The sequence below is a fragment of the Crinia signifera genome, chromosome 9, assembly GCF_055691185.1.
Source record: "Crinia signifera chromosome 9, ASM5569118v1, whole genome shotgun sequence".
Lineage (NCBI taxonomy): Eukaryota > Metazoa > Chordata > Amphibia > Anura > Myobatrachidae > Crinia > Crinia signifera.
This window is the reverse complement of record NC_139225.1, coordinates 39,115,232-39,259,410: the sequence shown is the minus strand read 5'-3', so window position 1 is coordinate 39,259,410 and position 144,179 is coordinate 39,115,232. Positions and strand designations below refer to the sequence as shown.

General features: G+C 45.8%; 4 protein-coding genes and 1 long non-coding RNA gene across 17 annotated transcripts in view; 2 read left to right on the top strand and 3 right to left on the bottom strand.

The window, feature by feature from the left end:
* Positions 1-9,236: 9,236 nt before the first annotated feature.
* ATP6V1G1 (ATPase H+ transporting V1 subunit G1) lies at positions 9,237-16,463 on the top strand. Its single transcript, XM_083158896.1, has 3 exons — positions 9,237-9,461; positions 13,613-13,713; positions 15,894-16,463. The coding sequence occupies exons 1-3, from the start codon at positions 9,380-9,382 to the stop codon at positions 16,065-16,067; spliced, it is 357 nt and encodes a 118-aa protein (XP_083015022.1). The 5' UTR covers positions 9,237-9,379; the 3' UTR covers positions 16,068-16,463.
* A 10,027-nt stretch (positions 16,464-26,490) lies between these two features.
* On the bottom strand, positions 26,491-75,405 carry LOC146035452 (uncharacterized). 9 transcript variants are annotated; one of them, XR_014460651.1, is made up of 11 exons: positions 75,002-75,405; positions 68,211-68,324; positions 67,457-67,640; positions 62,740-62,923; positions 58,010-58,193; positions 53,290-53,473; positions 48,573-48,756; positions 43,854-44,037; positions 39,133-39,316; positions 34,416-34,599; positions 26,491-26,827 (listed from the first exon to the last, which is right to left on the bottom strand). It is a non-coding gene; the product is annotated as an uncharacterized LOC146035452 (long non-coding RNA). The 9 variants fall into 9 exon arrangements; XR_014460657.1 differs by lacking the exon at positions 75,002-75,405 and adding an exon at positions 63,494-63,607 and having other exon boundaries at positions 68,211-69,983; XR_014460652.1 differs by lacking the exon at positions 75,002-75,405 and adding an exon at positions 58,764-58,877 and having other exon boundaries at positions 68,211-69,983.
* A 12,460-nt stretch (positions 75,406-87,865) lies between these two features.
* TMEM268 (transmembrane protein 268) lies at positions 87,866-103,880 on the top strand. Its single transcript, XM_083158895.1, has 9 exons — positions 87,866-88,332; positions 91,222-91,365; positions 92,799-92,896; positions 93,021-93,128; positions 95,179-95,328; positions 95,412-95,522; positions 96,922-96,993; positions 98,994-99,179; positions 102,186-103,880. Exons 2-9 carry the CDS (start codon positions 91,296-91,298, stop codon positions 102,360-102,362), a joined length of 972 nt encoding a protein of 323 aa, XP_083015021.1. The 5' UTR covers positions 87,866-88,332; positions 91,222-91,295; the 3' UTR covers positions 102,363-103,880.
* Positions 103,881-108,011: 4,131 nt separating this feature from the next.
* On the bottom strand, positions 108,012-117,763 carry ENDOG (endonuclease G). 2 transcript variants are annotated; one of them, XM_083158893.1, is made up of 4 exons: positions 117,672-117,763; positions 112,019-112,593; positions 109,665-109,774; positions 108,012-109,579 (listed from the first exon to the last, which is right to left on the bottom strand). In XM_083158893.1, exons 2-4 carry the CDS (start codon positions 112,496-112,498, stop codon positions 109,297-109,299), a joined length of 873 nt encoding a protein of 290 aa, XP_083015019.1. In that variant the 5' UTR covers positions 112,499-112,593; positions 117,672-117,763; the 3' UTR covers positions 108,012-109,296. The 2 variants fall into 2 exon arrangements, with proteins under 2 accessions (XP_083015019.1, XP_083015020.1); XM_083158894.1 differs by having other exon boundaries at positions 112,019-112,634; positions 117,672-117,718.
* Positions 117,764-133,336: 15,573 nt separating this feature from the next.
* The window catches only part of FLNA (filamin A), a 98,903-nt gene continuing 88,060 nt past the window's right edge, over positions 133,337-144,179 (bottom strand). For all 4 annotated transcript variants that reach the window (XM_083158889.1, XM_083158891.1, XM_083158890.1 and 1 more), the window contains 16 exons: positions 142,921-143,023; positions 142,699-142,839; positions 141,965-142,093; positions 141,715-141,888; positions 141,437-141,598; positions 141,153-141,356; positions 139,773-139,925; positions 139,489-139,611; positions 138,586-138,852; positions 138,370-138,507; positions 138,156-138,271; positions 136,348-136,480; positions 135,513-135,689; positions 135,137-135,355; positions 134,851-135,054; positions 133,337-134,547 (listed from right to left, as the gene is read on the bottom strand). In XM_083158889.1, coding sequence (XP_083015015.1) covers positions 134,360-134,547; positions 134,851-135,054; positions 135,137-135,355; positions 135,513-135,689; positions 136,348-136,480; positions 138,156-138,271; positions 138,370-138,507; positions 138,586-138,852; positions 139,489-139,611; positions 139,773-139,925; positions 141,153-141,356; positions 141,437-141,598; positions 141,715-141,888; positions 141,965-142,093; positions 142,699-142,839; positions 142,921-143,023 — 2,631 coding nt within the window. In that variant the 3' untranslated portion in view covers positions 133,337-134,359. The remainder of the gene's footprint in view (positions 134,548-134,850; positions 135,055-135,136; positions 135,356-135,512; positions 135,690-136,347; positions 136,481-138,155; positions 138,272-138,369; positions 138,508-138,585; positions 138,853-139,488; positions 139,612-139,772; positions 139,926-141,152; positions 141,357-141,436; positions 141,599-141,714; positions 141,889-141,964; positions 142,094-142,698; positions 142,840-142,920; positions 143,024-144,179) is intronic.

The following is a 144,179-nucleotide window of genomic DNA, read 5'->3' as shown; positions in this document are numbered from 1 at the left end:
TGTAAAATGTGCAGAGAGAATTAGATTTGGGTGAGTTATTTTGTTTCTGTGCAGGGTAAATACTGACTGCTTTATTTTTACACTGCAATATAGATCTCACTTTGAAGTAAAACCCCACCCAATTCTAAGTGAGATCTATATTGCAGTGTAAAAATAAAGCAGTCAGTATTTTCCCTGCACAGAAACAAAATAACTCACCCAAATCTAATTCTCTCTGCACATTTTACATCTGCCCCCCTGCAGTGCACATGGTTTTGTCCATTTAAGAAGGATTTTGCCAGAATGAGTGAACCAGAATAACTCCCTTTAAGTCTTTGGGGTCTCCTGCATGCATCTCTGAACAGCGTCTGCGGCAGGCTTGCCTACCCTCATCGGGTCTGCCTCCCAGCCCCCCGGGAAGGTGGGCAAGTCTCCCGCATTCTGGTAATTGACCCTACTCCCCCCTTGCCCGCTGGTTTAATTACTTGAAATAGCGGGTCCGTGGAGAGGGAGGGTGGGGCTAAAGTGACGCGATTTGCAGCATTTAAGCCCTGCCCCCGGGGCCAAGTCATGCCAGCCTTGCTCCTGCCCCCCTGCCGTGTTGCCTATCTGGGCTTCTCCCGGAGAGGTTAAATTTAAAGTAGGCAAGTATGGTGTGGGGACACTATGGGTTAGTACGTGTTTAAGGATAAATCTTCGATGTTCAAGGAACCTGGTTCTGATCTTCCTAGTGGTGCAGCCTATATATTAATGTTGCTGTATATATGATGAAGCTTGAGTTACAATTCATGAAAATGTCATTTTTTTGTATTTTACCCTCCATCGGTTACAGAGTAATTTTTCCTTTCTTTAATTGGATCACAAGTGAGATCTATTTCCACCACATTTAAAGAATACTTTAGGTTTATATTCAAGCCACATTGTTGGAATGGCTAAAGATGTGGGGTCGGGATATTCAGAGGGTTCAAAAAGCTTGGAGCTAATTTGTTCCTAAGTGCAATTTTTTTTTTTTTTATGAATCTGGGGTCAGACGGAAAAACGTCTGTCAGTAACAGGTCTTGTTCAAGAATGATATAATTTTTTTTAACTATGGGGCAGATGTAGTGCTTTTTCTGCACTTAACGCTAGTTAACTGGGGGGGATTACGTTTGTTTAAATGTACTAACCGTGCAGCTAACATGTGCTAGGGACAGCCCCGCCGAGTAACGCTCGGTGGGCTGTCCCCTGCAATGCCCCCAGTAATTAGCGGCCGGGGTGATGTATTAACAGCCGTCTAGGCTGCTTCGCCAGCTCAGGGCTAGCGTTGTCCTATCCACAATGCAGGAACAATGCTAGCCCTGCTGCTGGCTCCGGGGGGTTAATAAATTCGCCCATAACGGGTGCCCGCTTCTCCTGTTATTTTATAAATGTTATGGCCCCATTGATACATCTGCCCCAATATTCTTTATTTTATTGGAGTGGCTATTATATACCAAAATGAAGACTACTGCTTGTTTATTATCTGTAGTTTGTGAATTGTTTGTACTGTCCTGTCTTTTTAAAAAGAGTGTCTCTTATCTATTGAAATTACTTCTTGATAAGTAGGCGGCGGTTCCCAACCGTTTTTCTCTCCCGTACCCCTTGATCAGGCTTTTACTTTATAAGTCTGCCCTCCGCTCAATTGCAATTTCCACAGTAGTTACGAGTGGAAGTGAGCAGTATGCGTGTCCTTATATTAAGGAGTATCGGAGGATTAGTGTGCTGTCAGGAATCAGGTCACTCTGTGTCTGGCCGCTGGCTATGTACTGTCTCTGGGGATGCCGCTAACAGCGGCAAACGCAGGATTTTCAGAAGGGGGTTTCCAGAGGGGCGCAGAAAAGCACGGAGATGGACACTTAGGTGACCCAGTATATGCTTTGATGTCCCACGGGTGGTAGGGGTATTATATCAACCGCTCAGCATGTAGGGCCTGGATCAGTAATTTCCACTAATTACCCCTTTACTGCACAGATGGTAGGAGATGAGGTGGGAGACGGGGGCATTGGTCTGAATGAAGGGGCCCTGATACATAACTTCCAGGGAGGTAGAGGATGTTTAATACGCAGAGGAGGGGTGTATAGTGGAGTGGGCTTATTATTCCTAATTTTCTGGTGGGAGGACAACTTGCTTGACTGCAGATATCTCCAGTTCCCAGAAATAGATTTCTTAGATTTTAATGGAATTAAAAACTAGAGAATCCCATCTACCAAATGGTATTGGGGACTATGGGATGAGAGTTCAGGAGGCAGAGCAATCCGCCAATGAGTATATAAAACTACATACCAGGTGTGTGGAGCTGGAGCAGTAACCAGCTGCTGGAAGGCTGATATCTCTGGTTCTAGGAAAAGTAGAGACAAGCTACTAGTGTCCATCAAAGGGGGAGAGTCCCAGCTTTTGGAATATACCCTCAGAAAAACTCTAAGTCAGACAGAACCTGAAATATCTGACTGGGAAGAGCAATTAACAGGCTTGGATGGGGACCACTGCTTTGAAGTCAGATATCACCGGTTCCCAAGGTCCGTTTATTAAAATTCTTGTACTCTTGGAAAGAGGGGACCCTCAGCTCTCAGCCTAGGTCCCTTAGACTCCTGGGGGGGTTTCTGGGTACTCGAAAACCCCCCTGCGTGCGCTACTGGCTAACGCCTGTAAAATTAATGTCGCTGCTTCCTCCAATGCCAGCATGGGGCAGATGATCGCTGATATCTGAGGGCAGTGGGGCTACCTCCCAGTGGATTACTGGTCGCCAAAAGCACAAGGAGACTCTTCTTCTGCGTCTGTTACTAATATTATTAAGTACCCCCAACCAGTCTGCAGTGTACCCCCAGCGGGACACAAATCCCAGGTTGGGAACCACTGTGGTATATAACATCATCCCCTGGGTTCTTAGTTATATCCTATTGTCACTAGGTACATAGTATAAATGAATAAAATATCTCTCTGAAATAAATGACTAGTGGCCAACCAGATCTATAGAGTACCACAACGTGTGCAAGGGCGGGATGTACTAAAAAACCCAGTTTTACCCCATTTTCCTATGTACTATTACTCGGCCGCACGGATTTCGCCGCCTCGCCGACCCCCCTTTCCCCCTCCCTTGGGCTTACCTTCTTGCAGGTCCTCCTGGACCCCGGAAGGTAAGCCCTTCCTCCCCCTAGCAATGCAGCCGGACATCCTTCCGGCTGCAGGGGGGAGGAGGAGGCGCCGGGGACAGCCTACTTAGCTGTCCCCGGCGTGTAGGCAGCAGGAGGCGGCAATGAGGAGATGGAGACCCCCCGCAGACCACAGTACAGGTATCGCGGGGAGGGGGGTCTCCGTTACCGCACCGCGATGCCAGCCGCATATGTTAGTACATATGCGCTGGCATTGCGGCGGGCAGCGAAGGGCGGCAAAGTATATTAATGCATCCCGCCCTAAATGAGACAGTGGAGACTCAAATGATTATCGATATGGTCAATGTCAGACTTCACAACTCCATAGGATGCCTATGCTTCATACAGTCATGTGAGTGCGTGTATACAACTAATTGATCACATGTAAGAACACTGTGTCAGTGAAATGGCTGTTCTTTATGCCAGGAGCAGTTGGCATGCAATACAGTGGCAGGGTGTAAGCAGACAGCCAAGGGTCCCCTGAGTGGACCAGCCTTGTTCTCCTTACTGAGCAATATGGCGCAATATAAAAGTCTGATTTGTCCAACCTGACGGCATATCGCCCAGCAGGTTCCCGGCTTTAGACTTTAGATGGATTTGGAAGCTATCAACAAGATATCTACTTTCCGCTTGCCAAGGATTTATGTCACAGAAGTCTCATTCCAAATGGCCACATATTGATGGATGATGACGTTCACCAGAGCCGGATTAACAATGGGCCTGATGGAGCTATAGCTCCAGGCCCACTCTCCAAATAGGCCCATTTTGTAGCTGAGGGTCAGGGCTTTCCAACGAGACCAACCCCGCATCGCTAGCCCCCCGGGAACCAGAGCTACCGCCAGGCAAACCTGGAACGTTTTCCCCATAGGATAACATGGGACCCGCTAATTCCGACCTCCACCCGGTTCCAACGGCTGTCAGTTTGTTTAAAGGGGGGCGGGGGTGGTTTTATCTCCCCCTAACACCAGAAAATGCAGGGACTAGGCTGGTGTAAAAGGGGCCAGTCCGAGAATGTCCCTGCATGATCCTGGGACCATATTCCCTGCATTTTCTGGTATGAAAGGGGTATTATTTCAAATAGCCGGAACATGCAGTGCTCTGAATACAGCCAGGCAGCCCCCTGCTCTCTGCCCGGCTGTTAATGGCTGTCATTTCTGCCCGGCGGCGACTGTCCCTCAGTTACCGCGAGCATGTATTCCCTCTTGGCAATGAGCATGTAATCCCACATGGCAACGAACATGGAACCCCTGGCAATGAGCATGGAACCCCTGGCAATGAACATGGAACCCCTGACAATGAACATGTAGGTAAGTAACACTTATGTAGCATAATTTTTAATAGGCATTATGGTGTTTGGCATAATACGTAATGGAGATTATGGTGTGAGGCTTAACATTTAATGGGCATTATGGTGTAAATTTTTGGTACTCTTTACCTAGATGGGCGCCCGTCGTGGTGATCGCGGGTACATTTATGACTGGCCGCGACGCGACCGACGCGATGCCCGCGATTTCCCATTGAAACCCATGTTAAACATGGAAATCGCGTCGGTCGCGTCGCGGCCGGCCATAAATGTACCCGCGATGCCCGCGACGCGATGCTCCCGATTTGCCATAGGAATCAATGTTAAAAGGCCCGATGGACACGATTTTACTGTTCAATGCCTCAATGGACCCGATTTGGCCATAGGAATCAATGTTAAATGGGCCACAGAGCCCAAATAAGCACAATTAACCCTTAAATGTCCCCCCAAATTTTTAACGACACACCACGATCCACGCCAACCCGAAGCGTGGCGAGCGCAGCGAGCCCGCGAGGGGCGGCGGTACGCGTCCTCCGACCTTTTCATGCCCTACTATCCACTAGGGCGTGGAGTGAGAATAGAATAGTGTGGCGAGCGCAGCGAGCCACCGAGCCCGAAGCGTGGCGAGCGCAGCGAGCCCCGCGAGGGGACGCGGATACCTTCACAGGTAAACGCGTCCCCTCGCGAGCTTCACAGGTGTCCGTGGCGACGCGGACACCTGTGAAGCCCGCGAGGGGACGCGTTTACCTGTGAAGGTATCCGCGTGCGCTCGCCACGCTTCGGGCTCGGTGGCTCGCTGCGCTCGCCACACTATTCTATTCTCACTCCACGCCCGAGTGGATAGTAGGGCATGAAAAGGTCGGAGGACGCGTACCGCCGCCCCTCGCGGGCTCGCTGCGCTCGCCACGCTTCGGGTTGGCGTGGATCGTGGGGTGGCGTTAAAAATTGTGGGGGCCATTTCAGACTTCAGGGGGACTATTAGGGCTCTGTGGCCCATTTAACATTGTTTCCTATGGCCAAATCGCGGGCATTGAGGCATTTTACATGAAAATCGCGCTCAATCAGCCTTTTTAACATTGTTCCCTATGGGAAAATCGCGGTCATCGCGGGTAGCAGATTTTTATGTACCCGCGATTTACCCGCGATGCCTGCGATTTTTACCCCCGACGCCCGCGATTTCAATCGCGGGCGCCCATCTAGGTAAAGAGTACCAAATTTTTAATGTGCGCCTTTGGCGCGCAATGCCCCTATTTATGAAGCATATTGTGCATTATTGCTCAATCTGTTTATTATAGTGCAGGCATGTCCAAACTATGGCCCTCCAGCTGTTAAACTACAAGTCCCATCATGCATTGCCACAGTTTTTCAATTAGGTAATGCTAAAACTATGTCAAGGCATGCTGGGACGTGTCGTTTCAGGCCACTGTTTGGACATGCCTGTTATAGTGTGTATTTTGGCTCAATCCATATGGCAAAATGTGAATTTTGCCTTAATCTGTGTGGCATAACATGAATTTTGACTCAATCTGTGTGCCATAGTGTGAATTTTTGCTCAATCGGTGTGAATTTTGTCTCATTCCATGTGGCATAATGTGTAAGAAGCAAGTACAGTATAAAGGGTTACTATTGTGTTGCATGATTTATATAAGGGGTATATGGTGTCGTAAACTTAGGTGACCACATAAAAGGTGCTGACATATTGTCTACCAAGTTTCGGTTTTCAGTATTTTTTTATGACTGGAGTGCCGCCTCACCCCGCAAGTATTTTAGGACATCGGCATCCTGCGGGTGCACCTTTGGAGGGCACCCGCCAATAAATCTCCCTGCATTTTTCTTATGCCAGCCCCCTGCCTTTTCCAGGCATATATAATTAGTTGAAAGTATTTACACAAATAGAGACACACCCATGAGCAGACCACCCAACCAGAACACTGGTCACGCCCCCACATTATTAGGTGCTGGCCGCAGCCCCTATTATTGCACATAATAGGCCCTTGATCATTTTCAGCTCCAGGCCCATTTAGACCTTAATCTGGCTCTGACGTTCACTATACCAATGCTGGCATCCCAACTGCCTGGAAACTGCCACCAGAATCCCAACATCAATTGGAATGTAGGCACCAAAATTTTGACTGCCGGATGCTGAATGGTGAGAAACAGTTGCAGTTTTTACCTATGAATTGCAGGACTGCAGTCCCCCCAGGTAAAATATATAATTGCAGTAAAGCCAGATGCAGTCCATGAGCCTGCACTGGTTTCACTGTGACTGGCAGTGACTTCCTATTGGAAGTCTAACCTGCCAGGCACCAGAGGCAGTGCCATTGGGAGGTGTACTCTGCCTCTGGGGCTGTCTCTTTGTCTTTTATGGGTTGGAGCCGAAGCAGCCCATAGAAACTGGGGTATGTGCATGCGCAGTACTGAGGCCAATACTGTGCATGTACCGATCCCGTGGTCAGTCATCTGTACAGGCGACGGGACCACGGCAGGCTAGGGAGCCACGAGAGAGCAGCAGGGGGGTAGCCCGCGAGGGGCGGCGGTACGCGTCCTACAACCTTTTCATACCCCCACTATCCACGTCAGGGTGGAGTTGATTTTATATAGTGTGGCGAGCGCAGCGAGCCACCGAGCCCGAAGCGTGGCGAGGGCATGCGTATACCTGTGAAGTTATGCGCGTGCGCTCGCCACGCTTCGGGCTCGGTGGCTCGCTGCGCTCGCCACACTATATAAAATCAACTCCACGCCGATTTGAATAGTGGGGGTATGAAAAGGTCGTAGGACGCGTACCGCTGCACTCGCCACGCTTCAGGTTCACGTTTATAGAGGGGGGTGGCGTGGGGGTACATTTAACATTGTAAGCACCCATTAGGGTGCTTATACAATTTATAATCGCATCCCATCGCATTGTATGGCATTCTATGCCATATACAATGTCATACAATTTTAAAATTGTATGCCATTGTACAACATTGCGCGATATCGCATCGCATACCATCATATGCCTTATGGTATACGATGCGATGGGCGCCGCTATAATACACAAGTACCCAAGGTTACTTCAGGCAGCAAGCATGAATAACTTCATACAAGAATGATAAATGGCATACCTGTATGACCGTACAAGAGAAGGCCCAGGATTCTCCTTTATGCATGGTGAATTTGTAGAGGTGAAAATGGCAAAAGGGAAATATTTTGAATGTGAAAGGGGAAGATAGGGGGGTATTAATGAGAGCAAACGGGCAGCAGAAATGGGGGACAACAAGGAGGGAAATGTTATCGAAAGAAAGATGGAGCCAGTGTTGGAACTCCCTGGAGAGGGCAGATGGATAGTCAGCAGCCCTGCACTGATTATGGCGTTATAGCTCTTCCCGCTTTCCCCTTTATTGAGGCAAAACAGAAAGCGATACAAACAAGGAGGGTTATTCTGGTTCACTCGCAAAGGCAAAATCACTCTCTAGTGGACAAAACCATGTGCACAGCAGGGGGGCTGATGTAACATGTGCAGAGAGAGAGATTTTGGGCGGGGTTTGTACTTCAAACTGATATCTTATTGCAGTGTAAAAATAAAGCAGCCACTATTTAGTCTGCACAGAAACAATAAAACACCCACATCTAACTCTCTCTGCACATGTTACATCAGCCCCACTTGCAGTGCATATGGTTTTGTCTATTAGAGAGTATTTGTGCCTTTGCCAGTTAACCAGAATAACCCCCTAACATTTTGGCTGCTGGAATGGGAGTGAAATCCTAGCGGTGTCCGTTGCGTTGTCTCTCCTCCCCACGCTCACTGGGCTACACTTGGCTTCCCTCCTGGATGGCCAGCAGTCTCCTGAAAATCTTGTGACCCTGCTGGCCCTTCGGAAGGGTATGCAAGTCTCCCACTGTGTGCAGACCCAGAACATGGCTGCCTACTTTGTAAGTAATGGAGGCGGTTCAGGCAGCCAATAATGAGATTCTTTTGCGAACAGGTCTGAATCAGCCCCAAATGGCAGCATTCTGCAGGAGACTCCCTGACATAGCAGCAATCTCCCTCTCTCCCTCATTAGTCTAGCAATCTCCCTCATGTCACCTAGCCCACATTACGCTTACATCATAGTTACCTCCCCTCCTGCATTCTGCAGGAGTCTCCCTGACATAGCAGAAATCTCCCTCTCTCCCTCATTAGTCTAGCAATCTCCCTCATGTCACCTAGCCCACATTACACTGTTATGTTTTGGGGGTAAAAAGGAATGCGAGATAGATACATTTACATTGACTCATCAGCACTTTACCAAGCATAGTAGTTCTTACTAACTGCTTTGGGGCTCATCTACATTTGGCTATAAATCATTTTAAATTACACACCCACACTTCTAGGTGCCATGTTCACAATCTCTTTTCATAATCTCTTCATATATGGAACTAGACACGCTCTTTGGGTGGAGCATGACAAGCCCCCTTAATGGGGCGCTTTGCAAAATTCTGTTACCAACTGTAATCTCCCTGAAACTAGTTTTCAAAAGTAGGCAAAACAAGTATGATTGCACTAAGTATGATGCAGGCTCAACACCGAAACCATTGGCAGTGTCCCTGGCAAAGTATGCACCAGTTTCATGTATTGTGAAGGCCTCAGGATCAGTATTATTACAACACACACTGCTGCTAAAGTTATAATGTACAGTTGTTCCTAGTTTCCTATGACAGTAGCCATTATGAGGAGTCCCATGACTAATACTTTGAGGTCATGTGACCCTTTTATATCATGTGACGACTGTCACAGCCAGAGTCCAAGGGGATGTGGGCGAGTCAGGGCGTGGTCACGTGTTGCAGCAGTGACGTGTGCTGTCTGGTCACCTGACCCGGGCAGAGTGATTCTACAGCAGCTTCTCTCATTCATCTGTATCCGATTGTGCAGCGTTGCTGAGTGTCTGCAGAGCCGGTGAATTAGCGCATTATGGCGAGCCAGTCCGCGGGGATCCAGCAGCTGCTCCAGGCGGAGAAGAGAGCGGCGGAGAGAGTGGGGGAGGCCAGAAAACGTGAGCCACATAGTTACTTTACTTCTCCATACAGTACTATCCCCCCCTCTCCTGGTCACCTGTTACATCCTCTGTAACCACCGGCCCCACACCAATACACCGGCCGTAGATGCCCTGAGAACCGCCTGCCCTGCTGGAACTACAAATCCCAGCATGCCATACAAAACATTGTGTTGGCGGAGCATGCTGGGAGTTGTAGTTCCACTTGGTGAGATTTGTCCTTACACTTTAGTCTGCAGGGGCTGCCTACATGATCTCATACATGTAGGTAAAAAGGAGGTTTGCACAGAGGACATCTGATTCCTATACAACATGTATATTTAATGAGTAATAATGCTGGAGTTAGGTATGTTTGTGGCCCTAGTGTCTGTCTGTTCTGTGTGTAAGGAGGCTTCAGTGACTCCCATTCCTTTTTCTGTGTACTTGATATGAGTAGAAAAAGTTCCTGAAACTCCCCACCTATCCCTTTTCTAAAAATAAAATGTTCCATGTACTCTCAACACAATTGGCGATATGTGCCGATTCTTCCGACTGTCGGAAATACTGTTGCACATATATTCAATGTGTCTGTTCTTCGCCCATTTCAAGCACATACAGATCTGACTTTTTAAAAAGTCGATTCTGCATTGTTGGAAATGGACATCTAATTTGCGTCCGTTCTAGGCTTTCCGACTGTTGGAACATTGCCAACAGTCGGAAGATTGAATACTGACTGTCGTATTGGCCGATATTTCATATGGTCGGAAAAAATATTGCATACCCACCCTATATTGCTAATGATGCCCACAGCCCTAGGTTATAGCTGTTTCTCATTTTATTCTCCATTTAGAAAAGACGGGTTTTGTGGAGTGCGTTTAGGAACTCTGGTCAGAAATTGAACTCCTGACCCCAGCTCTGTGATGTAGCAATGCGAACCACTGTGCTGCCATAAGGTCACAGACTTTTAGGGGCTAGCTGATTTGCAGATATGCAGTATGTTCTATTGGAGATCATCGGTTCTGGAGACTCAGGGCCAGATGCACTAAGCTTCAAAAGTGATAAAATGGAGAGTTGCTACTACCTGCAATGTGACAGACTGTTTGAAAAATGTCAGGTAAGAGCTGATTGGTTGGTTGTTTATCACGCTCCATTTTAAAATTTTTGATAAAGCTTAGTGCATCTGGCCCACAGACTGAAAACTCACTGAGCCCAAAGTACCAGAGGAATAGCATACTCCTACTAGGGTCCAATTAGGCACTGCTGCAAAAAAAAAAAAGTTCCGAAAGGCTAGATCTGGGGTAGCTACCAACAGTAAAGCTGTGTACACACGGGGCAATTTCAGCACATATCTCTGGCAATATGGTCGCTGAGTGACCATATTGCCAGTGATTGCATGTGCTGTGGGAGATAAATCTCCACAAGCGCGCTAATGAAAATGGTACACTGAGCAATATATTGCTGAGAGATATTTGCGGTACACTGAGCAATATAGTGCTGAGCGATTTTAAGCCAAAATCGCTCAGCGACCAATTCACACTGTGTGTACACAGCTTTAATGCAGGGTTGTCTACCTGACCCTCTCCTTCAGGGAGAAAATGCTCTGTACCTGGACTTCCCTGGTAATGTAGGATTGCCATCACTTGTGGTGAAATGCCTTTCTTATCAATTATCTAGCTCCCCACAGGTGATGGCAATCATACATTACCTGGGAAGTCCAGGAACAGAGCATTTTCTCCCTGAAGGAGAGGGTCAGGTAGGCAAGTATGCTTTAACTCCTTGAGTGGCAATCCAGAGAATTTTCCGGGCTGTACCTCAGTGTCCAGTCTGGCAAGCCTGGAAAATTCTCAGGATTGCCACTGTTAAGAGCCGGGCAGCGCTGCTGAGTTCAATCACTGAACTCAGACAGCTTCGGCGCTTCCCGAATCCCTCCGCTCCCCCCCCCCCCCCCCCGAGTTTTCTATTGAAGTCCCCGGCGCTGGCTTATGACAAGCCGGCTGCCAGGGACGGGGTGTGGGTGCGCAAGTCCGGTGCAGCAGCTGATTGACAGTTTGGCGGCGCTCCACGGACCCAGGGAGGCAGTGTTTTTTTTTTTTAAGGGAGCGCTCCCCATAAAAAACTCACCCAGTGGGGAGCACGCCCAAAATAAAAAAAACCCACCTCTGAAGGGGTTAATGTTTTTCAGATCTCCTCACAGAATCACAAGTGACGTAATTAGCGCCACATGTGGATCTTTTAAAATGTGTCGGTGAGTAATGAATGCACATTTGCAGCAGCTAGGTTGTCTGGAAAATGTAATCTGTTGGTAGCTCTTGAGGACTGGAGTTGGCTACCACTGGGCTAGATGTGTGTGCAGCCACTGGTGATCAGGGTTTTCATGGAGAAAGTCTATGTACTGTATACCACATAGTGTTCATTTTAGCACCCTGCATCTTCCAAATACTGTGCCATTCCACTTTTCTGGTGTGGTTCTTCTAGCACAGTGTGGTCTGTATTTCAGCACTGATATGCAGACCAGATCTGTGCTAGCATCACCACAACAAAGAGGGACACCACAGGCAGGGAAGAGGAACTGCACAGGTTTTGATAGAATGAACTCTATAGTATATGCCTTACAGCTTACACACTGAAGTTTTGGTGCATCACTTGACCAATGCATCTGCAGTGGGGGGTGAATTATTGATCAAATCTCCTGGACTATTTGTATAGAGTTGCCGTAACATGCCCATGGTACTTAGCACTATGGAGGAACCCTGCCGTCTTCCTAAATGAATATTGAAAGCATGCATTACTAATCCCAGCTGCTTCCTCATACAGGACATAACATACTGCATTGTTAGCGGTCCCTGGTTTCAGGCCGAGTTAACCCTTTGAGTGCCAACATTGCTGTGAGATCCTTAAAATATCTGTTAAACATGCCAGCGCCGTTCACAGCACCTGTCCTTTTTAACTAACCTTTAATTAATTGACTTGGCTGTATTTTTATTTATTTATACTAAAAGAACAGTTGCTGGCATTTAAAGGGTTGAGGGACACTTAAGGTTTTCCTACAACATGATTTTCAACTTGCGTAAAGCCATACAAAACTTTCTTTCTTGCACTTACAGGTAAACCGAGGAATGTTTGGCTTTGCTTCCTGTTTGTGTGACAAATCCACCAATGGTCCATTCTGTACCCAGTTCACCCGACAGGAAATAATGTGACCCTCATGTATCATTCATTAACCCTTTCAGTGCCGAGTGAATTTGTCAAAATTGGTGAGAAAATTGCCAAGCAAACATTTTTAGTCGTCATAATGACCTGGAATTGTTACCTTATATATAGGAAATATAATATTTTTTTTACACAACAATTTGACGCTGACATTTTTACCTGATATTTTGCACATCTCTGACAGATGTTGGCACTCAAAGGGTTAATATATGTGTGTGTGTGTGTGTGTGTGTGTGTGTGTGAGCTAAAAAGGTTATGGGTAGAGTGTTTATAGGTCTATAGCTTTCGAAACTACAGTTCGGGACTTTTGTCTCAAAGCTTGGAGAGAGATTAAAGGTGCCCATACACAGTGCAATAGATGTGCTGCACATACTTTTTGTACTGCCCGCGGATCACAACGCATGCAAAACGCATGCGATCCTGCCCATAACGGGTAATGATCGCAACTTGTATGGGCACCTTAAATGTAGAGAAACGAAGTATCAGCCATTCAGCTCCTAAGTGCCATTTGTTTTAAAAATCACTTAAACCAAACTCAGTCCTCGCAGTTCATGTTTTCCATGTTTGACGCATTTTAAAAGATCCACAGGTGGTGCTCATTATTTCACTTGTGATTCTGTGTGGAGACATGGAAAACGTACACTGTGTGGGGGTCCTGAGGACCGAGTTTGAGAACCTGTGACTTAAACTCATTAGTTGGTACTTTATCTCTCTCGGATATTTTATTACATAATTTTCTATGTCCTCATGGCACACTAACAGTCCAGGATTTTAGGCTATCCATGCTCGAGCACAGATGGTTAGCTCCAAACATGTACTATTTGAGTCGCCTTGGACATACGTAAATCCTGGACTGTTGGTTTGTCTTGAGGAGCGGGTTTGAGAAGCACCGACCCAGGTGACTGTCATATGACCCACTGGAGCGCCTAATGACTTGTGGTCCCTAACCTCTTCTAATCCAGGGAAGAATAGACGTCTGAAACAAGCCAAGGAAGAAGCACAGGCTGAGATCGAGCAATACCGGCTGCAGCGTGAAAAAGAGTTCAAGGCGAAAGAAGCTGCTGTATGTATTTAGCTGGTGCTGGAACATCTTATGCATACAATGATAGAAATCCCATACTGTACGGATGCCTATATTACCTGTAACATGGTCTGCAACTGCCTCACACACGGCAGCCATTTTATGTTAGAGTTCAGGACATTGATCTGAAACCAGTAATATTCCTGAGTTGACATTGCGAGAGATGTCTGTATTCCGGCACTGGTGTTCTGGACGTAAGTCAAGATTTCCACTGCCGGATTCCTAACCGGTGGTATGTTAACCGCATCCCGCTATGACACCCAGTGTGGGAACCACTGTTTGTTGTTCTCCACAGCAAGAAAAAAAAAACATTCACAGAAGTGGAAGCTGCCAGTTGCCTGCTTGGCTTTGGTACAGTGAAGTGTTGGCTGTTTATCTCAATTGATAAGTGGTTGCATTTAAAATAAGAAGTTGCGGCACGATTCCAAGTGTTTACCAAACAAGCAGATGCAGGGAATTAAATTAGTGCATTAATGTAAATAGATTTCAGTTTACTGCCAGAAGCAGGAGTTGTCTATAGCCAAACAATATGATCTTTATATTGTGGGGAACTACAAAAGTAATGTTGTTCCAGATAAAGTGAATGTATTCCAAACCTAAGTATTTGCTTGGTCATCGTGGCTGCGGAGTTTACTCTCCCGCATATCAGTTAGTTGAAGGGAGAGGTAATGTATGACATCAATGCTAACTATAACCAATAGTCCATTGTTTCTTATTAGATGGGCTGCTCATTATAAATTACACATTTTAAATGATCTAAAGCAGGCATGTCCAACGTTGGCCCTCCAGATGTTTTGAAACTACACATCCCAGCATGCTTTGCAATAGTTTTAGTATTCTCCAATAGCAAAACTGTAGCAAAGCATGCTGGGATGTGTAGTTTCAAAACATCTGGAGGGCCAACGTTGGACATGCCTGATCTAAAGCTTTCCTGTAATAATGGCAGCCAAGTATAACCTTTCCACAGTCGGCATTCGGCCCCATCTCCGATGGTGGGGGGTGTGCGCATGTTAATGGTCACTTATGTGCAAAGCCACAGAGCAAACAGCGAGTTTTTTGCTGGCCTGGGCATTTTGCACAATGAGTGACAGGCATGGGGTCATCGCTGGGGTCTGACCAACATTTCATTGACGTGCCTGGAATCTGGACGGACCCCAGAAAATGCAGGCATGGCTGTGCCTACTAGGGGCAGGCAGATGAAGTCACATGACATCAGTGCCCACCCCAAATTCGTCGGAATGCATCCATATGAAAAGTCTAGACTTTCTTTTACTTAATGAACAAAGGAAAACTCCTCTGTGCGGGCACATGCGAGCGGATGTGAAAGCGCGCACGTCGGCTTGCATCGTAATGCGGGGATTCGGACGGCGGGGTGGGTGGGCGTTCAGTGTTCACCTGCATAGGCAGTGAATATATGCAGCCTAGCGAGCAGGTATAGGGAACCTTTGTCCCTCCAGCTGTTGTGAAACTACACATCCCAGCATGCCCTGCAACAGTTCTGGTTTGGTTCAACAACAGCTGGAGGGCTAAAGGTTCCCCATCCCTGGCTTAAGGTGCCCAAATCGGATTTGTTTGACATCCCCTCTTACCCGATGCGTGGTCCCGTGCGCATTGGGTCGGAGTGGGGAGGTTGGACATTAAATCTATCGGATCGGACCCATCAGTGGCGCATCGCGGGGGCATTTTAACACCCACGATGTGTCGGGCTGATCTGTAGGTGTGCCAGTGGTGCTTCACTGCTGACACACGCCTATGTGCAGCAGCGGGGATCTGGGCAGCGGTGGCTGGGAGCTTGTAGTGCTATTTGCAGGGCGGCGTGGGGGGGGGGGGGGGAATTGCTGCTGAATTTGAAAACTTACTTTGAAAAGACTGACTGGACACCGATTGTAATTTAGCCAATCAGCGTCCAGCCGGTCTTTTCATAGGTTTTCAAATTCAGCAGCACTTCCCACCCTGGCAAATAGCGCTACAAGCTCCCAGCCGCTGCTGCCTGGACACCACTGCCCTCCCCCCGCAGCAGCAACTTCCAAGGGAGTACATGAAATAAATCGCATGCAATTTATTGCATGTAAAAATGGCACATCAAGCGCAGTAGCTGTAAAGATACATTGTACAGTGTTCTCTCTGTCCCCATCCTGATCTGATTGTATCTCCTCTTATAGGCTCTGGGCTCGCACGGTAGCTGCAGTGAAGAGATGGACAGGGAGACCTTGGAGAAGATTTCCATCGTCGAAGAGAACTACAAGAAGAACCAAGAGATGGTTCTAGAGCAGCTCTTGTCCTTTGTGTGTGATATAAAAGCAGAGATTCATGTCAATTATCGGGTCAATGGCTAGAGCAGTCCCGAGTTTGTTGCTCCCTTATCTCTGCCTCCTGTTATTTATTGTGCCCAGGCACAGAAACCGCTGTTTTCCTAGAGTTAGCACGGCCCCATTGGAGTCTATGAAAATCTGGATAAGCATCAAGAGTGGAGCCCTAAATAGGTGCTAGTATATGCAAACCAATGTTACCACGAGCCTTACACAAAGGGTTATCCCTTACACAAGTTAAGATTTCTTGTTCTGTGAAAGGGGAAGTTCTGGTTGGGAATTGGTGGGGGGCTGGTGAGTTGCTTGTGTTCTAGTATGAGGAAGGGGCGTGTTAATCAGGTCTTCCTCAGGTTCTCTTCTAATGGTTCTTAGTTTGCTTTTTTCCACGCCTACCTTATAAAATTAAAATGTTTTCATTCTTAATCCTGTGTGTCCTGTTTTATTTATTTTCTTTTTTGGGGTGGGGGGGGGGCGTTCTCCTACCTGCAGGAAGTAAAAAGCTTGCCTGGAGTGTGGAAAGTGTCATGTAAATGTTGCTGCTGTTCTTTCGTATTTGTTAAATTTGAACAACCTGCTTTTAAAGCATATTTATTAACCTCCTAAATCAGGACATGTGCGGGACACGCGTGACAATAGAATGTGGCTGCATCCCAGAGGAACGCCTTGCCCCTCTATTAGGACACACCTTCCAAATGTCCTGGAATATTAAAGTGCAAAATCAAACCGTGAGAGAGACTTCTCAAAATGGGACCTATCTTCCCTAAACCAGGATAGCTGGGAGTTATGTTTAAAGGGCACCTGTTACTTGCAAGTTGCAGAATGAATGATTCTCTTTGGGATGCCAGGTGCTTTGGATTGCTGTTGTATACCTAGACTTTTACCAAGGTAGATGGGTGTACCGAGAAGATGGCATGTTTGCATCAGCTGTAGGAGATGGCTTGCGCACATTGCACAATATTTTATTCCTTGCAGTGAGCCTGAAACACCAGAGCAGACTTGCTCCCAGCTGCAAACTCTGCCATTCTGGAGCTTGTAGTGCTCGCCTCCATCTGTCCCCCCTGTGTGGTGTCCTGTCCAGGTGCCGTGCCTTTATAGTCCATACTGTTACGGTTATTGAAATCTAAATTGCAGTGTAGAAATAATACAGCCAGTAGTTACGGGATGCAGTTTAAATCCCGGAGGTCGGGATCCCGGCGTTCAGAATCCCGATGCTGGAATCCCGACCGCCGAAATCCCGACACTTCCTCCGTGGGTGTCCACGACACCCCTAGAGGGAGAATAAATTAGCGTGCCCCCCCTCCCTTGTCGGGATTCCGGCGTCGGGATTTTGAACACGGGATCCCGACCGCCGGGATTTCATACTGAATCCGTAGTTACCATGCACAGAAACAAAATAACTCCAAATGTACCACTCTCTATACATTTTACATCTGCCCCACCTGCAGTGCACCTGGTTTTGCCCATTTTGAGAACAAATTTGTACTGCAATCAGATCTGAATAAGGGCCCATATAAGGAGGCTGTAATCTTTCCTTCCCCTTTGACAGCTGTCACAGATGCGCTTCATAGTTTGCCGAAAAATATTAAATGGCAACAATGCAGGAACACTCTGGACAGTGTAAATTGGCACACTGGTCCAGAACCAAAATATCTCTCACTGCACCGTCAGTGGGGCCGATTCAGTACTGGTTGTTGAGCAGCGAATTCGGCCCCTCTGTTGATGGTGGAGTCTGTGCATGCGCATAGGTGTTAATACACATGTGCAAACCCCACTGTAAGTGCCTTCAGTTAGATTTTCACTCGCTGGGTTGCTCGCACAGTAATTGACAGCCAGGTGGTATTCTGGGTTGAACACCCAGCGTTTCCTGGGCATGCCCTCAAAAACTGTGGGCGCGCCTATAGAAAGCTGGGCGGGCTCCATGGTATGCAGACGTTCCCCAGCCTGCTCGGGCGGATGACGTTACAGGACAATACAATAATGTGCAGCCGCAAAAAGTTAGTCCTGGGCTACTTTTCTGCTGCGAGCAGAGGAAAAATCATTCGATAGTAAGTAACCATCAAAGGATTTGTCCTCTGTGTGGGCATTTGCACACAGATGTGTAAGTGTACACATCCATCCTCGTGTAGCGTAGCGAGCAAATTCCTGGGGTGGAAAGTTGCACAAAACCTTACACAATATCATGTTCATTGCACCAAAGTCCGAGTGTGCACCGACAATGGTGGCTATGTCACCAAGCATATATATTTCTTCTGCGTTAAACGTCAGGGGCCACAGGGATGACAGTGGGTGATGAACCATCCCAGAACCAGAAAGGTTAAACTTCTGGCTGCTGCCAGTCAGTCAGGCTCCTCCCCTACCTGCCTCCAGGCTAGCTACTCATTTTTAGTTGGCAGCAGCCAACAGGCACTGTACAGAAGGGCTGCCCTAGTTTTTATGCTTTTACACTGATTGGTGACAGGATGGCAGGATGTTAGACCCCTTCGCTGCCGCCCCATCACCCGGGCCCGGCAGCCTCACACCACCTACGGGTGTGTGACCATGGCTGGTCCAGGGCACTGGGGGACCTCAGCCGCAAACCGTGACACCTTGGATGCCGGTAACTTTGAGCTTTCCTACGGTTTAACACTATCACTGCCTGTCAGACGTATACTGTGTTAATTTTTACAGCTAGCTGCCTCTTTTGCAATGTCAGAGGACAGTTGTAGTGACACATGGGCCCCTGTATTGGTGTCCTGCACACGTTGCAAGGCTGGTGTCCCCCACCTTGAGCAGGGGTTATTCCTACAGTGTATTAAGGCGCATGCGCAGCCCCCTGTGGCAGCTTCTTCTCAGGAACCTGCCTTAGCCCTGTCCCTTACCCAGGTGTGGTCGCATTTAGTAGACAAGCTCTCATCTGCACCGCCCCTTGGGCCAGGATCATCTGCGTCTCCGGCGTGCCCCCCCATCCCCCCCTGTGAAGGAGCATGCCTCGGTTCAGGGCATTCAAACATCCTTAAAGGGTAAAAGCCGTAAGGCTCGGGTCAGGGGGGGCCCTTCCCTTAAACCCCTCCTCAATCAGGACACTGATGTAGAAGAGGGACAACTTGATGATGCTGACAATGATGATGCACCAAAAGCGTTACACCGCAGCATGCATCAATGTAGGGGTACTGGTAACAACTGTCAGAGACATCTTAAATTTACAGGACACCTCTGAACCTCCTCAGTCATCGGGCCCATCCTTTAAGCGTCCCAAACGGACTCTAGCCGTTTCCCTAGCTCTATGGAGCTGGAGGATGTCAAATAGGAAGTTTCCGCTCCCTAAGCCATTTACTTCCTTTTACCCGCTCCCTCCAGAGGATAGGGTCCGCTGGGAGACAGCTCCCAAGGTGGATGCACATGTCGCTAAGATTGTGCACTCCTCTACTCTCTCCATTCCAACCGCCTCCCTTTAAGGATTTTGCTGACCGGAAGTTGGAGAACTTTAATTAAGCTCATCTTTACAACCTCTGGGGCGGTGGCGCGGCCTACCCTGGCATCTGCTTGGGTGGCTAAGGCCATGGTGGAATAGACTTCCGCCCTTGCCAATATCATTGCAGAGGGGTGTAGTGCAGATGACATGTTGCCTATTCTTGACACCATGCATCAAGCTGCACTCTATTTGGGGGAGGCTGTATTAGATGCAGCCACCCTTATCTCCCGAGTGTCCGCCTTGGCTGTGGCGGCACGGCAGTCCCTGTGGCTCTGCTCCTGGAAGGCGGATTCCGATTCCAAGCAAACACTTGAGGCTCTCCCCTTTACGGGTCCCCTCTTGTTTGGATCGGAATTAGACAAAATTGTGGTCACGATGGCTTTTCTGCCATCCACTCATACACCACGTCTCTGCCTGGCATGCCAGTCCTTTTGTTTTCAGGGCAGGAGTAGGGGGCAGTCGTACACAAGAGCTTAGCCCCAGCCCGCAAAGTCCTTGAGGGAAATCCTCAGGAAATGGCCACCGACAGTACGGATCTCCCTGTCCTGGTGGCTTCTGGATCAGAACCTCATGGAGGGGTGGGTGTTTTGGATCCACCAGTGGACTCTCCTCACCATGGATGCCAGTCTCCTGGGGGGCGGGCTGGATGGCTTACTTTTCCAGGTGTCACTCTCGTCAGTTTAAACCCAAGATTTACCATTTGTCTCAAATTATCTTCTTTCTGCAAAAGGGTTTGGAGTCTTCCTTGCAGGATGTCGGCACTTTCTTGCAGGGGGTCTTGCACATCCAACCTCCATTTGTTTCACCGGTCGCTCAATGAGATCTTTCTCTGGTTCTTAAGGCCCTTCAGGGTCCCTCTTTTTTGAACCTTTGCAGTCGGCTGGCTTACCCGGTATTCCTGATGGCCATTGCTTCGGCCAGGAGGGTGTCTGATCTGTCGGCTCTGTCCTGTCAGTCTCCTCTCCTGGTCTTTTATCCGGATAGGGCGAACCGTTTCTTCACACCTCCCCAAGATGTTATCCAAGTTTCATGTCAACTAGGAGATAGTGGTCCCGGCCTTTAGTAGACCGGATGCCTCTCCTGAGCAGCATTAACTGGATGTGGTCCGTGCTTTGCGCATCTATGTGCCTCGCACTAAAACCCTTACTAAATCTGATTTTCTCTTTGTTCTCTATGGATTTGAGAGGCTCATTTCACGAGGTCTGTGGGTGCATCTTGGGCTGTTAGAGGCGCTGCAACAGTAGAGCAACATTGCACGGTGGCTACTTGGTCGTCCGCTAATACTTTCTAACGCTTCTATGCTTTTAACATGTTTGCCTCCCTCATGTTTGCATTTGGCCTGAGTGTACAGGCTGCAGCACAGGCGCATGCCCACCCTTAGGTGGCTGCTTTAGGATGTCCAACTGTCATCCCTTTGGCCCCTGACCTCTACCACAGAAGAAAATGAGATTTATATCGGTACTCTTTACCTAGCACGGCGCCCACGATTTTGATCGTGGGCATCGCAGGTAAAAAAATCGCGACCATCGCGGGCATTGAATGCACTAAAAATCGGGTGCGACGCGACCGACGCGATGCCCGCGATTTCCCATAGGGAACAATGTTAAATGTCTCAATTGACCCGATTTTTATGTTCAATGCCTCAGTTGACCCGATTTTTCCATAGGAAACAATGTTAAATGGCCCACAGAGGCCAAATAGCCACCCTGAAGTGTGAAATGGCCCCCACAATTGTTAACGCCACCCCACGATCAACGTCAACCCAAAGCGTGGCGAGCCCGCGAGGGGCGGCGGTATGCGTCCTACGACCTTTTCATACCCCCACTATCCACGTCAGCGTGTAGTTGAGAATAGAATAGTGTGGCGAGCGCAGCGAGCCACCGCACCTGAAGCGTGGCGAGCGGACGCGGATACCTTCACAGGTAAACGCGTCCCTTCGCTGGCTTCACAGGTATCCGCGTCCGCTCGCTGCGCTCGCCACACTATTCTGTTCTCAACACCATTCCGATGTGGATAGTGGGGGTATGAAAAGGTCGTAGGACGCGTACCGCCGCCCCTCGCGGGCTCGCTGCGCTCGCCACGCTTCGGGTTCACGTTGATCATGGGGTGGCGTTAACAATTGTGGGGGCCATTTCACACTTCAGGGTGCCTATTTGGCCTCTGTGGGCCATTTAACATTGTTTCCTATGGAAAAATCGGGTCAATTGAGGCATTGAACAGGAAAATCGGGTCAATTGAGACATTTAACATTGTTCCCTATGGGAAATCGCGGGTATCGCGTCGGTCGCGTCGCACCCGATTTTTTAGTGCATTCAATGCCCGCGATGGGCGCCGTGATAAGTAAAGAGTACCTTTATATCTTACCTGTTAAATCTTTCTCCGAGGACGTCAAGGGCCACAGGGATCCCTCCCTGCCATGCCTGCTTCATTTGTAGGGAAGTTCATAGATCCTCCGTTGAGTGAACTTAGTTAATAGTTGCTCTGTTGAGGGAACTTATACATGTTACAGTTACGGTTTCTCTGTTGAGGAACCACACCCACACACATTTGTTTGAATGTGTTTCTGTATGGGTTTCTCTTCCTTTTATCTCGTCTCCTGTCTGGCTTGGAAAAAACTGAGTAGCTAGACTGGAGGCGGGGTAGAGGAGGGGAGGAGCCATGTCTGACTGGGAGCAGCCAGAAGTTTAACCTTTGTGGTGCTAGAATGGTTCGTCACCCACTCTCTACCCACTGTAATCCCTGTGGCCTCTGACGTCCTCGAAGAAAGAGATTTAACAGGTAAGACATAAATCTCGTTATGCATGACCAGTTTCAGCGATGCTTACAGATCTACATATGTTCCAAATTGCACATTTCGCTCCGAGTATGTGATACAAATGTAATTACACCTAACATTCTTTAAACTCTACATCGGCCTCATGGAGTGTAAAGGGGAAGGAGACAGATCAAGCAGAGATTCCGGGGAACTAAACATGATCAACACGGCTAATTTCACTGGGGCTTCTGGGAGACTATAAACATCAATCACTGAGACAAATCAATATTAGATGCCTTGATGGCTCTTATGAGGCTTCATCCAGCGATGACAAATCTACCGCTGGAAAGTGACTCATAGTATATAATAGGTTCCGGTCTAGGGAAAATATGTGATCTTTTAAAAAGTGTTAACCCATAAATTCCACTCATTTGATTGATCGCCAAGGTTATTTAAAACTTTAGAGGGAAAGCAGCAAAACAAAAGACTCCATTTTATTATATGGATAATTGTCTTTTTGCATGACACATGTATGCAATTATGGGGCCGATTCAGACCCATACGTTTAGGTCCGAATTTGTCCCCGTGTCTGAAGACATGCGCAAACCCCAGGAGGGAATGGTTTTGGCGAGTTACACACTCGCCGATCCATTAGTTCCATACAGGGGGGTGGTGGCAGGGGAACGCACAGCATTTTATGGACGTCCCCATGAAAACGCTGGGTGTCAGCCCCTCCCCTTTTTGTCAATCTGTGGCGGAAATAAATCATATTAAAATGATTTTTATTACCGAACGGGAAATCATTAGATTCTCTCCCATTCGGATGCATGCGCGGGTATATGTTTTCATACACATCCCCTCGCGTGCTAGCGGGGTTGGGGGGGTACTGATCTGTTTGCTAGGCTGCGAGTATACGCAGTCTAGCGGAATCATTACCCTTGTTTGCAGTCGGCTAATCTGAGAAAATGTCTTCCCCCAGCATTACGGTGACGGAGTACACACGGTGCAAGCGGAGGTATTATCACAGACCAACTAACTGAGGATCTGCTGGAGATATAGATCATTGCCATTTGCTTGGCATTTAAGTGCAAATATCAGGACTTGTATTTTCTTTTCCAGCAGCCTGTTCTTGAGAGCAGGGTTGTTCTATTTACCAGGCAGTAGGTTTGACATTATACTGGTACAGACATAATCCTATATAATTAAAGGCTAATGATGCTCCTTGCCTCTGTTGGGGGAATTCAAGTGTTGTGCAGCCACTAAATCAGGCAGGGCCAAACTGTGGCCCTCTAGCTGTTGTGAAATTACACATGCCAGCATTCCTTGTCATAGTTTTAACATTCCCTTATAGCAAAACTGTGGCAAGGCATGATGGTACTTGTAGTTTCACAACAGCTGGAGGGCCATAGTTTGGATGTGCCTGCACTAGATGGTGCCAGATCAAACCATTCAATTGTTGCTTTATTTGGGGGGCACAGCCATCGGCGCTTGCATGACTGATATGTTCCGTCACTTCGATGAGCTGGGAAGTAGTATTATATATCATTTGGGGATATAGTCACCATGTTGACATTCATGTCGGCATTTTTTAAATGTTCACGATGTTGACATCTGTAATAATGCATTTTGGTTAGGATGTGGGGTTAGGGTGCAGACCACTGGAACAGATGACTCCTGGACACCCCATCCCCTGATGTTGCTGCACCACCAGTGAAAGACTGCTGGAGCTGGAACTCGTTACTCAGCACTGGCCTCACTTTTTGATAGCATTCTAAAGTTGGCATCATCAAGGTCACTGTTGACATTGCGACCATGTTTACATGGGGTATGGATTCTAATTTGCAGTGGCCAGCTATCAGGTAAACGCCGCCTGCATGAGTGAAACGCCACCTAGCGGATCAATGAGGTGTATTCAATGCGGCCGGGGATCAACAAAAACAAGCAATCCTCGCCATTTAACACCGGCTGCTCGTCCTTTTCAATGTTCTGGGGGAATGTCAGAGGACAGCGAGGATTCCCCCAAACAGCAGGGCTCACAGCTAATGCAGGGAGTTTGCTGCATTTAGCCGCGAATCTCGCTGTTTTAGCGGCTGCATATGCCGTTTCCCCCTCGCTCCAAAAACCGAACGAGGGGGAAACGGCATGTGCAGGGGAGTCAGTTGAATACTGACCCTGCGAGCTGTGACAGTGAGCAGGCAGCACTGCTCGCTGTCACATCTCACAGAAAGCATTGAATACGCCCCTCTGTGTACACTGTGCGAATACATGTGTACAGCTTGCAAAGACTTTGCAGCCTTGCGTATATTTCCAAAAACATTTGCGAGCCACTCGCCGTCAAATGATTTACCCACTGGTCACCACTGTTCGCAGGCTCTGAGTAGCCCAGGACTTACTCAGAAGCTGCAATGAAATCTGCCTGATGGAGGCCGGTCTGACGTCACACACCCTCCCCTAAAACGCTCTTTGATGCATGCGTGTTCCCTAGTCACGCCTGCATTTATTCTGGCATGTCGGCATTTGTTTAGCACGCCCATTAAAAGGCCAGTTTCCCTAGAAGCTGGATTTCGGCCAATCACCTTGTAAACGGCTAGTGAACAAAAGAAGCAGCAGGATTTCATTGCTGGATGGATTGCGCATTGTGGCCCAGATGCATGCCCCGCCTATTGATAATAGGCTGCTGTGTGAATTTGCACAACAGAGATCAGGCCCATGATACAGAACCCATTGGGGGAAATTTACAAACACGAATACGCCTGAAATTGTCATATCCGTATGCAGTCGTATGGAAATACACATGCCCCCAATTTGGCGGATAGCGAGTGCTGGAAAAGTCAACTGGTGAATAATACACAGCCTAGCAAACAGGTCTGAATCAGGCACTAAGTACAGATGGAGCCCCTCTCATTCTCACAATGTCCCCGCTGGTGAGCGCTGGCGGAGAGGGACTCCATTGGACTGGGAAGCGCAAGCACTAGGAGGCGTGACCCTGCCCGTCTCCACTTCAGGGAGACTGGCAGGGTTAGGGGGTGGTGCTGGGGGGCACCGGACGGCAGCGTGGGAGTTCCGTCAGAGTGGGGCACGCAAGCGTCTTGTACACGCACGCCCCCGTCTGATGGCTGGGGGGCTGATGATTCTTTCGCCAGCCCCCAGAAGCATGAGCTACGCTTCATATTATTATGGTTATTATACTTTATTTATATGGCACCACAAAGGATCCCCCGGGCCCAATTACAGAGTACATATACAAATGAGGGAAACAGTGACCTACAGCTGAATACAATAGAGGACAAGTACAGGGCACATAACTATAGCTACATCCGCAGGGTATCAGCGTGGTAGAAAACCACAGGGTTTGGTGCTATCAAAGATGGCTTAAGTAAAGGCCCACATGCACTATGCAAATTCTCTGAAGGGAGAAGTCGCACCTGATCCCCCGCCGAATGTCCAACCTCCGACTCCGCTCCGATGAACACAGGACTGTGCATCAGAACGGATATTATACACATGCGATTTGGACTGATTTCACCCAATATCTCAGCTTGATCTACCGGAATTGGCCCAAATCGCATAGTGTATGGGACATTAAGAGAAGGAAAGCACACGAGGGATGAGGGTCCTGCTCATCTATTCATGAAAATCTTTATCACTATTTATAAATAATACAGACAATATAAGTAAGATTTTAAATCAGTTTTATTTTTCAAAAAGTTTTTTATTTTTACGTTTTGGCATTGAGAAAGCAAATAGGTAATGTAACATCATGCCAAATACTGTAGGGAAATGAGAAACCAGTACAGTGGATTTGCAAACCAATATACCCCATTATATATACTCTGCCAAGTTCATAAAAGCTACTTCATACATTATATTACATTATATATATTCTTACATATTACTTCAGTAGTAACCAGTAATAATGCGTTTGTAAATAAACTTTTCCAGTGGCATGAACCTGGCCTGCCATTGGAATTCTGGGATACATGGCGCACCTATAGTTCCTGATTGGACCGCTCTCTCAGTATTGGCAAGTGTTTAGGTTTTGATCCCGCACTAGGGTCTGCACGAATTTCGATATTAACAGATGGAATCAATACCATAGGAGTATGTCATACTTGCTGACAGCAGCAAGTCAGGGGGGCGGGACAGGCAGACGTCATCAAGCCCCACCCCCACGACAGTCAAACAACGTAATTCGCGGACCCGCAAAAAAAGGTCATTTTGTGCTGCAGGGAAAGGGGTGCGGGGGCTGCCTGGCCAATGCGGGAGGATTGCCCACCTTCCCGGGGGACCCGATTTTCGGGAGCCTCACGGCAATTCCAGGAGGGTAGGCAAGCCTGGAGTATGTAATACAATTAGGAACAAATAGAAAAATAATATAATACAAGATAATTAATGACCTCTAAGTAGGAGACTGCTTTGTCCACAGCCTCGTGCCAGAGTAACATGAGGCCCAAAGTGGAGCCAAGTTGGTGGGGTAGAAGTTTGGATTGTGTCTATGATCCTCTATATTAAAGTCCAACCAAACTCCTATTTCCTTGTCCCACAGAACAGCCTGCACAGCATCCAGTCGCTCCGGCATATCTGTAGCAAATGACAAGAACAGAAATGATACAATATAGAAATTATAATACAGCCAATTGGAAAAATGGTGAAATAAACTTTAACAAAAGACCAATTGTTCTGATAATGTTGTTAAATAAAATGGATTGACCTAGGCCCTTATTCAGATCTGATCGCAGTACAAAATTGTTCTCAATATGGGCAAAACCTTGTGCACTGCAGGTGGGGCAGATGTAACATGTGCAGAGAGAGTTACATTTGGGTGTGGTGTTTTGAAACTGAAATCTAAATTGCAGTGTCAAAATAATGCAGTCAGTATTTACCCTGCACAGAAACAAAATCTAACTCTCTCTACACATGTTACATCTGTCCCACCTGCAGTGCACATGGTTTTGCCCATTTTGAGAACAAATTTGTTCTGCGATCAGATCTGAATAAGGGCCCTAATGTGTGTGAATGGCCATTGTCTGTGTTTGGGAGCAAATGGTTACTCTCATGTGCACTTACAGCACATGTTGTGATCTTATCAGTGAGAAACACTCTGCGTCCTCCTAGCAGCACAATGTCCATTCTCAAACTATAGCCTGTTACCTCTGCCCTGGTGATGAGAATTTGGATTAACATATCCTCATCTGTCCCAGTCCCCATCATGGTTTTTGTAAGGATCCTTAGCATAATATCCTTGGCGGTCCTTAATGCATTGTACTGCAGAAAGAGAGGACATGAGCTGGTTTATTACAAGGTAACTGTACATGGTTAGTATATTTCTCCTGATTATAAAAGTGCCGCGAGAGATGAAGCAGTATTCACACTATACTAAAGTAATTAATAATTTGGCCACTGGAGGCGCACTTCCACTGGCATCTGTGGGCAACATATATTTTCTTTCAGAACTAATACAATTGCTCCCACTGCTGTGTATGGCTACAAACATGCAGAGATAAAAGGTTCTTTGTGCCTATTAACTTTTATCACGTAAATAAGTAAGAGGTAAGACATCCCAGGGGGACCAGAAGACGATACCACTTCTGTAACAGCAGACCCTGGATGAGATACATAGCAGTGCCCTTCTGCTATATGGCAGCTAGTGATGTCACAATGGGCCGATGATGTCACAATGGGCCGATGATGTCACAATGGGCTGTGATGGGTAGAACACTGGCAGCTGACTGCTTCCTGAGTCATATCTAATATTGCTGGACTTGTGCCAACACAGATAATTTTTCACTCTTTTCTGAAGATTGAAGTTTGATATAAAATGAAGAAGGCGAAAGCTAATAAAGCTATAGACCACCAAATGACTGTCGCTCTGCGCATCCGTCCCGTTAATTTGACGGAGACTAAGAACCGCGCCCGATGCATCACACACCAGCTCGGACCACAGACAGTGCTATTGCAGGACCCCGGTGAGGATCCTAACGATGTCCTGCGCTCCACCAGGACAAGAGAAACAACATTCCAATTTAACCAGGTGTTTGACCAGGCAGCTACCCAGGAGACTGTGTATGATTCCACAGTGAAGCCCTTATTGGGTGACATCCTGTCCGGGTACAATGCTGCCATATTTGCCTACGGCCCCACAGGCACCGGAAAGACCTTCACCATGATGGGTAAGGACCGCGAACCTGGAGTAATATATCGCACCCTGAAGGACCTGTTTAAAGCCATTGAGGAGACTGGGGAAAAAAATAATTTCTCCGTATCATTATCATACGCGGAGATCTATAATGAAACCGTCCGAGACCTATTAAGACCTTCCTCTAGGTCTTTGGTCCTCAGAGAGGATCCCAATGGCAACACCAACATAGAAGGGATTTCTACATTCTCCCTTAGCACTCCTGAGGAAGCCATGGCCCTGCTGAAGAAGGGCAACAAGCGGCGCACAGAAGCTCCCACAGCCGCTAATAAGACCTCATCCCGCTCACATGCAGTATTGCAGGTCACCATAAAGCAGACAGCCAGTGATAGTGTGAGCACAGGCAAGTTGTACATGGTAGACCTTGCGGGATCAGAACGAGCAAGCCAGACTAAGAACAGCGGCCAGACCATGAAAGAAGGAGGATACATCAACCGATCCCTTCTTACCCTCAGGATGTGTATCATGGCGCTGCGTGACAGACCAGGCAGCCATATAAACTATCGGGACAGCAAGCTGACCTGGCTGCTAAAGGGAGCACTGAGCGGGAAAAGCCGATTGGTTATGATCACGCACATCAGCCCTGCGGATAGTGCTTATGAAGAATCCCGCAGCACAATGACCTACGGAAGCAAGGCCAAGTTTATCAAGACGCGAGTGGAGAGAAACCGTGTCTGTGTCCCCAATAAGACTTCCGAGGGTGTCAGAGGGACCACAGTGCTGCCGGAAGTCCCTCATCCTCCAGAGCATGGCCGTGGGATCCTGCCCAGGTCTGGGAATATTTATCAAGTGAGAAAAAGTGCAAGGCCACTGCGTGATTTTCCTCCATGTATCCAGCAAAGAATCCCCAACCGCAATTTGAGACCAAAGCCACAGCATCTTCCGGTGTACACTCCTTTCAAGGTTGGTCATTACACATTGCACACATGAACAGCAATCAGGCTGGCAGTAAAGGTACCCATACACGTCACAATTATTGTATACAGTATTATATACAATACTGTATTCAATAATTGTAACGTGTATGGAAACTTTTACACCTGAAGGAAAACTGGGGAATAGGGCTACTGGCGAAACCCCAACAAAAAAAAAACGACACTCAGCAGCCACCCCATGGGTGTGTTGGAAGAGCTGCCAATCTCTTATGTATTTGGCTACATCTGTCACTCAAAGTGTGTCTGAAGCTGTAACGCTGGGTGGAGCCTCTGACTCACATGACAGAGAACCAGCCCAGTGAGCCCACAGTCATAGGAGGGACACAATGTTCTGCTCCTGCACTTTCCTTTTAATGTATGATTGCCATCACCTGTGTTGAAGCACCTTTCCTATCAATTAACCTGTTCAACACAGATGGAGGTAATCATACATTAGGAAGAAAGTCCAACGGCAGAGCATTGTGTCCCTCCTGGCATAGGTCATGTTGGGAGGTATGCACAGTACCAGACACCCTCTGCCTCCCCATGTTACCCAGCAAAGACACAGCTACTCACCAGACACACCAGCTGATCGCCCCACATACCTCCCAACATGACCCTCTCCAGGAGGGACAGAATGCTCTGTTTGTGAACTTCCATCTTAATTTAGGATTGTCATCACCTGTTTTAAACAGGGTAATTGATAAGAAAGGTGTTTAAGCACAGGTGATGGTAATCCATAAATTAAGAAGAAAGTCCAGAAACAGAGCAATGTGTCCCTCCTGGAGAGGGTTATGTTGGGTATGCACCTCCCTCCCTCCCCCCCATTCACGGCATCCCCACGATTAAATGGCACATGCAAAACACTGACATGGCTATGGTCGACAATGAAAAAGGTTGACAAGATTTATTTTTCACTTTTTCAATGTTTTCATATTCATTGTCATGTGTCGACATGGACACCAATGAAGTGCCACACTTATGTCAACATTTACATGTGTTGACCTTTCTGTGTTGATTTTTTCTTGTGGCGATTCGCGGCACCCCCCGCAACCCCCCTCCCGCGATTTGCAGCACACCCCCCGCAATTTGTGGCACCCCTGGTGACTCCCGCGATTCGCGGCCCCACCCTGTGACACCCCCCCTCCTGCGATACGCGGCACCCCGCGACCCCCCCTCCCGCGATTCGTGCCAACCCCCTGGGGCCCCCCTCGCGAGGTTCACGGTGCCCCCCACGACCCCCCCAACCGCGATTCCCCACCAATGACCCCCCTCCTGTCATTGCGCCAACCACCCGCCCCGGCGACCCACCCTCCCGCGATCCACTGCAACACCCCGCACCCCCCCTCCCACGATTCGCGGCACCCCCCCCCCTGACCCCCCCTCCCGCAATTCACGGCATCCCCACGATTAAATGGCACATGCAAAACACTGACATGGCTATGGTCGACAATGAAAAAGGTTGACAAGATTTATTTTTCACTTTTTCAATGTCTTCATATTCATTCTCATGTGTCGACATGGACACCAATGAAGTGCCACACTTATGTCAACAATTACATGTGTTGACCTTGTGGCGATTCGCGCGAACCCCCCTCCCGCGATTTGCAGCACACCCCCCGCAATTTGCGGCATCCCCGGTGATTCCCGCGATTCGCGGCCGCACCCCGTGACACCCCCCCTCCTGCAATTCGCGGCACCCCGCGACCCCCCCTCCCGCGATTCACGCCAACCCCCTGGGCCCCCCTCGCGAGGTTCACGGTGCCCCCCACGACCCCCCCAACCGCGATTCCCCACCCCTGACCCCCCCTCCTGTCATTGCGGCAACCCCACCCCCCCACAACCCACCCTCCCGCGATTCACTGCAACCCCCGCCCCCCCCTCCCACGATTCGCGGAACCCACACCCCCCCCGCGACCCCCCCTCCCGCAATTCACGCATCCACCCACGACCCCTCCTCCCGTGATTCGCGGACACCCCTCACCTCCTCCCTCCCCCCCCCACTCCCGCTCGCGATTCACGGCAACCCCAGGATTAAATGGCACATGCACGGCTATGGTCGACAATGAAAAAGGTTGACATGAGTTTTTGAAGATTTATTTTTCTTTTTTCAATGTTTTCATATTCATTCTGATGTGTCGACACCGATGAAGTGCCACACTTATGTCAACATTTACATGTGTTGAACTTTGTGTTGATTTTTTCGTGTAGCAATTTTTTGCACGTCAACCTACACATCATCAACCAATTCTTTGTATAATATATAACACCTGTTCTGTTTTACTGTAGGTGTTTTAAGTCAGATCTTTTACTGCATTCTGAATGACAGCAACATCCTACCATCCTTCTACAAGAATATATAACCAACTAGGTGATTCATCGCGCCCCGTGTCCCCCCCCCCTCCCGCAATTCACGGACCCCCCGCGCACCCCCCCTCCCGCGATTCGCAACCCCCCCTCGCGCAATTCACGCCCCCTCCCACGCTTTGCGGACCCCGCCCTCTCCCGCGATTCACAGACACCTGCGCCCCCTCCCTCCCTTGATTCATGGCACCCTCTGCGCCCCTCCCGCAATTCACGGCACCCCTAAGCCCCTCTTTAGTCCCCCATATACTCACACACCCCTATCACTACCCAGCTTCCTGCTCTCCTGAACCGTAACTTCCACCACTGGGGAGTCGCTGGCGCTGTTTTGCCCACATGCCCCTATCATGCCTCATAGCCCAGCCTCCTGCTCTTATGCACCCGAACTCCCACCCAGTAGGAGGAGACACTGACTAAGGGCCACCATCCTGTACTCCTGTACTGCCACGCTGGACCCTCACCCACTGGCAGAAGCTGCACAGTATCTCCCACACTCCTCTTTAGTCCCCCTTATGCCCACACACCCCTATCACTACCCAGCCTCCTGTTTTCCTGTGTCGTGACCTCCGCCAGTGGGGAGCCGCTGACTCAGAAACACCCTACTATACTATTGCACACACACACCTAAACAACATGCACACACAGCCCCCCCCCCCACACCCACAAATGTCACTGTACCATCCACACTATCAATGTACATCTTACTCTGTAACCGCTTTTTAATTAAACAAAACAATACACACCCCCTTCCACATCATATGCTCTCTATTTAACACATTTCACCTATAACTCAAGTTGCAATACAGGCCATCTTACATACAATTCTAACCATATTTCTCATATACAAATGTTCACAAATGAAGGGGGTGCAGGCCCTTACGACGGTGTGAAGAGCGCCCGTAGGGCGCGATGAATCACCTAGTTATTTATAAATGATAACCGTTATATCCAACTCATTGATAATTTAATAACTCAAAGGCTTAAACCAGGACAATGCCAGGTACGTCAGTCAGTTATACATAATGTGTGCTGTTAGTGGTTTTATTGTATTCTTGTTATGTAATACGATCCACAAAAAATTCCTAGTGTGCACAAGCACACATGGCCAATAAAGTTGATTCTGATTCTGATACATAGATCTTTTAATAATTATGCTAGGACACTACCAGTAGATGGGTGATGGGGCTTCATAGCACATTCCTGACAGGGGCCCCAATACATTGCTATGCGCAGGGGTCTACACTGCTGTTGACGCCCCTGTATGTATGTATGTATGTATGTATGTGTATGTATGTATATATATATATATATATATTTTTATTATTAATATTATTTATATACATTTGGTCTATCTATAATACATAAACTGACCCGGCATATACTGGGTCACCTAAGTGTCCATCTCCGTGCTTTGCTCCGCCCTTCTGGAAACCCCCTTCTGAAAATCCTGCGTTTGCCACTGGTCGCATATTATTATGGTTATTATACTTTATTTATATGGCACCACAAAGGATCCCCCGGGCCCAATTACGGAGTATATATACAAATGAGGGAAACAGTGACCTACAGCTGAATACAATAGAGGACAAGTACAGGGCACATAACTATAGCTACATCCGCAGGGTATCAGCGTGGTAGAAAACCACAGGGTTTGGTGCTATCAAAGATGGCTTAAGTAAAGGCCCACATGCACTATGCAAATTCTCTGAAGGGAGAAGTCGCACCTGATCCCCCGCCGAATGTCCAACCTCCGACTCCGCTCCGATGAACACAGGACTGTGCATCAGAACGGATATTATACACATGCGATTTGGACCGATTTCACCCAATATCTCAGCTTGATCTACCGGAATTGGCCCAAATCGCATAGTGTATGGGACATTAAGAGAAGGAAAGCACACGAGGGATGAGGGTCCTGCTCATCTATTCATGAAAATCTTTATCACTATTTATAAATAATACAGACAATATAAGTAAGATTTTAAATCAGTTTTATTTTTCAAAAAGTTTTTTTTTTTACGTTTTGGCATTGAGAAAGCAAATAGGTAATGTAACATCATGCCAAATACTGTAGGGAAATGAGAAACCAGTACAGTGGATTTGCAAACCAATATACCCCATTATATATACTCTGCCAAGTTCATAAAAGCTACTTCATACGTTATATTACATTATATATATTCTTACATATTACTTCAGTAGTAACCAGTAATAATGCGTTTGTAAATAAACTTTTCCAGTGGCATGAACCTGGCCTGCCATTGGAATTCTGGGATACATGGCGCACCTATAGTTCCTGATTGGACCGCTCTCTCAGTATTGGCAAGTGTTTAGGTTTTGATCCCGCACTAGGGTCTGCACGAATTTCGATATTAACAGATGGAATCAATACCATAGGAGTATGTCATACTTGCTGACAGCAGCAAGTCAGGGGGGCGGGACAGGCAGACGTCATCAAGCCCCACCCCCACGACAGTCAAACAACGTAATTCGCGGACCCGCAAAAAAAGGTCATTTTGTGCTGCAGGGAAGGGGGTGCGGGGGCTGCCTGGCCAATGCGGGAGGATTGCCCACCTTCCCGGGGGACCCGATTTTCGGGAGCCTCACGGCAATTCCAGGAGGGTAGGCAAGCCTGGAGTATGTAATACAATTAGGAACAAATAGAAAAATAATCTAATACAAGATAATTAATGACCTCTAAGTAGGAGACTGCTTTGTCCACAGCCTCGTGCCAGAGTAACATGAGGCCCAAAGTGGAGCCAAGTTGGTGGGGTAGAAGTTTGGATTGTGTCTATGATCCTCTATATTAAAGTCCAACCAAACTCCTATTTCCTTGTCCCACAGAACAGCCTGCACAGCATCCAGTCGCTCCGGCATATCTGTAGCAAATGACAAGAACAGAAATGATACAATATAGAAATTATAATACAGCCAATTGGAAAAATGGTGAAATAAACTTTAACAAAAGACCAATTGTTCTGATAATGTTGTTAAATAAAATGGATTGACCTAGGCCCTTATTCAGATCTGATCGCAGTACAAAATTGTTCTCAATATGGGCAAAACCTTGTGCACTGCAGGTGGGGCAGATGTAACATGTGCAGAGAGAGGTGTGGTGTGGTGTGGTGTTTTGAAACTGAAATCTAAATTGCAGTGTCAAAATAATGCAGTCAGTATTTACCCTGCACAGAAACAAAATCTAACTCTCTCTACACATGTTACATCTGTCCCACCTGCAGTGCACATGGTTTTGCCCATTTTGAGAACAAATTTGTTCTGCGATCAGATCTGAATAAGGGCCCTAATGTGTGTGAATGGCCATTGTCTGTGTTTGGGAGCAAATGGTTACTCTCATGTGCACTTACAGCACATGTTGTGATCTTATCAGTGAGAAACACTCTGCGTCCTCCTAGCAGCACAATGTCCATTCTCAAACTATAGCCTGTTACCTCTGCCCTGGTGATGAGAATTTGGATTAACATATCCTCATCTGTCCCAGTCCCCATCATGGTTTTTGTAAGGATCCTTAGCATAATATCCTTGGCGGTCCTTAATGCATTGTACTGCAGAAAGAGAGGACATGAGCTGGTTTATTACAAGGTAACTGTACATGGTTAGTATATTTCTCCTGATTATAAAAGTGCCGCGAGAGATGAAGCAGTATTCACACTATACTAAAGTAATTAATAATTTGGCCACTGGAGGCGCACTTCCACTGGCATCTGTGGGCAACATATATTTTCTTTCAGAACTAATACAATTGCTCCCACTGCTGTGTATGGCTACAAACATGCAGAGATAAAAGGTTCTTTGTGCCTATTAACTTTTATCACGTAAATAAGTAAGAGGTAAGACATCCCAGGGGGACCAGAAGACGATACCACTTCTGTAACAGCAGACCCTGGATGAGATACATAGCAGTGCCCTTCTGCTATATGGCAGCTAGTGATGTCACAATGGGCCGATGATGTCACAATGGGCCGATGATGTCACAATGGGCTGTGATGGGTAGAACACTGGCAGCTGACTGCTTCCTGAGTCATATCTAATATTGCTGGACTTGTGCCAACACAGATAATTTTTCACTCTTTTCTGAAGATTGAAGTTTGATATAAAATGAAGAAGGCGAAAGCTAATAAAGCTATAGACCACCAAATGACTGTCGCTCTGCGCATCCGTCCCGTTAATTTGACGGAGACTAAGAACCGCGCCCGATGCATCACACACCAGCTCGGACCACAGACAGTGCTATTGCAGGACCCCGGTGAGGATCCTAACGATGTCCTGCGCTCCACCAGGACAAGAGAAACAACATTCCAATTTAACCAGGTGTTTGACCAGGCAGCTACCCAGGAGACTGTGTATGATTCCACAGTGAAGCCCTTATTGGGTGACATCCTGTCCGGGTACAATGCTGCCATATTTGCCTACGGCCCCACAGGCACCGGAAAGACCTTCACCATGATGGGTAAGGACCGCGAACCTGGAGTAATATATCGCACCCTGAAGGACCTGTTTAAAGCCATTGAGGAGACTGGGGAAAAAAAGAATTTCTCTGTATCATTATCATACGCGGAGATCTATAATGAAACCGTCCGAGACCTATTAAGACCTTCCTCTAGGTCTTTGGTCCTCAGAGAGGATCCCAATGGCAACACCAACATAGAAGGGATTTCTACATTCTCCCTTAGCACTCCTGAGGAAGCCATGGCCCTGCTGAAGAACGGCAACAAGCGGCGCACAGAAGCTCCCACAGCCGCTAATAAGACCTCATCCCGCTCACATGCAGTATTGCAGGTCACCATAAAGCAGACAGCCAGTGATAGTGTGAGCACAGGCAAGTTGTACATGGTAGACCTTGCGGGATCAGAACGAGCAAGCCAGACTAAGAACAGCGGCCAGACCATGAAAGAAGGAGGATACATCAACCGATCCCTTCTTACCCTCAGGATGTGTATCATGGCGCTGCGTGACAGACCAGGCAGCCATATAAACTATCGGGACAGCAAGCTGACCTGGCTGCTAAAGGGAGCACTGAGCGGGAAAAGCCGATTGGTTATGATCACGCACATCAGCCCTGCGGATAGTGCTTATGAAGAATCCCGCAGCACAATGACCTACGGAAGCAAGGCCAAGTTTATCAAGACGCGAGTGGAGAGAAACCGTGTCTGTGTCCCCAATAAGACTTCCGAGGGCGTCAGAGGGACCACAGTGCTGCCGGAAGTCCCTCATCCTCCAGAGCATGGCTGTGGGATCCTGCCCAGGTCTGGGAATATTTATCAAGTGAGAAAAAGTGCAAGGCCGCTGCGTGATTTTCCTCCATGTATCCAGCAAAGAATCCCCAACCGCAATTTGAGACCAAAGCCACAGCATCTTCCGGTGTACACTCCTTTCAAGGTTGGTCATTACACATTGCACACATGAACAGCAATCGGGCTGGCAGTAAAGGTACCCATACACGTTACAATTATTGTATACAGTATTATATACAATACTGTATTCAATAATTGTAACGTGTATGGAAACTTTTACACCTGAAGGAAAACTGGGGAATAGGGCTACTGGCGAAACCCCAACAAAAAAAAAAACGACACTCAGCAGCCACCCCATGGGTGTGTTGGAAGAGCTGCCAATTATTTATAAATGATAACCGTTATATCCAACTCATTGATAATTTAATAACTCAAAGGCTTAAACCAGGACAATGCCAGGTACGTCAGTCAGTTATACATAATGTGTGCTGTTAGTGGTTTTATTGTATTCTTGTTATGTAATACGATCCACAAAAAATTCCTAGTGTGCACAAGCACACATGGCCAATAAAGTTGATTCTGATTCTGATACATAGATCTTTTAATAATTATGCTAGGACACTACCAGTAGATGGGTGATGGGGCTTCATAGCACATTCCTGACAGGGGCCCCAATACATTGCTATGCGCAGGGGTCTACACTGCTGTTGACGCCCCTGTATGTATGTATGTATGTATGTATGTATGTGTATGTATTTATATATATATATATATATATATTTTTATTATTAATATTATTTATATACATTTGGTCTATCTATAATACTTAAACTGACCCGGCATATACTGGGTCACCTAAGTGTCCATCTCCGTGCTTTGCTCCGCCCTTCTGGAAACCCCCTTCTGAAAATCCTGCGTTTGCCACTGGTCGCATATTATTATGGTTATTATACTTTATTTATATGGCACCACAAAGGATCCCCCGGGCCCAATTACGGAGTACATATACAAATGAGGGAAACAGTGACCTACAGCTGAATACAATAGAGGACAAGTACAGGGCACATAACTATAGCTACATCCGCAGGGTATCAGCGTGGTAGAAAACCACAGGGTTTGGTGCTATCAAAGATGGCTTAAGTAAAGGCCCACATGCACTATGCAAATTCTCTGAAGGGAGAAGTCGCACCTGATCCCCCGCCGAATGTCCAACCTCCGACTCCGCTCCGATGAACACAGGACTGTGCATCAGAACGGATATTATACACATGCGATTTGGACCGATTTCACCCAATATCTCAGCTTGATCTACCGGAATTGGCCCAAATCGCATAGTGTATGGGACATTAAGAGAAGGAAAGCACACGAGGGATGAGGGTCCTGCTCATCTATTCATGAAAATCTTTATCACTATTTATAAATAATACAAACAATATAAGTAAGATTTTAAATCAGTTTTATTTTTCAAAAAGTTTTTTTTTTTACGTTTTGGCATTGAGAAAGCAAATAGGTAATGTAACATCATGCCAAATACTGTAGGGAAATGAGAAACCAGAACAGTGGATTTGCAAACCAATATACCCCATTATATATACTCTGCCAAGTTCATAAAAGCTACTTCATACGTTATATTACATTATATATATTCTTACATATTACTTCAGTAGTAACCAGTAATAATGCGTTTGTAAATAAACTTTTCCAGTGGCATGAACCTGGCCTGCCATTGGAATTCTGGGATACATGGCGCACCTATAGTTCCTGATTGGACCGCTCTCTCAGTATTGGCAAGTGTTTAGGTTTTGATCCCGCACTAGGGTCTGCACGAATTTCGATATTAACAGATGGAATCAATACCATAGGAGTATGTCATACTTGCTGACAGCAGCAAGTCAGGGGGGCGGGACAGGCAGACGCCATCAAGCCCCACCCCCACGACAGTCAAACAACGTAATTCGCGGACCCGCAAAAAAAGGTCATTTTGTGCTGCAGGGAAAGGGGTGCGGGGGCTGCCTGGCCAATGCGGGAGGATTGCCCACCTTCCCGGGGGACCCGATTTTCGGGAGCCTCACGGCAATTCCAGGAGGGTAGGCAAGCCTGGAGTATGTAATACAATTAGGAACAAATAGAAAAATAATATAATACAAGATAATTAATGACCTCTAAGTAGGAGACTGCTTTGTCCACAGCCTCGTGCCAGAGTAACATGAGGCCCAAAGTGGAGCCAAGTTGGTGGGGTAGAAGTTTGGATTGTGTCTATGATCCTCTATATTAAAGTCCAACCAAACTCCTATTTCCTTGTCCCACAGAACAGCCTGCACAGCATCCAGTCGCTCCGGCATATCTGTAGCAAATGACAAGAACAGAAATGATACAATATAGAAATTATAATACAGCCAATTGGAAAAATGGTGAAATAAACTTTAACAAAAGACCAATTGTTCTGATAATGTTGTTAAATAAAATGGATTGACCTAGGCCCTTATTCAGATCTGATCGCAGTACAAAATTGTTCTCAATATGGGCAAAACCTTGTGCACTGCAGGTGGGGCAGATGTAACATGTGCAGAGAGAGTTACATTTGGGTGTGGTGTTTTGAAACTGAAATCTAAATTGCAGTGTCAAAATAATGCAGTCAGTATTTACCCTGCACAGAAACAAAATCTAACTCTCTCTACACATGTTACATCTGTCCCACCTGCAGTGCACATGGTTTTGCCCATTTTGAGAACAAATTTGTTCTGCGATCAGATCTGAATAAGGGCCCTAATGTGTGTGAATGGCCATTGTCTGTGTTTGGGAGCAAATGGTTACTCTCATGTGCACTTACAGCACATGTTGTGATCTTATCAGTGAGAAACACTCTGCGTCCTCCTAGCAGCACAATGTCCATTCTCAAACTATAGCCTGTTACCTCTGCCCTGGTGATGAGAATTTGGATTAACATATCCTCATCTGTCCCAGTCCCCATCATGGTTTTTGTAAGGATCCTTAGCATAATATCCTTGGCGGTCCTTAATGCATTGTACTGCAGAAAGAGAGGACATGAGCTGGTTTATTACAAGGTAACTGTACATGGTTAGTATATTTCTCCTGATTATAAAAGTGCCGCGAGAGATGAAGCAGTATTCACACTATACTAAAGTAATTAATAATTTGGCCACTGGAGGCGCACTTCCACTGGCATCTGTGGGCAACATATATTTTCTTTCAGAACTAATACAATTGCTCCCACTGCTGTGTATGGCTACAAACATGCAGAGATAAAAGGTTCTTTGTGCCTATTAACTTTTATCACGTAAATAAGTAAGAGGTAAGACATCCCAGGGGGACCAGAAGACGATACCACTTCTGTAACAGCAGACCCTGGATGAGATACATAGCAGTGCCCTTCTGCTATATGGCAGCTAGTGATGTCACAATGGGCCGATGATGTCACAATGGGCCGATGATGTCACAATGGGCTGTGATGGGTAGAACACTGGCAGCTGACTGCTTCCTGAGTCATATCTAATATTGCTGGACTTGTGCCAACACAGATAATTTTTCACTCTTTTCTGAAGATTGAAGTTTGATATAAAATGAAGAAGGCGAAAGCTAATAAAGCTATAGACCACCAAATGACTGTCGCTCTGCGCATCCGTCCCGTTAATTTGACGGAGACTAAGAACCGCGCCCGATGCATCACACACCAGCTCGGACCACAGACAGTGCTATTGCAGGACCCCGGTGAGGATCCTAACGATGTCCTGCGCTCCACCAGGACAAGAGAAACAACATTCCAATTTAACCAGGTGTTTGACCAGGCAGCTACCCAGGAGACTGTGTATGATTCCACAGTGAAGCCCTTATTGGGTGACATCCTGTCCGGGTACAATGCTGCCATATTTGCCTACGGCCCCACAGGCACCGGAAAGACCTTCACCATGATGGGTAAGGACCGCGAACCTGGAGTAATATATCGCACCCTGAAGGACCTGTTTAAAGCCATTGAGGAGACTGGGGAAAAAAAGAATTTCTCTGTATCATTATCATACGCGGAGATCTATAATGAAACCGTCCGAGACCTATTAAGACCTTCCTCTAGGTCTTTGGTCCTCAGAGAGGATCCCAATGGCAACACCAACATAGAAGGGATTTCTACATTCTCCCTTAGCACTCCTGAGGAAGCCATGGCCCTGCTGAAGAACGGCAACAAGCGGCGCACAGAAGCTCCCACAGCCGCTAATAAGACCTCATCCCGCTCACATGCAGTATTGCAGGTCACCATAAAGCAGACAGCCAGTGATAGTGTGAGCACAGGCAAGTTGTACATGGTAGACCTTGCGGGATCAGAACGAGCAAGCCAGACTAAGAACAGCGGCCAGACCATGAAAGAAGGAGGATACATCAACCGATCCCTTCTTACCCTCAGGATGTGTATCATGGCGCTGCGTGACAGACCAGGCAGCCATATAAACTATCGGGACAGCAAGCTGACCTGGCTGCTAAAGGGAGCACTGAGCGGGAAAAGCCGATTGGTTATGATCACGCACATCAGCCCTGCGGATAGTGCTTATGAAGAATCCCGCAGCACAATGACCTACGGAAGCAAGGCCAAGTTTATCAAGACGCGAGTGGAGAGAAACCGTGTCTGTGTCCCCAATAAGACTTCCGAGGGCGTCAGAGGGACCACAGTGCTGCCGGAAGTCCCTCATCCTCCAGAGCATGGCTGTGGGATCCTGCCCAGGTCTGGGAATATTTATCAAGTGAGAAAAAGTGCAAGGCCGCTGCGTGATTTTCCTCCATGTATCCAGCAAAGAATCCCCAACCGCAATTTGAGACCAAAGCCACAGCATCTTCCGGTGTACACTCCTTTCAAGGTTGGTCATTACACATTGCACACATGAACAGCAATCGGGCTGGCAGTAAAGGTACCCATACACGTTACAATTATTGTATACAGTATTATATACAATACTGTATTCAATAATTGTAACGTGTATGGAAACTTTTACACCTGAAGGAAAACTGGGGAATAGGGCTACTGGCGAAACCCCAACAAAAAAAAAAACGACACTCAGCAGCCACCCCATGGGTGTGTTGGAAGAGCTGCCAATTATTTATAAATGATAACCGTTATATCCAACTCATTGATAATTTAATAACTCAAAGGCTTAAACCAGGACAATGCCAGGTACGTCAGTCAGTTATACATAATGTGTGCTGTTAGTGGTTTTATTGTATTCTTGTTATGTAATACGATCCACAAAAAATTCCTAGTGTGCACAAGCACACATGGCCAATAAAGTTGATTCTGATTCTGATACATAGATCTTTTAATAATTATGCTAGGACACTACCAGTAGATGGGTGATGGGGCTTCATAGCACATTCCTGACAGGGGCCCCAATACATTGCTATGCGCAGGGGTCTACACTGCTGTTGACGCCCCTGTATGTATGTATGTATGTATGTATGTATGTGTATGTATTTATATATATATATATATATATATATATTTTTATTATTAATATTATTTATATACATTTGGTCTATCTATAATACTTAAACTGACCCGGCATATACTGGGTCACCTAAGTGTCCATCTCCGTGCTTTGCTCCGCCCTTCTGGAAACCCCCTTCTGAAAATCCTGCGTTTGCCACTGGTCGCATATTATTATGGTTATTATACTTTATTTATATGGCACCACAAAGGATCCCCCGGGCCCAATTACGGAGTACATATACAAATGAGGGAAACAGTGACCTACAGCTGAATACAATAGAGGACAAGTACAGGGCACATAACTATAGCTACATCCGCAGGGTATCAGCGTGGTAGAAAACCACAGGGTTTGGTGCTATCAAAGATGGCTTAAGTAAAGGCCCACATGCACTATGCAAATTCTCTGAAGGGAGAAGTCGCACCTGATCCCCCGCCGAATGTCCAACCTCCGACTCCGCTCCGATGAACACAGGACTGTGCATCAGAACGGATATTATACACATGCGATTTGGACCGATTTCACCCAATATCTCAGCTTGATCTACCGGAATTGGCCCAAATCGCATAGTGTATGGGACATTAAGAGAAGGAAAGCACACGAGGGATGAGGGTCCTGCTCATCTATTCATGAAAATCTTTATCACTATTTATAAATAATACAAACAATATAAGTAAGATTTTAAATCAGTTTTATTTTTCAAAAAGTTTTTTTTTTTACGTTTTGGCATTGAGAAAGCAAATAGGTAATGTAACATCATGCCAAATACTGTAGGGAAATGAGAAACCAGTACAGTGGATTTGCAAACCAATATACCCCATTATATATACTCTGCCAAGTTCATAAAAGCTACTTCATACGTTATATTACATTATATATATTCTTACATATTACTTCAGTAGTAACCAGTAATAATGCGTTTGTAAATAAACTTTTCCAGTGGCATGAACCTGGCCTGCCATTGGAATTCTGGGATACATGGCGCACCTATAGTTCCTGATTGGACCGCTCTCTCAGTATTGGCAAGTGTTTAGGTTTTGATCCCGCACTAGGGTCTGCACGAATTTCGATATTAACAGATGGAATCAATACCATAGGAGTATGTCATACTTGCTGACAGCAGCAAGTCAGGGGGGCGGGACAGGCAGACGTCATCAAGCCCCACCCCCACGACAGTCAAACAACGTAATTCGCGGACCCGCAAAAAAAGGTCATTTTGTGCTGCAGGGAAAGGGGTGCGGGGGCTGCCTGGCCAATGCGGGAGGATTGCCCACCTTCCCGGGGGACCCGATTTTCGGGAGCCTCACGGCAATTCCAGGAGGGTAGGCAAGCCTGGAGTATGTAATACAATTAGGAACAAATAGAAAAATAATATAATACAAGATAATTAATGACCTCTAAGTAGGAGACTGCTTTGTCCACAGCCTCGTGCCAGAGTAACATGAGGCCCAAAGTGGAGCCAAGTTGGTGGGGTAGAAGTTTGGATTGTGTCTATGATCCTCTATATTAAAGTCCAACCAAACTCCTATTTCCTTGTCCCACAGAACAGCCTGCACAGCATCCAGTCGCTCCGGCATATCTGTAGCAAATGACAAGAACAGAAATGATACAATATAGAAATTATAATACAGCCAATTGGAAAAATGGTGAAATAAACTTTAACAAAAGACCAATTGTTCTGATAATGTTGTTAAATAAAATGGATTGACCTAGGCCCTTATTCAGATCTGATCGCAGTACAAAATTGTTCTCAATATGGGCAAAACCTTGTGCACTGCAGGTGGGGCAGATGTAACATGTGCAGAGAGAGTTACATTTATGTGTGGTGTTTTGAAACTGAAATCTAAATTGCAGTGCCAAAATAATGCAGTCAGTATTTACCCTGCACAGAAACAAAATCTAACTCTCTCTACACATGTTACATCTGTCCCACCTGCAGTGCACATGGTTTTGCCCATTTTGAGAACAAATTTGTTCTGCGATCAGATCTGAATAAGGGCCCTAATGTGTGTGAATGGCCATTGTCTGTGTTTGGGAGCAAATGGTTACTCTCATGTGCACTTACAGCACATGTTGTGATCTTATCAGTGAGAAACACTCTGCGTCCTCCTAGCAGCACAATGTCCATTCTCAAACTATAGCCTGTTACCTCTGCCCTGGTGATGAGAATTTGGATTAACATATCCTCATCTGTCCCAGTCCCCATCATGGTTTTTGTAAGGATCCTTAGCATAATATCCTTGGCGGTCCTTAATGCATTGTACTGCAGAAAGAGAGGACATGAGCTGGTTTATTACAAGGTAACTGTACATGGTTAGTATATTTCTCCTGATTATAAAAGTGCCGCGAGAGATGAAGCAGTATTCACACTATACTAAAGTAATTAATAATTTGGCCACTGGAGGCGCACTTCCACTGGCATCTGTGGGCAACATATATTTTCTTTCAGAACTAATACAATTGCTCCCACTGCTGTGTATGGCTACAAACATGCAGAGATAAAAGGTTCTTTGTGCCTATTAACTTTTATCACGTAAATAAGTAAGAGGTAAGACATCCCAGGGGGACCAGAAGACGATACCACTTCTGTAACAGCAGACCCTGGATGAGATACATAGCAGTGCCCTTCTGCTATATGGCAGCTAGTGATGTCACAATGGGCCGATGATGTCACAATGGGCCGATGATGTCACAATGGGCTGTGATGGGTAGAACACTGGCAGCTGACTGCTTCCTGAGTCATATCTAATATTGCTGGACTTGTGCCAACACAGATAATTTTTCACTCTTTTCTGAAGATTGAAGTTTGATATAAAATGAAGAAGGCGAAAGCTAATAAAGCTATAGACCACCAAATGACTGTCGCTCTGCGCATCCGTCCCGTTAATTTGACGGAGACTAAGAACCGCGCCCGATGCATCACACACCAGCTCGGACCACAGACAGTGCTATTGCAGGACCCCGGTGAGGATCCTAACGATGTCCTGCGCTCCACCAGGACAAGAGAAACAACATTCCAATTTAACCAGGTGTTTGACCAGGCAGCTACCCAGGAGACTGTGTATGATTCCACAGTGAAGCCCTTATTGGGTGACATCCTGTCCGGGTACAATGCTGCCATATTTGCCTACGGCCCCACAGGCACCGGAAAGACCTTCACCATGATGGGTAAGGACCGCGAACCTGGAGTAATATATCGCACCCTGAAGGACCTGTTTAAAGCCATTGAGGAGACTGGGGAAAAAAAGAATTTCTCTGTATCATTATCATACGCGGAGATCTATAATGAAACCGTCCGAGACCTATTAAGACCTTCCTCTAGGTCTTTGGTCCTCAGAGAGGATCCCAATGGCAACACCAACATAGAAGGGATTTCTACATTCTCCCTTAGCACTCCTGAGGAAGCCATGGCCCTGCTGAAGAAGGGCAACAAGCGGCGCACAGAAGCTCCCACAGCCGCTAATAAGACCTCATCCCGCTCACATGCAGTATTGCAGGTCACCATAAAGCAGACAGCCAGTGATAGTGTGAGCACAGGCAAGTTGTACATGGTAGACCTTGCGGGATCAGAACGAGCAAGCCAGACTAAGAACAGCGGCCAGACCATGAAAGAAGGAGGATACATCAACCGATCCCTTCTTACCCTCAGGATGTGTATCATGGCGCTGCGTGACAGACCAGGCAGCCATATAAACTATCGGGACAGCAAGCTGACCTGGCTGCTAAAGGGAGCACTGAGCGGGAAAAGCCGATTGGTTATGATCACGCACATCAGCCCTGCGGATAGTGCTTATGAAGAATCCCGCAGCACAATGACCTACGGAAGCAAGGCCAAGTTTATCAAGACGCGAGTGGAGAGAAACCGTGTCTGTGTCCCCAATAAGACTTCCGAGGGCGTCAGAGGGACCACAGTGCTGCCGGAAGTCCCTCATCCTCCAGAGCATGGCTGTGGGATCCTGCCCAGGTCTGGGAATATTTATCAAGTGAGAAAAAGTGCAAGGCCGCTGCGTGATTTTCCTCCATGTATCCAGCAAAGAATCCCCAACCGCAATTTGAGACCAAAGCCACAGCATCTTCCGGTGTACACTCCTTTCAAGGTTGGTCATTACACATTGCACACATGAACAGCAATCGGGCTGGCAGTAAAGGTACCCATACACGTTACAATTATTGTATACAGTATTATATACAATACTGTATTCAATAATTGTAACGTGTATGGAAACTTTTACACCTGAAGGAAAACTGGGGAATAGGGCTACTGGCGAAACCCCAACAAAAAAAAAAACGACACTCAGCAGCCACCCCATGGGTGTGTTGGAAGAGCTGCCAATTATTTATAAATGATAACCGTTATATCCAACTCATTGATAATTTAATAACTCAAAGGCTTAAACCAGGACAATGCCAGGTACGTCAGTCAGTTATACATAATGTGTGCTGTTAGTGGTTTTATTGTATTCTTGTTATGTAATACGATCCACAAAAAATTCCTAGTGTGCACAAGCACACATGGCCAATAAAGTTGATTCTGATTCTGATACATAGATCTTTTAATAATTATGCTAGGACACTACCAGTAGATGGGTGATGGGGCTTCATAGCACATTCCTGACAGGGGCCCCAATACATTGCTATGCGCAGGGGTCTACACTGCTGTTGACGCCCCTGTATGTATGTATGTATGTATGTATGTATGTATGTGTATGTATTTATATATATATATATATATATTTTTATTATTAATATTATTTATATACATTTGGTCTATCTATAATACTTAAACTGACCCGGCATATACTGGGTCACCTAAGTGTCCATCTCCGTGCTTTGCTCCGCCCTTCTGGAAACCCCCTTCTGAAAATCCTGCGTTTGCCACTGGTCGCATATTATTATGGTTATTATACTTTATTTATATGGCACCACAAAGGATCCCCCGGGCCCAATTACGGAGTACATATACAAATGAGGGAAACAGTGACCTACAGCTGAATACAATAGAGGACAAGTACAGGGCACATAACTATAGCTACATCCGCAGGGTATCAGCGTGGTAGAAAACCACAGGGTTTGGTGCTATCAAAGATGGCTTAAGTAAAGGCCCACATGCACTATGCAAATTCTCTGAAGGGAGAAGTCGCACCTGATCCCCCGCCGAATGTCCAACCTCCGACTCCGCTCCGATGAACACAGGACTGTGCATCAGAACGGATATTATACACATGCGATTTGGACCGATTTCACCCAATATCTCAGCTTGATCTACCGGAATTGGCCCAAATCGCATAGTGTATGGGACATTAAGAGAAGGAAAGCACACGAGGGATGAGGGTCCTGCTCATCTATTCATGAAAATCTTTATCACTATTTATAAATAATACAGACAATATAAGTAAGATTTTAAATCAGTTTTATTTTTCAAAAAGTTTTTTTTTTTACGTTTTGGCATTGAGAAAGCAAATAGGTAATGTAACATCATGCCAAATACTGTAGGGAAATGAGAAACCAGTACAGTGGATTTGCAAACCAATATACCCCATTATATATACTCTGCCAAGTTCATAAAAGCTACTTCATACGTTATATTACATTATATATATTCTTACATATTACTTCAGTAGTAACCAGTAATAATGCGTTTGTAAATAAACTTTTCCAGTGGCATGAACCTGGCCTGCCATTGGAATTCTGGGATACATGGCGCACCTATAGTTCCTGATTGGACCGCTCTCTCAGTATTGGCAAGTGTTTAGGTTTTGATCCCGCACTAGGGTCTGCACGAATTTCGATATTAACAGATGGAATCAATACCATAGGAGTATGTCATACTTGCTGACAGCAGCAAGTCAGGGGGGCGGGACAGGCAGACGCCATCAAGCCCCACCCCCACGACAGTCAAACAACGTAATTCGCGGACCCGCAAAAAAAGGTCATTTTGTGCTGCAGGGAAAGGGGTGCGGGGGCTGCCTGGCCAATGCGGGAGGATTGCCCACCTTCCCGGGGGACCCGATTTTCGGGAGCCTCACGGCAATTCCAGGAGGGTAGGCAAGCCTGGAGTATGTAATACAATTAGGAACAAATAGAAAAATAATATAATACAAGATAATTAATGACCTCTAAGTAGGAGACTGCTTTGTCCACAGCCTCGTGCCAGAGTAACATGAGGCCCAAAGTGGAGCCAAGTTGGTGGGGTAGAAGTTTGGATTGTGTCTATGATCCTCTATATTAAAGTCCAACCAAACTCCTATTTCCTTGTCCCACAGAACAGCCTGCACAGCATCCAGTCGCTCCGGCATATCTGTAGCAAATGACAAGAACAGAAATGATACAATATAGAAATTATAATACAGCCAATTGGAAAAATGGTGAAATAAACTTTAACAAAAGACCAATTGTTCTGATAATGTTGTTAAATAAAATGGATTGACCTAGGCCCTTATTCAGATCTGATCGCAGTACAAAATTGTTCTCAATATGGGCAAAACCTTGTGCACTGCAGGTGGGGCAGATGTAACATGTGCAGAGAGAGTTACATTTGGGTGTGGTGTTTTGAAACTGAAATCTAAATTGCAGTGTCAAAATAATGCAGTCAGTATTTACCCTGCACAGAAACAAAATCTAACTCTCTCTACACATGTTACATCTGTCCCACCTGCAGTGCACATGGTTTTGCCCATTTTGAGAACAAATTTGTTCTGCGATCAGATCTGAATAAGGGCCCTAATGTGTGTGAATGGCCATTGTCTGTGTTTGGGAGCAAATGGTTACTCTCATGTGCACTTACAGCACATGTTGTGATCTTATCAGTGAGAAACACTCTGCGTCCTCCTAGCAGCACAATGTCCATTCTCAAACTATAGCCTGTTACCTCTGCCCTGGTGATGAGAATTTGGATTAACATATCCTCATCTGTCCCAGTCCCCATCATGGTTTTTGTAAGGATCCTTAGCATAATATCCTTGGCGGTCCTTAATGCATTGTACTGCAGAAAGAGAGGACATGAGCTGGTTTATTACAAGGTAACTGTACATGGTTAGTATATTTCTCCTGATTATAAAAGTGCCGCGAGAGATGAAGCAGTATTCACACTATACTAAAGTAATTAATAATTTGGCCACTGGAGGCGCACTTCCACTGGCATCTGTGGGCAACATATATTTTCTTTCAGAACTAATACAATTGCTCCCACTGCTGTGTATGGCTACAAACATGCAGAGATAAAAGGTTCTTTGTGCCTATTAACTTTTATCACGTAAATAAGTAAGAGGTAAGACATCCCAGGGGGACCAGAAGACGATACCACTTCTGTAACAGCAGACCCTGGATGAGATACATAGCAGTGCCCTTCTGCTATATGGCAGCTAGTGATGTCACAATGGGCCGATGATGTCACAATGGGCCGATGATGTCACAATGGGCTGTGATGGGTAGAACACTGGCAGCTGACTGCTTCCTGAGTCATATCTAATATTGCTGGACTTGTGCCAACACAGATAATTTTTCACTCTTTTCTGAAGATTGAAGTTTGATATAAAATGAAGAAGGCGAAAGCTAATAAAGCTATAGACCACCAAATGACTGTCGCTCTGCGCATCCGTCCCGTTAATTTGACGGAGACTAAGAACCGCGCCCGATGCATCACACACCAGCTCGGACCACAGACAGTGCTATTGCAGGACCCCGGTGAGGATCCTAACGATGTCCTGCGCTCCACCAGGACAAGAGAAACAACATTCCAATTTAACCAGGTGTTTGACCAGGCAGCTACCCAGGAGACTGTGTATGATTCCACAGTGAAGCCCTTATTGGGTGACATCCTGTCCGGGTACAATGCTGCCATATTTGCCTACGGCCCCACAGGCACCGGAAAGACCTTCACCATGATGGGTAAGGACCGCGAACCTGGAGTAATATATCGCACCCTGAAGGACCTGTTTAAAGCCATTGAGGAGACTGGGGAAAAAAAGAATTTCTCCGTATCATTATCATACGCGGAGATCTATAATGAAACCGTCCGAGACCTATTAAGACCTTCCTCTAGGTCTTTGGTCCTCAGAGAGGATCCCAATGGCAACACCAACATAGAAGGGATTTCTACATTCTCCCTTAGCACTCCTGAGGAAGCCATGGCCCTGCTGAAGAAGGGCAACAAGCGGCGCACAGAAGCTCCCACAGCCGCTAATAAGACCTCATCCCGCTCACATGCAGTATTGCAGGTCACCATAAAGCAGACAGCCAGTGATAGTGTGAGCACAGGCAAGTTGTACATGGTAGACCTTGCGGGATCAGAACGAGCAAGCCAGACTAAGAACAGCGGCCAGACCATGAAAGAAGGAGGATACATCAACCGATCCCTTCTTACCCTCAGGATGTGTATCATGGCGCTGCGTGACAGACCAGGCAGCCATATAAACTATCGGGACAGCAAGCTGACCTGGCTGCTAAAGGGAGCACTGAGCGGGAAAAGCCGATTGGTTATGATCACGCACATCAGCCCTGCGGATAGTGCTTATGAAGAATCCCGCAGCACAATGACCTACGGAAGCAAGGCCAAGTTTATCAAGACGCGAGTGGAGAGAAACCGTGTCTGTGTCCCCAATAAGACTTCCGAGGGCGTCAGAGGGACCACAGTGCTGCCGGAAGTCCCTCATCCTCCAGAGCATGGCTGTGGGATCCTGCCCAGGTCTGGGAATATTTATCAAGTGAGAAAAAGTGCAAGGCCGCTGCGTGATTTTCCTCCATGTATCCAGCAAAGAATCCCCAACCGCAATTTGAGACCAAAGCCACAGCATCTTCCGGTGTACACTCCTTTCAAGGTTGGTCATTACACATTGCACACATGAACAGCAATCGGGCTGGCAGTAAAGGTACCCATACACGTTACAATTATTGTATACAGTATTATATACAATACTGTATTCAATAATTGTAACGTGTATGGAAACTTTTACACCTGAAGGAAAACTGGGGAATAGGGCTACTGGCGAAACCCCAACAAAAAAAAAACGACACTCAGCAGCCACCCCATGGGTGTGTTGGAAGAGCTGCCAATTATTTATAAATGATAACCGTTATATCCAACTCATTGATAATTTAATAACTCAAAGGCTTAAACCAGGACAATGCCAGGTACGTCAGTCAGTTATACATAATGTGTGCTGTTAGTGGTTTTATTGTATTCTTGTTATGTAATACGATCCACAAAAAATTCCTAGTGTGCACAAGCACACATGGCCAATAAAGTTGATTCTGATTCTGATACATAGATCTTTTAATAATTATGCTAGGACACTACCAGTAGATGGGTGATGGGGCTTCATAGCACATTCCTGACAGGGGCCCCAATACATTGCTATGCGCAGGGGTCTACACTGCTGTTGACGCCCCTGTATGTATGTATGTATGTATGTATGTATGTGTATGTATGTATATATATATATATATATATATTTTTATTATTAATATTATTTATATACATTTGGTCTATCTATAATACTTAAACTGACCCGGCATATACTGGGTCACCTAAGTGTCCATCTCCGTGCTTTGCTCCGCCCTTCTGGAAACCCCCTTCTGAAAATCCTGCGTTTGCCACTGGTCGCATATTATTATGGTTATTATACTTTATTTATATGGCACCACAAAGGATCCCCCGGGCCCAATTACAGAGTACATATACAAATGAGGGAAACAGTGACCTACAGCTGAATACAATAGAGGACAAGTACAGGGCACATAACTATAGCTACATCCGCAGGGTATCAGCGTGGTAGAAAACCACAGGGTTTGGTGCTATCAAAGATGGCTTAAGTAAAGGCCCCCATGCACTATGCAAATTCTCTGAAGGGAGAAGTCGCACCTGATCCCCCGCCAAATGTCCAACCTCCGACTCCGCTCCGATGAACACAGGACTGTGCATCAGAACGGATATTATACACATGCGATTTGGACCGATTTCACCCAATATCTCAGCTTGATCTACCGGAATTGGCCCAAATCGCATAGTGTATGGGACATTAAGAGAAGGAAAGCACACGAGGGATGAGGGTCCTGCTCATCTATTCATGAAAATCTTTATCACTATTTATAAATAATACAGACAATATAAGTAAGATTTTAAATCAGTTTTATTTTTCAAAAAGTTTTTTTTTTTTATGTTTTGGCATTGAGAAAGCAAATAGGTAATGTAACATCATGCCAAATACTGTAGGGAAATGAGAAACCAGTACAGTGGATTTGCAAACCAATATACCCCATTATATATACTCTGCCAAATTCATAAAAGCTACTTCATACGTTATATTACATTATATATATTCTTACATATTACTTCAGTAGTAACCAGTAATAATGCGTTTGTAAATAAACTTTTCCAGTGGCATGAACCTGGCCTGCCATTGGAATTCTGGGATACATGGCGCACCTAAAGTTCCTGATTGGACCACTCTCTCAGTATTGGCAAGTGTTTAGGTTTTGATCCCGCACTAGGGTCTGCACGAATTTCGATATTAACAGATGGAATCAATACCATAGGAGTATGTCATACTTGCTGACAGCAGCAAGTCAGGGGGGCGGGACAGGCAGACGTCATCAAGCCCCACCCCCACGACAGTCAAACAACGTAATTCGCGGACCCGCAAAAAAAGGTCATTTTGTGCTGCAGGGAAGGGGGTGCGGGGGCTGCCTGGCCAATGCGGGAGGATTGCCCACCTTCCCGGGGGACCCGATTTTCGGGAGCCTCACGGCAATTCCAGGAGGGTAGGCAAGCCTGGAGTATGTAATACAATTAGGAACAAATAGAAAAATAATATAATACAAGATAATTAATGACCTCTAAGTAGGAGACTGCTTTGTCCACAGCCTCGTGCCAGAGTAACATGAGGCCCAAAGTGGAGCCAAGTTGGTGGGGTAGAAGTTTGGATTGTGTCTATGATCCTCTATATTAAAGTCCAACCAAACTCCTATTTCCTTGTCCCACAGAACAGCCTGCACAGCATCCAGTCGCTCCGGCATATCTGTAGCAAATGACAAGAACAGAAATGATACAATATAGAAATTATAATACAGCCAATTGGAAAAATGGTGAAATAAACTTTAACAAAAGACCAATTGTTCTGATAATGTTGTTAAATAAAATGGATTGACCTAGGCCCTTATTCAGATCTGATCGCAGTACAAAATTGTTCTCAATATGGGCAAAACCTTGTGCACTGCAGGTGGGGCAGATGTAACATGTGCAGAGAGAGTTACATTTGGGTGGGGTGTTTTGAAACTGAAATCTAAATTGCAGTGTCAAAATAATGCAGTCAGTATTTACCCTGCACAGAAACAAAATCTAACTCTCTCTACACATGTTACATCTGTCCCACCTGCAGTGCACATGGTTTTGCCCATTTTGAGAACAAATTTGTTCTGCGATCAGATCTGAATAAGGGCCCTAATGTGTGTGAATGGCCATTGTCTGTGTTTGGGAGCAAATGGTTACTCTCATGTGCACTTACAGCACATGTTGCGATCTTATCAGTGAGAAACACTCTGCGTCCTCCTAGCAGCACAATGTCCATTCTCAAACTATAGCCTGTTACCTCTGCCCTGGTGATGAGAATTTGGATTAACATATCCTCATCTGTCCCAGTCCCCATCATGGTTTTTGTAAGGATCCTTAGCATAATATCCTTGGTGGTCCTTAATGCATTGTACTGCAGAAAGAGAGGACATGAGCTGGTTTATTACAAGGTAACTGTACATGGTTAGTATATTTCTCCTGATTATAAAACTGCCGCGAGAGATGAAGCAGTATTCACACTATACTAAAGTAATTAATAATTTGGCCACTGGAGGCGCACTTCCACTGGCATCTGTGGGCAACATATATTTTCTTTCAGAACTAATACAATTGCTCCCACTGCTGTGTATGGCTACAAACATGCAGAGATAAAAGGTTCTTTGTGCCTATTAACTTTTATCACGTAAATAAGTAAGAGGTAAGACATCCCAGGGGGACCAGAAGACGATACCACTTCTGTAACAGCAGACCCTGGATGAGATACATAGCAGTGCCCTTCTGCCATATGGCAGCTAGTGATGTCACAATGGGCCGATGATGTCACAATGGGCCGATGATGTCACAATGGGCTGTGATGGGTAGAACACTGGCAGCTGACTGCTTCCTGAGTCATATCTAATATTGCTGGACTTGTGCCAACACAGATAATTTTTCACTCTTTTCTGAAGATTGAAGTTTGATATAAAATGAAGAAGGCGAAAGCTAATAAAGCTATAGACCACCAAATGACTGTCGCTCTGCGCATCCGTCCCGTTAATTTGACGGAGACTAAGAACCGAGCCCGATGCATCACACACCAGCTCGGACCAAAGACAGTGCTATTGCAGGACCCCGGTGAGGATCCTAACGATATCCTGCGCTCCACCAGGACAAGAGAAACAACATTCCAATTTAACCAGGTGTTTGACCAGGCAGCTACCCAGGAGACTGTGTATGATTCCACAGTGAAGCCCTTATTGGGTGACATCCTGTCCGGGTACAATGCTGCCATATTTGCCTACGGCCCCACAGGCACCGGAAAGACCTTCACCATGATGGGTAAGGACCGCGAACCTGGAGTAATATATCGCACCCTGAAGGACCTGTTTAAAGCCATTGAGGAGACTGGGGAAAAAAAGAATTTCTCCGTATCATTATCATACGCGGAGATCTATAATGAAACCGTCCGAGACCTATTAAGACCTTCCTCTAGGTCTTTGGTCCTCAGAGAGGATCCCAATGGCAACACCAACATAGAAGGGATTTCTACATTCTTCCTTAGCACTCCTGAGGAAGCCATGGCCCTGCTGAAGAAGGGCAACAAGCGGCGCACAGAAGCTCCCACAGCCGCTAATAAGACCTCATCCCGCTCACATGCAGTATTGCAGGTCACCATAAAGCAGACAGCCAGTGATAGTGTGAGCACAGGCAAGTTGTACATGGTAGACCTTGCGGGATCAGAACGAGCAAGCCAGACTAAGAACAGCGGCCAGACCATGAAAGAAGGAGGATACATCAACCGATCCCTTCTTACCCTCAGGATGTGTATCATGGCGCTGCATGACAGACCAGGCAGCCATATAAACTACCGGGACAGCAAGCTGACCTGGCTGCTAAAGGGAGCACTGAGCGGGAAAAGCCGATTGGTTATGATCACGCACATCAGCCCTGCGGATAGTGCTTATGAAGAATCCCGCAGCACAATGACCTACGGAAGCAAGGCCAAGTTTATCAAGACGCGAGTGGAGAGAAACCGTGTCTGTGTCCCCAATAAGACTTCCGAGGGCGTCAGAGGGACCACAGTGCTGCCGGAAGTCCCTCATCCTCCAGAGCATGGCCGTGGGATCCTGCCCAGGTCTGGGAATATTTATCAAGTGAGAAAAAGTGCAAGGCCGCTGCGTGATTTTCCTCCATGTATCCAGCAAAGAATCCCCAACCGCAATTTGAGACCAAAGCCACAGCATCTTCCGGTGTACACTCCTTTCAAGGTTGGTCATTACACATTGCACACATGAACAGCAATCGGGCTGGCAGTAAAGGTACCCATACACGTTACAATTATTGTATACAGTATTATATACAATACTGTATTCAATAATTGTAACGTGTATGGAAACTTTTACACCTGAAGGAAAACTGGGGAATAGGGCTACTGGCGAAACCCCAACAAAAAAAAAACGACACTCAGCAGCCACCCCATGGGTGTGTTGGAAGAGCTGCCAATTATTTATAAATGATAACCGTTATATCCAACTCATTGATAATTTAATAACTCAAAGGCTTAAACCAGGACAATGCCAGGTACGTCAGTCAGTTATACATAATGTGTGCTGTTAGTGGTTTTATTGTATTCTTGTTATGTAATACGATCCACAAAAAATTCCTAGTGTGCACAAGCACACATGGCCAATAAAGTTGATTCTGATTCTGATACATAGATCTTTTAATAATTATGCTAGGACACTACCAGTAGATGGGTGATGGGGCTTCATAGCACATTCCTGACAGGGGCCCCAATACATTGCTATGCGCAGGGGTCTACACTGCTGTTGACGCCCCTGTATGTATGTATGTATGTATGTATGTATGTATGTGTATGTATTTATATATATATATATATATATATTTTTATTATTAATATTATTTATATACATTTGGTCTATCTATAATACTTAAACTGACCCGGCATATACTGGGTCACCTAAGTGTCCATCTCCGTGCTTTGCTCCGCCCTTCTGGAAACCCCCTTCTGAAAATCCTGCGTTTGCCACTGGTCGCATATTATTATGGTTATTATACTTTATTTATATGGCACCACAAAGGATCCCCCGGGCCCAATTACGGAGTACATATACAAATGAGGGAAACAGTGACCTACAGCTGAATACAATAGAGGACAAGTACAGGGCACATAACTATAGCTACATCCGCAGGGTATCAGCGTAGTAGAAAACCACAGGGTTTGGTGCTATCAAAGATGGCTTAAGTAAAGGCCCACATGCACTATGCAAATTCTCTGAAGGGAGAAGTCGCACCTGATCCCCCGCCGAATGTCCAACCTCCGACTCCGCTCCGATGAACACAGGACTGTGCATCAGAACGGATATTATACACATGCGATTTGGACCGATTTCACCCAATATCTCAGCTTGATCTACCGGAATTGGCCCAAATCGCATAGTGTATGGGACATTAAGAGAAGGAAAGCACACGAGGGATGAGGGTCCTGCTCATCTATTCATGAAAATCTTTATCACTATTTATAAATAATACAGACAATATAAGTAAGATTTTAAATCAGTTTTATTTTTCAAAAAGTTTTTTTTTTTACGTTTTGGCATTGAGAAAGCAAATAGGTAATGTAACATCATGCCAAATACTGTAGGGAAATGAGAAACCAGTACAGTGGATTTGCAAACCAATATACCCCATTATATATACTCTGCCAAGTTCATAAAAGCTACTTCATACGTTATATTACATTATATATATTCTTACATATTACTTCAGTAGTAACCAGTAATAATGCGTTTGTAAATAAACTTTTCCAGTGGCATGAACCTGGCCTGCCATTGGAATTCTGGGATACATGGCGCACCTATAGTTCCTGATTGGACCGCTCTCTCAGTATTGGCAAGTGTTTAGGTTTTGATCCCGCACTAGGGTCTGCACGAATTTCGATATTAACAGATGGAATCAATACCATAGGAGTATGTCATACTTGCTGACAGCAGCAAGTCAGGGGGGCGGGACAGGCAGACGTCATCAAGCCCCACCCCCACGACAGTCAAACAACGTAATTCGCGGACCCGCAAAAAAAGGTCATTTTGTGCTGCAGGGAAAGGGGTGCGGGGGCTGCCTGGCCAATGCGGGAGGATTGCCCACCTTCCCGGGGGACCCGATTTTCGGGAGCCTCACGGCAATTCCAGGAGGGTAGGCAAGCCTGGAGTATGTAATACAATTAGGAACAAATAGAAAAATAATATAATACAAGATAATTAATGACCTCTAAGTAGGAGACTGCTTTGTCCACAGCCTCGTGCCAGAGTAACATGAGGCCCAAAGTGGAGCCAAGTTGGTGGGGTAGAAGTTTGGATTGTGTCTATGATCCTCTATATTAAAGTCCAACCAAACTCCTATTTCCTTGTCCCACAGAACAGCCTGCACAGCATCCAGTCGCTCCGGCATATCTGTAGCAAATGACAAGAACAGAAATGATACAATATAGAAATTATAATACAGCCAATTGGAAAAATGGTGAAATAAACTTTAACAAAAGACCAATTGTTCTGATAATGTTGTTAAATAAAATGGATTGACCTAGGCCCTTATTCAGATCTGATCGCAGTACAAAATTGTTCTCAATATGGGCAAAACCTTGTGCACTGCAGGTGGGGCAGATGTAACATGTGCAGAGAGAGTTACATTTATGTGTGGTGTTTTGAAACTGAAATCTAAATTGCAGTGCCAAAATAATGCAGTCAGTATTTACCCTGCACAGAAACAAAATCTAACTCTCTCTACACATGTTACATCTGTCCCACCTGCAGTGCACATGGTTTTGCCCATTTTGAGAACAAATTTGTTCTGCGATCAGATCTGAATAAGGGCCCTAATGTGTGTGAATGGCCATTGTCTGTGTTTGGGAGCAAATGGTTACTCTCATGTGCACTTACAGCACATGTTGTGATCTTATCAGTGAGAAACACTCTGCGTCCTCCTAGCAGCACAATGTCCATTCTCAAACTATAGCCTGTTACCTCTGCCCTGGTGATGAGAATTTGGATTAACATATCCTCATCTGTCCCAGTCCCCATCATGGTTTTTGTAAGGATCCTTAGCATAATATCCTTGGCGGTCCTTAATGCATTGTACTGCAGAAAGAGAGGACATGAGCTGGTTTATTACAAGGTAACTGTACATGGTTAGTATATTTCTCCTGATTATAAAAGTGCCGCGAGAGATGAAGCAGTATTCACACTATACTAAAGTAATTAATAATTTGGCCACTGGAGGCGCACTTCCACTGGCATCTGTGGGCAACATATATTTTCTTTCAGAACTAATACAATTGCTCCCACTGCTGTGTATGGCTACAAACATGCAGAGATAAAAGGTTCTTTGTGCCTATTAACTTTTATCACGTAAATAAGTAAGAGGTAAGACATCCCAGGGGGACCAGAAGACGATACCACTTCTGTAACAGCAGACCCTGGATGAGATACATAGCAGTGCCCTTCTGCTATATGGCAGCTAGTGATGTCACAATGGGCCGATGATGTCACAATGGGCCGATGATGTCACAATGGGCTGTGATGGGTAGAACACTGGCAGCTGACTGCTTCCTGAGTCATATCTAATATTGCTGGACTTGTGCCAACACAGATAATTTTTCACTCTTTTCTGAAGATTGAAGTTTGATATAAAATGAAGAAGGCGAAAGCTAATAAAGCTATAGACCACCAAATGACTGTCGCTCTGCGCATCCGTCCCGTTAATTTGACGGAGACTAAGAACCGCGCCCGATGCATCACACACCAGCTCGGACCACAGACAGTGCTATTGCAGGACCCCGGTGAGGATCCTAACGATGTCCTGCGCTCCACCAGGACAAGAGAAACAACATTCCAATTTAACCAGGTGTTTGACCAGGCAGCTACCCAGGAGACTGTGTATGATTCCACAGTGAAGCCCTTATTGGGTGACATCCTGTCCGGGTACAATGCTGCCATATTTGCCTACGGCCCCACAGGCACCGGAAAGACCTTCACCATGATGGGTAAGGACCGCGAGCCTGGAGTAATATATCGCACCCTGAAGGACCTGTTTAAAGCCATTGAGGAGACTGGGGAAAAAAAGAATTTCTCTGTATCATTATCATACGCGGAGATCTATAATGAAACCGTCCGAGACCTATTAAGACCTTCCTCTAGGTCTTTGGTCCTCAGAGAGGATCCCAATGGCAACACCAACATAGAAGGGATTTCTACATTCTCCCTTAGCACTCCTGAGGAAGCCATGGCCCTGCTGAAGAAGGGCAACAAGCGGCGCACAGAAGCTCCCACAGCCGCTAATAAGACCTCATCCCGCTCACATGCAGTATTGCAGGTCACCATAAAGCAGACAGCCAGTGATAGTGTGAGCACAGGCAAGTTGTACATGGTAGACCTTGCGGGATCAGAACGAGCAAGCCAGACTAAGAACAGCGGCCAGACCATGAAAGAAGGAGGATACATCAACCGATCCCTTCTTACCCTCAGGATGTGTATCATGGCGCTGCGTGACAGACCAGGCAGCCATATAAACTATCGGGACAGCAAGCTGACCTGGCTGCTAAAGGGAGCACTGAGCGGGAAAAGCCGATTGGTTATGATCACGCACATCAGCCCTGCGGATAGTGCTTATGAAGAATCCCGCAGCACAATGACCTACGGAAGCAAGGCCAAGTTTATCAAGACGCGAGTGGAGAGAAACCGTGTCTGTGTCCCCAATAAGACTTCCGAGGGCGTCAGAGGGACCACAGTGCTGCCGGAAGTCCCTCATCCTCCAGAGCATGGCTGTGGGATCCTGCCCAGGTCTGGGAATATTTATCAAGTGAGAAAAAGTGCAAGGCCGCTGCGTGATTTTCCTCCATGTATCCAGCAAAGAATCCCCAACCGCAATTTGAGACCAAAGCCACAGCATCTTCCGGTGTACACTCCTTTCAAGGTTGGTCATTACACATTGCACACATGAACAGCAATCGGGCTGGCAGTAAAGGTACCCATACACGTTACAATTATTGTATACAGTATTATATACAATACTGTATTCAATAATTGTAACGTGTATGGAAACTTTTACACCTGAAGGAAAACTGGGGAATAGGGCTACTGGCGAAACCCCAACAAAAAAAAAACGACACTCAGCAGCCACCCCATGGGTGTGTTGGAAGAGCTGCCAATTATTTATAAATGATAACCGTTATATCCAACTCATTGATAATTTAATAACTCAAAGGCTTAAACCAGGACAATGCCAGGTACGTCAGTCAGTTATACATAATGTGTGCTGTTAGTGGTTTTATTGTATTCTTGTTATGTAATACGATCCACAAAAAATTCCTAGTGTGCACAAGCACACATGGCCAATAAAGTTGATTCTGATTCTGATACATAGATCTTTTAATAATTATGCTAGGACACTACCAGTAGATGGGTGATGGGGCTTCATAGCACATTCCTGACAGGGGCCCCAATACATTGCTATGCGCAGGGGTCTACACTGCTGTTGACGCCCCTGTATGTATGTATGTATGTATGTATGTATGTGTATGTATGTATATATATATATATATATATATATATATATATTTTTTTTTATTATTAATATTATTTATATACATTTGGTCTATCTATAATACTTAAACTGACCCGGCATATACTGGGTCACCTAAGTGTCCATCTCCGTGCTTTGCTCCGCCCTTCTGGAAACCCCCTTCTGAAAATCCTGCGTTTGCCACTGGTCGCATATTATTATGGTTATTATACTTTATTTATATGGCACCACAAAGGATCCCCCGGGCCCAATTACGGAGTACATATACAAATGAGGGAAACAGTGACCTACAGCTGAATACAATAGAGGACAAGTACAGGGCACATAACTATAGCTACATCCGCAGGGTATCAGCGTAGTAGAAAACCACAGGGTTTGGTGCTATCAAAGATGGCTTAAGTAAAGGCCCACATGCACTATGCAAATTCTCTGAAGGGAGAAGTCGCACCTGATCCCCCGCCGAATGTCCAACCTCCGACTCCGCTCCGATGAACACAGGACTGTGCATCAGAACGGATATTATACACATGCGATTTGGACCGATTTCACCCAATATCTCAGCTTGATCTACCGGAATTGGCCCAAATCGCATAGTGTATGGGACATTAAGAGAAGGAAAGCACACGAGGGATGAGGGTCCTGCTCATCTATTCATGAAAATCTTTATCACTATTTATAAATAATACAGACAATATAAGTAAGATTTTAAATCAGTTTTATTTTTCAAAAAGTTTTTTTTTTTACGTTTTGGCATTGAGAAAGCAAATAGGTAATGTAACATCATGCCAAATACTGTAGGGAAATGAGAAACCAGTACAGTGGATTTGCAAACCAATATACCCCATTATATATACTCTGCCAAGTTCATAAAAGCTACTTCATACGTTATATTACATTATATATATTCTTACATATTACTTCAGTAGTAACCAGTAATAATGCGTTTGTAAATAAACTTTTCCAGTGGCATGAACCTGGCCTGCCATTGGAATTCTGGGATACATGGCGCACCTATAGTTCCTGATTGGACCGCTCTCTCAGTATTGGCAAGTGTTTAGGTTTTGATCCCGCACTAGGGTCTGCACGAATTTCGATATTAACAGATGGAATCAATACCATAGGAGTATGTCATACTTGCTGACAGCAGCAAGTCAGGGGGGCGGGACAGGCAGACGTCATCAAGCCCCACCCCCACGACAGTCAAACAACGTAATTCGCGGACCCGCAAAAAAAGGTCATTTTGTGCTGCAGGGAAAGGGGTGCGGGGGCTGCCTGGCCAATGCGGGAGGATTGCCCACCTTCCCGGGGGACCCGATTTTCGGGAGCCTCACGGCAATTCCAGGAGGGTAGGCAAGCCTGGAGTATGTAATACAATTAGGAACAAATAGAAAAATAATATAATACAAGATAATTAATGACCTCTAAGTAGGAGACTGCTTTGTCCACAGCCTCGTGCCAGAGTAACATGAGGCCCAAAGTGGAGCCAAGTTGGTGGGGTAGAAGTTTGGATTGTGTCTATGATCCTCTATATTAAAGTCCAACCAAACTCCTATTTCCTTGTCCCACAGAACAGCCTGCACAGCATCCAGTCGCTCCGGCATATCTGTAGCAAATGACAAGAACAGAAATGATACAATATAGAAATTATAATACAGCCAATTGGAAAAATGGTGAAATAAACTTTAACAAAAGACCAATTGTTCTGATAATGTTGTTAAATAAAATGGATTGACCTAGGCCCTTATTCAGATCTGATCGCAGTACAAAATTGTTCTCAATATGGGCAAAACCTTGTGCACTGCAGGTGGGGCAGATGTAACATGTGCAGAGAGAGTTACATTTATGTGTGGTGTTTTGAAACTGAAATCTAAATTGCAGTGCCAAAATAATGCAGTCAGTATTTACCCTGCACAGAAACAAAATCTAACTCTCTCTACACATGTTACATCTGTCCCACCTGCAGTGCACATGGTTTTGCCCATTTTGAGAACAAATTTGTTCTGCGATCAGATCTGAATAAGGGCCCTAATGTGTGTGAATGGCCATTGTCTGTGTTTGGGAGCAAATGGTTACTCTCATGTGCACTTACAGCACATGTTGTGATCTTATCAGTGAGAAACACTCTGCGTCCTCCTAGCAGCACAATGTCCATTCTCAAACTATAGCCTGTTACCTCTGCCCTGGTGATGAGAATTTGGATTAACATATCCTCATCTGTCCCAGTCCCCATCATGGTTTTTGTAAGGATCCTTAGCATAATATCCTTGGCGGTCCTTAATGCATTGTACTGCAGAAAGAGAGGACATGAGCTGGTTTATTACAAGGTAACTGTACATGGTTAGTATATTTCTCCTGATTATAAAAGTGCCGCGAGAGATGAAGCAGTATTCACACTATACTAAAGTAATTAATAATTTGGCCACTGGAGGCGCACTTCCACTGGCATCTGTGGGCAACATATATTTTCTTTCAGAACTAATACAATTGCTCCCACTGCTGTGTATGGCTACAAACATGCAGAGATAAAAGGTTCTTTGTGCCTATTAACTTTTATCACGTAAATAAGTAAGAGGTAAGACATCCCAGGGGGACCAGAAGACGATACCACTTCTGTAACAGCAGACCCTGGATGAGATACATAGCAGTGCCCTTCTGCTATATGGCAGCTAGTGATGTCACAATGGGCCGATGATGTCACAATGGGCCGATGATGTCACAATGGGCTGTGATGGGTAGAACACTGGCAGCTGACTGCTTCCTGAGTCATATCTAATATTGCTGGACTTGTGCCAACACAGATAATTTTTCACTCTTTTCTGAAGATTGAAGTTTGATATAAAATGAAGAAGGCGAAAGCTAATAAAGCTATAGACCACCAAATGACTGTCGCTCTGCGCATCCGTCCCGTTAATTTGACGGAGACTAAGAACCGCGCCCGATGCATCACACACCAGCTCGGACCACAGACAGTGCTATTGCAGGACCCCGGTGAGGATCCTAACGATGTCCTGCGCTCCACCAGGACAAGAGAAACAACATTCCAATTTAACCAGGTGTTTGACCAGGCAGCTACCCAGGAGACTGTGTATGATTCCACAGTGAAGCCCTTATTGGGTGACATCCTGTCCGGGTACAATGCTGCCATATTTGCCTACGGCCCCACAGGCACCGGAAAGACCTTCACCATGATGGGTAAGGACCGCGAGCCTGGAGTAATATATCGCACCCTGAAGGACCTGTTTAAAGCCATTGAGGAGACTGGGGAAAAAAAGAATTTCTCTGTATCATTATCATACGCGGAGATCTATAATGAAACCGTCCGAGACCTATTAAGACCTTCCTCTAGGTCTTTGGTCCTCAGAGAGGATCCCAATGGCAACACCAACATAGAAGGGATTTCTACATTCTCCCTTAGCACTCCTGAGGAAGCCATGGCCCTGCTGAAGAAGGGCAACAAGCGGCGCACAGAAGCTCCCACAGCCGCTAATAAGACCTCATCCCGCTCACATGCAGTATTGCAGGTCACCATAAAGCAGACAGCCAGTGATAGTGTGAGCACAGGCAAGTTGTACATGGTAGACCTTGCGGGATCAGAACGAGCAAGCCAGACTAAGAACAGCGGCCAGACCATGAAAGAAGGAGGATACATCAACCGATCCCTTCTTACCCTCAGGATGTGTATCATGGCGCTGCGTGACAGACCAGGCAGCCATATAAACTATCGGGACAGCAAGCTGACCTGGCTGCTAAAGGGAGCACTGAGCGGGAAAAGCCGATTGGTTATGATCACGCACATCAGCCCTGCGGATAGTGCTTATGAAGAATCCCGCAGCACAATGACCTACGGAAGCAAGGCCAAGTTTATCAAGACGCGAGTGGAGAGAAACCGTGTCTGTGTCCCCAATAAGACTTCCGAGGGCGTCAGAGGGACCACAGTGCTGCCGGAAGTCCCTCATCCTCCAGAGCATGGCTGTGGGATCCTGCCCAGGTCTGGGAATATTTATCAAGTGAGAAAAAGTGCAAGGCCGCTGCGTGATTTTCCTCCATGTATCCAGCAAAGAATCCCCAACCGCAATTTGAGACCAAAGCCACAGCATCTTCCGGTGTACACTCCTTTCAAGGTTGGTCATTACACATTGCACACATGAACAGCAATCGGGCTGGCAGTAAAGGTACCCATACACGTTACAATTATTGTATACAGTATTATATACAATACTGTATTCAATAATTGTAACGTGTATGGAAACTTTTACACCTGAAGGAAAACTGGGGAATAGGGCTACTGGCGAAACCCCAACAAAAAAAAAAACGACACTCAGCAGCCACCCCATGGGTGTGTTGGAAGAGCTGCCAATTATTTATAAATGATAACCGTTATATCCAACTCATTGATAATTTAATAACTCAAAGGCTTAAACCAGGACAATGCCAGGTACGTCAGTCAGTTATACATAATGTGTGCTGTTAGTGGTTTTATTGTATTCTTGTTATGTAATACGATCCACAAAAAATTCCTAGTGTGCACAAGCACACATGGCCAATAAAGTTGATTCTGATTCTGATACATAGATCTTTTAATAATTATGCTAGGACACTACCAGTAGATGGGTGATGGGGCTTCATAGCACATTCCTGACAGGGGCCCCAATACATTGCTATGCGCAGGGGTCTACACTGCTGTTGACGCCCCTGTATGTATGTATGTATGTATGTATGTATGTGTATGTATTTATATATATATATATATATATATTTTTATTATTAATATTATTTATATACATTTGGTCTATCTATAATACTTAAACTGACCCGGCATATACTGGGTCACCTAAGTGTCCATCTCCGTGCTTTGCTCCGCCCTTCTGGAAACCCCCTTCTGAAAATCCTGCGTTTGCCACTGGTCGCATATTATTATGGTTATTATACTTTATTTATATGGCACCACAAAGGATCCCCCGGGCCCAATTACGGAGTACATATACAAATGAGGGAAACAGTGACCTACAGCTGAATACAATAGAGGACAAGTACAGGGCACATAACTATAGCTACATCCGCAGGGTATCAGCGTGGTAGAAAACCACAGGGTTTGGTGCTATCAAAGATGGCTTAAGTAAAGGCCCACATGCACTATGCAAATTCTCTGAAGGGAGAAGTCGCACCTGATCCCCCGCCGAATGTCCAACCTCCGACTCCGCTCCGATGAACACAGGACTGTGCATCAGAACGGATATTATACACATGCGATTTGGACCGATTTCACCCAATATCTCAGCTTGATCTACCGGAATTGGCCCAAATCGCATAGTGTATGGGACATTAAGAGAAGGAAAGCACACGAGGGATGAGGGTCCTGCTCATCTATTCATGAAAATCTTTATCACTATTTATAAATAATACAGACAATATAAGTAAGATTTTAAATCAGTTTTATTTTTCAAAAAGTTTTTTTTTTTACGTTTTGGCATTGAGAAAGCAAATAGGTAATGTAACATCATGCCAAATACTGTAGGGAAATGAGAAACCAGTACAGTGGATTTGCAAACCAATATACCCCATTATATATACTCTGCCAAGTTCATAAAAGCTACTTCATACGTTATATTACATTATATATATTCTTACATATTACTTCAGTAGTAACCAGTAATAATGCGTTTGTAAATAAACTTTTCCAGTGGCATGAACCTGGCCTGCCATTGGAATTCTGGGATACATGGCGCACCTATAGTTCCTGATTGGACCGCTCTCTCAGTATTGGCAAGTGTTTAGGTTTTGATCCCGCACTAGGGTCTGCACGAATTTCGATATTAACAGATGGAATCAATACCATAGGAGTATGTCATACTTGCTGACAGCAGCAAGTCAGGGGGGCGGGACAGGCAGACGCCATCAAGCCCCACCCCCACGACAGTCAAACAACGTAATTCGCGGACCCGCAAAAAAAGGTCATTTTGTGCTGCAGGGAAAGGGGTGCGGGGGCTGCCTGGCCAATGCGGGAGGATTGCCCACCTTCCCGGGGGACCCGATTTTCGGGAGCCTCACGGCAATTCCAGGAGGGTAGGCAAGCCTGGAGTATGTAATACAATTAGGAACAAATAGAAAAATAATATAATACAAGATAATTAATGACCTCTAAGTAGGAGACTGCTTTGTCCACAGCCTCGTGCCAGAGTAACATGAGGCCCAAAGTGGAGCCAAGTTGGTGGGGTAGAAGTTTGGATTGTGTCTATGATCCTCTATATTAAAGTCCAACCAAACTCCTATTTCCTTGTCCCACAGAACAGCCTGCACAGCATCCAGTCGCTCCGGCATATCTGTAGCAAATGACAAGAACAGAAATGATACAATATAGAAATTATAATACAGCCAATTGGAAAAATGGTGAAATAAACTTTAACAAAAGACCAATTGTTCTGATAATGTTGTTAAATAAAATGGATTGACCTAGGCCCTTATTCAGATCTGATCGCAGTACAAAATTGTTCTCAATATGGGCAAAACCTTGTGCACTGCAGGTGGGGCAGATGTAACATGTGCAGAGAGAGTTACATTTGGGTGTGGTGTTTTGAAACTGAAATCTAAATTGCAGTGTCAAAATAATGCAGTCAGTATTTACCCTGCACAGAAACAAAATCTAACTCTCTCTACACATGTTACATCTGTCCCACCTGCAGTGCACATGGTTTTGCCCATTTTGAGAACAAATTTGTTCTGCGATCAGATCTGAATAAGGGCCCTAATGTGTGTGAATGGCCATTGTCTGTGTTTGGGAGCAAATGGTTACTCTCATGTGCACTTACAGCACATGTTGTGATCTTATCAGTGAGAAACACTCTGTGTCCTCCTAGCAGCACAATGTCCATTCTCAAACTATAGCCTGTTACCTCTGCCCTGGTGATGAGAATTTGGATTAACATATCCTCATCTGTCCCAGTCCCCATCATGGTTTTTGTAAGGATCCTTAGCATAATATCCTTGGCGGTCCTTAATGCATTGTACTGCAGAAAGAGAGGACATGAGCTGGTTTATTACAAGGTAACTGTACATGGTTAGTATATTTCTCCTGATTATAAAAGTGCCGCGAGAGATGAAGCAGTATTCACACTATACTAAAGTAATTAATAATTTGGCCACTGGAGGCGCACTTCCACTGGCATCTGTGGGCAACATATATTTTCTTTCAGAACTAATACAATTGCTCCCACTGCTGTGTATGGCTACAAACATGCAGAGATAAAAGGTTCTTTGTGCCTATTAACTTTTATCACGTAAATAAGTAAGAGGTAAGACATCCCAGGGGGACCAGAAGACGATACCACTTCTGTAACAGCAGACCCTGGATGAGATACATAGCAGTGCCCTTCTGCTATATGGCAGCTAGTGATGTCACAATGGGCCGATGATGTCACAATGGGCCGATGATGTCACAATGGGCTGTGATGGGTAGAACACTGGCAGCTGACTGCTTCCTGAGTCATATCTAATATTGCTGGACTTGTGCCAACACAGATAATTTTTCACTCTTTTCTGAAGATTGAAGTTTGATATAAAATGAAGAAGGCGAAAGCTAATAAAGCTATAGACCACCAAATGACTGTCGCTCTGCGCATCCGTCCCGTTAATTTGACGGAGACTAAGAACCGCGCCCGATGCATCACACACCAGCTCGGACCACAGACAGTGCTATTGCAGGACCCCGGTGAGGATCCTAACGATGTCCTGCGCTCCACCAGGACAAGAGAAACAACATTCCAATTTAACCAGGTGTTTGACCAGGCAGCTACCCAGGAGACTGTGTATGATTCCACAGTGAAGCCCTTATTGGGTGACATCCTGTCCGGGTACAATGCTGCCATATTTGCCTACGGCCCCACAGGCACCGGAAAGACCTTCACCATGATGGGTAAGGACCGCGAACCTGGAGTAATATATCGCACCCTGAAGGACCTGTTTAAAGCCATTGAGGAGACTGGGGAAAAAAAGAATTTCTCCGTATCATTATCATACGCGGAGATCTATAATGAAACCGTCCGAGACCTATTAAGACCTTCCTCTAGGTCTTTGGTCCTCAGAGAGGATCCCAATGGCAACACCAACATAGAAGGGATTTCTACATTCTCCCTTAGCACTCCTGAGGAAGCCATGGCCCTGCTGAAGAAGGGCAACAAGCGGCGCACAGAAGCTCCCACAGCCGCTAATAAGACCTCATCCCGCTCACATGCAGTATTGCAGGTCACCATAAAGCAGACAGCCAGTGATAGTGTGAGCACAGGCAAGTTGTACATGGTAGACCTTGCGGGATCAGAACGAGCAAGCCAGACTAAGAACAGCGGCCAGACCATGAAAGAAGGAGGATACATCAACCGATCCCTTCTTACCCTCAGGATGTGTATCATGGCGCTGCGTGACAGACCAGGCAGCCATATAAACTATCGGGACAGCAAGCTGACCTGGCTGCTAAAGGGAGCACTGAGCGGGAAAAGCCGATTGGTTATGATCACGCACATCAGCCCTGCGGATAGTGCTTATGAAGAATCCCGCAGCACAATGACCTACGGAAGCAAGGCCAAGTTTATCAAGACGCGAGTGGAGAGAAACCGTGTCTGTGTCCCCAATAAGACTTCCGAGGGCGTCAGAGGGACCACAGTGCTGCCGGAAGTCCCTCATCCTCCAGAGCATGGCCGTGGGATCCTGCCCAGGTCTGGGAATATTTATCAAGTGAGAAAAAGTGCAAGGCCGCTGCGTGATTTTCCTCCCTGTATCCAGCAAAGAATCCCCAACCGCAATTTGAGACCAAAGCCACAGCATCTTCCGGTGTACACTCCTTTCAAGGTTGGTCATTACACATTGCACACATGAACAGCAATCGGGCTGGCAGTAAAGGTACCCATACACGTTACAATTATTGTATACAGTATTATATACAATACTGTATTCAATAATTGTAACGTGTATGGAAACTTTTACACCTGAAGGAAAACTGGGGAATAGGGCTACTGGCGAAACCCCAACAAAAAAAAAACGACACTCAGCAGCCACCCCATGGGTGTGTTGGAAGAGCTGCCAATTATTTATAAATGATAACCGTTATATCCAACTCATTGATAATTTAATAACTCAAAGGCTTAAACCAGGACAATGCCAGGTACGTCAGTCAGTTATACATAATGTGTGCTGTTAGTGGTTTTATTGTATTCTTGTTATGTAATACGATCCACAAAAAATTCCTAGTGTGCACAAGCACACATGGCCAATAAAGTTGATTCTGATTCTGATACATAGATCTTTTAATAATTATGCTAGGACACTACCAGTAGATGGGTGATGGGGCTTCATAGCACATTCCTGACAGGGGCCCCAATACATTGCTATGCGCAGGGGTCTACACTGCTGTTGACGCCCATGTATGTATGTATGTATGTATGTATGTATGTATGTATGTATGTGTATGTATGTATATATATATATATATATATATATATTTTATTATTATTAATATTATTTATATACATTTGGTCTATCTATAATACTTTAACTGACCCGGCATATACTGGATCACCTAAGTGTCCATCTCCGTTCTTTGCTCCGCCCCTCTGGAAACCCCCTTCTGAAAATCCTGCGTTTGCCACTGCATCTGTACATTGTTTTGCAGCAGGAACGTGACTGAAGCACATGGCATTAATTCTCCCTCTAACCCTGTTTGTGCCCGTTGTATACCACATCATCTTGCTCCTAAAAATCTCACTGTAATGAGGAAACGTGGAGTTTGCAGATCTGAGCTAGCTTACAGTAGGGGGTGGTGCATATTCTGAAATATTAATAAGACCAGCATGTATTCGCATAAGTAATGAAAATTAGAGCTAAGTTTACAATATAATATAATTTGGCTCCCTGCCGAAGCACCAGGCACTCAGCAGGGGATAACACTTATTTCCTTTCCATGAAACTACAAGAATTGCAGTTTTGTTTAAGAACAATAAGATTAATTGCCTCGTCACACCTACTTGTTCTTATTATAGCAGCGAGTGACACGTTTCAGTAATATCATGCAATCGTTGGATATTTATTTCTACTAACAGGGCGTACAGACAATGAAATTACTATGATTGGCTAAAGGATTGGGTACTTGTTTCCTAGCACGGCGCCTGCGATTTTGATTGTATCCATCGGGTCCAAAAAAATCGTGTTGATCGCATCGCATGTAACCAAATCGCATCTGATGCGATCGATGCGATTTTTACATCGGAACCAATGTAAAATGGTCCCTGAGACCCGATTTTACATTGGGGCCAATGTTAAATGCCCCCCAGACCCCAATTTTCATTGTATACCCACCCTGATGGGTCAAATGCCCCCCCATTGTTAACGCCACCCCACGATGAACGCCAACCCGAAGCGTGGCGAGCCCACGAGGGGTGGCGGTACGCGTCCTCCGACCTTTCCATACCCCCACTATCCACGTCGGTGTGGAGTTGATTTTATATAGTGTGGTGAGTGCAGCGAGCCCCGCGAGGGGACGTGCATTACTTAACAGGTATTACGCGTCCGCTCGCCACGCTTCGGGCTCGGTGGCTCGCTGCGCTCGCCACACTATATAAAATCAACTCCACGCCGACGTGGATAGTGGGGATATGAAAAGGTCGGAGGACGCGTACCGCCGCCGCTCGCCACGCTTCGGGTTGCCGTTCATCGTGGGGTGGCGTTAACAATGGGGGGGGGGCATTTCACATGTAAAATACCCATAAGGGTGGGTATACAATGAAAAATCGGGTCCATTGGCCCATTTAACATTGTTCCCTATGTAAATTCGCATCCATCGCATCGGTCGCATTAACTTAAGGCATGCGATGGACGCGATTTTCTAATTGTCGGGAAAAGGCTAATAATAGCCCTGAAATCGCGTCGGTCGCGTCCATCGCATACCTTAAGTTAAGGTATGCGATCACCTGCGACGGGCGCCGTGCTAGGAAACAAGTACCAAGGATTGTTACTAGTGGTATTTGCAGAACAGGGGCTAAACATTGGCTTAATGGGGAAACTTAAGCATTAAACACTATTATACTGTAATAAAACATTTTCAATATATATAAATAATGTATTTTGAATATATTCTAAAATTAAGTAGAATAACAGGTTCTTTTAGGCGATTCCTTCATTTAGTTTAATGTTTGTTTCAGTGATGTTCTTCTTGTATATTTAATGTACTCCTGTTGTTTTATACCCAGCCGGGGTCTGTTGCTTTGTGCTGCCTTTGCGAGAACAAGGCTGCAGCTTGAACACAAGAAAAATAGGGATCATTTATACCCATCAAAAGTGGCGTTGACTATTCAATCGCAGCCGTTTTCGGCAAGAAAATGACCAGGATTCGCATTTGCAGTTCCTGCTCTTTCAAAGGAATATGGTCATTGGGTCACCACCAAGTAGGTCTACACCACTAGGTCGACATGATTTTAGGTCGACATGCAGTAAGGTCAACAAGACTTTAGGCCGACATGGGTTAGGTTGACAGGGTCATTAGGTCAGAGTTGCCTACCTGACCCTCTCCTTTGAGGTGCGTACACATGGGGCAATATATCGCCGGGCGATATATTGCTGGGTGATATATCACCCAGCGATATATCGCTCAATGCCCCCTTTTCATCGGCGACCAGAGATGGTCGCTGATGAAAAGAAACCTCTGCCGGCATTGCCGCAGAGGTAATGACCTGGTCGCAGGAGCAGGCAGCAGTGATCACTGATCTAGTCCCGCTCCGAGCATATCTAATGAGTGGGGACCCAGCACAGTGTATATTTAATGAGCGGGTCCCCCTAGGCCAGTGGAATCACTATGCTGATAGCTGAGGATCCCCTTTTTCCAGGGATACCAGAATTTTGAAAATCGGCCCTGGGTAACTGGAGATATCCAACTTCAAAGCAGCAGTCCACATCCAACCTTTTAATTGCAATACCCAGTCATATTTCTCAGGTTCTCTCTGACTCAGTTTTTCTGAGAGTATATGCCAAAAGCTGGGACTCTCCCCTTTCTGGGGACACTAGCGTCTTGTCTCTATCATGCCCACAACCAGAGATATCAGCCTTCCAGCAGCCGGTCCCTGCTCCAGCTCCAAATGTCTGGTGTACAGTTTTATATTTTTGTCAATGGATTGCTCTGGCTCCTGATCTCTGATCCCCAAGTTCCCAGCACCTCCTGAAAGTTGGGTTATACTATTGAAGGCTAAGAAATCTATTTCCAGATAATGGCGATATCTGCAGTCAAACAAGCTGCCCTTCCACCGGAAAATGACGAATATTAAGCCCACTCCATTATCCAACCCTCCCCTGCGTATAAAACACCCCCTACCTCCCTGGAAGTCATTTACAAGGGACCCTTCATTCAGCTCAGTGCCCCCTTCCACACGTTACTGTTCTCCCTCCCACCACCTGTGCAGTAAAGGAGTAATTAGCAGAAGTTACTGCTCCAGGTCCTACATGTTGAAGATAGAGCACCCCCTGCCACCTGTGGGACATCAAAGCTGCTGCTGATAGCACCCCCCACCCCTAATAGGGGAGAATGGGTAAGGGCCCCAGTGCATTACTTTACCCAGGGGCCCACACTGCTGTTAAGACGGCCCTGGGCGAGGGGTATACTCCTCACTGCCGCCGGCCGCATCTGCACCTGCACCTACTAAGTAATGATTGTAGTGTGATGGGGAGGTGATGATGCTGCCTCTCTCACCCAGTAGCTGATATAGCTGGGCTTTCCCCATCCTGCCGTCCTATTGGCTGGTGGGCTGTAAATTAGGTGGTTTGCCACAGTGATTGCTCACAGACAGTGTGGGGTGGGCTGTGTCTGCAGCACGGTGGGTGTGTGCCCGGTTTCAGGATTAATTCACCTGATGAGCGGGAGCAGCCACAGCCTGGAGCTCCCTTGTGTGTGCACTGTCCGGCTGCTGGTGTGTCCGGCTGCACATACAGTGTGTTTGTATGTGTGATATACTATGTATGTATTTCGGGTGAGCTGTGTGTGATGTGAAATGTACATGTGTGTTTGTGGTGTGCTATCTATATGTGTGCAATGCATACCCCCATGCATTAACATTTATTATTGTTTTTTTTTATTGTTATTATTATTATTGGCGGGGGGGGTATTTGCAGTCTTACAATGGGAGGAGTCATGAATGATAAGGGGAGGAGTCAAGACTGGAGGGGGAGGGTCAAGTTTAAACAGTAAACCGCCCCCCCCCCTAGAAGAGAAGTCTAGATCCGTCACTGACATGTGCACGGGGCAGGGACCCGCTCATTCAATATGCACTGCACTGAGTCCCCGCTCATTAGATATGTACAGGGCGGGATCAGCTCAGCGCTCACTGCTGCCTCGGTCGTCAGCCAGTTCAGCCAATGGCACCCACCACAGACCCTGCTGGCAGCGCTCCCCGAAGCCACCGCAGGGGCTGCCACGTATGTAGCTACGCCACTGCTGGAGAGCATGGAACCGGGAGAACTCTACAAATCTTGAAAGTCTTCCAGACATTCTGGTAGAGTTGGCAAGTATAATATTCAAGATCTATTACCAAATAGGTCAAATATGGTACTGAGGTGCCCTCCAACACGGCTACACTCTAATTGCATATCAATTTATCCCAACCCCTGCATTCGTGCATATCAATTTATCAGCTTTACACAATTGTTTTTGCACCTGCTCACTTTGGTTGCCACCTAGCCAGGATTTCTGCAGCCAGTCCAGAAATTAGCAATGCTATCCAGGCAGTGTCCAGGAGTGTTCCAGTGTTCACGGCAGGGAATGACACCAGTGATGTCACTGTCACCAGTGATGTCACTGCCATGCCAGCCCTTTCTGTTACCCCATCTCTGGTCCGTCCCGAAGCCATCTCTTAAGTAATCCTTCCAATACATTATACCACATTTTTTTAATGCCACCAGTTTACATTACATTATATTGCTCCCAAATCAAATCATGTCACAGTGTGCTCATACACATTATGCCACAACACCTTATGTCATACACAAATCAAGAAAACAACAGGGAGGGCGTGTCATCAAAGTCAAAAAGAGGCCCTGATACTCTTCTTTAATTAAACTTCATGCTGTCTGGTTTGCCAGTCTCCGCACTGGAGCATAACCCGGAAAATTCTCGGGAGTGCCACAGTCATTGGCCAAATTAGATTTTGACTTTAAAATTGTTGGCTGTTCATCCCAATGTTCTTATGAGACCAACGTAGTTATCACCAGATTATTTCTTGAATTTAGCACACAGCACTGGGCCAGTTGATTGGAGGCACAATTACTGTGGATGTTTGGATGATGGCAGCATATAAGAGCAGCAGTGAAAAGACGCTCTGTGCATGTCCATAGCATCTATTCACAGAGACAGAGGGGCTGGGGGCGTGGCCAGCTCTCAGAGCGCTGTCCATGCCCCCAACAGTGATGAAAATGGACTGGATGGAGGCAATGGGCATGGCTTTTAGCGATCCTGTCATCCCCTTGAAGCTACAACCGCTTCACGGGAAGCCACGCCCCTTTTCTGGAGCGCACAGCTCCACACCCCTTTTCTGGAGCGCACAAGGGTCCCGATCAGCAATACTCAGTTTTCCCTCCCACCCTCCCTCCTGATTGTTGTGTTGATACCTTGGGTGTTTTGTGATTGGTTGGCTAAAGTAGGTGGGAAAGAACGGCGGTAACCTGTTTTTAGGATGGATATCAATTGGAGTATGTTTTAAGTCATAGAGGTGAGCTAGACCCCCTTACCGAGGTCAAAGTCATCGCCCTACTGGATGTGTAGGCAGAAGGTAGAGTGGATACTTGTGTGATTTTTGTTTGTTTGGGTTTGGTTCTATTGCTGTTATTTTTATGGATTTTGGGCTGCTCCATAGACGTTCTTTCTCTGCCACCGTACTTTCATTTTATTTACAGAATCTAAATTTTATTTTGCCTATTCCAATAAATAGCCAGTGGCGGATTCAGGGGGGGGGGGGGGCACCTGGGCACATGCCCCCCCTGTCATTTCATTTTGTAGCTGAGGACCAGGGCTTTCCAACGAGCCCAGCCCCGTGTCTCTAGCCCCTCGGGAACCAAAGATATCGCCTGGCAAAGCTGTAACGTTTTTTCCCCATAGGATAATATGGGACCCGGCAATTCCGACCCCCACCTAGTTCCGACGGCTGCCAGTTCCCTCTCTGGCATCACAGAAGCTTGTGGTTGATCTCATTCAATTCCAAATCGCTGGGCCTTCAATATGATACCAGGCTGGTCCATATTGGTCAATCGGTTCCAGAGATAATTTTTTAATTTTTGAAATGTAATTTCATGGCTGTTCATGTTCTTTGATGGCAGATTACTCTGGAACCAAACGTTTCAGTTTCACTGGACCAAAATCATTCAAAGCCCACTCAAATCAATATGATACTTGTCTCATGTAAATGGGTCAGTTGGTTCCGAAGATATAGCTGGTTAAATGAGATAACTGGTTAAAGAGGGGGAGGGGTGGTTTTCTCTCCCCCTCACACCAGAAAATGCAGGGACTAGGCTGGTGTAAAGGGGGCCAACCTGGGAATGCATTTTCTGGTGTGAAAGGGGTATTATTTCAAATAGCCGGGACCTGCAGTGCTCTGAATACAGCCAGGCTCTGCCACTATCAGTGGCTATCACTTCTGCCTGGCGGCGGCTGTCTCCCATTTACCGCGAGCATGTATTCTCCCTTGGCAATGAGCATGTAATCCCACATGGCAACGAGCATGGAACCTCTGGTAATGAGCATGTAACCCTTGGCAATGAGCATGTAGATAAGCAGCACTTATGTAGCATCATTTTTAATAGGCATTATGGTGTTTGACATAATACATAATGGACATAATGGCATGTAACTTAACCTGTAATAAACATTATGGTGTAAGTGTTTAATGCGCGCCTTTGGTGGACAATGTCCCTGTTTATGAAGCGTATTGGGAATTTTGGCTTAATCTGTGTGGCATTATGTGAATTCTGGCTCAATGCGTGTGGCATTATGGGAATTTTGGCTCAATCCTAGTGGCATTATGTGAATTTTGGCTCAACCCGTGTGGCATTTTTTGAATTTGGCTCAATCTGTGTGGCATTATGTGAATTTTGGCTCAATCCGTGTGGCATTATGTGAATTTTGGCTCAATCCATTTGGCATTATGTGAACTTTGGCACAATCCATGTGTTATTATGTGAATTTTGGCTCATTCCGTGTGGCATTATGTGAATTTTGGCTCAATCCATGTGGCATTATGTGAATTTTGGCTCGTTCCATTTGGCATCATGTGTAGGGGCAAGTATAGTGGGGTCTAGTATTTTGTTGCATAATGTGTAGAAGTTGTATAAGGTGTTGTACACTACACTCAAGGACATGCCCCTTGTTGAGTGGCCACACCCCCTTTTCCGGAGCGCGCCTTCGGCGCGTGCACAACTGCAACCTTCAATTTTGTCGCCATGGGGAGCCTGCGTACTTTAAATGCCAGGGCCTATTTTTAATCCCATTCCCACCCTCTCTCTGCCGCTCTCTTAGCATGTACACTGACATTACTAACACTGGCCCTCCCCCACCTAAACCTTCTTTTATCATGGTGCCCCCCCTCTCATTTTATCCTGGATCTGCCCCTGTAAATAGCTGACAATACAGTAATGACATGGTGATGTGAATTTAAGGCATAGCTTTATTATTATTATTATTTGCAGGGTAATAAATGCTAATGGTACTCTGGTTATTCTTGTCAGTCCCTTTGCAAGTACACGGTACATTTTACATCACAATGATATGTGTACAGAAGGAATTGTACATCCAGAATTTCTGTTACAGGGTCTCAGTGTCCTCAGTGAACAGACCATGATTCATGGTTGTGCTTGATATTCATACTCAAAATAGCATACACATGAATCAGCATTTAAAAAAAAAAAAAGCAAAAGAAAAGACGAGCCTTAAAAGCAAGTCAAATATATACCCTTGACCGTAAATGACAATATGTCCATATGTAGACATTTTGTATGAATCATTCTAGAAGCATAGGAAACTCATTTATGGGCCTTCATTATACTCACATTCCATGCACGGAGAAAAGTGTGTATATTTGCACATATGCTGAGCTGGATCATGTATCTACGGGATGGCACACACTTGCACCAGCACAATCCAGAGGCTTATGAGCAGATTGTAGGCCAGAGAGTGAGACACATCGGGAGGTCCACACGCATGCTGAAGGCGAGCTGACAGTTTTGGGGGCGTGACCTAGGTAAAGGGGGCATGGGCTATACTTGCAATGCTCCCGCGAGGCCACGCCCCATTTTTTGCTGCTGTGGGGCATGAATAGATGCTGTGCGTACAGCATCTATTCATGGGCAACAGGGGGGACTCCCAACTGCCCACCTCCCCACCGCGGGACACTGCCGGCCCCGGACCGAAGCGGAAACATCCCCAAAAACTGGGACGTTCCTGCGGTAACCGGGACAGTTGGTAGGTATGTTGCTATATAGTGTGTTAGGCCCCGTCCCGATGTTTTGTGGACTGCACATGCTCTATTATGCGCATGCGCAGCTCCCCATTGCTAATGGTTTAGGCAACTTGCAAAGTCACTGAGCCATTAGCAAACATCGGGACGGGGACGGACGGCGACATTTTATGGGCATCCCAATGTTTTCGTTACACATCCCCTCTCATGTTACTGAGGGGAATCAGCGGTGGCAGGGGGCGGCTGTTTGGACAGGCAGCAGACGGCATCCCAGGTGCTCGGTAAGCTGTGATGTAACCTGTACACTACATTGATCCCAACTTCCATGTACAGTGAAGAGGGACACGCCTGAAATAAGGAGGTGTGGCCTATAATTGCATCATCCCGTGAGACCACACCCCCATTTTGACACTGTGGGGGCATGGCCAAAAACTCTGTGAGCCTCTAGCCATGCCCCAGCCCCTCTGCAACTGACAGGGGGAATTGCCAACTCCCCCCCCCCCCATCCCCCGCTGGATACTGCTGGCCTCGGGTGGGACCATCCCGAAAACTGCAACGTTCCCTCATAAAGCGGGACAGTTGGGAGGTATGGGACTGTAATCCCTGAGTAAAGCTCTTGTGAAATTTTAGTGCTTAAAAATTACAACCAGAACAGGGCAAGGCCGCCCCAAACATCATTCCCTCCTCGCAATGCACCCACAATATCCTGTGAATGCATTGCTAAAGTGCGTGCGCTGCACATTACCGGCTGCTGTTTGTCTGGCGCATGTGCAGTACAGACCTATGTACTGTGCATGAGCATGCCCCTGGTTCTATGGGCTGCCTTGGCTGCAGCCCATAGAAGCAACAGAGGCAGCCCCAGAAGGAGGGAACACCTCCCAATGGGACTGCCTTGGGTGACTGGGAGGTGGTACTTCCAATAGGAAGTCAATGCCAATCACAGAGAAGCTAGTGCAGTCTCACAGACTGCATCTGGCTTCACTTGGGGTTCAGTGTAGGGATGGCCATTGTGTAGTCGCCACAACCAGCCATCAATAGAAATAAACTATGTGATGGATAACCATCAATAATTTTAGCTATCGATGGTCATCCATTGTCTCGGTCAATGAGAACATGGGGGCAGGGCTTTAGGGTTGTCAGGGGTGGAGCTATGCTCCATGTCCCGGCACCTTGGAGAAAAAAACCCATTGGTGCTGCTGTGCCATCGATGGAGGGAAACCATCTGGTTCTCCCCTATCGATGGCAAAAGTATTTTACATTGGCCATAAACCATCGATGATTTTGAATCATTGATGGTCAATGGCCATCCCTACTTCAGTGTGAGATTTTACCTGGGAGGGCTACAGTCCAGCAGTCGATAGGTAAAACCGCCACTGCCTATTCTGAGAACAGAGACACGTTCAATTCTGCATCAGCCTCACAGGCAGCAATATAATTATAGAGCACTGCACAAGATTGAAGGGAAGCAGGTCAATCTGTGCGTATTACAGCAGCTTACTGCCTGGCACGAGTCACTGGGCCGCACGTACCTCAGTGTAATCCTGTGTCACAGTGAACATTCTGTTTTACACAATGCATTATTAGGTGATGACAGAGGAATGTAGGACTACTTATTTTTATTATACATTACATATCAGAATTGAATATGATTGTTTTCAAGGCCAAACTGTAGCACTTGTGTGTGTAATGTAAACTTGTCTGTAACCCGCGTGTAACACATCAGCTTAAGGCCACATTGATCAATCAATATTTGCTTTTTCAGGGGTTAGCCGGAAATATTAAGTATCACCCAGTATCACCCAGCCGCATCCCCCATAGGTTTCTATGGGGGGTGCGAAGCTGCCCGATCCCTGGGCTATCGCCATTCTTAGATAGCGGTAGCCCATTGTAGTCTATGGGCTACAGATCGCACTGCCACCGGGGCAGTGTGGTCAGCAGGGTCATTGGGGTAAGCGCTAACCACGCATGCAGCTTCCGGCTCAGCACATCGCAGGGACAGCCTGTGCCTGGGGAATAGTACATTCAGGGGATAGGATCGCTTTTACAAGGCGAGCCTGGGTGGTAATATTCCGCCCAGATCGCATTGCAAATGCGATCCTTCAAAAATGGGCCCTAGTCCTCTCCCTGAGGTACACCACACAAGCATTGTAAGGGCAATTCTGATTTGGAGGTAAAGCAAACAAAGCAAATACAGTAACTGGGTGCAGTGGTGCTTTAACAGATTTACTTATTTATTTATTTATTTACAGTTTCTTACATAGCGCAGCAGATTCCGTTGCACTTTACAATTGTAAACAGAGATAAAACAAACTGGGTAACAACAGACAGACTTGGAGGTAGGAGGGCCCTGCTGCAAGCATACAATCTATAGGGACATAGGAGGGAAACACAAGGACAGGCACCAGTAATAGCATAGCTTGTGGGTCCAGAAGAGAAGCTATATAATACATAAGTGCCTCAGCGTGTAGAACTTAAATATGATAGGCTTGTCTGAAGAGGTGAGTTTTCAGGGAACGCTTGAAAGTTTAGAGGCTAGTGGAGAGTCTTATTGTGCGTGGAAGGGCATTCCATAGGGTGAGAGCAGCCCGATGAAAGTCCAGTAATAGTGAATGGGAGCTGGTGATCCGTGCAGAAGAGAGACGCAGATCTTGTGCAGAGCGGATTGGTCGAGATGGGAGATATTTTGAGATAAGTAAAGAGATATAAGCTGGTGCAGTATGGTTAATAGCTCTATATGCGAGTAGAAGGGTTTTATATTGAATACGGTAATACAAAGGTAACCAATGGAGGGACTGGCAGAGCGGATCAGCAGACGATGAGCGCCTTGCAAGGAAGATCAGCCTAGCAGCAGCATTTAGAATGGATTGCAGTGGTGAGAGTCTGTTCTTGGGAAGACCAGTTAGGAGACTATTGCAATAATCAATGCGGGATATAATGAGTGCATGGATAAGAGATTTAGTAGTGTCTTTTGTAATATAGTGTCGTATTTTGGATATGTTTTTTAGATGCATGTAACATGATTTGGAGACAGATTGAGTGTGGGGAACAAAGGACAGGTCAGAGTAGAGGGTGACCCCTAGGCAACGAGCTTGTGGGGTAGGGTAGATTGTCGAGTTGTCAACAGTGATGGTATCAGGATGGTAACTGTTCTTCGCTGGTGGGAATATAAGTAATTCCGTTTTTGGGAATATTGAGTTTGAGGTGGCGAGAAGACATCCAAGATGAGATGGCAGAGAGACATTCAGAGACTCGGCCCAAAACCCCTGGTGACAACTCTTGGGTTGATAGATAGTTTTGAGTATCATCCGCATATAAATGATACTGAAATCCAAAAGAGCTGATGAGTTTGCCAAGAAATGAGATATAGATTGAGAAAAGCAGAGGATCTAAAGCTGGGCATACATCAAGGCGATTTGGTCCGATTTCGGCCGATTGTGACCAATCGGCCCGTTAAATCGGACCAAATCGCATCTCCCTGACATGTAGTCGGGTCCGATGCGCGGTCCCGTGCGCATCGGACCCGACTAGGTGGTCGGACCGGCTGGCCTTCCGACCACCCATTCTGGGACGGGCGCTAAGCAGGGACCCATGCGATCCATCACAACGGATCGCATGTGTCCCTGCCGCCGGAAGGTCATGGTGGCTTGCAGTCCATCGGGTGTCCATACACTGCTGCGAGACGTCGCAGGCAGTGTATGGGCACCTTAATGCCCCTTTCCTACTGCAGCTAAAAAACGGTAAATTGACGATTTTCAGCGCAATTTACCGTTTTAAGGCTGCAGTGGGAAAGTGCCAGAATTGAAATACCGTTTAAAGCGAAATGGTATTTCAACCCATTTTTAAAGCAGAGTCCTACACGTTAAAATAACGTTTAAGAGGCAGTGGGAATGCCTCTTAAACGTTATTTAGCCTCCAGGCAGTCCCAGTGCCTGATGAGACCTAGTAGTTCTCACTTTGTGCATGTGTAATGAGTGCACGTGCATAATAAATAGCCGCTCATTACATATGCGCATATGTAATGAGTGGCTCATTATTATGCACGTGCACTCATTACATATGCGCAAAGTGAGAACTACTAGTTCTCATCAGGCACTGGGACTGCCTGTACCCTGCATGGACCCCCGCTGCCTCCCCACTGCCCTGCATCTCCGTGCAGGTAAGTACAAGGGGAGGGGAAGTGGGGGCACAGGGCAGGTAGGGGGGTTAGGCACTCTTTACACTTGGGGGGGGGGATTAGGCACTCTTTACACTTGGGGGGATTAGGCACTCTTTACACTTGGGGGGGAGGGATTAGGCACTCTTTACACTGGGGGGGGGGGGGTTAGGCACTCTACATTTTACACGGTTCACTGCAATGGGAATGGTACTTAAATGGTATTTAAAACGGTAATCTGCTGCAGTGGGAATGCTAATACCGTTTTAAATACCATTTAAGATTACCAGTACTTTAAACTGGTCTGCAGTGGGAAAGCAGCATAAGACTGAGCCTTGCAGAACTCCGACTGACAGAGGTAATGAAGAGGAAGTAGAGTCAGAGAAGCGAACACTGAAAGAGCGATGAGATAGGTAAGATGTGAACCTGGAAAGGGCTGTATCATTAAGACCTAGGGAGTGCAGTGTTTGTATGAGAAGCGTATGATCAACAGTGTCAAATGCAGCAGATGAGGGGGCCCAAATTTTGGATGGGCCCCCTCTGGCAGTCTACTACCGTAGAATTTGGCATTATGCCAGAGTCTGCTGTGCATGGGCATGTCTCCGGAAACATGGCACCTGCCATGTCCTGGAGACTAAAATCAGTACTGCACATGCTGGTGAGGTATTAAAACATGGGTGCAATGTATGAGGAGTGGGACCCCCTGGGATCAGGGACTCGTGTACACCACACACATTGCACACATTACAGGAACGCCTAAGGTGCAAGGTCATAACTCATGGTGGCATGGCCTCGTGACTCACCCCTATGCCTCATTATGAGGGGCAGTCAAGCAGGTGGAGAGTCTAGATCAGTGCACAACGTCCAACTAGAGTGCTGGGAGGTTAAAGTGCTCTGCCAACCAGTCTCTCTGTGTGGGCATACCAGCCCATTGGGCCATTGACCATTCCGGCATTTAGTAGAAGTGCCAGAAGCACAGGTATCTCTCTCTGCACAAGTTACATCTGCCCCACCTGCAGTGCAGCATGGTTTTGTCAATCTGCATAATTTGCAGTATTGCTAACAGGTGTGAATAATTTCCAATATCCCAGGTAGGTGTCGTTGCTGTAGGAACTGCCTATTAAAGGTAAGTGAATTCTTCCTTTTGCCTTTTGTTGCACAGTATATCATGACTCAGTATTGCTATATGTCCCTAGAAAAAGTTTACAATATTGCAATAAAGGAATATATTACAATACAATTCCATTATGTAAGGGGATTGAGAAACTTTGGACAGTTTTAACAAAATAATATTGAGGCTGTGATTGGTACATTTCCTGACCATTGTCTCCTGTAAAACAATGGATTTCACAATAGTTACTATAATACTATAACAATTACAATAGAATTATTTGCCATCTGTGTTGCACAGAAGATTATTATTAATAGCTTAGATATTCAATCCCAGGATATTTGGCGGCATTATAAACTGTACATTAATTGTCATAGGCCTAGCTATAGACTAGGACATGGAGAAATAGTATTAACGTATTTGTTTATTGTAACATGTAACTATCATTTCATTAACACCATACAGCGAGACAAGAAGGAGGAGACAGCACTGTGGTGAGAGGAATCTCAGACTATGTGCTCGGCTTGTCCAGAGGGACAGCACTGGAAGCCGGAATGTTGGAGAAAGTACTGTAGTCAGAGCAAGGGTGTAACTACCATAGGTACAAGGGGTGCAGCTGCTATGGGGCCGAGTTGAAGAGGGGCCATCTTTGCAGTCTAATTAATATGTGATATATACATTTATTACCATCATTACCATCAGTTGCTAAATTGGGGGCCCTTACAAACTTTTGCTATGGGGCCTACGAATATCTAGTTACACCCCTGATTCAGAGAGTTAGGGGACAGCTGGGTGAGACCTGGAAAGAAAGACTTACCAAGAGGAGACTCGGAACGGACTTCTAGCAATTCTCTTTTAAAGGTAATTTATTGATGGAACTAAGGTTAATTGCGGATGTGCACAAATGAGAGGAGCAACACTTGAATTGTTCCGTTAGGTGCTATCAACTGCCTGGCATTGCATCAAACGCTTGAATTCCCTCTCATATCACCTTATTTAGACCTGTGAGAGAGTTAGATTTGAGGGGAGTTATTTTGTTTCTGTGCAGGGTAAAATATTTGCTGCTTTATTTTTACACTGCAATTTAGAATTCAACTTTAATGCACCCCACCAATCTAACTCTCTCTGCACATGTTAGTGCAGCACTGTTTTGTCCATCTGCAAAAATTGCAGCTTTGCTAACAGGTCTGAATCATGGCCATAAAGGCACGGAGCAGTATTAGCTTTTTATCATATGTGTATAGCTACATATGATAAAGTCCCAGAGACTGTAGGCTCCCTCCAGCAAGACCCTATCTAGCCTCTGCCTCCTTCCTTCACCTGCTCTGAGCTTATTTGGTTTTTATGTACAATTATTGTATTTTATGTCACTTGTAACTCGGAATATCCAGCGCTGCAGAGATTTGTGTCACCTTACAAATAATATATGATGATGATAAAGGCAGTTTTCCAATGCAGTAAATGGATCCACAACACAGAAAGCTATTAATGACCATTGCAAAACTCACACAGGAATGTGGACTGAAGCTGATGCTATGCTATAAGGCAGATTAGTGAAACCACAGAAAGGCAAAAAAATCACAAAGGAGTGATACATAAAAATGAAAAGGATAATGTGAACCCTGTGTAAATAATATGTTTGGAGGTTGCAGAAAAATTCTGTGGTTTATGGCTCGTTGTGATTTTCCCCAGCACTAATGGGAAGGTTTATACTCTCGTGACCGGAACTCATTTCACAGATTTGTGCCTTTAACCAAACATCATATTAAGTGACCGCGTGTATCCAAGTGATTCTCATACTTCTTCCTAGGACAGATAATGTGTATGTATGTACAGTATACAGTATATATATATATATATATATATATATATATATATATATATATATATGGCTAACTACTCCTCACCTCAATGAGATGAAGTAGTGCCACTGACCACTAGAGGCCACTCAACGGACCAAATGACTCCTTTGTGTGCTAAAAGATGACATATCAGAAAGTGAAAGCAATTTTTGCAGGGACACTGATCTGTTTGAAACTTGCTGTACATGGATAGAGGGAGCTGTGAAGACAGAGATTGGAGGTAGGAGCAGATAGGGACCGGGGGTGGGGTGGAGAATTTGTGGGCTAAAAACTGTCACAGCTCAAAGTACACTGCAGAGGCCATCCTTTTGATTGGCCTTTAACCCTTTGAGAGCCAATTGAATTTGTCAAAATAGGTGTGAAAATTGCCAAGCAACATTTTGATTTATTATAATGACCTGTAATGTTTACCTTATATGGCAAATATGATCTTTTTTTTTACACATAATTTTTCATTTGAATTTATATAACAAATGTGAGCATCGGTAAACATAGAAACATAGAAACATAGAATTTGACGGCAGATAGGAACCACTTGGCCATCTAGTCTGCCCCTTTTTTTAAACATGTTACCTCAAACCATATTTGATCCTTATTTTTTTGTAAGGAAATCAATATGCTTATCCCTTCTCTGCTCTAAAGTATACATATTAAGATCTTTTAGTCTTTCCTGGTCGGTTTTGTGATGTAGGAAAGAGATATCTGTGGATAGGGAGACAGGAAAGGCACCTGAGAGTGCGTTCATTTTTAGATATAGTCTGATGGCTAAAGTTGCCCATACACTTGTCCGATTTGGGCCGATTTTGCCGATCTAAACGGATGAGGTAGAGAAATCAGCCCATATTGGATGTGTGTGACACCGCCTCCGACCCGATGCGCGGTCCCGTGGGGTGGGGGGGGGGTGTAGGACAGGCTGCACATTAAATGTATTGAATCTGACCCATTCGTGGCACATCGTGGGTGCTTTTAAGCACCCGCGATGTGTCGGTCTGATCCGCAGGTGTGTGCCAGCGGTGCTTCACCTATCCTATGTGCAGCAGCGGGGTCCAGGTAGCAGGATCCAGGAACGGGGATCCGGACAGCGGCAGCTGGGAAGCAGCATAAAGCCAATCAGTGTCCAGCCGGTTTTTTCACAGTATGTTTTCAAATTCAGTAGTGCTTCCCGCCCTGCTGCCCAGCAAATAGCAATACAAAACGCATAGGGATTTTACCATATGCACCGTGTATTATAGAAATACATCAACTTTTAAATTAATATACGCACTATGGAGCGCTCCATTTCATTCTTGTGGAAATCAATACCTGTGGATTCAGGAGCCCGGTGGGGTTGCGGAGGAGCAGCCGCGCTAACAGGTAGACCTTAGTGCTAATTGAATCAAAAATATAACAGGAGCATTTTCTTCTATGTGGAGAGAATGGTGATTCTGGAACTTGTAGTTCGACAGTTGGGATTTGTATAAAGTGAGTTCAAGAGTGACAATATACACAAAGGTATACATGGAGATCCGGTACATGCAAGTAAAGTGCAATCAAAAGATACTTAGCAGCATAGATGAAAACCGGTACATCTCCAATAAGGTCATGACCTTATTGGAGATGTACCGGTTTTCATCTATGCTGCTAAGTATCTTTTGATTGCACTTTACTTGCATGTACCGGATCTCCATGTATACCTTTGTGTATATTGTCACTCTTGCACTTTAAATAATATGCCATAAAATCTTTTTTTTGCATTTATCTGATGTTGCTGGCTATCAGTTTGTAAGTCTACAAATCCAACATATCTGTGCCGGGCACTCAGGAGTTGAATCGAGTATGTGTGTGCAGCTTATCCTTCATCTCTATAAAGTGAGTTCTATATATATATAACCTGTATATTCTACATTACTATTTTTAATCATTTTAGGACAGCTGGTACTGAATTACAACAGATGTTAATTGGTCAGCACTATTAAATAGCAGTTCAGCAATTTAATTCTCTTTTATCTGCACCCAGAATCCTTTGCAACTTGTGCTCTGAGCTGGCCATATGCCAAGAGAGAGACGTCTCTCTCTCTCTCTCTCTCTCTCTCTCTCTCTCTTTCTCGCTAGCTCACTCTCTTGCTCGCTCCCTCGCTCTTATCACATGCTCAGGAGCCTGGGGGTTACCTTGTGAGGACAGCCCAGGGAGGGATCAGGTTAGCAGTCTGGGTAGTGTTGGCTTCCACTAGGGGAGGGGACTGCTATGCAATGCTGCAGCAGTCCTGTCAGTGAAGTGCAAGCAGGAAGACACACACACATATTTGTAATTATACACTACTGTATATATAGATATAGAAATACACAGCAAGTGTATTTCCTGTCTTGTGATTTGACACAATTGCCTGTGGACTGACACTTCCCTCCTACAAGGTGGATGGAACCCACTTCTGTCCAGACGTAAGTGAAGGACATTATAACAGGTTATTGTTACATAACTAGAACCCATAACTTTCTCCTATCTTTAGGTCTATACGGTAGCTGCAGATCTAGCTGTAGCTCCATAGATAATGCATGCACTGAACAACTCCCTTTCTTTATGCTGAACTATTCACCTAGGCTCTATTAATCTAAATGTAAGGTCTGTGTATTGACGTAGGGCACACCCAGGTGGTACCGGAGCACCCTCCTCAATACTATGGGTCTCCTTCATAATACTAGACTAGAAAAGTCATAGGACTGTCCTAATAACTTATCTGTCTTCCTTTGTTACTCATGGGACGTTTGCGCTCACATTTTCTTGGAATGGACCTGTAGCTTGTTTTATTCCTCCTCCTGAATTTTTCATAAAATGCTGTGTTATATGGAGGTGCGATACTGGTTGAGTATCCCTTATCCAAATTGCTCGGGACCGGAAGAATTTTGGATAACGGATTATTCTGTATTTTAGAATATTTTTATATTTCAATGATATATCTTGTGGTATCCTGCATTTATGTTGTATAAACACATCAAACACATGAAATACACACAAATACATTTTATTTGTACATAACACAAGATTTCAAAACATGAAACAAAGTTTATGTACAATCTCAGATGCTGAATTTGAATGCCAAGCAATCACTTTATTGCAGATATTTAGTGCCAGTTACTATATATCATGTCCTAAATAGTGCTGTTACAGATGTCCTCAGTAGTGCTGTTACAGATGTCCCCAGTAGTGCCAGTTACATATCATGTCCTCAGTAGTGCTGTTACAGATGTCCACAGTAGTGCCAGTTACATATCATGTCCTCAGTAGTGCTGTTACATATCATGTCCTCAGTAGTGCTGTTACAGATGTCCCCAGTAGTGCTGTTACATATCATGTCCTCAGTAGTGCTGTTACAGATGTCCCCAGTAGTGCCAGTTACATATCATGTCCTCAGTAGTGCTGTTACAGATGTCCCCAGTAGTGCTGTTACATATCATGTCCTCAGTAGTGCTGTTACAGATGTCCCCAGTAGTGCCAGTTACATATCATGTCCTCAGTAGTGCTGTTACAGATGTCCCCAGTAGTGCCAGTTACATATCATGTCCTCAGTAGTGCCAGTTACAGATGTCCCCAGTAGTGCCAGTTACATCATGTCCTCAGTAGTGCTGTTTCAGATGTCCCCAGTAGTGCCAGTTACATATCATGTCCTCAGTAGTGCTGTTACAAATGTCCCCAGTATTGCCAGTTAAATATCATGTCCTCAGTAGTGCTGTTACAGATGTCCCCAGTAGTGCTGTTACATATGTCCCCAGTATTGCCAGTTACATACCATGTCCTCAGTAGTGCTGTTACAGATGTCCCCAGTAGTGCTGTTACAGATGTCCACAGGGCCAGTTATATATCATGTCCTTAGTAGTGTTACAAATGTTCCAAGTAGGTGTTTAGCAAAAAAAAAAAAAGTAAATTAAATACCGTATCCAAATTATTCAGAAAACCATACATTCCAGAAAGTGAAATTTTTTTTTTGCTAAAAACCTACTTGGGACATGTGTAACAGCACTACTGAGGACATGATCTATAACTGGCACTACTGGGGACATCTGTAACAGCACTACTGGGGACATCTGTAACAGCACTACTGGGTATATGATATATAACTGGCACTACTGGGGACATCTGTAACAGCACTACTGAGGACATCTGAAACAGCACTACTGGGGATATGATATATAACTGGCACTACTGGGGACATCTGTAACAGTACTACTGGGGACATCTGTAACAGCACTACTGGGGATATGATATATAACAGTACTACTGGGGACATCTGTAACAGCACTACTGGGGACATCTGTAACAGCACTTCTGGGGATATGATATAAAACTGTCACTACTGGGGATATCTGTAACAGCACTACTGGGAATATTATATATAACTGGCACTACTGGGGTCATCTGTAACAGCACTACTGGGGACATCTGTAACAGCACTACTGCGGACATCTGTAACAGCACTACTGGGGATAGGATATATAACTGGCAATACTGGGGACATCCAACCTGTATTAACATCAGATAATAAGAATCCTAATCAGGAAATTCAATTGCTGGTGTTTCCCCCCCCCTGGCCAATTCTGTGTGGCACCTGCCTCCGCAGGGCAGCGAGCATTCTTGTGCAAGATCGTGGTGCAAATTGGGTGGGCAAAGGTTGCAAGAGGGGGGTGCAGGGTGTGGGTTTTCAGTTGAGGAAATGTTATCCATAGCAACCTATCAGATCTTCTAAAAGCTGCCAGATAAATAAAGTAGAATCTATATGGTTTCTATGGGAACTTCTCCACTTGTGAAAACCCACACTTATATCCCCTATACTCCCTAATAGGCAAATGATCCTGTAAAACAGTAGACTACTATTATTTTGAAACCATTAGGTTAAGAAATCGAGTCGTTGCCTGTAGCAACCAATCAGATACTCGCTATCATTGATCAGGTATAAGGTGAGATTTAATAGGATGAGAGATTCAGAAAGTGAGAGATTCAGAAAGTGAGAGATTTGGGAAGAAATCTCCAGTTTTTTTAAAGCGACAATCATGTACAGTACACTTCGTTTTTCAAGATGGTTTTGCAGTGTAAATAATTGCCGCTTTAAAAAAAACCCTGGAGATTTCTTCCCAAATCTCTCACTTCCTGAATCTCTCATCCTATTAAATCTCACCCTATTTCTCTAAAATGCTAGTTAGAAGCCAACTTCTCCACCTCCTCTCTAGTAGGTTAATGTTAATCTATTGTTTTGTGGTTTTTTTTTATGGGGGGGATTGTAATAATATGTGTGATAGGCCATGGATTAGTGTTCCCATTACCATGTACGATTACAGGTAACCCACCCAAGCAAAAATGAGTCCTGAGATACCTGACAACAGTCCTGCTATTGGCAGCCACTAATGGAACGATGACTGGGCAGGATGGGGGAGTGGATCCTTGGAGTGACAGCTCCGAGCCAGTGGTCACATTAAATTCAGGTGAGAGTTGTGATGCATTGCGTACAGATGGCATGGGAACTCTATTTAGTCAAAATTGGAAGCTCAAATCGCACCATATGTATGCACCTTCAAGGGGCCTATAGTACACACAGGGCGATTTGAGGGCATTTTCTAAGCGATCTCATTCGCTTAGAAAATGCCCCTACATCGCTCCGTGTGTATTGGACAAAATGCTTACACATCGCTGTGTGCTGAGCGATCTATGAGCGATCTAGCATCACTCACCTGCCGCCCATTCCGCTACACCACCGGCCACCACCAGGGCTCCTGACGCACACCAATCTCATTGCGGGCGATCGCATGTGGTTAAAAGCCACATGCGACCGCTCATACAATTTGATAAATATTATGTGGAGAACATAAGATCTATCAACACGAGATTTGACCAGCGGGCCCGCGCATCACGTCGGGTGTTACATTAGATTGCATACAATCCTTCGATTTATCACATAGATCTGGTTGAAATCAAATGATTGTATGCAATATCGCCCTAGTGTATGGGCACCATTAGACTGAGGATCTGAGGCATGACCCCCTGCTGTTTATAGTAAACAGACCTCTAGATAAACAGATATATGCCTTATGGGTCAGAGTAAACACTGACAAGTATTGTCCCATGAGTAGGGTATAAATAGAAACATTTCATTTTCATAACTGGGTGTACATCACGCCTCCCTATTCAGGAATACCACTTAAACATTCAGTTTGTCAAGTGGTATTTTCCACAAGAAATATACCTAGATACCACATGCTATTTAAATAATACATTTTTTTACACTGGGTCCCACTGGTTTCTGTGAGTTCTGAGCTGAGGACTCTGCTGGACATCTTCCTATTTCGAAGGGAAGTAAGCAAGACATGTCTTTCATCTGATGCACTAGGTTTCCTTGACCAACCACTGTGTCTACGGTCCTCAAGGTTGTTCAATCTGCCTTGAAATCTTTGCCTGGGAGAGACCTTGCAGATGCAGTATAACTACTAATGTAGTCATGTTCATTGTGGTTAAATCATGGCCACTAGTCCCCGTTTGGGCTGTGCCTGGCTGCTGGATAATGTATTTTTCAATTTGACTGTGACACACGTCATAACGGAGGACGGCTACATTTGCATGGCTACATTTGGACCTTGTGTCCTGCTTAGTCTTGCCGTGATGATTGAACTGTGACATGAAACGGTCTTCTACAACCTCCCCCTTGTAGCAGAGTTTGGCTGTTCCTCATCCAGTTTTAAGCCTCCTACACAGCTGTTTCTGTTTCAGTTCTGTTTCAACTCCATAAAGAAAGTGCCATGTTCAAGAATTGACCTAGTGGCTGTGAGGCAGTAATGTTAACCACTACCTCGATAATGCTGCCAATTCTGAGGCACATTGTACAACCCCAGATATTTATTGTTTGTCCATTGCCTCTGTGCAGGTCTTTATAATGGACGATTACTGACAGTTCTGCCATACACATCAAGAGATAAGCATGCAGAGGAGTGCCTCCAGAGCCTCCAGGAATGTGGCATCCAGGTACATCAGACATTACTAGCTTACAGTGACAAATACTATGTGTGATATTCCATTGATCAGATAGATATTGATAAGGCATGTATCAGGCTTAATCTTTAGCATGATCTCTTATTCTACCTCTGAGGTCCCTGTGGAACAGTGCAGAGACTCCCTACAGATCCCTGCTCTCATCCCAGAGGTAAACAGATATATCTTCTTCAGCTCCCGAGGTTTTGGGATGATCCTGGCCTTGGTAAGTATGGAATCTCCATGACTTTGGTGGTATACTCAAATACTGCAATTCACCGTTAAACTATATCCGGTATAACAACAACCTGGACTTCCTGTGCCTGTTAGAACTCTGGATCATGCTAGTAGAGTGCATGACGAGGTCACATGTTTCAGGTGGCATTGCTCAAAATGAATGTCTAACGAGGAAGATTAGCCATGCAGATGCCTTCAGGTTGGATTGTAGTTGTGATAGTTTCTTTTTGAGGTGGCAAGATGACATCCAAGATGAAATGGCAGTGACACGGACCAATACAGCTGGTTACAAGTCTAGGGAGGATTGGAAAAATTATACAGAAGTCCAAAATACCTGATTAGCTTGCCAAGAGATGGGGTGTAGATTGAGAAAAGCAGAGGACCTAAGGCTGAGTCCTGCAGTACTCCAACTGATAGAGGTAGCGAAGAGGAGGTGGGATCAGAGAAACAAACACTGAAGGAGCGATTAGATAGGTAGGATGAGAACCAAGAAAGGGCTGTGTTCTGAAGTCCTAGGGATTGTAGTGTTTGTATGAGAAGAGAATGATCAACAGTGTCAAATGCAAAAAAGAGATCTGGATGAAAAATAAGTGATTAATGGCCTTTGGAGTTAGAAAAACCGAATCATTCACTAGTGATGTCTGTGGAATGTTGGCAATGAAAGCTTAACTGAAGGGGGGCCAATAGTCTCTTAAGTAACTTGGAGGGGCATGGTAGCTGATATATGGGATGGTAGTACGAGAGACAGTTTGGGTCATAATTGTGTTTTCTCAGAATGGGAGTTATCTTTGCATGCTAGAACAGTGAAGGAAAATACCAGTAGAGAGAGGGAAATTACAGATTTTTGTTAAGGCTAAGCTTAGCACAGGCGACAGAGCTTTACGTAAGCAAGGTCCTGTGCATTTATAGTGGCTTGTGGGTTGAGTAAGTGATCATGTGGAAGTGATATAAGTGTATTAACACGTAGGTTAGGGTTAGAATCTTGAGCAGATATGAGAGTTTGGAAACATGTTTGATGAACAGTGTCCAAGGCATTACCATAGGGATGGAAGATAGTCTTATATATGTAGTTCCTTGGAGTACAAGATTTATGCCACTGATGTTCAACTTTACGTGAAAGCTCTTGTAGGTGTCTTGTTAACTTAGAGTTGCATGGTTGACATTTAGGCCTACATGGAACATAATAGTTACCTGGAGCTGTACTTCATGAAGGAGAATGTCTGGAGTCTGGTCCAGGTGTGATACATCCATCAGAATTAAATGCAGAAATGGCTGAGGTGGCCATGTTTCTGTTACAGCCAGAAGGTTGAGGTTGTTAGATGTAATGATGGGTGCTAATTTGTTTAAAATAAAAGTTTGTGAATGTTTTATTTTTTTTGGTGACAGGTTGTGGATTTTAGTCTTAAAGTATAAAGATATGTAAAAATGTCATAAGTGTTGATAAGGTGGAGTAGATCATTGAGGGGGCCATGTGTACACAGGAGTGAGCTGCTGGGAGAATGAGCAATGTAATTGCTCTAGAGAAAATACCCTGGAGTGCAATGAAGAAAGGCGATTTGTATGACATGGTGTGAAAACTTATTAAGGCTTAAAGCATAATGAAGTTGCATTTGTTCCATTTAAACATTCAATGGGCCAGATGTATCAAGCTTCAAAAAGTGAGAAAATGGAGCCAGCCAATCGGCTCCTACCTGCCATGTTACAGGCTGGTTTTGAAAAATAACCGGTAAGAGCTGATTGGCTGGTTGTTTATCACTCTCCATTTTATCACTTTTGAAGTGTGATATATCTGGCCCTATATCGGTTTACTGGTGTTATTCAGCTGTTCATTATCAAACACTTATTGCCCGACTCAGACCTGTTCCCTAAGCTGCGTATACTCGCAGCCTAGCGAACAGGTCAATGCCGCCCTGCCCTATGGGGAGAGACAGGGGGTAAGGGGAAAGAGAGTACAGTCTATTGAATGCTATTGGCAGGTGCTGGTATATGATAGCTTGGGATTGGAATGCAAGATGTTTTCACTAACCTTACTCTCCTAGATCATGTATTCTTCCATTTGGACCAATCTCTACTTCACGGCACAGGTGTTCTCCAGCGGCCATAGTTGGGTGACCAGCATCTCCGTCACTCTTGCTGCTGCTGTGGTCACGGTCATGGTCCTCGTAATCATCAACCAACACCAAAAGAAGGTCAGGAAAGTGCATCACATAAGGACTTGGGATGTCCCTTACCCGTCTTATGCACTAACCTATTCATCTGTCCATCATGCTAGATCAATATCAATACGGATATCCGACTGGCGGCAGCCAATGAGCTTTTCATGGAATACAATGTCCTGTTGGGAATCAGTAATCGATCGAAGAGGTGGCACAGTGTTCCATCGGTATCCTTACACTGCCGGCTGGCAAATGGTGTGTGTGTGTGTGTGTGGAAGCACATTTACTAAATAAAGAAACACTAAAGGGTACGTTTACTATTTACTATTGAAGATGGGATGTTGCTAGGTTTGCCACCTCATCCCTTTAATCCTGGAGACATATTAATTACACATTTTTTGTGGCTGATTAAAAAAATACAGTTGGAATGAAGTCTGATGGCTGTTTAAAAAAAAAACTGCCACAGAACCTGTGTAATTAATATGTCTCCAGGATTAAAGGGATGAGGTGGCAACCCTAGATGTTGCCCATAGTAACCAATCAGGTTATATCTATGATCTTCTAGAAGGTTCTAAATAAATAAGAAGTAGAATCTGATAGGATGGCAACATCTTAATAGAACCCCTATCTTAGTAAATGTACCCCTATGTTGCACTAAGAATATAGTTAACATACATCATTGGTTCTTATGAAATTGAGAGGCTACTGGATCCCAAACTTAGCCCTCATGACACCGAACTGTCCAGGTTTTCATGATATCCATGCTTGAGCAAAGATGACGTCATTAGTACCTCATCCATTTTGATATAACGATCTGTGCTCAGAAATGTATATCCTTAAAACTTGGACTTTTGGGGTGCTTGAGGACCACATTTGGGAACCTTTGCTTGAATCTATGTAATTGTTTTTTTTTATGTGACACATAGGACTAGATACACTTATATCCATACAGGTTGCAGCATCATACTGTATAGACCAGGGATGGGAAGCCTTTGGCCCTCCAGCTGTTGTTGAACTACACATCCCAGCATGCCCTGCAACAGTTTAAGCATGGCCAAATAGTAAAACTGTAGCAGGGCATGCTGGGATGTGTAGTTCAGCAACAGTTGGAGGGCCAAAGATTCCCCATCCCTGCCCTAGACTCCTCTGTAGACTGCAAAGCAACAGCTCCCCTACTGGCCAAGTATTCAGCTCAAACATCAGCTAGAATATTTACTAGGCTACACGGACAATAAGCTTGCATGAAAACAGCTAACAGACACAGATATGAGCTTATGTTTGCTCACACTATGGTCCTCCAGCTGTTGTGAAACTACACATTCCAGCATGCCTTGTCATAGTTTTAGCATTCCATAAAAGCAAAACTGTTGCAAGGCATGATGGGACATGTAGTTTCACAATAGCTTTAGGGCTATAGTTTGGCTATACTCAATTATTGTAACTGCGTGTTTTTAAAATAAAAAATTCTCAGTATTCCTAAAATAAAAATAATTTTATAAAAGCATGATCTGGGCAGAACATGTATTTTGTTCTAACTCAGTTCTGCTCTTGACAATACCGGCTTTCCAATCATTTATCACGTGTCCCGAGCAGGGCACAAAACCTTTCCTTTACAACAGTGTCCAGCTGTGCTTCGTCTACTTCCACCTCTGGGGCTGTCACCAGAGACTCTCCCAGCGTTTGGCTGGCATGAATCAGGTGAGAAGGAAATACTGGGAGACCTATGTAGGGGATATGGTTGCTAGGTCGACACTAAAGCTGTGTACACACGGGTGCCATAGGGGCAGAAATCCCTGGAAATATGGTCGCTGGCGACCATATTGCCAGTGATGGGAGCGTGCCCCGGCCACGCTCCCGTTTTCAGCCCCATTCTAATCGCTGGTTACCAGCTGATTACCTCTGCGGCACCGCCGGCGGAGGTTCCCTTTCATCAGCGACCATCTCTGGTCTCTGATGAAAAGGTGAAACTGAGCCATATATCTCACCTGTGTGTACGCACCTTTTGAAGGTCGACATACATTAGGTCGACCACTAAAGTTCAAAAGGGATTAGGTTGACACATGAAATAGGTTGACGTGGCTAAGGTCGACAGGGTCAGAAAGTTGACACAAGCATTAGATCCACAATGGGAAGGTCGGCATTTAAAAGGGCGACATGAGTTTTTCATGTTTTTTATTTCAAACCCTACCATCCAATAGGGTGTGGAGGGAGAATATGCCCGAAGCATGGTGAGCACAGCAAGCCATGCAAGGGGACACGATGCACCGATATGGGGTTCCTGTCGAATTACGTCAAAATTTTGGACAAAAAAACTTGAACAACTCATGTCGACCTTTTAACTATCGACCTTACCATTGTAGACCTAATGCTTGTGTCGACCTTCTGGCCCTGTCGACCTTAGCCAATGCGACCTATTTCATGTGTTGACCTAAGCCCTGTCGACCTTTAGTAATCAACCTAATGTATGTCGACCTTATGACCCCATACCCTAAACAAGCAGTTGATCATTTTTGTTGTGCTTGGGCAGCACAGTTGGTGTAATGGTTAGTTTGGGCAGCACAGTTGGGGTAATGGTTAGTTTGGGCAGCACAGTTGGGGTAATGGTTAGTTTGGGCAGCGCAGTTGGGGTAATGGTTATTTTGGGCAGCACAGTTGGGGTAATGGTTAGTTTGGGCAGCACAGTTGGGGTAATGGTTGGTTTGGGCAGCACAGTTGGGGTAATGGTTAGTTTGGGCAGCACAGTTGGGGTAATGGTTAGTTTGGGCAGCACAGTTGGGGTAATGGTTGGTTTGGGCAGCACAGTTGGTGTAATGGTTAGTTTGGGCAGCACAGTTGGGGTAATGGTTAGTTTGGGCAGCACAGTAGGGGTAATGGTTAGTTTGGGCAGCACAGTTGGGGTAATGGTTAGTTTGGGCAGCACAGTTGGGGTAATGGTTAGTTTGGGCAGTGCAGTTGGTGTAATGGTTGGTTTGGGCAGCACAGTTAGGGTAATGGTTAGTTTGGGCAGCACAGTTGGGGTAATAGTTGGTTTAAGCAGCACAGTTGGTGTAATGGTTAATTTGGGCAGCACAGTTGGGATAATAGTTTGGGCAGCACAGTTGGGATAATAGTTTGGGCAGCACAGTTGGGATAATAGTTTGGGCAGCACAGTTGGGATAATAGTTAGTTTGGGCAGCACAGTTAGTGTCATGGTTAGAATGGGCAGCACAGTTGGTGTAATGGTTAGTTGGGCAGCACAGTTGGGATAATAGTTAGTTTGGGCAGCACAGTTCGGGTAATGGTTAGTTTGGGCAGCACAGTTGGTGTAATGGTTAGTTGGGCAGCACAGTTAGGATAATAGTTAGTTTGGGCAGCACAGTTCGGGTAATGGTTAGTTTGGGCAGCACAGTTGGTGTAATGGTTAGTTGGGCAGCACAGTTGGTGTAATAGTTAGTTTGGGCAGCACAGTTGGGATAATAGTTAGTTTGGGCAGCACAGTTCGGGTAATGGTTAGTTTGGGCAGCACAGTTGGTGTAATGGTTAGTTGGGCAGCACAGTTGGTTTAATGGTTAGTTTGGGCAGCACAGTTTGGGTAATGGTTAGCATTGCTGCCTCACAGTACTGCGGTGTTGGGTTTGAGACTCTAAAGAATAATGAATGTGTGCTGTATAGGTATATGGCGATGTACCTGCATTACACTGTTGTTGTGTCTTGTGCAGGATGATCTCAGGCAGTGCTTGGACCAGCTATTTATTTACATAGAGACTCCAGCAAATCCTACGCTGGCCCAAGCGGGTGATGAGAATCAGGCGACAGAGGAGAGCCCCCTGCTGGCCAGTGCCTCCAGGGAGAAGCCTGTGCTGTGCAGTAAGAAGATCCCACTTGTCCTACAGGATGTACCAGAAGTGAGTACACCTATGCACTGCCCTGGGTATCCGGATGAGAGGTCAACACTCTCTAGATTGACAGTCAATAGGTCGACATATACAAGGTGCACTTTGACAAAAGGTCAACACAAGCAAAATATTGACGTGGGATGTTGAAACGTGAAAAGGTTGAAATGGGTTTTTCGCGATTTTCCCCATTTCAAATGTTTTTTCCATACTTTTCCATCCACATAAAGGCGGATTGGGAACGGTAAAGTGTGATGGCCAAGTGTGACAAGCTGCTCTGCAGATGGGGGATTGTGTGACAAGCTGCTCTGCAGATGGGGGATTGTGTGACAAGCTGCTCTGCAGATGGGGGATTGTGTGACAAGCTGCTCTGCAGATGGGATTGTGTGACAAGCTGCTCTGCAGATGGGGGATTGTGTGACAAGCTGCTCTGCAGATGGGGTCTTGTGTGACATGCTGCTCTGCAGATGGGGGATTGTGTGACAAGCTGCTCTGCAGATGGGATTGTGTGACAAGCTGCTCTGCAGATGGGGGATTGTGTGACAAGCTGCTCTGCAGATGGGGGATTGTGTGACATGCTGCTCTGCAGATGGGGAGAAGGGGGGAATGAATGACAAGCTGCTCTGCAGATGGGGGCAAGCATGTGACAAGCTGCTCTGCAGATGGGGGCAAGCGTGTTACAATCTGCTCTGCAAATGGGGGGAAGGAGGGGGATTGAGTGACAGATGGGGGGAAGCATGTGACAAGCTGCTCTGCAGATGGGGGGAATCGAGTGACAAGCTGCTCTGCAGATGTGGGCAAGCATGTGACAAGCAGCTCTGCAGATGGGGGCAAGCATGGGACAATCTGCTCTTCAGATGGGGGGGAAGGGGGGATTGAGTGACAATCTGCAGATTGGGGTAAGTGTGTGTCAAGCTACTCTGCAGATGGGGGGGAAGGAGGGGGATTGCGTGACATGCTGCTCTGCAGATGGGGGGGAAGGAGGGTGATTGCGTGAAATGCTGCTCTGGAGATGGGGGGGGGGGAGGAGGGGGATTGCGTGACATGCTGCTCTGCAGATGACAAGCAATGCCAACCGTTGACTCCAGGTACATTACTCACACTTGAAGCAGAATGACCAATTCTGAAAACCTATAGAGCATGTGGCCATTCATGTGGAACTACACCTCCCAGCATGCCCTTCCACAGTTTTAGGCAGGGCGTGCTGTTGAAACCCCAACTATATAAATAGCCTTTGCGGTTCTCCAGTAATATCCTGTATGAATGGTTTTGTCAGGGTGCCCTCCGGCCAGAACACACTGACATCACTAGCTGTCCCTCTTATGCAGCAGCAGAACCAGTCAATCACACTGTGAGCAGGACAGTATGCAGTGCAGGCAGGGACACCGGAGTATCAGCTTTCATTAGCTACCAATGAAGCTTCCCAGCCATTAGAGAGATACATAGGAGGGTGAAGAGAGCTGTAAGTGACTCAGGGATCCCACCTTCTCCTCATCCTCACATCAGCATCTGGGCATTATTACACTATTAGTTTAAATATAATATACCCCGTTGGTTTACAATTAATATGCATAATCTCAACATGACCTATTCCAGGAGGGACAAAATCCCCCCAAGTAGATAAAGTTATGTTTGCACCTTTCTTATAGTTTAAATAGTTCAGCACAGGTGACACCAATCATATATTAAGAATGAAGTCCAGGTAGAGAGTATTTGTCCCTTCTGGAATGGGTCATGTTGGGAGATAATATAAACCCTCAAACTTCCAACAGGGGGTATGGGTCATAGGGTCGACAATAAAAAAAGTTGACAGTCTATAGGTTAACCACTATTAGGCCATACGTTGACCAGAGGTCAACACCGAAAAAGGTCGACATAACAAGCTATAGGTTGACCAAAAGTGATTAACCTATTGACTGTAGACCTTTTTATTTTCGACCTGCTGACCGACTTCTCCAACAGGGCCCCCCTTTTGGGCACCACCAAGGCGTAATCCGGCCCTGCTGATCCTGCATTTACTTCTCATACCCCTTTCACATCGCAAAAAATATACCTGGGACTCTGTGCTGTGTGAAAGGGCCTTTTTTAATTTCCTGGGTCCGCAACCCGGCATTCCTACCCGGGTTAAAAGAAGGGTTAATCCCGGGTCAGACACGGGTTGCTGCACAGTTTGAAAGGGTAACCCGGGTCGAGCTCCATGGAGGAGGCAGCGCTTGGAGACAGCGTCAGCTCCAAGCGTGCCTCGTCCCAAGCTCCCTGATGATGCTTCACCTCAACCCCGTCTGACGGCAATGACCCGGCATTATGTCGGGTTGCTGTAGGCAGCAAAACATCACAAGTGCTGGGTAACTCTCGGGAAGGCCCCGTGTCCAAATCCCGGTAGCCACCTGGCATTTGCCATGTGAAAGGGGTATAATAGTCCCTAGCTGATATGCTGGAACCAGGATTGGTCACTAACAGGTTGGTTTAAGGGGTGTTTTCAATGCTTTCTGTGAGCTTTGATAGTGAGCGGTGCCGATTGCTCGCTGTCACACCTCGCAGGATCAGTATTCAACTGACCCCCTGCACACGCTGTTTCCCCCTCACTAGGATTCTGGAGCGAGGGTCAAACGGCATGTGCGGCCACTAAAACAGAGAGACTCACGACTAAATGCAGTGTGCTCCCTGCATCAGCCACAAGCCTGTTTGAGGGAATATTCGCTGTCCTCCAAGGAGGATTCCCCACTTGGAACATTAAAAACAGTGAGCGGCCGGCGCGGGGGTTAAACGGCATGTTTTCAGCGATCCCCACCGTTTAACCCCCCTCGCCGGCCGCATTGAATACACCCCTTTGTTTCAGATGCTCAGAGGTAGCCCTATCTAGTGAACAAGCATAGGTTAAGCATCACCTAATTCTGTTTGTATCTTTATAACTTTAAAATATATTGAGGTATGCTGGGAGTGCCAACGGGTGGTTAGGCGTGTCCTCGTGGAATAAGGTGTACAGAAACACAGTATAACCACATTTCTCTGACCCAGGTGATGGCGCGGCAGCTCCTAATTATGGCGAGTGCTTGTTACGTGCGCCTCCTCACCACTGGACAACTACCCCGGACTCATGACGCAGGCCACACTGGTGTTCTTGATGTGCCATGCCCATGTCAATTCATTGAGAACAATATACTTATGTCTGGACGTTGCGTCACCTGCATATGAAGAGAAGGCCAAAAGCACGCACAAAGCCAGCCCGGACAACTCCATAACGCCAGATGTCTCGTGTGCAGCAGCTCCTCTCTCGGAGGAAAGGTGTTGGCACTCCACGGCAGTGTTCACTCTACTACGGATGATGGACGACTGAACAGTCTCAGCAAGCAATTTGCATTTCACATAGAAGTCTCTATTTCCGTTATATACATAGCTGAGTGCACTGCCAGCCGGACGGGGGAAAACAGTACCATTAATGGAAAAGTAGCACTGAATGCTATTGGACCAATCAGTGCATTGCCGCACCTTTGTGTATCAATCCACTCCAAACTCTTGACAGAAGTAGAGATATTGAACACTGCATGTATTCTTGTACACTAATTCCCTAGCACTTTTACTCTCAGGATGGTAATGCCTGGCTCTGTCACCAGGCTGAAACACAGGAATATTCTGTATTATGGAACTTCGCGTTAAAATCTTGTCTGACAACTGCAGGCCGATAATGTAGAATGTGCCAACTGGGCCAACATAAATGTCTTGGCCCTCAGACAGTGCTTCGCCAGATCCCCCTTCCAGCTCTCTCTTTGAATTAAGGAATTGGAGTTTGAAGCCACTGGACACTGTCCTCAGTGGTGGCGATAATACATAGAGAGCAACCCAGTGAATGAGAGATCCAAATGACAGAAGGGATGACCATCAATGATTAAAAATCATCAATGGTTTATGGCCGATGCTGAATACTTTTACCATCGATGGTGGAGAACCAGATCGTTTCACTCCACAGCAGAACCAATGTTGTTGTTTTTTATTTTTTCAAGGAAGCTGGGACACAGGGTGTAGTCCCGTCCCCACGTTCTGATTGGCCCAGTCAGTCAAAGAAAACCATCTAAAACTATTGATGGTCATCCATCACATAGTTTGCTACTATCGATGGTTGGGTGCAGTATCACTATCAATGGTGACTGCACCTATGGCCATCCCTTTATGACAGTGCTGGGTACATTTAAATGATTTTGGTTGTGGGTGTGTACAAAAACATGGGCTGCTTTTTAATGTGAAAGCCGCTCACTTTTCTCATCTGAGCGGCGGCTTTCAGTGTGTACGGGGCAGCGATGAGAGGTGAGCAATGCTGCGTGCTCCCGCATCATCGCTGCCGGCCGCCAGTATTACCAGCAGATGAGCGACAGAGTGGACGGCTTTCCATAGCATCCTGCTACGGCGAGTCATCCACCCCGGAGAAAACGGCTGGGCAGGGGTAAAATGCTCAGTGTGTATAGACCTTAACTTGCATTTATATTTCTTTAAATAAATAAATCAACATTTTGGACCCCTCTCTGGGTTTGTGTAACCTAGGACCCAAGGTGCACACTGGGATTTAGGTCTAGGTTGGGACAAGCAGCTACGGGATCACGTTTTACTTGTGTATGACAAAATGTATTATTCCACAGGTATACTTTTAATTGTCTCTAATACCTCTTATAAAATGCCTCCTGAAAGAAGGTACCTCATTCTTGCTATCGATCTGTTTATGTGCCTTGCGGGATAACGATCTTGGTTTGGGCTGTACACTACCCTGGCCCTTCACTGCCCCAGTTCATTGTTTTCACCTCGCATACAACCCCCAATACTGTTATGTTAATGCACATTTCCTGATACTAAGGATGGGCGACAGTCTATTGTAATGAGCCCATCCTAACTAGTGCAGGGTATCCGTAACCTGATTGGAGGACTACTGGCCTATCTTGTGACTCATATACAACAAGCCTACCATAAAGGGGACCTTTAAACTACTAATACCCCATTCATACCAGCCAAAGTCCCCGGGTTGGCCTCGGGAACAACCCAGGTGTAGTGCTGGTGTGAAAGGGTCCCAGGACCCATGCCCTGGGATTTCATACCTGCTAGCTACCAGGTTTGCTCCCAGGATCTTCCCTAGGTACTGGGAAATTAATGGTGCAGGAACATGTCCCTCCTTCCCGGGTTACCTCTGCTGATGCTGATTGGCTAGCAGGGCAACTTCCTGTTGTTGTGGATTTCCAGAGACACTCAGAGGCATCACACAACGTACAGGAAAACACTGTGCAAACTCTGTGTAAAGCAGACCCCAGCAGTCCTTTTAAACCCCAGCAAGCCTACATCTTGATGAGGTGAGGGAGCTTGTAGTCATTAGAGGTGAAGAGAAGACCCGATGCCGTTATTTCAATTATTTTTTTATTTTGTTACACAGCGCAGCCTGCACTGATCTGACTGATGTGTATTTGGAGGCCCTATTTAAATAATGTGGGATTAGGGTTACCACCTAGTCCCTTTAATTCCGGACACATATTAATTACACAGGTTCTGTGGCTGGCTGACTTCAAGACTCCACTTCACCTGATTTTAAACTGCCACAGAACCTGTGTAATTAACATGTGTCCGGAATTAAAGGGACTAGGTGGTAACCCTATGTGGGATTCACCCCCAAAATGACCCATTCCGTTAGTTAAAAAATGCTCTGCTCCAGGACTTTCAACTCACTGTATGATTGCCATCGCCTGTGGTGAGCTAGTTGATTGATGAGAAAGGCGTTTCACCACAGGTGATGGTAATCCTACAATAAGAGGGAAGTCCAGGAGCAGAGCATTTTGTACCTAATGGAATGGGTCATGTTGAAGGGAATGGATTCCGAGTTACATGCATTTCCATCTGCGTATGGGTCTGGTGATTTGTAGCACTCTACGCAAGCCTTGGGGCCGCTATATGCAACTTATGGTAGTAATGGCACATTCATTATCATACAGATCCCAGCTTGCTCTCCATGGAGTGTTACTGGGACAGGTACTCCATGGGCGTATCATGGGTGTGGCAGATTATCACAGGTGAGCGTATAGACTTTGTGTTATAGAGGGAGGGGGGTCACACAGCTGCGGCCAACTTTGAATAATAACATTTATTGGTGGCTGTTTGTTTTCTAGCAAGTTAGGCTGTGTATGTAGAGAAAGTCACACATACTAGTGTTAACCCTTTGAGTGCCAACGTTGCTGTGAGAGATCCTCAAAATATCTGCTCAAAAAATGCCAGCGTCGTACACATCGACAAAAGGTCGACAGCGTTTAAGGTTGGAAGGTTCAAAAGGTCGACGTGAATGGTCAACACGTGTTTAAGATTTTTCATGTTTTCACAACATTTTCTAGACGTACTAACCACGTGGAGAGCTAGGGAATAGTTACCCGTGTCAAATGAAGCGAGCCTGGGCATAACTATGGGAGACAATGGAGGCACCAGCCTCTGGGCTGCAGTCCTGAAAAGGCACCTCCTCCATTGCTTCAGGCAGTGACTGCAATATTCGTGTGTGTCTTTGGTGTTTAATCCACTTTGATCTCCTTTAAGCAATGTTAGGTTAGAATATTTTTTAAAAGAGCAATACAATGCAGCATCCCCCCCCCCCCCCCCCACACACACACACACACACACACACACTGCCATTGCCCGCTGGCATCAGCAAGTGTACTTGCATTTGCCAATGCAGACACCCCACAATTGTACAGTGTGTAAGCACTGTTTTGTGGCTGCCGCTTCTTTGTCTACATCCCGGTTCTCCTCCTGACACTGCCCCTGTCACGCGTAGCCCTGTCCTCATTAATTCATCACAGGAGTGGACAGGTCACTGCCTCCTACATGATCAATACTTATCTCTGATGCTGTGAGCACAGCAATAATTTGGTTGGCTACAAGATTTTCTGTCCTCGTCTACTGTGAAAACGGTTGACCTTGCAGATGGACGGAGATCAATGATAAAGTTCAGTCATCTGCACAGACTCTAGTCACACACCCTTTTTAAAATAGCAATAAAATGAATATTATTTCTAATGCCGACCATGGTGGTGACAGGGTATAGATGCCTGTTACATGGATATCTGCATGGAACGTGCACATTTAAGCCTGGAATTGTTCAACATGACATTGCTATTTAATGAATTCTGTTTCTACAAGCTCATGTGCAAGGGGCTGGGGCACAGATGGTCAAACAATGGTATTATATGATACATTCTGATCCTACTTGTAATGAGGCAGACACATGGGGAGATGCTGAGGCATTCTGAGTAGTGCTAGATCACTCAGTACACAGTGATGTGTCAGCGCTGAGCGAACGGTCAGTGCCAGTGTTCTCCGATGAGAACACTGGCCCTGACCAATTCCAGCTCAAGTAAATAAGGGCGGGCTCGGCAGCTGTGCCACAAAAGGGGCAGGACTGGAGGTGGGGCTCACCGGATGAGCCCGTGGGTGGGAGTTTGGCATTTGCGATATCGCAGGAAGGTTCCCCCCCTCTGATGCAATGCAGGTAATACAGGCACTGCAGAGTGGGGGGAGTGGCCACAATGTCTCAAATCGCATCATTTGGTCCTCAAAAAAAAAAACACTGAGGGGAGGACCCTGGAGGCTGGGGCCAATTTGGAGGACTTGCCCACCTTTCAGCTTTTTCGGGAGCCTTCTGGATATTCCTGGAGGGTAGGCAGGTATGGTTCTAGGTTGTGGTCATCAGTCTGGCAATGCCAATCTCGTACGGTCACATGACCAGGTCCCTTTCTGCCACTGATACAGATTCTTGCACAGGAAATGTCTCGTTTATATTCCCGGCACTGATGCCACCTACTGATAGAACACACAGACAGGGCTGAATCGTTCCGCATCCCATAGCCAGCATTTAATTATGCACATGCTATTAGTGTAGGACTTATTTGTACCTTAAATCATTCATTTATATTATCTGTGGAGTATAATGTCCCCTAGGCCAGGCCATTAGCCTTTGTGGCAGTGATTTGTCTGTTTCTAGCTATTCATTCTCCCTACGGTGCAGGGCGGCAGGAGACCTTGGCACAATATTAGCGACAAGCTAATAATACAGAGGATGTTTTGTACCCAGACATACTGTATGACATCAGCACTGAGCCCACTGTACCGGCTTCTTGTCTCCATGGCATCTCAAGATTAGCTGTCAGTCTGGATGCTTAATGACAGGAGCACTAGGGAGAACTAAAGGTTCTGAATACATCACTCCTACACAGACAATAGGCCTGTAGTATAGTCATCTCTATGGGAAGGGACTGGACATTACATACACGCCATTACAAGCTGATGTTACGTGAAAGAGTTAAATCTAAGCCTTCTTTTATAAATGGTACACATTATTATTATTACTACCCGTTATTTTTATAGGGCACACAGAATCCGCAGCGCTTTACAGAGAATATTTGACGATTCACATCAGTCCCTGCCCCAGTGGCGCTTACAATCTATATTCCCTACCACATGTACACGCACACAGACATTCTAGAAAATCTGAGGCTTCCACTAATCTGAGACAGGGTGGTGGTCATCGCTGACATCACAGACCCTCCCCATAAACACCTCGGCACACCCGCATTATTTAGACACACCCACAAAACTGCAGGTTTCCGCTCCCAAACACCAGTTTCCTGTCCACATTTTGTTTACGATCCATACGCACTTTCTATCGCTCTCTCCCCTCGCACATGTGTGATGCAAACTGTACGCATGCACAGTTGTTCCATAATAATTTGTTTTGCAGTTTCTCTAATTAGCGATTAACCCTGAGTCTACACAGGTAAGTGTCAAAATGTTACACACAAATCCTTCTTTTAAGTTATTAAATGGACACTGTGGCTTTGTGAGCAAAATTTAATTTCAGACATTCATTACATTTTCAGTAAAGTACAACACACCCCAGTGTATTGGTCAGATATCTTACTATACTGTATATAGGGCGGGATGTATTAATATACATTGCTGCCCGGCCGCTGTGATGCCAGCACATATGTACTAACATATGCGGCTGGCATCGTGGTGATGGAGACCCCCCGCGATACCTGTAATGTGGTGTGCGGGGGTCTCCGTCACCTCCTGGGCGCCTCCTTCTCTCCTCACACCAGGACAGCTAAGCAGGCTGTCCCCGGCGTCTCCTCCTCCCCCCTGCAGTCGGAAGGACGTCCGGCTGCTATGCTAGGAGGAGGAAGGGCTTACCTCTCGGGTCCAGGAGGACCTGATGAAAGGTAAGCCGGGGGATGGGGGGGGTCGGCAGAGGCGGTGGGTTGGCGTCGGGTGGCGATAGAAGCCCATAGGCTTCCAAAGGTGGCGATACACTGCCCTGTGGTAACGTGGCAGCGGGGTTTTAGTACATATGAAAATGTGGTAAAACGGGGGTTTTACCGCATTTTCGGCTTAGTACCCATACTTAGGGCCCATAGACTGAGTATTGATGACACAACAAATCTCAACTAGATCATTTTAGTACATTCTTGTGGGTTTTTCAAATTAGTTTACAAATACAATAGGGCAGATGTATTAAGCCTCAAAAGAGTGCAAGGGTTCAGCCCATCAGATCTTAACTGTCATTTTCAAACACAGCCTATAACATAACAGATAGGAGCTGATTGGCTGGACAATTATCCCTCTTTGGGCCGATTTCAGATCTGTTCACCAGGTGTGGAATCGCAGCCTAGCTAACAGCTAAACACCACCCACCTGAACGCCGTAAGGTGGACATGCATTGGGTCGACATGCAGAAAGGTCGACTCGGGCATAGGTCAACACAAGCATTAGGTAGACAGTGAAAAGGTCGACATGGGGCTTTTCACATTTTTTTTACCCGAATGTCAACACAGTCGACATGGACACTGAAATGCAGCACTTCGGGCACGGTGCCTTGCTATGCTCGTCACACTATTTTATTCTCCCACCACACCCTAGTGGATGGTAGGGCATGAAATACCGCCTGTCGGCTCAAAAACCAGTGAAAATACCCATGTCGACCTAATGACATAAAGCCCATAAAGAATGGGTCTGAATTGGACCCAGCTTTATCTATTTTTAAGGCTTAATACATCTGCCCCAATTTACCCTACTGCTCATGTGCAAGCAGCCATCAGTCCACGGAAGATCTGTGTTGTCACTTTCCTCCGGCTGTGATGGCCTTTAGATTATTTGTACGCTTGAGAATATTGGGGACAAAGAGAAGACCAGCAGCGCGCTCTATGCTCTCTATGGGCACCAGGAAGCGGTCCAAGGAGATTTTGTCATCTACTGGGCAGTTTGGCATTATGTAGGGGCGAAGCTCTATCTCTCCATTGTTCTTCTCCAGGACGACCACCTTGAAAAAGTGTGTAGGTACCGCAACATTGTTTGCCCCGATCACTTGGTATTTTACGTACATCTTGCCATCCGATTCCATCCTGCAAGGCGAGACAATGTTACAGCGTTTTCCCATTGGATGCATTATGTTTCTGATAGAACTCCCAAGTGACCCGTACGACTTACTTGGGTAAGAACAGAGGGCCGCTGCACACGTACACATTCCGGTTAGACTTGGTTAGCCCGCGGCAATACTGCTCCAGGTTGTTCCAGGCGTTTTGATTGAGATTTGGATTCTGTATGGAGAAAATGACACCCGAGTAACAAGAGTTACATCTCTTAATGTAACAGTTTCTTTTTTTTTTGTCAAAAGTTAACCCTTGAAGTGCCAACATCTGTGAAAGATGTGCAAAATAGCCGCTAAAAATGCCAACATCTCTTACATTTGTTATATAAATGCAAATAAAAAATGTTGTGCTAAAAAAAAAAAGATTCTATTCCCTATATAAGGTAACATTACAGGTCATTATGATGAATACAAATGCTTTCTTGGCAATTTTCACACCTATTTTGACAAATTCACTTGGCACTCAAAGGGTTAAAATAAGAAGCAAATGTAAAGGCGCTGTCTCTGTAACCAGGTCCTACCCATCACCCATGTAGCTACATACCGTACATGGAGTCAGCATTTGGCACATTATGAAGGCTTCATGCTATAATTACGGTATACGGTTGACACATAGTAGGTTGACATGCATTGGGTCAACCACTGGCTTAGGTTGAAACATGAAATAGGTCGACAGGGTTGGAACCTGTCGACCTATTTCAACCTGATACCTTGAGGAAGCGATAGTGAAACGATCGTTGGTCGCCAGAATAGGATGTTAATGTGTGTGTCCAGTTAGCAAAGTTGTACCACATAGGGAATAGGTTAGCAAGCCATGTTAAAGTGATTGTTCGCCTTAGATGACTGTATAGATATTTACTAGCGCATTTGTGATAGAAATCTGTGACAGCACGAGGAAATAGCAAGTGCTGGGAACACGCATATCGTGTTACCCGGGACCTGCACAGATACAGACAGCGGCGCATCATTGAGTGCGACCACAGAGATTTGAGCCTGATAGAGGGTACTGTGTGCACAAACACACTGACCCCCTGGTATCTGCGGGCGTTCAAAAGACTGCTGCATGTTATTCACGCAATCACCTCTTAGCACCGGGAACAAACACATCACGTTACCTGGGACTTGCATAAATATTGTCACGATCCCCACAGCCCTGCAGAGAAAAAGGGAACTGTGCGTATGGACACAGGGACCCCCAGATCTCCGCGGGTGCTGAGAGAAATATTGCTGTGTGCCAGATATTTACTGAGAAGTATTAAGCTATCGTATTAGCGGGCACAGTATGATGGGAGATAAATGTCTATAATATGTGTCCATTGAAGGCACCTACTGTTCAGTTAATAAAACCAAATTATCTGGGTGTTTGAACAATACCTTTTGAACAAAAATGATTAATCACTGCGCTACCCGGCGGAGAACCGCTTATTAACGGGTGTGAAATAAGGAGGGGACTGGTAGGAGAATAGTGTCATAAACTACTCCTGGACTTATGAGCAATTTTCACAACTATAAAAATCAACAATAAATTAGGCAGCCTTTCTGATGCCAGCGAGGATATCGCTACTTTCTGGGAGACAAATTCTATATCAATATATATATATAGGCTTCAATAATCATCAAATCCTTATATCCCTGTGGTAACATAACTGCTGGCTAAATTGTAACATACTAGCAGCAGAAAGCAGCAACTTATAATAAAGGCCATTTGAAGCCAAGAACTGTGAAATAAGCTGACACACACACACATGTAGATCCTTTTCTTTTCATTTCATTTTAAATTTATTGTACACGTCTTTTCATTCTTTATTACACTTATCTATCTTTTAAATATTTCACTCTGATACAAGGTTATACAGTCTCCTTCTGACAAGAGACTTTTTATACTTATAATAAATAAAGGTTATATTTTATGAAAATAAATTGATTCTCAGTGCACCCTGCAATATACTTCTTTTTCTTCTTGGGTGTTTAGGTCTAACTTTAAGTAGTGGGTAGCACCCCCCAGACTAGCTTTAGGGAAGAACTGATCTCCCTAATTTTTGAAAATAACTGGGGGTTGAGAATCTTAACAAAAGGTACTGGTGTGGGAATTTTGCTTTATTTTGTGACCTTCCAACCCTGTTGACTTTAGCCATGTCAACCTACTTCGTGTGTCGACCTTCTGTGGTCGACAAAATTACCCACACCCATAATTACATATTAGAGACCCAATTTTGGATATTGGCTTTGGATTTCAATGATGTGGTCAGGAACAGTTTAACTGAGGGGTGTAACTAGAAATTTGTCCAGCAGGGCCGGATCTGCAATTAAAAAGCTGCCTAGGGGCTTCTGAATCTGGGGTAAGTGCTTGTTCCTCTGGTCAGAAATCTATCCAATCAATAATAAATAATGTAATGTAGACAGTTCCACCGACCTGAGGGTAGACATTACTCAGCATGAATGTCTCGTCCATTGCCTTCTGGTTCCACTTGTGATTGGCTGCAGCTGCCAAATGCCCTCGGTCAAACCCACTGCGTCGGTAGTCAGCATTAGTAGACCGGTGATAAGGGTGAACAGTGTCATCTTCTCTGAAATCACAATTCCGGCGGTCAGCACTGCCCTGCAGGCGCTCACCATTAAGCTGTTCTAGAACCCAGGCCGGACCCCGAAGTCTGGGGTCATAGCTAAGCAGGTAGGACTGACGAGTCTTCAGTTGGCTCAATCCTGGCAAACCAAATTGTGTGATCCCAGATGCAGGGGGCAGAGATACTTCAGATGCCGCCTGAACAATTGGGGAGTAGAGGAAATCGGAAACAGGTTGGCTCTGCAATCTCCAGTTTGTAAGACCAGCTCCCAAAGCAGCACCAACCGCCAGAGATACCCCTGAAAGCAGGACTCTGCCAGGAAGTCTCATCTTCTAGCAGCTGGAACCTGGAGCAGCTGTGACTCGGAGTTCCCTCTCTGCCTTAGGCAATAAGGCAACATAAGGGCATTCTTAGCCTGATGATTCTGTAAATGGAAAGGAAGATAGGAGACTCTCGGTTCTCTACCTAGAAATGTGTGATGTGTAGTTATGGGATGCGGTCATCTATTAGAATGAACTTAGGTCTACAGTCATTAGGTCGACCCCACTAGGTCGACTGGCAGGAAGGTCGACCTGACTTAAGGTCGACATGACTTAAGGTCGAATTTGCATAAAGGTCGACATGAGGAAGGTCGACTGATCATAAGGTCGGCATGGGTTTTTCACTGTTTTTTGAGCCGACATGTGCCGACAGGCGGTATTTCATGCCCTACCATCAACTAGGGCGTGGTGGGAGAATAAAATAGTGTGCCGAGCGCAGCGAGGCACCGTGCCCGAAGCATTGCGAGCGAAGAGAGCGATGCGAGGGTCCGATTCTCATTGCCAACTGTGTCCATGTCGACTGTGTCGACATTCGGATCAAAAAACAGTGAAAAACCCATGTCGACCTACTGACCAGTCGACCTTCCTCATGTCGACCTTTATGCAAATTCAACCTTAAGTCATGTCGACCTTTGCCCATGTCGACCTTAAGTCAGGTCGACCTTCCTGCCAGTCGACCTAGTGGGGTCGACCTAATGACTGTAGACCTAAGTTCATTCTGACAGATGTACCGCTTCTGTAGTTATAGCAGATTGTCCAATACCCCGATCACAAAGCTAATATATTACAGGACACATCCCTCACATTCTCCGTCCTACTTAGAACACAGGTGCTATGAAATACATGATTCCTCATCAGGCCCTGTCATACAATCATGTCCTATTGTTCCACCCTCTTCTCTTAGATCCTGGTGATAACACACCAGCCACTCAGCTATGTTTGAAAAATGACAGTTGTGAGCGGATTGGCAGCAGCGTTATCACCTTCCACTTTTTCAGACTAAATACATCTGCCCCAAGGTTCTAAATAAAAAGTCATGTGCTGGGTATAGATCTGGTTGTCGAATCAATCCAAATACAGTTGAAGTGGACTTATAGACGGATTCAGTACTGAATCCCGGCGGTCGGGATCCCGGCGTTCGGAATCCCGACGCCGGAATCCCGACAGCCGAAATGCCAACAAGGGGGGGACGTGGATCGGCCCCCCTTGCGGGCTCGCTGCGCTCGCCACGCAGCGGGCCCGGTGCCTCGCTACGATCGGCACACTAATTTATTCTCCCTCCAGGGGTGTCGTGGACACCCACGGAGGGAGAATGTGTCGGGATTTCGGCGGTCGGGATTCCGGCGTCGGGATTCTGAACGCCGGAATCCCGACCGCCGGCATTTTAACTGCATCCCTTATAGACTCCCATTGATCTAGACTGTGAGGGTGATTCAGACACACTCTCTGCGGGCCGAATTCGCTCCCCCGTCCGATGTTAGAGTTTACGCATGTGCAAACGTCTCGGTGAGTTTCACACTTTAGTTTCAGGATGGGAGGGCAGGGTGCGGACGCAGGGCTTCATATGCATGCCCACGGAAACTGTGGGTGCGGCCATAGAAACACTGGCATACCCCAGCTCCAGCCCTGCGTCTGTTCCCACCCACCCCCTGTGGCACAAATGGCTTGGTGAGTGCCAAATTCCGCAAAGCAGTTCGCACCAGGGGTTTGCATATGCGCATAAACGCGCATGCGCAAACATCGGGCAAGGGGCAGTATTCGGCCGATGACAAGCGGGTCTGAATCGGCCACAATATCCGCACACTGTAAACATTCCCACTGATGCGACCCTACAAAATTATGAGCCTAAGTCAGACCTGATTGCAGGGCACATTTGGACAAAATGGACAAAACCATGCTGCACTGCAGGTGGGGCAGATGTAACAGGTGCAGACTCTCTCTGCATATGTTACATCTGCCCACCTCTAGTGCAGCATGGTTTTGCCCATTTTGAGAACAAATGTATCCTGTGATTATGGGCCAGATTTATCAAGCTTCAAAAAGTGATAACATTGAGAGTGATAAACAGTCAGCCAATCAGCTCCTATCTGTTATTTTTCAAACCCAGTCTGTAACATGGCAGGTAGGAGCTGATTGGCTGGTTGTTTATCACTCTCAGTTTTATCACTTTTTAAGCTTGATACATCTGGCCCCCAGTCTGAGTCAGGCCATATGATTCACACCGTTGGAGCACCGGTCAACGTGCAACTAATCAGCCGTCTAACGGACCCCCACCACTGTCTGACTGGTCACATGACCCACAAATTTGAAAGGAGAATTAGGCATGCAGGTAGCGGTGAACTTGACGAGAGGAAAATTGTGGGTTATCATCTCCATAGTGACAAGGGCAATCAGTGAATGGTCCCTAAAGCTGGGTACACCTAAAGTTTGTCTGTTCAATCTGTCTGGTGGGAACAATAATCTGGTAATGTTTGTGCTCTAATGACAATCAACTAATTTCTCCCAATAGCTGAAAAATGGACAAAAAACAACTGTTTGGATATATTTGTTAAATCAAACGGCTTTAACCAAGTTGTCTGAATGACCAGTGTCTGTTTTCAGTGTTTGGGAGCAAATGTTACTCCAATGCTCCATACATTACCAGATTTTTGTTCCCACCAGACAGATCGGACAGATAAATCTTTAGTGTGTACCCAGCCCAAGCCGATACATCTCCCTCACCCCAGGCCAACTCACTGACAGGCCTCAGGAAGATTCTCAGAAGAACATGCCACTGGCTGTCAGTCTGTTGTTGTGGGAGGTCTGTCAGGAGTTCTTACCTATTCTACCTTGTGCCCAGCTTGCACGCACCGGCAGCTGAAGAAACCTGGGCAATGTGAATAAAGGCAGGCTATTGTAGTAGCACCGTAACATTCCAATGGAGAAGCAGTGGGACACCGCAGCACGCTATCTTAACACTTGTCATATTTGTGTTAACCCATTGGAATTACATTTACACTATATTAGAGACTATATACACGCAATCTGGATCAATTGGAGCCTATGGGGAAATTCAATCCCGGGTCCGACTGCCGGGCTGGCCCAACAGCAGTGACCCTGTCCCGTTCTCGGCTGGCTCGACGTTGACTTCGCAGGCAGGATTCAATGTCCCGCCTGCCGAGCGCCAAAAAAGGGGGCGTGAACACGAGATATGGCCGGGAGCTCGACAATTCTAGGCAGAACAAGCCTGACTGCTTGTAAAGCAGTCGGGCATGATGGGATCCGCGGTGCTGTGAGCATCGCACCGGACCCTCCGAGTTGCCCCTGCTGCAAAAACAATCTCTTGGATTTCTTCTGGGCTGGGCCGTCTACCTATACACCGCAAAAAAAACTGTGAAAAACTTGTGTTGACCTTTTACTGTGTTATCCTTTTGTCTATGGCTATGTCTACCTAATGCATTTCAACCAATAGTGGTCGACCGATTGACTGTCAACCTAATGATCCACACCCTAATGACATTTGGATTGATTCAACAACCAGCTCTATACCTACAATCGGGATACGGTCATATTGTCTACAGCATTTAGGTCTACAAGCATTAGGTCTACACCACTAGGTCGACATGACTGAAGGTCAACAGGGTCATTAGGTCGACTTTTATAAGGTCGACAGAGTCATTAGGTCGACATGGGGAAGGTCGACAGGCAAAAGGTCGACATGGGGTCATTTGACTGTTTTATGAGTCGACATTTGCCAACAGGCGGTATTTCATGCTCTACCATCCACTAGGGCGTGGTGGGAGAATAAAATAGTGTGCCGAGTGTAGCAAGGCACCGCGCCGACCATGAGCCATGCGAGGGGACGCGGTGCTATGTTGACTTTGTCGACGCTTGAAAAAATGTCGACCTAATGACCCTGTCGACCTAATGGTGTAGACCTAAATGCAGTCTGACGAATGATCCCATTCCCTACAATCAGTATGAACAATTGTTTGGATGCACCCCATAGTAGGGATAGCCATCAACCATTGATGATTCAAAATCATCAATAGTTTATGACCGATGTAGAATAGTTTTGCTATCGATGGGGGGAAACCAGATGGTCAAAGCATAACTGCATTTTTTTTTTCTTACCCAAGGGGCCGGGACCAGTGGCGGGTTGGCTCGGATGACAGTTGCCCCCAGGCCAGTCCCATTTCCAACTATTTGGGCCGGCCCGAATCTGCTGCGAATCAGCAAATGAGAGCGACTGCTTTCCTGTGCACACAAAGCCTGGCCGTGGGTTCCTGTTTGCAGACTGCGGTGTGAGTGCAGTACAGCAGAAGACAGGAGGTGGCACTGCTGCCCCCCACCCCTGCAGCAGGACTGCCCAGCAGACCAGTGGGATTATTGAGCCGAAAGCTCATTATAATCATATAATTCATTAACTAATGCATACCTCCCAACATGACCCTGTTCAGGAGGGACACATTGCTCTGCTCCTGGACTTTCCTCTTAATGTATGATTACCTCCATCTGTGTTGAACAGGTAAATTGCTAAGAAAGGTGCTTCAACACAGGTGATGGCAATTATAAATTAAACTCTAGCGACAGAGCAATGTGTCCCTCCTGGAGAGGGTCATGTTGGGAGGTCTGACTAATGTATAATCCAATAAAATATGTATATATTGGCCAATGCTATAGGGGTGTGGGCGCTGTGGTACATAATTGGCAATAAATATTTGTTACAGGAATTGGGAAACCTTGTTGGACCCTTAATAGATTTATTTACTTCTATTGAGCCTGTATTTTCCCATACTGACAGTGCATTGTGTATTGATGGCTTAGCATACTGTCCCTTTAAACTGGCACACTAATGAATTACACAGGTTCTGGGGCTGGCTGACTTGAAGCCTGCATTTTCCACTTCCATCAGCCACAAAACCTGTGTAATCCATGGGAGCCCCAGGTAAGAGGGATGGTAATATATGGTAAGGCGATGTACTTGCTATTGTGTCTGCAGGAATTAGAGCCTGTCTCTGGCTGCTGCCGGTCAGGGACAGGAAGTGCCCCACTGATACTGTTGCAGTGTACTGCTGCCTTGCATGACCTTGGCTTGTTAGACCTATGCCATAATAATAGCAGCAGGAGAGAGTGTTCAATTAATGTATCTGATCAGTAACAATATAGAGGACAGACGCATAGATCACAGCACTGTACTTACACAGCGTCATGCAGACATGCAGTAGGTGGAAGAGCCTGAAATTGAAAGAACAAGCGAGAAGCCAGAGAAAGCATGTTACACTGTCACAAGGTCTCAGATTTTCTAACTAGCCACCTAGTGGACACTCATAGCATTACACTCCAGTAATGGCAACCTCCTGAAGGGCCCCACACACGGAGGGATTTGTGCCAGAGCTTCATAATGGGAGATTCAGCATGAGAGACAGAAAATGTTTAGGTGACTTCGGGGGAATAAAAAAAAAAAATATTAAAATGTAAGGTACTTCTTTACTTTCACGGCGCCAGCATGGCGCCGCGCTACTTCCGGGTTACGCTCGCCACAAACTAAGTAAAATAAACGAAGTTAACGCCATGCCAACATGGAAAGTTCATACCTCCACTATCCATGTTGGCATGGAGTTGATTTTAATTAGCGTGGCGAGCGTAGCGAGCCACCGAGCCCGCAGCGTGGGCGAGCGAAGCGAGCCCCGCAAGGGGACTCTGACGCGCAGCGCCATGCTGGCGCCGTGAAAGTAAAGAAGTACCAAATGTAAATTATGGTTCGGAATAAACACTGGGGGAGTGTCATCTTCAATTGTCTATAATAAAAAAATAAATGTAGAAAAATGGTGTGGGGTCCCCCTCACGAACATGACCAGCCACGGGCTCTTGGACCGGTCCTGGTTCCCAAAATACAGGGACAACGTGAGTGTGATCACCCCTATTTTAGGGACCAGCACAGGCTTTTGAGCCAGACCTGGTTAACAAAAATTGGGGGACAAAATTAGTAGGAGTCCCCCGTATGGGGACCAGCACCCGGCTCCACTAGCAGGGGGTGTAATGCCATAGCCAGGGGACACGCTTGATGGGGTCCCGTCGCCAAAGAAGCATTACCCACTACCTTAACTAGCCCAGGCCCCCCCCTCTCCAGGGCACCCCAGGCCTGGGCAGAAGCCCGAGGCTATCCCCTGCACCCCTAGTCAGTGGGTGCAGGGTTGATAGCTGTTTAAACATTTATGTTGTCCTTTATTTTATTTATTAAGTTTCTTATATACGCAGCATATTCCGTTGCACTTTACAAAAGGAGACAGTGATACAACAAACAGGGTATACAGCAGGGTTGCCTACCCTCCCCGAATGTCCGGGAGGGTCACGGAAATCGGGTCCCCCTCCCGGCCCCCCGGAAAGGACGGCAACCCTCCCGCATTGTCCTGCCTCTCCGACGGAGAGGGGTTCCGTGGGTCAAATGACTCGATCGCGTCACTTAAACCCCGCTCCCCGCAGTGCAATGCATAAAATACCGGCATTGCACGGCGGGGGGTGGGGCTAAAATACGCGATCGCTCTAGCCATGCCCCTAAACGGCTAATCACAGTCGTGGCTCCGCCCCTTTTTCCTCCCGGCTTTGGGCCCACCCCCCTGGCATACTGAGCTGGCTGCTCTCTCCCGGAGAGAGCAGCCAGAAAGTCGGCAACCATGGTATACAGTAGGACTACAGGTCCCAGCAAGCCTTTCCCACACGCTGGTACTTGGGAGAACCACAGGTACCAGCATTTGGGGCAATAAAGGCCTGCCGGTTCCTATAGCCCCCTGCAAAGGAAATATTAAAATAAAAACACAAACACAGGTTTTGTAAATATTTTATTAAACTGCATCTTCTCTTCACCCGAGGGGGGGGGGGGGCCTCCCTCCCCCACAGGGCTTCTGCGGTCTTCACCTGGGGCGGCAGCCTTTTCAGCTCTTTTGCATGGCTGCCACCTCCCGGGGCTTCAGCCTCTTCATCTGTATTCTTCACCTAGGGACTTGGTCTTCAGGAGCTCTTCTCTGCTCCTCCTCTGCCATCAGTCGACTGCTTGCCCCCTGTCACAAGCTGGCTAATATAGCCATCTCTAGGGGGTGGGGCAATGACGCAGCAAGCAGTGATTGGTTGGCTGCAGCCATTATGAAATTCTTTTTTTTTTTCTCCACTGCCGCTGATGGATGAGGGGGACCCGGACGGCCTCCCCAGGGGACCAGGACTACTGCCGCTATCATCGCTGAGAGCAGGACCCAGGTTGAGTGCAACTCTGTGGATCCACATATTGCAGATGGGTGTGTGGGTGTGTGTGTGTGTGTGGGGGGGGTGATCGTGGGTGGATCAGGGTGCGGTGGGGGGGGTCAGGGTGCAGGAGGGGTTTCAGGAGGACTGCACTCACTCAGAAGGCTCAGCACATCGCCTGCTACAAGAAAATGCAGGCGATGTGCATGGCCTTCTGAGCGAGTGCTCTGAATTTACCAGCACGGCTATTCTGTATCCCTGCCAGATTCGGGCTGCGGGGCCGCACATTTGCATTGTAGTGTAGGTTACACACACACAGCGATATTCTGCCATTTTCTGAGCGAGTTATTGACATTCTGTAAAATTGCTCAGAAAATGGCTGAATATCACCTGGTGTGTAGGGCCCTTAAGACTCTTTATTACTTATAGTTAAACTACAATAGTTATACTTACTGTATAATACTTATTATTACTTAGTGCAGAATTGGGTGCTACAGATCCCGTGTGGAAAACAGTGGCTTTACAGTTGAATACAAGTACAGGGTACATAACCATAGCTGCATCAGCAGCGGACACTGGAATAAGTATCAGCGTGGCATCGTTTTTTACATACACACATTGATTCTGAAGGTGGATGTTGGTGGTCACACTTTGAGGTGGGTGACCGCTATTGATCTGCACACTACAGGCAGCACTGAAAGGCATTTTTCCTTCCAATCAGGGCCATCTTAACAGCATTATGAGCCCCCGGGCAAAGCAGTGCAGTGGGGCCCCTGCCTAACATACATACATATATACATACATACATACATACACACACACACACACACACACACACACACACACACACACACACACACACACACACACACACACACACACACACACACACATATATATATATATATAATTCTTGTAAACCAGTGGTGGGCAACAGGCGGCCCGCGAGCCGCTTAGGTCTGGCCCGCCGCTCTGACACATATTAGTATGACAAGCGGCCTGACTATAGCCGCTTGTCATTGACATATACTATGCTTGCATAATGTACTTTTTTAATGCTGCCAACGCCGCGTTACTGTCCGTCTTTGCCTGCCGCACACAGCATTACTGGGAACGTGGGAGGGGACGTGATGACGCGGCAGCTGCCATTGGTTGGCTTGGCCGCGTCCCCTCCCACACTCCCATAAATGCTGTGTGCGGCAGGCACAGACGGACATTAACAGTGGCGGCAGCTGTAACAGACAGAGTGTCACCGCGTACCCTCCCAGACTCCAAGCAGTATTAAAGTTTCTCCGCGTCCCCTCCCAGGCTCCCTGAATCTGTGCAGGGCAGGCGCAGTAGGATTTTTGGCACGCACATCTATGAGGTGCCAAAACGGCTGCTAAGTAAGGAACAGGCAATTATTTTATGTGAGAATGCGAATAGGCAGCCCAAGTGGGTGATCCCTTCAGGTGTCCTCCCACCTGTTTTAAGATAGTACCAAAAAAAAAAAGAGTTGGGATAAACCCGCTATAGGCGCCACTAGTGTGAAGAGGAAGGTACCATTCCTCTTCTCCGTATTAGTCAATCAGGGGTTAACCAGACAGACAGGCTTCAAATCAGCATGTATCTTTGAAATCCTTCTCCTTTTTTCCCAGGATATCTCATCCGGTTTATATGGAATACATGTGTAAAAAAAGAAAATGCATATAGTGCAGTGGTCTTTTTTATTTATATAAAACACATAAATGCATATAACACAAGTAAAAACAAAGGTGCTGTGGCAGGGGCAGCGAGGAAAAGTCAAAAGTTCTGTAATTACCAGATATACATGAGAAATCCGATTAGGGATGTTCTCATGTAAAGCATAGATGTCAGGGGTAACGTCTGGTCCCGTCCGGATTCAGTTCCAAAAGTATCCCCTCTGATGGTAAGGTTGAACTCCTTCTCCTGCAGTCCCTGTTCCAGCCCGATTCACCAACGCCTTTCAATCGCTACTGCGATCTTTTTCAAGGTGTTATTATTATTTTATGTGCATTAGTATATATATATATATATATATCAAGACGTGGAAAGAATGGGCGGCACTCACGGGTTTGAATCCAAGAATAAACTTTAGTGGGGGTGTCACAGGAAAACCGACGTTTCGAGGCTTCTCTGCCTCTTTTTCAAGGTGTGTGCCTTTTATTCCAGGCATGCTATCTGGTCTGAAGCTCAAAGCACAAAATTAGTCTTATTGTGGTCACATTCTCTCATGCACCCTGTTTTAACTAAGATTCCATAGCTTATGTTAACCATTTCCCTAGATGATTAGTGACAGGTGTGTTGGTAGCTGCTCACCTATAAAAGCAAAGTGTACTGTGAGCTTCAGACCAGATAGCATGCCTGGAATCAAACATTGATGTTATAGCTATGTGTATTGTAGCCATTTTCAGCGATAGTGTTAGGACCTGCAGAAAAGTGGGGTCCCGTGAAGGGGGCTGCAGGCTTAAATGCATTGATCAATTCATGAACCAAATCTCCACTATTTATTATCAGTTAATTTAGTGTGTGCAGAGCCCCTACAATGTCTGTTTAAACAATGTGGTCACAAGCACACCCCAAAACTAGGAAAGGTGAGTGCCGATGTTTAGTGTATGTGTGTATATATATATATATATATATATATATATGAGAGAGAGAGAGAGAGAGAGTAGGTTTAGAGTGCGCTTAAAGACAACTCAACAAATTAATAATTATACATTTATTTCTTAGTCTTCACAAAGACTTCACATTTAAAAGGTACAGCAGGTCTGTTACTGGTACAGATGGTGTAGTAGGCCCAACGCGTTTCGTCAATAAATTGACTTCATCAGGGGCTTAGCGAACAATAAGTCAGCAAGGCGTATAAACACTTTTGCAGATTAAAGGATCACATACAGTGTCCAGCATATAGGGGAGCAAGACTCAATGCGAGACATGAGTGGGTGGTGGGCGTAAATCAACGCCACAGGAAAGCTGCTAATACATCTGTGAGGTCTTGGACCTAAATAGGTCGTTCACGCAGTGGTCAGGTATAATTCAGTAGTGTGCCTTAATTGGTAATGGACATGTAGCGTCACAAAAATGAGTGCAAATTAAGCAATATAGTGGTCTGAGACCTACATCAGCTGTTCATACAGAATTCAGGTATGGTTCCTAAGACACTTCTGAACCTTTTAGAGTAAAACCGGAAGTGTGCAGCCTGGGATCCAAATGCTGCTCTTAAAACCATCTTGGGCGCGGTTAGGGTACCATCTTTCTGTGATATAGATATATATATATATATATATCCAATTTTGTTGTTTGGCACTCTAGGATAAGAGTCAAATGCCGGGGTGCCTCCACGGGTTTAGATACGTGTAACACAACTACCCCCAGGTCCCCCTGGGAATAAAGAGCGGCACTCTCCGGGCTTGTAGCAAAAAAATTTTAGTGATGCAAAAGATCAAAAGGTTGTCACATATACATCAACGTTTCAAGGCCTTAACGGCCTTTTCATCAGGACGGACATCTAAAGTGCAATAGTGATTGTGCAGAAAGAAGAAGCAAAATACAATTAAATGCATACCTTTTATGCCAGAGATCGTGGAACGTGTGTGCTCGGTTCCCCGTGGCTGGTGCACCGCACTTCCGGGGGTGTGTCGCAGGTTCGGGCCTCCAATGACGTCAGACCACCTCTCCATAGGCTGGGCAGGACGTTGAAGCTTCCCTGACTGGTTTCACTGACAGCCGGCGCGTACACACCAGGGGACATGAACTAAGACCAATCTGTCGATTGGATGAAAAAAAGTGAAAAACTGTGCAAAATTTTTTTTATCAATCTGGCATATAGGTAGCATTAGCATAATATATATGATTAAAAAGACAGTGTGCTTAATAAAACAAAGGCATTAATATAGGATATACGGCTCGTGCGGCAAATATGTTATAAACAATAGCAATAATTAAAATACTGTATATCACGTTATCTTATTCAAGGGTATTATTATTTGGGCTTGACACACTAATGCTCAATATTACATAAATGCTCCCCAGGATATTTTCTCATTTAACCCGTTGGGGGCCAGGGAATTAAGTCTAAATATCCACTCAGACTCCCTCTGTGTAAGTTTTTTTTGTCTATCCCCACCTCACGAGGTGGGGATAGACAAAAAAAACTTACACAGAGGGAGTCTGAGTGGATATTTAGACTTAATTCCCTGGCCCCCAACGGGTTAAATGAGAAAATATCCTGGGGAGCATTTATGTAATATTGAGCATTAGTGTGTCAAGCCCAAATAATAATACCCTTGAATAAGATAACGTGATATACAGTATTTTAATTATTGCTATTGTTTATAACATATTTGCCGCACGAGCCGTATATCCTATATTAATGCCTTTGTTTTATTAAGCACACTGTCTTTTTAATCATATATATTATGCTAATGCTACCTATATGCCAGATTGATAAAAAAAAATTTGCACAGTTTTTCACTTTTTTTCATCCAATCGACAGATTGGTCTTAGTTCATGTCCCCTGGTGTGTACGCGCCGGCTGTCAGTGAAACCAGTCAGGGAAGCTTCAACGTCCTGCCCAGCCTATGGAGAGGTGGTCTGACGTCATTGGAGGCCCGAACCTGCGACACACCCCCGGAAGTGCGGTGCACCAGCCACGGGGAACCGAGCACACACGTTCCACGATCTCTGGCATAAAAGGTATGCATTTAATTGTATTTTGCTTCTTCTTTCTGCACAATCACTATTGCACTTTAGATGTCCGTCCTGATGAAAAGGCCGATAAGGCCTTGAAACGTTGATGTATATGTGACAACCTTTTGATCTTTTGCATCACTTAAATTTTTTTGCTACAAGCCCGGAGAGTGCCGCTCTTTATTCCCAGGGGGACCTGGGGGTAGTTGTGTTATATATATATATATATACACACACACACACACACACACACACAGCGGTGCCTTCCCGAGATATAGTGCAAGTACCGAAGTACTGCAGCGGCATTCACAGGACTTAATTCTTTAAAAGAAAATGCAGACCATACTTTTAAAGAATTAAATCCTGTGAGTGCCGCCGCAGTACTGTGGTACAAACCTGCACTATATATATATATATATTGTATATACAAGATATTATGTGTGCGGCCCTCGAATATTTTCTGGTTTTGATAAGCAGCCCCCCAGCCAAAATAGTTGCCCACCCCTGTTGTAAACAGAGAGCACTCACCGAGCTCTATGTAGTGAGGACAAATAAATCTTAAGGCATACTTGCCTACTTTTGATTTCACCTCTCCGGGAGAAGCCTGTCAGGGGGGCGGGGACAAGGCTGACATCACCTGACCCCACCCCCAATGTCGAAAAATACTGTGATTCGTGGAGAGGGGGCGGGGCTTAAATACTACGAAATGTCGCTATTGCGTCATTTAAGCCCCGCACCCGCGCACGGACTCGCAATTTATGGTAATTAAAACAGCAGGCAAGGGAGGAGCGGGGGCTATCACTAGAAAGTGGAAGACTTGCCCACCTTCCCGGGGGACCGGGAAAAGGACCTGATTTTCGGGAGGCTCCTAGCCAGTCCGGGAGGGTAGGCAAGCCTGTCTTAAGGGGCATACACATAGAGATGCATGCTAAGCAATTTTGATAAGCTATTTAGGGTAGGTCAGAGGTTCCCAAACGCGGTCCTCAAGGCACCCCAATGGTCCAGGTTTTAGGTATATCCATGGCTCAGCACAGATAGTTACATAAGACTGACTGAGTTACTAATTAATTCACCTGTGGCTAAGCATGGATATACTTAATACCTGGACTGTTGGGGTGCCTTGAGGACCGTGATTGGGAACCTCTGGGGTAGGTGATTTCCTGGTGTCCAGATCTCCCATGAGGAGCACATACACATGCAGTGATTTGTGCTGAGCGATTTTGCTTAAGCAAAAAATAAAAGGCTGGGTAGTGGTTCAGAATGAGAGATTGCGATCACTATCTCTCATTCTGTACACACAGAGAGATTTGCAGTCACCTGCTAAGCAGTTTGACTGCATGTACCGACTTATTTAGCAGGAGATAATTAATCAATCGGGGCATACACACGGAGTCAGATTGCTTAGAAATATCAGATTATTACCTGGTAATATGTTTTCCTCTACTCCACCATGGCAGCCATTACTATGGGTTCCTCCCTTCTGGGTAGTCCTTCGGAAAAGAAAAAAAGACACCAGCCCCTATAAGAAGGCTCCACCTCCCTGCTCCGGTGTCTTGCATTCTCCAGCTTTAATACATAAACAGAAATAATTATTCCACATAACACAATACACAACAATTCGTAAGGGATGGGAATATATGCTGCCATGGTGGAGTAGAGGAAAACATATTACCAGGTAATAATCTGATATTTCCTCTACCTTCCCCCATGGCAGCCATTACTATGGGTCATACCCCAAGCAGTTATTATTTTCGGGAGGGCATACTCACAACCAGCACCGAATTGTTGCCTCCTCGAAATCATAATAATCATAAATCATAGTTTCAGAACAACTTCTTCAAACTTTCATAGAGCTGCGCTAAGAACTTTCCTCCCGAACTTAGCGTCTGCTGAAGACATTACATCCAGTCTGTAATGTTTTGTAAATGTATGTATCGACGACCATCCTGCCGCCTTACATAATTCTTCCACTGAAGCGGATCCTTTCTCCGCCCAGGAAGCGGCCATTGCTCTTGTAGAGTGTGCCTTCAAGCTCACAGGTGGCTCTCTCTGCCTCACTTGATACGCTTTGAGGATACAGTCCTTAATCCACCGCGCCAATGTCGCCTTTGAGGCCATTTGACCCTTTCTAGCACCAGTTGTTAGAACAAACAGATTCTTGACTGTTCGAACTTCTTTTGTTCTCTGAACATAAACTTTTAGCGCTCTCACAATATCCAAGTTATGCAAACGCTTCTCCTTTTCGTTTGTAGGATTCATACAAAAAGAGGGCAAAACAATCTCTTGATTTATGTGAAACTCTGTCACAACTTTTGGTAGGAATTGTGGATTAGTTCTTAGAACTACCCTATTCTCAAAAAAATTTAGAAAAGGCTCTTCTGCCCACAACGCTTGCAATTCTGCAATTCTTCTTGCAGACGTAATTGCCACCAAAAATAAAACTTTCCAGGAAAGAAATAATGAAATTTCGTGTAAGGGCTCAAACGGAGGTTCCATAAGCACCCCAAGCACCAAATTCAAGTCCCAAGGTGCCATGGGAGATCTAAATTTAGGTTTCAGTCTTCTTACTGCCTGAATAAACCTTCGGACATACCTGTCCCCTGCCAAGTCCCAGTCCAACATTGCCGACAGGGCTGAGACTTGTACCTTCAAAGTACTTAAGGACAGTCCCATCTGCAGTCCTACTTGCAGAAAACTTAGTACTGATGTAACTTCCCTCGGCGACTGCATCTTCTCCTTACACCTGGATACGTATTTTTTCCACACTTTGTAATACGCTGCAGAAGTGGATCCCTTCCTAGCCTTGAGCAGGGTTTGGACCACTTCCCCTTCAAAACCCTTTTCAGTCAATGACCTGGTTTCAACCGCCAGGCCGTCAACTTCCAGGTCAAAGGTTGCGGCTGACATATTTGCCCCTGAACTAGAAGATCGGGTCTTGACGGAAGCGTCCACGGTTCTTCCACCGCCATCTGGCGTACTGAAGCAAACCACGCCCTCCGTGGCCAATAAGGTAGTACCGCTATTACCTCTGCTTTCTCCCTCTGAATTTTCCTCAACAATCTCGGAATTACCGGAATCGGTGGGAAAACATAGGCGCGCCTCATCCACCAGGTGGCCGTCAGCGCGTCCCATTGCTCTGCTTGCGGATCCTTGAATCAGAAAAGTACACTGGTACCTTGTTCTCTGCTGAGGCCATGAGGTCCACTTGAGGTAGACCCCATCTCCTCACTAACATGGTGAAAACTTCGTCGTTGAGCGACCATTCTCCTGGTAGACAGGTCTTCCTGCTTAATTCGTCTGCCCTGTAGTTCTCTTTCCCTGCCAGAAAGACCGATGTTATGTTTAGAACAGAAGTCTCTGCCCAGGCCAACAACCTGTCTGCCACTTCCATCATACTGCGACTTCTTGTTCCACCTTGGCGATTTATATAGGCCACTACAGCCCGATTGTCTGATCTGATGATGAGCTCTTTGCCCTGAATCTGACTCTGGAACTGACGACACGCTCTGACCACTGCCTCCATTTCTCTCACATTGGAGTGTGCTTTTCCCCAGGATGGGGACCATCTTCCTTGTGCAATCCCTGGACCACAAGTTGCTCCCCAGCCTATTTGACTGGCATCCGTAGTCACGACTACTTGCTCCATGGGGGCGAACGACCTTCCCTGTCTTAGCCGATCGTCGTCTGACCACCAGGCCAAATCTAATTTTGCCGCCTTTGTCAACACTATTCTTTGCATCAGATTTTTGCTGTCCTTGTTCCATTGTATGAGAAAGCAGGCCTGTATTTTCCTCATATGAAATCTGGACCATTGCACTGTCTCTAATGCGGCCGCCATGAGACCCAGCACCTTCATACAGTCCTGTGACCTCACCGTTGATCTTATCCTCATCATATTGGCTTGTTGTATCAACTTCAACCTCCTGTCGGCGGTTAATGCCACCTTCATTTGGGCGGAGTCTATTATCACTCCCAAGTATTGTATTTTCTGAGTTGGCTCTAAATGACTTTTCTTTCGATTTATAAGCCACCCATGTTGCTCCAAACATTGAATCACTCTTTCTGTGTGACGTAGCACAACGTCCCTGGAGCTTGCCACTATAAGTATGTCGTCTAGGTAAGGCCATAGCTTTATGCCTTCTTGCCTCAGTCTTGCCACTAGTACTATCAGTACCTTTGAGAATGTGCGTGGGGAAGTTGCCAACCCGAATGGGAGGGCCGTGAATTGATAGCTCACACCTAGAATCTTGAAACGTAGAAATTTTCGATGTCCCTCGAATATTGGCACATGAAGGTACGCATCTTTGAGATCTATTGAAGTCATAAAATCTCCTGGACCTATCTCTGGAAGTATGGACTTGATTGATTCCATCTTGAATGGCCTGATGCGCACCTTTTTGTTGAGGGTCTGAGATCCAGAATGGTACGAAAACCTCCGGATGCTTTTTTTATAACAAAAAAACGAGAGTACCACCCTAGAGGCTCTTGTCCTCTTGGTACTACAGTGACCACGCCTTGGGCCATCATCTCTTCCAAACTCAAAAACAAAGCTTCCCTTTCCTCCTTGTCCCTGGGAATAGGGGATTCTACTACCAGATTTCCTGGCCACGTTTTGAACTCTATCTTGTATCCTGACTGGATGATTTCCAAGACCCACCTGTCTGTGGTGGACCTTTGCCAGACCTGATGAAACTTTAACAGTCTGGCACCTACCCTTTGAGGGTCGGCGTCATTGCTGTTCCTTCTTGGAAGGGAATCTATTTTCTCTGCCCCTTTGGGCCCGAAAATTTGCCCTGGATATCCAGGATCCCCTTCTATAGGCCCTGCCAGGCCTATAACTCCTGGCTTCCCTATAATCCTGTGGCTGGTATCTGTTGAACCTACTAGGCACATTCTTCTTGGCAGTTTTGTCCTGGGGCAACCAAACCGACTTGCCCCCAGATATCTTTGTCACCAGATCATCCAGCTGCTTTCCGAACAGGTAATCACCCTGGAACGGAAGAGACATTAACTTGTTCTTTGACTGAACGTCTGCAGCCCATGGCTTCAGCCACAAGGCCCTTCTGATAGCTGCTGTAGTGGCCCCTGCCCTTGCAGCCAGGCGCACTGAGTCCAAAGAGGCCTCACACAAGAACTGTACTGCCAGTTGTATGTCCTGAATCATTTTGATTAACTCAGACCTCTTTATGCCATCCAATATATCAGCCTCAAGCTGCTGACACCAGCCTCTGAGAACTCTGGAGGTCACCGCCATTGCTGCAGCAGGCTTTAATGCCGCCCCTGCTACCAAGTGTTGCCTTTTAAGGCCCAATTCGATCCTCCTTTCCATGGGATCCTTAAAAATGTTTGCGTCCTCTAGTGGAAGCGTAGTCTTCCTGGATATCCTAGAGACCGCTGCATCCACCCTAGGGGCCTCATCCCAGGATGAAACTTGCTCCCTCTCAAATGGATACATTTTTGCAATCCTACTTGGTATAGCAATCCTTTTATCTGGGTGTTTCCACTCATCAGCAATCACCCCTTTTAAAGTCTGTGATAATGGAAAAACTTTACTCTTTTTCCTTTTATCTTTAAACAGCAATTCTTGCAAATTAAGATCTTCTGCTGGATCCTCTATGTTCAAAGACTTGTGAATCAGTCCCAATAAGTTATTAATCATGTCTGTACTGAAGTCAGACTCAGACTTATCCTGTAATTGATCCTCATCATCAATGTCAGGATCTTGATCCAGCACATGCACACTGCCAGCTGCTTCCACTGATTCATCTGAATCACTTAATACAGCATGTTTCCTTTTAGATCTCATTTTGGAAAAATCCTCCTTAGTCATAAAGGTATCTGACAGTGATTTTCTCAGCATATCTACCAGACTGTTCATCTGAACCATAGGTATTTGCAGCGGGGTCTTACAAGCCTCACACAGGCTGCCCACATGCCTCTCAGGCAAAGATTTGTCACAAGAACTGCATTTAGCTTTGTGTGATCTCTTCTGCTTAGCTTCCTTTTCTCTGCTGGTCTCAGACCTACCAACAAAGAATATCACCTAAGTAACAAACACAGTGGTGCCACAACAAAAAATAAAAATAAAAAACTAATGACCACCACCATTAAAAAATTATTCCTCTCTTAGGGCTTACCCTGACTTCCTAACAGCCTGCCGGTTTTCCTCCTCCATAATCTCAAGGTGGTGCGCTGAATAGAAGCATATACAACTTTAGCTTATGCAAAAAAACACTGCTCATTCAGTAAGAGAGTACTGCATCCACAATCACCTCTTCAATCCAGCAGGGAAAGAGTTACCGCCTCAGTACTACTCCAACACACCTGCTTCCAAGCAGACAATCCTTTCCACAGAATTCTGACAAAAGCAAAATACAAGGTGCTTACTTCTCTCTCTCTCCCCGCAAGCATTGGTGATGCAGTGGACAACAAAAAATATCAGACTCTCTCACCCGTCCAACCGCGCAGCAGTGTCCACGCGACCCGGCGTCTTCCGGCTTCTTCCTCCAGCCGGCTACTTGTTATGCACGCGTCATCTCCCGCGTCGCGCACCACCTGACACCCGCCTGTTCTCTACGGAGATTAACACAGGCCAGGAGTTACACTGCAAACGCTATCCCGCGCTGCTTGATAGTGCACTCCTGAGGATGCCGCCGACTCAGCTTACCCCTTTCTGGGTTTGCATGCGGCACAAACTCTGGGACCGGACCCCACCAGCTGCAGCAAAGTCCTCACACCTGAGCAGCGGTATCCAGGCAGCACTTCACAGGGTAAGCCCTTCCAACTACCCGGAAAAGAAAAAAAGACACCGGAGCAGGGAGGTGGAGCCTTCTTATAGGGGCTGGTGTCTTTTTTTCTTTTCCGAAGGACTACCCAGAAGGGAGGAACCCATAGTAATGGCTGCCATGGGGGAAGGTAGAGGAAAAGAGGTTATGGATTTCAGGTTAGAAATTATTCCGATATCTTTACATTACCAGAGTGTCGCCTATTGTAACACACACTATATATTTCACAGTCAGGCAGCATTCATATTATCAAAGTTTAAAAAAAACTTTAGTTGTGTGTAACCTTTTGATTTCCTTGACGATTGGGTTAGCCCCAAAACATAACTGTTAAAAGGAAGTTTTTCAGTTCGCTACCAGGCCCGAATATAGTTTGCATATATTGGGTGAAACCCCTTGGAGGGCACTCAGCAATTACTTTAGATTACACTAGCCATGGTACCCGGTGTTGCTTGGGTTTGGTTGTGCCCCCCCTCCTGGTGAAAAGTTCTGCCTTGCACACAACTTGACATGTGACAAGAGGTTCTGATCACTCCAATAGGCATCGTAGACCCAATTGTGGTGCGGGGTGCAGTGCCCCTGGACTTGTTGGGCTGGGGGGCTTCAGTGCTGGACCTTACATTCTATTAACACTTTTCCCTCACTAAAACAAATATAAATATATATAAATATAAATATATATATATAATTTTGTGGGGGGGATCCGGCTCTCCCTGTATCAACGTTGTTGCGCCGGGTGCCAGCTCCAATAGTAGAAATAAAGGACAAGGGGGGGGAAAACAGCACTCCAGGCGTCTTGGTAATAAAACACGCTTTCAGGCCATCCTTACGGTCCGTAAGGATGGCCTGAAAGCGTGTTTTATTACCAAGACGCCTGGAGTGCTGTTTTCCCCCCCTTGTCATATATATATATATATATATATATATATATATATATATATATATATATATATATATATATATATATATATATATATATATATATATATATATATATATATATATATATATATATATATATATATATATATATATATATATATATATATATATATATGCTTCGGCTTCCTATCACTAATTTCTAGCTTATGACAGTTTTTGGGGTGCCGCACCCTGCACCTAGATATAGCGCTAGGGACCCCCAATATACAGAGAAGCCTTGACGTGGCTTGGGGGCATATCATACACCTGCACAGGTATATGTAACCAATATCTCTGAATTCTATTATCATGTAGTGTTCAAGATTGGTTACTAATACTATTCAGTGTGCTGGGGGAACCAATGTCTTGCTTTTCTTACTCAGTATTAACCCCTCCCTTGCATGCACCTGAATGGTAATACTGAACTAATTTGAGCATCTACCACTATCTGTATGTACACTCCAATAGGCATCCCAGATGACTTGACATCCCTCTGAAGTTCTCATCCAAATCCATCCTGTATAAGTCACTGAACATGCACCCCAGGCCCATGGTGTACCCAGCATACACCTCTCTGGTCGGCTCCCAGATCTGAACACTTCTTAAACCCCATGTCCTCTATGTTATGCAACTTTGCCAAATCTTTCTTCCTTGACCCAATGTGTATTGGCTGGACCCCCACAGGGTCAGGATTGGGATTAATAGTGACCATAAAACTAATCTGGACTCAATTAATCCACCTTGCGTTGGTTTCTTCTAAATCTGTCCAAGTGTTAAAATGCATGCCGGACAAACCAATAACAGACAAAAATGTTACATATATATACATACACACACACACACACACACACACACACACCTCTATACCTGGGTTAAGTATCTTAACTGATCCCGGAAGTATTTTCACTGGAACCAATCCCCTTATGCAGCCGAATCCTAACCTGGATTCCTAAACTTACTACCTAATTTTAGAACCAAATCTCCCCCACCCCCCAAAAACTGTAAATTAAATAAAAACAAACAAAAAGCTGACCTGGAACAAACTGGTGAATATTTATCTTATTTCCACTGCCAATTGGTTATAGGTCAACCCCACTTCAGATTACCCCCTGCCCACACACAGGAGATTAGGAAGTCATGACGCCAATTGCTGGTTTTTGTGAAAGCAGCAGCTACAATTTACCGGAAACATTTAATTCTTAAACAGTTCATTGAATGAATGACGATACCAAGAGAAGATTAAAAGCAGAATTTTATTGTTATCGTTAAGAGCAAAAGTACTGTAGTCGTGCACAACAAAAAAATAAACTAAACAAGAAAACTTTATTTTTCAGAAAAAAAAATAAAAAACAAAAACACAGGATTTGGTTAACTGGAAGCAAACCAATTGGAATGGCCTTTGGTAGGTGAACCAGCTCACAACCCAATGAAGCATCTCAGACCCAATCTCAGGACAACAGTTAAAAACACTTAGACACAGGGACAAGTCAAGGCCCCACTTCTTGGGAACAGACTTATTGAAATTGGATCAACAGGACCGGTACAGGTTTAGAGCGAGCAGAGGTTAACAGGTAGTGGTTGGTTTTTAAAGAAAAATAGTTTCAGGTCTATGCGTCGGAACCTTTTGGTTGGCCTTTAGCCTTTTCAATCCTATTTTTTGCAATTTAGGACGCGGTTCTCAAGTTGTAGAAAGGAAAATCAGAGAACTTTAATTTTTTAGAGTCTACTGAAAGGAATCTTCTGGATGCTCCATTAGGTCTCCTGTTTCCCATGTAACACCTATTGCCACCTAAGAGATCCCTTACAACAGTTTATGGTAAGAACAAACAAATGTAAACAAAGAGAGGGGGGCAGGGCAGCAAACAGGAGCATGTGGTATATAAAGCAGCCCTTTGAGGGCAGGGGATGGACCTAGACCAACTTGATATCAGCAGCCGTCTCCAAGACAAATATGGAATTAAAAAGTGCCACGTTCACAACAGAGCCGCTTTATCCAGCACGCCTGGCCATCCCGCTTTCCCCGAAATACAACCTAATGCACCCGTTCACACTTTGCCCCTTCAGTGCCACGGGGGCTTAATATGGCCATTGCATAAACTTGAACCAGCTAAGCAAGACCCCCAAAACCAGAGCTGACCTCTGACCCCCTCAGTCACATAGGGAGAGGTTGGGCGTAGGGTAGCTGTACATTAGACACGCACACAGAAGGTAAGGGGGTTCTGGAACCAGGACAAAAGGGAAAACAGTGGGTGACTGATTAGGGCACAGACACATGGTAAGGACTGCCTGGAATGTGCTCATCTCCCCACTTGACAACCAGGATGTAGTCTCCCTTGTCCTTCAGGAGGTACGTAACGTTGTACAAACGGTTTCCAAGATGCTTCACCACAATCTCTTCGCATGGGGTCTTTGGTCCATGAACCCCAACAAGCAGCATATTGTTACCTGATTGAACAAATATGAATATATCAATAGATTGACATGGACCAAACTTAGTTAAAAACCCTAAAGCCCTTTGCTATACACAGTAGCCATTCATTTAGGCACTGTTGCACTAGATGGGACTATGGACCATCACAAGTATTAGAAGATATATGTATATAGATATAGATATAGATATACACACACACACACACACACACACACACACACAGTAGATAGATATATAGATATAGATCTCTTACATTTATGCCCACTATTTACACTTTGACTTTTAAAAGCATTTCATTAGACAATGAGGGAACTCACCAGCTTTGCTGCAGTCTACCGTGAAGGAGTTCTTCTGACCAACGAAGGCTTTGTTCAGCCCCAGCCCTTTGGCGACTACTTTGCTTGCGTCAGACGATACCCTAGGAAGGGCTCCTTGTTGCGTGAAAGCTGCTGATTTTGTGACTGAGTCAACAAAGACTGAAGAGGACTCATGGAGACTGTGGCTCGTCACCAGACGGGGCCCTAAGGAGACAATTGGTAAAAGTTACTATTGCAAGACCAAGCGTGGAGAGGAAGGCCTCACATTTCTTAGAACGGTACTCACCAGTAACCTTGGCTTTGAAGGGACTTCCAACAATATGATAAGGTCCCCCATATTTTATAGAGATCAGGTAGCTTCCAGGTGCCATTGGGGTATATGTGACTTTGTAGCCCTCTGCACACTCTTGGCAATCCATCTTAACCTTTGAAGGTCCATCGATGGTGACCGTCAGAGCGCCAGCACCGGCATTTGTGGTATTTACGATGAACTCGGCCGCATTTCCTGGGAAAGGATGAACGATGTTATAGCAACAAGTACAATCAGCACAGTATGGCTTGCGTACCAAATCTGCAGGAGTGAAATGCCAACTCTACATTACAGGATGAAGATTTTTCCAGTTAGAACGGATTGACAACCAAACTTACTAAACAGGACTTACCAGTCGTGCCACCTTCTAACCCTGCCCCATATGCAGACACCATTCCTGGATCTCCAGCCTGCCCTGGTTCCCCCACACGAACTTTAAAGGGACTACCAGGGATGTGTGATCCATTGAACTTCACATCAACTAGATACAAGCCATTCTCTCTGGGAATGAAGCGCACAGCATATTTATCTGAGGACAAAGAGACAGTTCTACATAAGAACACGAATAGTAAATAAATTAAGTGGCAAGTAAACATTAGTCAAGGTTCTAAAGGATGAAGCCAAGCTAAACAATCTGCTACCAGAAGTAGAGGTGGGTGTCCTTACAGGCCTGGAGTCATTATCAGAGATGTTGCTTTAGTTTTAGCCAGTACTACAGATACCCAACAAGCATAGTGCGGTGATATGCTTCCACACTGCTGCCATCTGCACACAACTTCTCCATAGAAGGTGGTCACATTGATGTGCTATATATGAAACGCAAGCATCCTATCACAGACTTTGGTGCATGGTTACCAGAAAGCTACAGGAGTAGGACTGTTAGGGCCATTTCATTATATTACACAAGAGAAAATTGTAGTTCCAAGGTAGTTACAAGAACGCAAGTCATATTTTTACAGCTATTGAGAGTTCCTACTATGCTCAGAAAGGCTGATAAATATATTTCGAAGATCACTTTAAATACAGACTAGCTAAAATAATTACACACATCACATGTTACAAGCAGCAAAAACACTTTGCACATGTACTTTTAATGGTGGAAGAGTACATAGCAAGTGACCTGGTCTCTACTAGCAAGTAAAATAACACCCCCCCCCCCCCCCCCCCCATGCAGCCAACATTCTCACCTTCATCAATCTCCGAAACATAACATTCCTCCAATGCCCCGGAGGGGCTGTGGACCTTGGCATCCAGAACTCCTTTGGCACCATTAAGGCTTACTGCAAAAGAGGCTGGCTGATTGACCTTTAACCCTGACTCCTAAAAGCACAGTGAATGGTTTAGAAAAAAAAGAAAGTGATACAAACATCAAATAATGAACGTTCATTGCCCTCAGGCTCCATACGTACCTGCCCCAGCCTGGTTTAATGAGGGAGAGGACTGTCTTGAAGGAGAGGCTGGTAGTGGCAATATTGTGTGTGAAGGAAGCCATAGCAGGAGACGGCTTTATGGATCGATGGTTCAAGGATTCCATAAGATTGTTAAATGAAATAGCTTGTACTATGTCAGTTCCTCAGTTACTACAGTAAAGACTGTTTTCTAATCTTACACGAAGCAGATATTCAAACCAGTTCAATCTGATCAGATTGTTCCAAACGTGGGGGCGACTTATTTCCCTTACTTACCCATAAAAGATCACTTAGTGGCATCAGATGAAGTTCGAAGTACTGCCTAAACATGTCCTCCTATGGCCAGGTAATTGGGCAAGGTATTTAGTCAGTCACTTTTGTACTCTACAGATAGCGTATCATTTATTTTGGTACTGCTTTCCTAGCACGGCGCCCACAATCTAGATTGTATGTGTGGGGCTGATATCTCAAGCATCTCATGCATCTTATGTGTTTATGCGGCATAAGATGCATGAGATGATGCAATCAACGAGATTTTTACATTGGAATCAATGTAAAAAGGCCCCAAAACCCCAATTTTAATTGCTAACCCCCCCTCATGGGTGAAATGGCCCCCCCATTGTTAACGCCACCCCACTATTGATGCCAACCCGAAGTGTGGCGAGCGCAGCGAGCCGGCGTGGGGAGGCGGTACGCGTCCTCCAACCTTTTCATACCCCCACTATCCACATCGGCGTGGATAGTGGGGGTATGAAAAGGTCGGAGGACGCGTACCGCCTCCCCACGCGGGCTCGCTGTGCTCGCCACGCTTCGGGTTGGCGTTGATAGTGCTGGTGGCGTTAACAATGGTTATTGGGGGCTCACGATTTTTTATCTCATGGATGCATAAGATCCATGAGATTAAAAAATCAGGTCCATCGCGTTGATTGTATGCCTTAAGTACCTTAAACTTAAGGCATACAATCAATGAGACGGGCGCCATGCTAGGAAAGCAGTACCTTTATTTTTTATAGTTAAGTGAGCGGAAACGGAAAAACAGCCTGAAGAGAAGCAGAATATGGATTGCCAAGTTTAGAACTTCCATTCACACACAAATAAAGCCAGAACCATGACTCAAATCCTTTTATCCTTTCCCTCTTTAAACGCTGGCAGGTTTTTATTGCACGAGTCCAGGTCCTGTTAGAAGCCTTTAAGAAAGACACGAGAAAAACACATGGAGAGCCTCCTGAGGCAGCTGGGAAATTCATTGTTGGACAAGGGGTAATGAAACGTGAAATGAAAGTTCATCAATAAGGATCAGTTAGAACCATCACCACAAGATGGCAGTAGTTCTTTAGAAATGATTGAGTGAACTTAACTCCAATGGTGGGAGATCATTCTGCTACGTTCATTAGAGATGAGGGCTTATAGAATAGCCAGAGTACATGCAAGACTGGCAAAGCTAGCCCTGAGGTTCACCCTTACTCCCGGGTTCAGGAGAATGGATGAGGCCATTATGGGACTGGGGTGTGATTCTTGACAGCTGCTCAGGAGACAAATTCTCTGCCCAACCATTAAAAGGGCTAAGGTTTTTCCCAGTGCCTCACCTGAAGACTAGAAACAGTAAGTCTGCGAGAGTCGTCTGATGGAGAACCCACGGGAACCACAAAAGGACTGTCTGGTATGTGCTCATCATTGAACTTCACCGAGACTTCGTAATCTCCTACAAGAGAATAGAGGATAGTCAGTAGGGTATTTCTAACATTACAGGTACTTACTGCATATACACCACAACATACATTCTATATACTGTACACTTACCAGGCTCCTGTACAATGTAGGACACCCCACAAGACCCATCTTTCCTATCCTCAAAAGCTATTTCGGCTTTGCTGGGTCCCTCCACCGCAATGGACAGACCTCCTGCCCCGGCCTCTCTTGTCCATATACTGAACTCCGCTACAAGGACAAAGCACAGATTATACTCCGCATTTCAAAGGTACACTAGCATTACAGCAAGCTACACACACTCCGTACCTGGTGTTCCAACCTCTGCTTTTTCCAAGCCCGGTCCGCCAGCCCGCACTTTGTGAGCTCCTCCTTCACCAAGCGGCCCTACGGTGAACTGGAAGGGACTCCCCGGCACATGCTGGCCCTTGTACTTGACACTGACTGTATGAACACCCATCTCTGTAGGGACGAATCTGATGCAATAGGTGTTGTTCTCCCCCTCCATTATTTCGGCATCATGAGTCTTGCCGGACGGACTTGTTACCTGTGCAGTCATATCATGAATGTTGATTTCTGTAAGAGAAAAAACAACTTTATTAAATGGAAACCAGGTATGCAGATCAGGTATTTATGGGCCCTTAACTTCACAGCTCAATACCTAGAACCTAACCATTCACTGCGTGTATGTCCGGTGATAACGTCACAGGTAATACCAGATGGAAACAAAGTAAATTTGCTCTGACACAGAACAGTAAGCACGACTCACAATAAACCAGCAGCTATCGGTAAACAGTCAATGGCAAAATGACCTCCATAACGGAAGTAGGGAGGAGTGGAACGCCGGTTCGCACGGAGGGGAAGCCGAATACCTTTAACTGATGATTAATTTAACTATTACTATTGTACTCCAGCATGGAGTCGTTTATGTTTAAAGCTCCACGTAATTAAGTTTCAGAACTCTTTAAGAGTAAAGTCAAGCAGACAATGTAACTAAAGGCATCCGATCAAGCAGGTACAAGCAGCAACCGCAATCTTCCACTGTATCATAGAAGGTCTGAGATGTGCGGTACAGAAGTGCGCCCGACTGGAAAGGAATTTACATGGTTCTATGCCTGAATGACCACGGCCACTTTAACTTGTGCTTGCATGCAACACTCCTGGTACAAACACTGAAGCCGCCTGACCGTGGAAGAAGCGAGGCTTGCTCACCAGGTATTTTCAAGCTTAGGTCACACTGGCTGCCAATGTTTGCGACAGATGGCGCTGTTCTCCTGCGGGTGATGCTCTCCTTCATTCTGCCTTCACCCGTCACCTTCACCGAGAAGGGACTGCCTGTACAACAGAATTCATGTTAAACATCAGTGTCAGTCCTTACAGCTAGAATCTGCAAATAACCCAGAACTTTATACTTCTGGTACTGGAAAATATTGTTCTCTAGTAATGTAAGGCTGTTACACACTACATCATAGCATTAAAAAGCAATCTATACATACCTGGTACGTGCTGGTCAGCAAACTTTATGTTTATGATGTAGTTGCCAGGTTCTGTAGGGCAGTACGTCACTCTGCATGTTCCATCTTCTAGGTCTTCAGTGTTAATATCTACCTTGCTGGGACCCTCAATGGACAGACTGAGACCACCGTATCCTGCAGTAAAACATTTAGTCCCCCCTTTCAGTGATATTATACATGTACTACAGAAACCATTTCCTATAACCCAATGTGTTCCTGTGTGCCCCCCTCCTTACCCCGCTGCGCATGATTCTAGCCTCCTCTTAATTCTTGTCCTCCAAAGCATGGTTCCCGAGCCCCCATCCCCCCTTGCCCCGCATGGTTCCTTAACCCCCCATTCCTCTGGCCCTGTTGCATTATGCAAATTTGGTAAAGATACTTTTATATCAGTATCCAAGTTCTCTACATAAACTAGATTTCCACCCACAGCCATTGAACATTTCCAGCTCGGCTTAATCTACACTGGTTGTTGCAATGCATCGTTATACCTCTAGAGGGCATAATGGCTTAAGCCTAAGCCAGGGGTGTCAAACGCAAGGCCCGCGGGCCAAATCCGGCCCGCCAGACCTCTTCATGTGGCCCGCGCAGCCGCCACCAGCCTTCACCTTTTATTCTCGATTTTTTTTTTTTTAAACAAGAAAGCCGCCTCTTCAGCGCATGCGCGGCAGCCTACAAGCCAGAGAACGTCTGCCCTCTAGCACAGTGCCGCCGGTCGCCAACCCCTCCTACGCTCCCACCTGCTGTATAGGAGCCAGAGAGAGGAAAGAGCAGGTCCGTCTTGGTGAATGGTGCTGCTGCTGCTGTGCGCTCCAGGTCACTTACTGCTGAGTGTGCACTGCACAGTGACCGGGAGCACGCTGCCCCCCACTCCTGGATAGATAGTGCGCTATGGAGCGCTACTCACAGGAGGGAGGGGGAAATGCGCCTGTGTGAGAGCGCGGCTGTGTCCTTGGTGGTGGAGCAGCTCAGACTGGAGTGGACGCATCAGAGTGGGTAAGTGTCAAACTCTCTGCCTATGTGTGTGTGTGTGCACATTGCAGCCCATCATTAATTGCTGTGTACCATGATAATAAGCAGGACATATGCCATAAGACTGAGTGCTGCCCCCCAGTGCAGGCAGCGTGTGCCCTAATGCACTGCAGTTCACAGCAATAGCAGGAGGGAAGTGCTACTGCTGAGTATACAATAATTTAATGCAGTCACAGTAATTTATGATAATAAAGAGTGGACACATAGTCCTACAGATACAACCGGCCCTTTGAGGGTGACCAAACTGCTGATGCGGCCCCCGATGAATTAGACACCCCTGGCCTAAGCAAAGCAATTCAGCAAGTTCACCACCACATTTCATATTTTACTCACCAGCTTCTCTAGTGTCAATGACAAACTGAGATGGCTCAAATGTTCGCCCTTCTGTCAGACCTTGGCCGGAGACCACCACTCGACTGGCATCTCCGATTTCAGACTGACTGATCATGACGGTGATGGGACTGTTGGGAATATGGAGGCCGTTCTTCTTGATGCTGACTATATGCTCTCCAGTCTCCTTGGGCACAAACGAGATTCCTGCCGAGAAGCAGATCAAGGTGGTGAACAAATCCATAACCACTAGATGGGTCTTCACTTTACCCAGATAAATTCCTCACCAACATGTCCATTGCGGAGCCTCTTCAGCAGACACGGCTCTTCTCTTCCAGAAGGAGAGGTCACGGTGGCTGTCAACAGGCTCAGGTCAGACTCTGTAATGTTCAGAGGAATATCTGCCGCAGATCCGACCTTCAGCTGGGACATACGCATGGTATCATCACCTACAGAGAAAGGTTTTGGAGACCGTAAGATATTTTGTGGCGGTGAAGATCAGGAACATAATTTGCCACATTCTCTAGGAGGTTCCCTAGTTGTATTTAGGTCATTATAGAAGCACCTGTGATTTTGGCAACAAAAGGACTGCCAGGGATGTGCTTGTTGTTGTACTTGACAAGGATGTTGTAATCCCCAGGAAGGACAGGGAGATAGGACACCGTACATGTTCCATCCTGGTTATCTGTACAGCTGATCTCTGCTTTGGAAGGACCCTCGATGGCCAGTGACAATCCACCTGAGGTGACAAACACATCTGTTAAGCCACACCAATGGCAAATTGACAGCACCCGTTTAATCGGTAAGCACCTCACCTTCACCGGCATCTTTTGTGTTCACGGTAAACACTGCTGGTTTATTCACCATGCCATGAATTAATCCTGGGCCATAGGCAGTAACATGGCCGCTGTTCACATAATCCACATAGAACTGCAGAGGGCTCCCTGGAACACAAACAAAGCTTGCCGTGAGCTGGATAGAATTCATCCTGTACAACCAGGTACCCCCTTCCTTATCAGAGCACTGCTTTGTGTTACCCATGATGACCCTGTCCTCACTGCAAGTCATTTGGAGGCAACATATTTCCTTCCCTGGATGTTGGATAGACAGCTCAACCAACAGTTCCATTATGTTCACTGCCTCTGATTAAACAACCAATCTGATTGGTCAAAAAACAGTTGAGCGACTTACTTGAGCGGCACATACATCAGCTTCAAATGTGGAGGCCATCAGGTGGCAAAGCTGCTTTTTAGCCCACATTTACCTCATGCTGGTTTCTCAATAGCTACTTGAGACTGCAATTGTACAGAGTCAATATAAATGTATGATCTGTGCATGATCTAACCATGCCAACCCCCACCACCACTGTCAGACACGCCCATCTATACTATTCATTAGTTTATTTACCTTGGACTTCACTGCAGCTTACAACTAATAATTACCTTCTTACCAATGTGAAACCTCTTTTGTACTTATTACTCAACCCAGCCATGGTTTCCCAACCGATTAATCGATCCAAACCTTGAGGGACGAGTCTGAGCTGACTTACCTGGAATGTGAATGCCGTCATACTTGATATCCATCTCGTGGAGGCCAGCTTCGGTCGGAGCAAACCGAACAGTGACGGTGCCATCTTTGTTGTCTGTGATATCAGGCTTGGCCACTTTCCCAGAAGGCATGCGGACCTCTCCTGCATAGAAACAGTTTTTGAGCTTTACAAAGGTAAAATTACCTGGTCGGAGTGAATTCTATAATTTATTCTATATTATACCTGTGATCTCTCCTTTTTTAATAGTGAATGGAATAACCAAGTCGAAAGGCCTCAATCCTGCGACATCCAGTCCGTTCACTCCCATTACAGGACGATCTGTAGCCTTTAGGAGACAGAGTTAATGAGTAGACCGTCCTCACACGGGCAACATGAAGGGAAAAGGGTGAAGAGGACTGGGACTAATGGGAGACAAATCCGTACTCCAATGCAGGTTCACAGCTAGAAGCTCTCCAAGCCAATTAGGATCATTACCATACATTCAAAGCGCTGCTATACTATTAGGATGACGTGTAGGAGCTCCCAGATAGCTTGCCTTAATAGCAGTATTCCCCTAGTAATCCTCAGGCAGCAGGACCGTGAAGACTTCATGTCCATGACCCACAATGCTCGGCTTCACTAACAAACAGCCACCGGCAGTATGGTAAGTGATATGTATGGTAAGATCATATTATGAACCAGCAGTGGAGTTAAGGATTAGAAATTGATGAAACACATTGTATGGAACAAAGTCTTTGCAGTTAGTTTATCCACAAAACATGGCAAACCTGGAAAAAATGAATTCTGCAAGAGACCATTAGACATTTCTGAACACTTGACAAATGGATGAGACGGACAAGCGGAGATTGAGGGTTAAATCCTTCCTGCCAGCCACGCGAGGTGGCCGGCTGGAGATCCGACAGACGAGGAAACTGAAGGGGTAGTGATGAGAATGGGAAGATATGGCAAACATCGGGAATTTATAGAGCAGACAGGTATGAGCCCGGTAACAGCCCTCTCCCTCCCCCTGCACAAATTTAGAGGCCAGCGGAGACTGAGGAAAAGTCCATCTGTGGAACATGAAGCGCAGGGAAGGAACGCTTTTTGGAATTCATTTAGTGTGGAGTCTTGGCAGAAGCAGCGATGTAGGGGTGAGGCATGGGGAACCATTGGCCTTTCAGCTGTTGAACTGCACATCCCAGCATGCTCTGCTACGTTTAGCCATACTAAAACTGATGCAGGGCATGCTGGGATGTATAGTTCACCAACAGCTGGAGGGGCGAAGGATCCCCATCCCTGATTTACACCATGGATGGGGATACCAGCATGTCCAGCTAGGTAAGGGCTGACACCAGCAATATGAAGAGTTCTTAATGTGTTAACACTACTGTTAGCATTGTGAGTGTGATCAGTGTGATGGCACAGGCAAAGAAGCCACACAAACAAGCAGAAGCCGTGTATAAACACATATGGGTCACTGAAGGTCAATATGGCTTAGGTTG

Excerpts from the sequence above, each read along its gene's own strand:
- ATP6V1G1 (XM_083158896.1), top strand. The coding sequence starts at position 9,380 with ATGGCGAGCCAGTCCGCGGGGATCCAGCAGCTGCTCCAGGCGGAGAAG. Across the intron at positions 9,462-13,612 it reads AGTGGGGGAGGCCAGAAAAC|GGAAGAATAGACGTCTGAAA; the intron begins GTGAGCCACATA and ends CTTCTAATCCAG. Across the intron at positions 13,714-15,893 it reads TCAAGGCGAAAGAAGCTGCT|GCTCTGGGCTCGCACGGTAG; the intron begins GTATGTATTTAG and ends CTCCTCTTATAG.
- TMEM268 (XM_083158895.1), top strand. The coding sequence starts at position 91,296 with ATGACTGGGCAGGATGGGGGAGTGGATCCTTGGAGTGACAGCTCCGAG. Across the intron at positions 92,897-93,020 it reads TCCAGGAATGTGGCATCCAG|GTCCCTGTGGAACAGTGCAG; the intron begins GTACATCAGACA and ends TCTACCTCTGAG. Across the intron at positions 96,994-98,993 it reads GTTTGGCTGGCATGAATCAG|GATGATCTCAGGCAGTGCTT; the intron begins GTGAGAAGGAAA and ends TGTCTTGTGCAG.
- ENDOG (XM_083158893.1), bottom strand. The coding sequence starts at position 112,498 with ATGAGACTTCCTGGCAGAGTCCTGCTTTCAGGGGTATCTCTGGCGGTT. Across the intron at positions 109,775-112,018 it reads TGAGTAATGTCTACCCTCAG|AATCCAAATCTCAATCAAAA; the intron begins GTCGGTGGAACT and ends TTCTCCATACAG. Across the intron at positions 109,580-109,664 it reads GGCCCTCTGTTCTTACCCAA|GATGGAATCGGATGGCAAGA; the intron begins GTAAGTCGTACG and ends CTCGCCTTGCAG.